Here is a 135,698-nt window from a genome sequence, read left to right as displayed (position 1 = left end):
CTAAAAGAAACTTCAATACTCAGAGAGGTATATATAATGACAAGAAATGCTGCAAGGAAGTGACTTTCAGTGCACTATAACCAAAGTTCTAGGACAACCAACTTATAAGCTCTTTGGGCAAGCTAAGACATAAGAAAAGATGCATGGAAAGTACGAAAGTTCAAGACTGTATTGGATACTATTTTCTACTTACGCTGCTCGGTAGCTGTCCCCCAGTTATCTGATTTAGAATTAATTTCATTGAAAGACTTGTTGTGATTATCAGGAGCACTAAAGATAACCCTGTGATGCAAAAAATATATCAACACTCCACAGGACAAAATGCACTCTAGCAAAAAAAACATTTATAGAAGCAACTATGTACACAACTAGCTTGTGCTCATTTAGTCAGTTACAAGTAAAAATAAGGCTTTGCAATAAGTTGACTGAGATATGAGTGTGAGTGGGTGGGATGATTATGACATTCATTATTCTACAACAAGTATGTGCCTGCACACACACATAGCTCACTTTTTTGGAGATGCAGTTTCCACTTGGAAGCCGGATTCAGCGCCTGTTTCAGCATATAGCCATAACCCATTAAAAGATCCACTTAACAAGTTCAGAAAGATGGGTCAGATAACAAACTGGGTGGAGGGAAGGGAAGGAGGGGAGAAGAGCCCTGAAACGTTAAGCAGATACCACACAGCAGGGTTGAGAAAAAGAAAGAAAACATACTTGCTTTGCTAAAAGCAACAGAGTTGGGAGGAGCAACCATCTTTGAAGGTATTGTTAGTGAATCCTTTGTGATACCACACTTCATTCTTGAAGCATTGACTTCTAGGTCCTCCCCTCCTTATATGGTTGAAAAGGTAACAAATGGAGGAAAACGAACCTCATTTATTTAAAAGAACCCGTTGGAAGAAAAATTAAAGGAAAAAAAACAGGAAAAACTATCATCTCAATGGTTTATTTCAGAGCGCAAAGTTTTTTGCAGAAAAGCCAGAACTTATTGGTCACAATACACAAGTTGACAATTTTAGAAGTTTCAGTAAATTTCTATCTCATAGATTCAACAGATTACACATCTGATCCGCACTTAAATGACAAAACATTCTGATTCACATCATACCTTAATTTTTAATTCTCAACAACTCTCGACATTGCAGGAGAGAAATGACAAGTGCTCCCAGTGACTTTCTGAAATTTTAAAATATTAGAAACTCACCATTGGGGCAACCAGATTTGTGTTCTTGAGAAACTGCTGACAAGTTTAGAAAACTGAGAATATCCAACGACCGACGTTCTTTGTGATGTTGCCCAGATATGTTTATTCCATCTGTATAGCTCTCTAACCCAGTTATTTGCTGCTCATGCTGTTGTTGTCGCTTTCTTTGTTCAAAGTATTGCTTTTGCCTTGGCAATTAAAGAACGGTCAGAACATGTAGATCTGCTGCATCTAACAACATCTAAACTTAAAAGCTATAAGCTCAACAGTATTATTCTTCTTGGAAGGAGGCCAATTACTTCAAAAGCACAAAAAATGTATATACTATTCAATAGCAAAAGGGTCACAAACTAACCATTTAATTTTATCTTCCAAGGTACTAGTTCTACATCTGTGATGTAAATTCTTATCACAATTGAATGCAAAAATTTGTATTGAAAAAGAAAATTTTCTTATACCTATTCTGTGTAGACTTCCTCGACTGAAGTTTCCCCGGTGCAATCAAGAGGTATCATGTATAAAACAAATGATAACATGTCAGAACAAAATTTCAACATGACTTTTTCTAATCCAGCATTTGCTATGAACAATTGAAAATTAGAACAGGATGGTTATTCATGTAGTAGAATCTAGCATATACATTTTAGTAATATACCATAGATGGAAACTGTCACATAAAACTTTTTTTTATCATTGAAATACGAAAAGTAGCAAAGTTAATTGAATATATTTGAGTTACTAATTGAAACAAACAATTGCAGGGTTTGTCAAACAAACTACAGCCCTATAAACATACAAATAAAAGATTGAGTAGCCTACTCATACCATAAAATTCAAATTCAAATGACACTTACAGTTGTCACTTTCCGCCTCGATCCTCCCATCCATTGCAACATTTTGGAGAGGCGATCTGAAATTTCACTCCTAAGGATTACAATGGAACATTCAGAATTATCTGAAGCATTGTTTGTGAAGCATTGTTTGTGGAAAGTACCAAAGGCTCGGAATAAAAAAAATGAGAAGGAAAATAATAATCATGAAATTAAGCCAATCAACGGTTACAATCCACGCAAAACAAACAGAGAGATTTAAAATTTGAAATTAAAAATGCAATTTCAATTCGATTACAGGCTTTACAGCTAATCCATTTAAAGAAAAGATTTTGACGGAAAAAAAAAAAAACTAAAAGGAAAAAGAAAAACAGGAACAACCTCAGAGAGAGAGTGGGAGGTAGCTTACTATTCGAGCTACGGTTGAAATTTGAATCCCGAAGAACTCTTCCTAGCTTCGTGTTTCAGTTTCCGAATTTTATCAAACTCAAACCTAGAAGAGAGAGAGAGAGAGAGAGAGAGAGAGAGAGAGGTTGAAATAGCGCAACAGTTACACACTCACTCATCCATCTGAGCAAAAGTTTACCTGTAAAACTCGGAATCGCTTACAGAGCACCGAGTCAGTACTTGTTTGTTCTACAAATTGGAGATCCTGCCTTTTGATTTAGAAAGAAAAATGAAGGTGATGTTGGTGGTGACTCTTCGTATTGAGGCTCGGAGCGGACCGTTATTATTAGCTTGCCGCAAATTCTGGATTTAACAAATTAATTTTGGCGCGTTTTCAATGAAAAGACACGGTCCCACGAAACGTAACGGGTATTGGGCTGGGCTCAGCAAGTGCGAGGGCCGGTACCTGAGCCCAAATAAAATCATACTTCAAATTAATATTTTCTGAAAATGTGATATATGAGATGATTATTAAAGGGAAAAAAATATAAAAAATTGGATAACCCTGAGCTCAATGGTTTCTTAATTGCAATAAATACAGTGGTCTCTGGTCTCTGGTCTCTGGAGGACCTCTCCTAGCCTCCTAGGTAAGTGGGCAAGTGGATAAACACTTCATAAACTTATAAAATCAATTAAATATATTGTCAAATTTAACATTTTATGGGGACATATCTGTGGCTAGCTACCAAGTTTCATTGACTGACAAATACGTGCAAGACTTGCACTCTATTATTTTGTTTTTTTTTCATTAATGTGTATAATAGGTAATTCTTGTGGCTTTCCATTTTTTAATAGGAGACAGAATTTATATTTTAAAAAATTACTCAATATAATCCTAATACTCATTATGTGTATATTAATTCAAGTATTATATATGTTTAATTTCAAAAGCAAAAAAAAAGTATTATATGTATAGACTTCCGTATTACATAAAAGTTATGGGATCTTGTACAATACAAATAGCAAAAAATTAGGCTTTTCGTAAAGCATGCAACTCCATTTTGACTATCTCTTGGCAAATTCCATTCACATTAATTGGATGATGGTGTTGTATATCTTTCTTTTTTTATTATGATGAGAGAAGTATATATAGAAGTAATTGATACCTAAGCAATGACGTCACAGGTTGTAACTAGCAGCTATAATACACTCCCAAAGTCTCAGTTTTTTCCAATGACAGAGTACGTTGTATATCTCTAGCTACTAGCTAGCTAGTAAACTGGTTGATAATTACTGCATTTAAGTCTGCAATTCAGAGGCAACATTAATTAATGGAGGACAAAGTGGTGCTTTTGGATTTCTGGCCAAGCTCTTATGCGATGAGAGTGAAGGTCGCTTTGGCTGAGAAAGGCATCGAATATGAATTGAGGGAGGAGAACTTGTGGTCAGACAAAAGCCCTTTGCTTCTGGAGATGAACCCGGTTCACAAGATGATCCCGGTTCTGATTCACAATGGAAAACCCATTTCTGAATCCCTCATCATCCTCCACTACATTGATGAGGTTTGGAGTCACAAATCTCCCCTGCTCCGCTCTCACCCTCATCAACGATCCCAAGCAAGGTTTTGGGCTGACTACATTGACAAAAAGGTTTGTATTATATATATAATTCTCTCTCTCTCTCTCAAGCTCTCACATATTGATCGAAGATGAGTAACATTAATGTTCATCTACCATAGATATGATATTTTACAATCTAACTACCATAGATATGATATTTTACAAACTTATTCTAATATAGTTTGTGCATGGTCTATGCAATAAGCAGATGTACAGCCTTGGCAAGAGACTGTGGAAGTTAAAAGGGGAAGAACAAGAGGCAGTAAAGAAGGAATTTGTGGAAGGCTTAAAAACCATGGAAGGTGAACTTGGGGACAAGCTTTATTTTGGAGGGGAAGACTTTGGGTTTGTGGATGTGGTGCTTGTACCCATTACAAGCTGGTTCTATACCTTTGAGACCTGTGGGAATTTCAGCATAGAGGCTGAGTGTCCCAAGTTTGTTGCTTGGGCCAGAAGGTGCATGGAGAGGGATAGTGTGTCCAACTCACTTCCTCACCCTCACAAGATCTATGCTTTTGCCTTGCAACTTAAGCGGCAATATGGGTTGTAAACTATAGCATATATATGGGGTCAGACCAATCAATCAAAATATGACAATAGTTCATTAATTGAGCTATGTACCACGTGTTTGTAATCAGACAACACATCGTTTTGCTAATTTTACTGTATGAATTGAAGATGGCCTTTCATGGCTGTCTCATGTACTCAATTACAATGTTTCAAAAAAAAAAAAACCATATTCAGTCATTGTAAAAGTTTCAGTAGTACCCAAATACAAGGCCCAACGAAATTGGATCCTACGTCGGTGAACTCGGGCCCGTAATGAAGCCCACAATTTCCAAAGGAGTAACGCAAAACTGAGCCTAAGGGCAGTTCCGTTAATTAAGGCAAATAAAAGTGGTCTTTTTGTAATTTAAACGACCTCAAGAGCGCATAAACCCTAACAGGCCTCCCCAATCACTTATAAATAGAGGAATTAGAGCATAATGAGCTTCACCTTCTTGCGGCTGAGCGTTGTTCTGCAAACGTTATTCGATTTCTTCGTTATTTTGGTTTTGTTGTTTTCGTTTTCATTTTAACATTCGAATGTTTGATTCAATGCATGCAATATATTTTGTTCTTGTTTTCGTTTTTTTATTTTGTTTGATATATGTGTTAGGGTTAGATCTGTGCACAATAAGCCGATGCTCTGGATGATAAAATGATGAAGGTAGCATGGTAGTGTGCACAGAAATTGAATACAAGGGTCCGCATGTCTGCTCTCTCTGATTCTTGATTTGATTTGAGGGCCTGGTAACGACCGACATTTTTTCTGTTCTTGATGTCACTTATTTTTTTATATCGTCGCTAAGAACTTGAAATTTGATGCCTTTGGTGGCTGAGATTTGGAAGAGAAAGAGACTAAATTGGCCACTTTTCTTCTATTTTTAAAATCACACAAATAGAAGAGAACTTTTCTTCTGCTTGATGGCCGCTTTTATAAAAACCATCAAGCAAAACTTGGAGCTTTTAAGATCGGTTTATATTGGCTTTGATGAAATCATTATTTTCACCATTTTTTTTATTATTTGTCTTTGTTAATTTCAAAATCGAATTACTCAAAAAAAATTTCCTAACTTAATGTCAAATAATCTGTTAAAAATGGCAGGGCATTGTTGTTTAGGAAAAAATGATGATGCCTCAAATGTAATTTGGTGTGCAAATCCCTCGGTGATGGTTCGTAGACTATAAATTGATATAAGAATTTTTAAGAACCACAAACTAGAAATTTCCAAGTTCTGTATCCTCTAATGTCAGTGTAAAGGAGATCAAGGAAATACTGTTAAATGTGTTGATGGAATGTAAAAATAAAAATGAGAAATGGGTATATCTGCGTGTATATCTGCAGCACTCTGGATTAAAATCAAGGAATTTCTTGTTGAGTAAACACTGAATTAAGAGAAATTGGAGTATGAATCGAACTCTTGGTGAAAAACTTAAAAGTTTGGAGGCTCCTCGGAAGAAATGATGGACTTTGGGCTGATATGTTTAGGGAAAGTGGTTTATGGAAAGTGCATGATATAAATCGGCTGATATCTCTAGATTTAATTTAATATTAAAATTCCTAATGAACAACTTTGGTTACAAAATAAAGATGATCAAAGATAAAGAAAGGATTTGAATTCAATGCTTGATGGATTCTAATCAGCACTTGAACGTTCTTGAATTTATAGGAGACACTATGAATTGGCTAATCTACGGTGCCTCTACAAAATTTCTGCATCACCTCTTTATGCACCGTCTGATTTTAGAAGTTTGGGTGCTTTGAGGCCTTTAGAGAGTAGAGACCCTTTACAGGTATAATTTTTCTGATGGAGTTTATAGTGATGTGAAGTTTACCACCCAGTTACAAAGAGGATTGGAATGAAATAGATATGGGATTTTAGTTAATTATTTGTGTTGATGTAAATTTCCGTAAGAGAAATGCAACAACTTAGAAGGGATGATCTGGCTGATCTGAAACCCTGCTGGATGATGAAGTGGAGGTTGAACCGAGATCTTTCTGCACGAACACAAGATTAAAGGAGATGGACCGGTGTGATACCAGCCAAATACGCTTCGATGATGAAGTCAGTGATGTGTATTTGGAGGTGTTTGTGTAAGAACAAGGAAGAACATGTGATGAACTTGGGAGAATGAGGAAGAACAAGGTAAGATCTCTTGGGTTTATTCTTAGCAAGTAGGGAATATTCTTATAGGCTTTTTGGTGAGTGAAGTTGTGCATTACCCTCTCCTTTTTGTGCACATAAGGCAGCTTATATAGGCAAAGAAAATGGTGAGGAGTAAGTTACCTGCATGAGAGTGAATGGTTGAGAAGAGGCCACGCGTTCGGTCATGAATAGTGGCATGCACAGCTACTCACCATCTTTACATTCAATGCTGCATTGAATGCAAGGATATAAGATAAAGTGGGATGCCCCAATAGTCATAACTGTGAGCTAGGAAGTCTCATCTGTCAGAGAGTCCTGTCAGGTGCACTTGAGTATGGCGGTTCGTCCCAACGTGATCTTCTTTAGAATGGCGGTGGGAAGCCGAGCCGATCCGAACACATGTTCTCATGTGTAGACATGAAACCCATGTGTGATCGGATCGGATCGGACATGGACAAGCCGGCCGAGCCAATCCGGTAGGTAGTGATCTCTTCAAGTCGTAGTTGGCTGTGACTAGAATTTGAGAGGATGATCACCAAAGGCCGAGCCGAACCGGGTGTCCACTCCATGATGGATTTCTCCAAGTGTAGAGAAAGTGTTGATTGGTTCGGATCGACAGGAGGCAGTTCCTAGGCCGAGCCGAACCAAATGGTTGAGATGATTCGGTGATGACAAAATTGTCAAAGCAAGTCTGATCGTGCTCGGTCATTGGGCTGGGCCGAGCCGAACCAATGGTCGAGATAATCCGGTGGTGACAAGATTTGTCAGAGCAAGTCGGTCGAGATGATCCGGTGGTGACAAGATTTGTCAAAGCGAGTCCGACCGTGATCGGTCATTGGGCCGGGCCGAGCCGAATCAATGGTCGAGATGATCCTGTGGTGACAAGATTGTCAAAGCGAGTCCAATCATGACCGGTCATTGGGCCGAGCCGAGCCGAACCAATGTTCGAGATGATCCGGTGGTGACAAGATTGTCAAAGCGATTCTGATCATAATCGGTCATTGGGCCGGGCCGAGCCGAACCAATGGTCGAGATGATCCGGTTCTAATAGAATGTTTAATGGTTGAGATGTGACTGGAGAAAGATGATCTCCAAATCCGAGCCGAACTGATGGTATCCGAAAAAGATGATCTCTCGAATTTCTGGTGGATCTCAATGTCAGTTCGGATCAGACATGGGTAACCCGGAGGTAAGAGCCGATCTCATATGTACATGCTGTTGGCATTGCTAAGCTGAGATGATGACATAGATGGCTGAGTCTGATCAAGTTGACCATTGAAAAGTCAGAGCAAAAATGGGACATGGTGTGCCACGTGTTGGTCTGTGATTGGTCATTAAGTCCATGTGGATTTATCCACAGACAATTTGCCAACAAAAGCTGTTAGCACAGTAACACTTCCTCAAAGATGGGGAAACCATATTTGAGAAGCTCAACTCTGTTATTAGGTCATGCATTAATTGAGGATAACTCAATCCACATGCACTCTGTGGTCTGGATGAGTACAAAATTACGTGATCTCTCTTCTACCTTTCAATTGGGTTGGTATTGTTTTTCTTAAAGGAGAATCAATTGGTTGGGTAGGTGGGCAAAGGAAATGTGATATGGCAGATAGTCTATGGTTCAAATTTAAGCACATGGGAGAGTTGGTGGTGATGGTGGACACAGACCAAAACTTTGAAATCATGATAGAGATTGAGAAAATGAAGCCTTATTGCAAAGTTTTAAAAACATCCATTAATTAAAGTTCATAGAGAGATTTACATTGTTACACCCCACATACCATATTCATCCCACTACTTTTGACTCATTCTCACAGATTCAAAATCTTCCCACCACCACACATATCATATTAACTTATGACCTTGGCTTTAGAACAATGGTGGAGTGCTTCAATATGTGCAGGCTGAATTGGCCACCTTTCTCTGTGGTGTCCAGCTTGGACTGTCCTGGAGGAGGCAAGAGCTCAAAGTTCTGGACCATACGTCCCAAAGTAATCCCAAGAATTGGCAGTGCCAAAATAATCCCAGGACAGCTTCTTCTCCCAACACCAAAGGGAAGGTACCTGAAGTCATTACCATTGGCCTCAACCTTTGACTCTTCCTCCAAGAACCTCTCAGGTCTGAACTCTTCAGGCTTCTTCCAGAGGGCAGGGTTGTTTGCCAGCCACCATGCATTGACCAAGATCTTGCTTTCAGCCGGAATGTCATAGCCGCCAAGCTTTGCATCGTGGAGATTCATGTGGGGGACAAGGAGGGGAATTGCCATGCGAAGCCTTAGAGTCTCTTTGATCACAGCCTGAAGGTATGGTAGTTTGTAAGTGTCAGGTTCTGTGATTTGAACACCGCGTCCGAGCACTGTGTCAAGCTCATCCCTCAGCTTCTTCTGGATTTCAGGGTGGTTCACAAGCTCCGCAATGCCCCACTCAATTGACCATAGTGTCGTTTCAATTGCTGAAAAATGTATAGCACATCTTTTAGCACAAATATAAATACCCCAATTAAGTTTTTCAAACCGTGAATTATTATTAATTAAATTAATTCTTTCGTAGTTCAGATTTACTGTCTAACAACCTAAACATTGTGTTCTCGAATAAACTTTGGAAAATATTATCCATTACAACTTTGCAAGATGGCGATTTCCATCATGACCAACCATGCTGGCATGTCAATGTCAGGGGTTGGCGAGAAGAAAGAGTGCCGAATTAGAATATGAAGTTGAAATAGAGGATAAGTGGGTTTCTATCATTACAAGGAAGTCCATTAGAATATGCAAAAAATTTGAAAAAGAAAGTGCCGGACAACCAATGGTTTGGGTTGATATATCATTGTTCACAAGAAAGTAAATTATTATTATTATTATTATTTTAAAAATTATTAGTTCAAAAAGTATATCCTCAAAATCTGACTTGTTTGGTCTAACCGTCTAACCGTCTAACTTAAAGAGTAGACTTTGGACCCTTAAAACAGTATGTATGCTCACGTGGCCTCCATCAGGGCATCCCCCATGTCAAACCACTGGCCACTAGCCACTAGCATAGGAATACCCAACCCACAGAATGATTCAATTGAATTTATTATAGGAGTAAAGATGACCCGACCCACACAATAAAATCAGTAACAGAGGCCACCTAACTTGTAGGCTTGCCATTATAAATCGTTAATGCATAAAGGATTGTGATTTTTGCACACGTATTTGTATAACGGAGACCGTTATTTTGTGTTCCCCATTATACCTCTCGCTCAGGAATAATTAAGAAACAAAATTGAGTAATGTTTTCTGGTCACACATGTGACTGTCAATATAAACCATAATTTTAACAAAAATTGACTTAACCATAGTACATTAACCAAGATAATATTTCCATACAAGACTTATCATGCAATCCTATAAAAGGTTGATGTTAATTTATTTGTTCATCTATTTGGTTAAAAACTTGTTATTTGTTTATATTTATTGTAACGGGTGTATAAATTTATAATATCATAATATCTCTTCACATGCTAATGAGGTGGCTACTTATTATGAAAGTATAGGGTGTATAACCCGTTATATATAGGTTTTTCTTTATAAAGATTTGATTTTTTTGTTAGAGCTAGAGAAGGAACTGTTCATTCTATTTTTAGGTGTAATTGCAATCTCTGATTCTCTATTAGTAAAAGTTCAAGTTTCATGTTTCATGTTTGATTGTGGGGGCCACTTACCGGCAACGTTAATGTTCTCAACAATGTAAAGGACGTTGTCCTCGTTGATCTCTCCCTTCTGCTGCGCGTCCAAAATATGGTCTATCGCACACTTCAACCCTTCATTGCTTGTACTCTTTGTGCTTGAAAGCTTCCTGTTCACAAATTAAATAAAAAATAAATATTATTTAGATTAAAGAAACCCTTTAAATATTCTCATTCTATATTTTTGTAAAATTCAAAAGCATTCACACGCATAGGCATAGCTAGAAAGTCAAAACAACAAAATTTTCATGATACAAGAAAAATAAATTTTCTCCATTATTCCTTAGGACGGGCCCGACAGGGTCATGCAACTAATATGACATGATTAATCATTAAAACTTCATATATTAAAACTGAAAAAGGACAACAACAAAAAATCAGTTTCAACATGGCATGTAGGTGACGGGTAAAGTGCTCTACCACTAAAATCCAAATCTAATATTTTAAATTTTCAAATTTTAAAAGATTTTGTTTCCATGTTTAGTGTATATATATTTATCAACTGTTTCATCAATTTTTATTATCCGTATTAATAATTAACCCAGAAAAAGAAAAAAAATGAACTTACTTCCTTTCATCAACAAAATAGTCCTTGAAGAGCTGAAGCCTCCTCTCCTTAACCTCCTTGCAGATCTTCAAGTAACCTCTCAAAAAGGGCCTCAAAATGGGAATAAAATCGCCATAATTATAATCAAAGCTCTGAGCCAAGCGACTCCTCTCTCCATTCAAGCCCTTGAGCTTGACAAAGAGGGGGTCGTCCTCGCTCTCGAACCTTCTATCGAACATGATCCGGTACATGTTGTTGTACATCATAAGCTGCAGCCGCCTCCTCAGCACCGTCCCATTGGTCGCCGCCTCCGGGTTCTTCTTCACGTCCTCCACAACCGCCGCGGCCTCCATCTCCCAACCCTCCCTGTACTGCTGCACCACCTTGTTCGTGAAAAAAGGGACGGTCATGATTCGCCGCATCTTCCGCCAGTGCTCGCCGTACACCGTGAACACCATGTCTTGCCCCTTGCCCGTGAAGATGTCGAACACCACGTTTCGGGTCCGGGACCCGAATTCCACCCCCTGGGTGTGGAGCACCTCTTTGGCCAGGTCGGGGGATGACACGACCACCAGGTTGCGTTGGCCCATTCGGAGCAAGAACATGTCGCCGAATTTTTTAGCCATGTCGGTCAGATTTCGGTGGTTTAAATCGTCACCGACTTGGAGCCAGTTTCCAAATACGGGTACGGGTATGGGACCCGGAGGGAGTTTGAATTTCTTGCCGCGTAGCTTGGAGATGGTTATGGCTAAGACCACGGCCAAGAAGAGAGCTAGTAGAGTCTTCTCCAAGAGGAGGAGATCCATTGCGGCGGTGGGTGCGGCAAGCAAAATGGAAGGGAGTTGTGGGTGTGATGAGTGAGTCAGTGAGGTGGTTTTGGGTGTAGGTTGGGATTGGGATTGGGATTTTATAGGCCGTGAGATTGACGACCCGCGCACGTTAGGTGAATTGTGTGGTCATGTTGGGGGTGGGTGAAGGCCGTAAAGGCGTGGGTGGATGGTGGACTTTGACGGCGTTAGATGTAACTAACGGAGAGTGAGGGGGGCGTGGGGGTTTTTGAGCTGGGAGTAGGTGAAGCGAGGCGGGTAGGTAAACGTCTGCACGAAGATGTCAACTTTTTCCTGTTTTGATCTGCTGTGGAGCCACCACAATTCAGTGTGTGAAATAAAACCACTGGTATTTTGACACGTCAGCGTTGGCGGTGATGGAATACAGTGGCTATGTACGTTAGTGTCACTAGTGCCGTGGTTGCTTAAGGATCATTATGCTAATGATGCTGTCATGAACACCAACACTTGATTGGTTTTTTCTTTAATATAATTAGAGCAAATTATCTCTAATTTTGTAAGCACCTCAATTATACACTGATTTTGTCCGTTTGGCACTGCTTTTAAAATTGTCAAAAGCGCTTTCAAATTAGTAAAAGCGCTTTTGATAGCGTTTGGCAAAAATAATTAGAAGTGCTTTTGAGTTATAAAAGCACTTTTAAGGGGTTTTTTGAGAAGCACCTGACAGGTGCTTTCTCAAGAAACACTTTCAACTGCTTTTGCATAAATAACTTAGAAGTTTTATAAAAATTTATATGTGCTTCTTAACATAAGCGTTTCTGATAAAAGCGCTACTAAATAAAAGTAATTTTAAGAAGCAGTACCAAACAGTAATTTAGTAACCAAACAGTAAATTGAGGTATTTTTTGTCAAATTTTGAAAGTCGAGGTATTAAATTGAAAATCAGTGTATAATTGAGGTACTTACAGATAATTTGCTCATATAATTATATATATATATATATGACGCCATGAAAATTGTAATGTAAGATTGAGGCCGACTATTGTGCCAATGTTTCCATGGGATGAGTACATATCTAGCAACCTACAAAATTATATCCTAAGATAAAAATGAGTTAATTTGTTAAGTGACACTCCCACAAAAGAAAATATAAACATTCTCAAAATCAAACACAGCAACATTGTTGAGAAACTGTGGTCTCTGCTCGAAGAACAACTGTAAGCAAGACAAACTCACAAGAAGAAAAACTTAAAATGAATTGTGGAAGGAAGTGGTATGCACACATGAGTTGAAATGACTCTACACACTTTTCGATTGATATGCAACAACGAGCGTTTAGGAGAAGCCACTGCATAAGCCCAAACATGATGTTGAATCATAAAAGGGGGGAGGAGCACAAAGCAGGTGAATGCAGAGATGGAAATAATATAGAGCATGAGGGAAAGGAAGAGGTAGAGGAGACTGGGAGCAAGTGGAAATCAAATGATGAACATAGCAATTTTAGGGTTAAGGCTTTGTTTAGGTTTTGGAGTGAGATTAAAAGAAAAATGGAAGAGGAGGGATAAACAAAAAGGGGGAAGATCGAGGCAAAAACCTTGTATTTGAGACGTCATAGCTCAAAGGAGCACCAATTTCGAGTGAGATTGTGCCACCGACTTTCAATGCGGAGGAGAGAGAACAAAGCACGGGTTTAATCTTCCCGACTTGAAATGAGTTTTTTGTTTTTTGTTTTTTTTTTTAAATCTTGGGACATGGTGCGTAAGTGCACAACTAATAAATTGTATATATGTAACTATACTTTTACAAGGTTTAAATTTGCATATTTTTCGATTAAGTTATCTGAATCATTGTGCATTGTTACCCCTTCATTTATCATATGGCATTTATACATTAATTTTTTAAAATAAAATAAATAAAATTATTAACTAGCTATTAATTTAATAGTATTTATTTTCTTAATACTATAATATGTCTTAAATTCAATTTTTCTGCTCAAATAAAAAAAAATAAAGTTGTTCATCATAAATAAACTAAATAAAATTTGTTGAATAATGAAATAGAGTTGTTTTCGCTAAAAGTTTTTTCTGTTTTTAAATTTTATCTAGTTGTTTCACCCTTTTACCATATCATATTTTATTAGAAAATTCCGCACTAAAATCTTTTTAAAGATGATGAGCAAAATAGCTGATGTTGTGGTTGATGCCCTTTTAATGAATAGCCGGGTATTTTCTGAAAAATTATTGTTTGGTTATAAGAGACAAGAAGTAACAATTTTAGAAGTATTAGGCTACATATAATTCTTCCAATCTTCCTTGCATAAATTCGGTGCATTGGGTTAGAATAAATATAGCCTAATCGATTGTTATTGAAATCCTGTACAATGCATGGAATGTAGCCATGTAGGGAATAGTTTCTCCAATTCACGAGCCTGAATGATGAGACAAAAGCAGTTAATCTTGTATTTCCAAAAGTGATTCAGTTCATTGAGAGACCAATTATTGCCTTTATTGCAATTGGAGTAGTCAAATGGAAGAGTTATTGCCTTAATGCCTTAATGGTTTGCTGACTTGGGTGTTTAATACGTTGTTGGAAAAGCAACAACTTCTATTCCATGCCGTTATTAATTTGTATCACGAATTAATATTGGTTTGTACGTCCTATCAAAAGAAGAAATGAATCTAAACTCTACATTAGAATTTTCTCAAAAAAAAAAAAAAAAACTCTACATTAGAAAATTTAAGCCTCATTATGGCCATAAGCTGTTTGATATTTTTCTCAACAAGCCCATCAACTATGGAAGAAATCGATCTGGCTTAACTTGACCAAGAAAGATATATATAAGTAATCAATAATGTAGTTTGTTCATAATTTTTTCTTTAATTAAAAAAAAAAAGATGATTAAAAACAAAAAAGAAAAAGACATTTTCTGAAATTTTTATGGAATAATTTGTAGTGCGTGCAGTAACTATGACTCTTTTGTATTCAGTGGCTTTGGATTGTTTTGTCGCTTTGGAATTGGCCTGCATTAACAATGACTCTTTCTCTCCCTCTCCCTGATAGCAGTAGTATAAATTTAAAATTCTGGAATAGTTTGACACAGTTATATAAATTCAGAAAATTAGCAGTCTGCATTATCAGTTATGCAAATTCTTATTATATGTGTAATCTAAATTCTTGATTTGGTAACATATATAACATATATTAAACTATGTGATAATCAAAAATGTATTTTTCATGTATATATTTGGGGAGGACAGGAGAATTCAAACTTAGAATTTTTATTTGGAGTGGATTGGGGGATTCCAGCTTGACATATCTTCTACAAAATTAAAACAGCTAGTTAGTGGCAATAGAGAATTTGAAGTCAAATTAACTACCCCTGCACTCATCTTACAAGTTGAACTTAAGACGTGTCTAGTGGCCAAAAAAACTTAAGACATGTCTTAATAAATAAACAAACCAAAAAAAAGGACATAGAGATATATATATATATGTTGAGGTATACCCTATTGAGACCCACACGAGTCGTTTTGTGTCGATCCGAACCATTTAATTTTTACATTTCCATTGATAGATCATCCTTGCAAAAAATTAACCAAATAGAAAATCATTTGCCTATCTAAATTTGATCAAACAAATGGACGAATCAAATATTTTCGATGAAACCGTCAATTTGTTTGATCAAAGTTAGATAGGCAAATAATTTTCGATTTGGCTAATTTTTTGCAAGGATAATCTATCAATGAAGATGTAAAAAATGAATGGTTCGGATCGATACAAAACGACTCGTATAAGCCCCAACAAGGTCATACCTCAACATAATTAAGTTGAGGTATACCACAATAGAAAGAGCTTGTGTATATATATATATAATTGCGTTGAAGAATTTGAGGGAGCAGCTGATTGCTTAGTCATTTAATTAAAGAAGTGTAAATTAAGTCGTATTACTCTCCCATTTTAATTATATAACCAGCAAATTAAGATGGATGTTGAATGGTTCATAAAATGATATCTCAAATATCTATATATATTTTCTAAAATTCAACGAAACTACTCGGTTCATTATCCTTATAAAACCTCAAAGTCAACATAAGAGAAATATATTATTTCTCAAAAGCCGTTTCAGACCTTTTGTCAAACGACTTTTGCTTCTCTCTCCGTTTAATGGTCCAAATTGTTGATGACTAAAATCAATACGGTGCAATTTGAAAATTTGGGGTTATATTGTTAGTTTTCGGTAAAATTTAAAACATGTCTAATATTTAATCTCAAAATTGTTTGTGTTAGTAAATTGATGGAATAGAACATTAGGACCTCTATTATTTTGAAACTTTAAAAACGATATTTCTATATTTTCTGAAAAGTAGTTGTTTTATTACCAAAAAAAAATACTTGTTTTCTAGTAGTTTTTAGATTATAATTAGACAGGAATTCTGGGCTATATCACCATGGTGCAGTGGCCATATTGCCCAAAGGCTACAGGGGATCATACCAGACGCTAATTTTGTTTGGAAAAAATGTATCCTTTGTTTTTTAAAATGAAAAATCATTTTTATTCTCCAATACCTTATTTTATGAACAAAGTATAAAATAAATGAACAAAATTTGTAATTAATTGCACTCTCAATTATCGACCAAAGCAACTTGACCATAAAGACCGGGTATGGGTATGCAAGGACAGCCTGAAAACCATACTGCATTACTTGTTCCACGCAGAAATTTGAAAATTAAGTTATTAATGCGCATAAATATATATTTAGATAATTAAAAAAGAAAAAGTCAATTCATCATCTTCTAGCATTCTTAGAATTTTAGCTGGCGTCTTAAAATGCCGTGGAGTTAATTTAGACGGTGTTTATGTTGTCCAATAAATTATAAATCTAATCCCAGGTAGTCTTACCTTATTCCAGTCACATTAGAATTACGTACCTTCCATAAATGCATGTGCTATCTACCAGACTAGCACGCCATGACCTCATTCTCTGCATGATTAGCATATATATATATATATATATATATTTTGTTCTCTCACCTTACTCCTTAGGCTCTTCAACAATTATATCTCTCATTATAACTATGCACATATGACATATCAAATTACAAGAAATGTGAGTAAAGTATATTCTTATTAATAGCATCAAATAGGGTGATAATTAGGTAATAGAGACTGAAGTGTCTCAATTTTAGTAAAAATAAATGTCAATTGAACAATAGAGACTAAAATTTTCAATTGTCATCCCATTTTGTGCCACTAATAAAAAGTGTGTTTTGCTCACATTTTTTGTAGTGTCACCAACCTGATATAAAAATGAGAAGGTTCTAGCTAATTGGTGATTGAGAATTTAAGTATTATTCTAGTATAAAAGATATATGATGTATTAGTTAATTTCTCACAATTACTTTATTACGCGAGCAATACATGATGGAACAATTAATATAATTATATAAGATGGAGGATGTATCTGATTTACTTCTTCCACGTACGATATAAACTTACAGGCACGAACACTTGTTAATATATATTTAGTATTTTACATATGTTGTCAATGTTGATTGATAAAGAGAGTTCTTTAGATTATAGTGGGTTGAATCAAAATGCCACATACCGATAAAAATTAAACTAAGGATAAACATCAAAAGAAACGATCACATATATATATATCAGCTTGAGAGAGAGAGAGATATATATATATATATATATGGATACAAGTTGTGAGGACCAGTTCTAAGGCTCACCTACTACCATTGAAAATGATGTGGAACGAATGGCACACCAACATTCCAACAAAGCAAGCGACCACCACACCACGCCCTTTGCTTAATCTCTCAATCTACCACCACCATTTCCATTTGCCCTTTTCTTTTCTAATCATTTATATCCTCCACGTCACCCATATGTCAGCCACATCTCCTTAATTTTTTATTATCATTATTATTTGTTTTTCTTTTCTAGGCAATTTTATGAATTACGGCTCTAAATTGCTTCAACTGCTCAGACAAAGCCCATAATAGAGACAAAAACAGAGTACTTTGTTATCTCCGGTCCCTCCGGGGTCACCACTCAGTCACTCACCTGTACCAACTACCACGTTTAGCTAGCTTTTGCTACACCCCTGCTCCTATGCGGTTTTCATGTATTTCCTTAATCCTTACGTATCAACCAGGTTTTTAGAAATACTAGATGGTGGCATTTCTAAAGAAAGGATTTTAATTTAAAATATTTATTAATTTGTTGGATTTACTTATTAAATATGATGTGATTTAAATGTGTTTGTTTTAGGGTAAGTGTTTAAGGTTTGAAACCAATGGTTCGGGATCCAAAGTATGGCTTTGGGCCTTGCTAACCAAGCTCTAGAGGTCGGGCTGAGGGTACAAGTACAAGAACCATAATCTAGGAATCAAAAAAACATATGAGTAGGGCTCAAAATCCATGAATTTATTCCAAGTAGAAAATGCGGTCCGAAAGTTGGAATCCGACAGGCAACCAAATGTCCACTCTCTTCTGTTGGGCCCTAAACATGGACTACCCTCAAAGGCCTAAATTAGGGCCCATAATCCACACAGGCGCAGGTAGAGGTGGGCACGGTGCGGTCCGGCCCAGTTCTCCCCCTACACCGGCACTGCACTGTAGAGGGCAATACGGTGCGGTGCGGTGCCGGTGTGGGAGAATTGTTGCAGTAGAACTGGACCAAACCAAACTGTAACAGTTCCGGTCCGGTCCAGTGCACTGTTTCTGTTTTGGGCCTTACTGTTTTGGGCTTTTTAGTCTGAGCCCAATTAAAAATTTGGGCCAAAAAATAATCAACCATACTACTATACCATCCTGTCATGTTCTCACTTCTCATTTCATAACAAATTAACATGCACTCATAAGCTTTTCACTGCACCACAGTTCAAGAAACGACAGAAAATTAAAATCCAAGAGAAAACAAAGCCACAAGCTAGCAAATCAAATTGGTAACCAGAAACTAGACCATGAATAGCAGCTAAGGGCCTGCCAGACATATTATGGTCTACAATCAAACATACCCTGTAATTTGACACAATAAAACACAGCACAACACAATAAAACACAAATTTGCTTATACAGTATACAGATATGTAAAGAGGATTCACAATATGGATCAAAACAACCCATTAATCAATAATTACAAAATTTCATATCCCCCAGCCAGCAAACACCATAAATCACTCATTGTCTTCAAATAAACCTTGCCAGCAGCCATCAAATACACCATAAAACCCCTGCCAGCAGCCATCAAATACACCACAAGACCCTTGCAAGGAAGAACCACAAAATTGCACATAAATTACAGAATAACCCTAATGTAAACCCTAACCCGAAATCAAACCCCAAATTAACTATAAACCCTAATTTAAAATCAAAATTGCAAGGAAGAACCACAAATTTGCACAAAAATTATAGAATAACCCTAATGTAAACCCTAACCTGAAATCAAACCCCACATTAAGTCATTAACTATAAACCCTAATTTAAAATCGAAATTGCAAGGAAGAACAAAAAAATTGCACAAAAATTACAGAATAACCTTAATAGAAACACAAACCCGAAATCAAACCCCAAATTGCAAAGAGATGACAAGATGAGAGAGTGAGAGATGAGAGACAGAGATGATAAACTGACAGAGAGAGACGCGAGATGAGAGATGAGAGTGAGAGAGATGGTTACCTGAGACGACGCCGACGAGATGTACCGAAACGGCTTTTGATTCGCTGCGACGACGCCGACGCCGACGAGATCAGAGACTTGAGTGGTTGAGTCAGCTGACTGCGATTCGCGAGTGAGAGTGAGAGATGAGAGACAGAGATGACTAGATGAGATCATGAGAGATGCGAGATGAGAGATGGTTACCTGAGATGAGTGTGAGAGCTGAGAGTGAGAGACAGAGCAGAGACTTGGTTGGCTGGCTGCGTGAGAGAGTCAGAGAGGCAGAGACTTGGCTGGGTGAGTGAGATTGGATGCGTGAGAGTGTGAGACAGAAATCAATTGGGGCTTTAGGGTTGGGGATCGGGGTAATCTGTAATTGGGTAGGGTAATTGCCAAAAATGGCCAAATGGGTAAATTGGTAATTGACTAATCTAATTAGTAATTAGGGTTTGACTTTTTGAGGGTTTCAAATTTTCAATTGGGGTTTCATTTGATTTTGGGGTTTCATTTAATTTTAGTGTTTTAATTGGGGTTTAGAGTATAGGGTATTTAGGGTATATGATATAGTCTTATAATAAACTTATAAACATATACATACAAAAATTATAAGTTAGGATATACTATAATATTATAAACTATATATTATATGGGTACTATCAAATATATAATTAGTGTTTCAAATTTTCAATTAGGGTTTAAATTGGTAATTTGTAATTGACTAATCTAATTGGGGTTTGAGGGTTTCAATTGGGGTTTCAATTGGGGTTTAGAGTATAGGGTATTTAGGGTATAGTCTTGTAGTAAACATATACATAAAAAAATTATAAGTTAGGATATACTATAGTATTATAAATTATATACTATATAATACTATCAAATATATAATTAGTGTTTCAAATGGGGTTTAAATTGGTAATTTGTAATTGACTAATCTAATTGGGATTTGAGGGTTTCAATTGGGGTTTAAATTGGTAATTTGTAATTGACTAATCTAATTGGGGTTTGAGAGTTTCAATTGGGGTTTAAATTGGTAATTTGTAATTGACTAATCTAATTGGGGTTTTAGGGTTTCAATTGGGGTTTAAATTGGTAATTTGTAATTGACTAATCTAATTGGGGTTTGAGGGTTTCAATTGGGGTTTAAATTGGTAATTTGTAATTGACTAATCTAATTGGGGTTTGAGGGTTTCAATTGGGGTTTAGAGTATAGGGGCCATAGGCCATTTAGGGTATAGGGTATAGTCTTATAGTAAACAATAATATATATAAAAAAATTATAAGTTAGGATATACTATAGTATTATAAACTATATACTATATAGTACTATATATATATAATATACTATATAGGCCATATAGGGATATATATAAAATATATTTTAGGGTCTAAAATATAACTAGGTTAATATTAATTTTATTATCTAAAATATATATAAATGTGTGTATAAAAATATAAAATGGTATAAATATATATATGTTTATACACATACGGTCCGGTCCGGTCCCGCCCGGCTTCAAGGAAAGCAAAACCGGAACCGGAACCGTATAGGACCGGTCCGGTCCAATTCGATCCAATCTTTGACCGGTTTTGGTCAACACGATTTTTACGGTTTTTTAACCCCCAATTTGGTTCGGTGTGTCCGGTTCGCGGTTTAAATGCCCACCCCTAGGCGCAGGTTAGTTTGAAAACAACGAAACATTGTGATCCCTTCGGCTTGAGAATTGAGATTGGCGCACCACGAGCCTCTCGTTTATATTTGATACTGTTATACCTCAACATACTCTCGCTCACTCACTCACTCACTCCGCTCATAGTCGTCGTCGCAAAAATCAACTCTCTCTCTGTACGTCTCTGATACTTCTTGTGAAAGCCAAGGTAGAAACGATGTCGTATGTGCCTCCGCACCTGAGGAACTCGAGCTCAATCACCACAACCACCACCAAAACCTCATCCGAAACCCTAGACACTGATCATCAGAGCAAGCTCTCTTACTCCTCCAACTCTCACTCTCACTTGAACAACAACAACAACCACGCGTCCGCTTTTTCCTTCTCCTCCTTCTCGCAGTCCAATGCCTCTCGCTGGAGCTCCGGCGGCGCTCCATCGCCGGCGAACAGAGCTATCGCCATGCCCGACGCCGTGGTCACTCAGTGGAAGCCCTCCGAACGCGTCCTTCGAATGAAGCCTGAACTGGTTCGACGCCCATTGAACTTCCTTTGCGTTTTGGTGTTTGTTGTTGTTGCATTTTTGGCTTTCGCTTTGGCTTTGCATTTGAATTCATTTGCTTAGGGTTCTTCTCTTTCTACAGCTAATTTCACATTTTATTTTAATGGCATTTTCTTTTCATTTACGTTATCAGTCTATTTTAATCATCATCGTGCATTTTGTGCTAGGATTTTACTTTTGTCTCAAATTCTCAGTATATCATAGGAGTTATGAAATAAGCAAAACGTACATCTTCGAATTTGTGCTTGACTCCGTAAGCTACATGTTGAAATTCATGTGTCTTCGCTCATAGGTCGAGATTGATAGCTGAAATTTATAAATCACATGCTTGTACAGATTGAGGAGGTTTGCTTGCGGCTTAATTTGGATGTTTCTGTTAGTCCGGACACTGCTCCTGCCCCTGCACCAATTGAGTCTTTCACAGATATGGTAAATCTTTGTTTCTCATCAATGAAGTTTATACTTCTATTTTTGATCCGTGTAGTTAGTTTTACTACACGGAGTTACAAAAGTATTGGTTCTGCTTTTTTGCAGTGTTTGCACCCTAGCATCATGAAGGATATTGCTTACCATGGCTACACTACACCAACATCGATTCAGGCTCAAGCCATGCCAGTTGCCCTCAGTGGAAGGGATCTATTAGGTTGTGCCGAAACTGGTAGTGGTAAAACTGCTGCATTCACCATTCCTATGCTACAGGTCCGTGGTCACGATATTTGATTTTCTTATGTGGGGACTATATTTCTTTTAGATGGATGCTGACTGGATGTGTGGCCTACTAATTTTGTTGCCTTATGTTTTAATTTTCTGTTTCATTGTGCTAGCATTGCTTGGCTCAATCTCCAATTCAGCGTGGTGATGGACCACTAGCATTGGTATTGGCCCCGACTAGAGAGCTTGCCCAACAAATAGAAAAAGAGGTAAGATACCTGCACTTAAACTGCAGAAAATTCTTGGAGTGGTTATGAGTTTTTAGGTGTTGGTTTGGGATTTGTTTCTTAATACTTTTCTTTAGGTGTTAAGTTATGATTTGTATTTTCACAGGTCAAAGCTTTTAGTAAATCTCTCGAAAACTTCAAAACTGCAATAGTTGTGGGTGGAACCAACATAGCAGAGCAGGTGACTGACTTTGCGCAGTAATTTCATATTCTAATAGTCTATAATTACTTAAATCTTCTAGGTATTGTGACAAGAAAAATATGTTAGTGCTTATCCTGTCTTAGTGTTTTTAATAGTTTTTGTGAAAATTTGTTTCTCCCTAATGTTCCGCCCCTCCCCCCTTATTGGCGGTAAGAAAAGAAAGCACTTAACCCATCCTCCCTTGTTTTCTAAGGCTGAAATATGCCTTTAGCACTTTTTTATTAAACAATTTTAAGGAATGTATTATTTTCCTCTTAATAACTCCTAATACTTTTATGGTTGCGGCTTTGCTACTGGATGAAATGACAGAGGTCTGAGCTACGAGCAGGAGTTGATGTAGTGGTTGCTACTCCTGGAAGATTTATAGATCATTTACAACAAGGGAACACTTCTGTCTCTAGAATTTCATTTGTTGTTCTGGATGAAGCTGACAGAATGCTTGACATGGGTTTTGAACCACAGATAAGAGAGGTATGTTTTGTCCCACTTTTTACCTGAATATATTTCTATTTTTAAATTCCTTTCCCTTCTCCCTAAATTATGCCATACTATCCTCACTATGGCTTGGTTTTGGCCTGGGTTTTGAAGCCTTGAGCTCATTGTTTTTGTGTCCAACCTTTTCTTCCTTGCTTCTATGAGTATTCCTTTTGTTTATAATTCCCAACTCAAAACAGCAAGTATGAGTGTGAGAAGTGAAACTTCCATAAAAAATGGGCAAAACTAAAGGAAATTAGGAAGAGGGAAAATATTCCTTGGAAAAAGCAGACACCTGGAGGAAACCAAGTGGAATCACAAATTCAAGGAGCGATATATAACATCCTGTGGGATATAGACTCATGATCTTTGTCTCACTTTTAGGTTTCAAAGTGGGTTCCATTTTCAATTAAGTTTAGGTAGTGTACAACTTTTTGTGCCTTTTATATTTCTGTACTTTGTAATGCATCTGGAATCCTCTTTAATGTAGAACACACAATCATCTGATTCCCTGTTTACTTCAGGAAGGGTATGTCACATCTTTTGATGCCATTTCAGGTGATGCGGAACCTTTCTGAAAAGCATCAGACTTTACTGTTTAGTGCAACTATGCCTGAGGAGATCGAAGCATTATCCCAGGTAAAGGCTTTCTGCTAAATCATCTTCTTGTACAAGTTTTTATGAATTATACTACTGGAAGAAGATTTGGAAGGGCAACCTGTTGGTGCATTTTATATTTTAAAGGAGTTACCAGTCATGTGAATGCCTTGAATTTTAAATCTTGTGCCAAAATCTTTCTAAATTTCTTTAAACTATAGTGCGCTTTCAAAATGAGCAACGTTTCACCTGTAGAAACCTAAACTCTTTTTTGGGAAATATTGCCTCATAAAATATTTACTCTTCCAAGATATAAATAGTATTACTTAGGCCATTTATATCTTGATGAAGTTTTGTTGTTACCTTAGGCCATAATGGAGAGCATTCCTTTGATCAAACTGGCTATCTTTGTGATTTCTTAATTTGATTGAAGATACCGAAATCTGAAAATTTGAATTTTACTGTTAAATAATTCTAAAGCACAATTCATATAAACTGAATAATGTAAAGCCAGCATTGTGGTTCGTTGATATGCTCAACCTTCTCATTTTGCAATTTTATGTTTCCATGGGTAATTTTGTTCTGTATGTTGGAAGTGTATGAGATTCGGATCTCTATCCTGAGACACATGAGCCATCATCATTTGGTTTTGTGGTCTGTCTGTTTTAAATTCATATTATTTCTTGCTCTGCAACAAGCAGCTGCGTATTTAAACCTACATGTGGCATTGCTTGCTTGATGGACATATTACAAATTGGGAAAGTCTTGAACATATGAATAACCACTACTGCACTCTACCCTTTTACTGCGACGTAGTTTTATGCCATGTTTGGATTAAATTTGTTGTTTTTCATTTTCTAATATGCCAAAATATAATTATTAGAATAACATTATTGTTATGCTCTCTTTCTCTCTACTTAGTTTATGCTGTCATGGAGTATTTTGGCAAACACTTATCCTACCTTCTTTTGTCCTCATTCAGGAATACTTAACTAACCCAGTGCAAGTGAGGGTGGGAAAAGTGAGTAGCCCTACAGCAAATGTAACTCAGATTTTGGAGAAGGTTCCTGAGAGTGACAAGGTTGGTTCACACTAGAAAATGCATTATTGATATCTCTGCAGTTTTGCTCTGGGAATGTGTCTGCGATATTATCTTCTTTTTTTTCTTCTTTTGGGGTCTACAGATTATTTTAGCTTTAAAATCCGTGCATTGATTAGTCACTTTTCGTTCTGCTTTGCATTTATAAATTACAATTTTTATCATTTTCAGCATTGAATTCTAGCTAGACATATGGTGGTCATGTTCTATTTGGTTGGAAATCTCGGTTCTGTATTTGTGTGCTATACTGATCTTATTATCTTGAACGCACATATTCTGCAACTAATCTTATGTTTACGGTCTACCTATGTATTTGCAAATGTGTCTGACCGTTTGATTCGGATGGCGGTGTTTTGTCTTTGTAGACTGATCGGCTTTTGGCTTTGCTCGTAGAGGAGGCATCTCGGGCTGAAAGAGCTGGACATCCCTTACCCTTAACTATTGTATTTGTTGAAAGGAAGGTATATTATGCTTCATATTCAATCATATCATGCTTATAATTTACATTATCATGGCTATTAATAATTGATGAACAAGTTTTTCTGTGCATTTTACTTCCATCTTATCTTATTCTCTATACTTACAGTAGGCTAATTCATCTATGAGTTGCTTTAAAGTTTAAAGGTGAGCATCATGCCTAACAAAGCATCCGCATCCCAATTTTTTGAGTGTATAATTTCTGAACTGGTCCAAAATCCAAATATTTGCATTCAAAGCCTGTATTTTGATTAATTTCTGAATAACGGGGACACTTTCAAATTAGGATTTGATGGAGAAATCAACATCAGGTTAAATTCATGAATTTGTGGAACTGTGTGCATACAATTTTAATGTGAACTCTTTCCTGTTTCTTAGTGTAAGATGCTATCAGAATGCTTTATATGCTGACTGCAGCTAAAAACTTTTAAATCTGGCGTGACTTAATTTTCTCTCTTTACTAACTCTCTTCCCCTAGAAAGGCTTTGCAGATAGTCCTTTATGGTTTACTCATAAACTTTTAACATTGAATTTGGGTCTGCATGTAGACAAGATGTGATGACATTGCTGAAGCTTTGGTAGCACAAGGGTTGCATGCAGTTGCTCTTCATGGTGGTCGTACTCAAACTGAAAGAGAGGCCGCTCTACGTGAATTTAGAAAAGGCACTACCAATATTTTGGTACTTCACCTATGTTGCTAGAGACAATTGATGCTACTTGTGCTCTATTGATATATCACATTTTCTTTTTCTCTATTTTTCTTTTTGTTTGATTCTTCTTGAAACAAGGGAGCTTTTGAAATCATCCATTCGTGTATCTTATTCGAACCTTGTGTTCAGGTTGCCACTGATGTTGCATCTCGAGGTTTGGATGTCTCAGGAGTTGCTCATGTTATCAATTTGGATCTTCCGAAGGTATATCTAGTTGCAAATTTTGGTCTCCTGGTTGACTTGATCTGAAATCCACTAACCCAAATTGGAAGATTATCTGAAAATTTGACAATGCCTCCTTATGGGTTGCATTTCGACCAATTCTGAATCTACTAGGTGGTGATCTTTGGTATTTAAATAGCACAAAATCAAATCTCAACTTGTGATCATCAAGTCTTTTTGCTATCATGTGATAGCATCTCATTAGCCTGGTCTTTTCAGTTGCTATTAATTTTGTTGTGAAATAGCCAACCTGAAGCTTCAGTTATGGCTACCTCAATATAGAGCATGGAAGATTATGTACACCGGATTGGAAGGACAGGAAGAGCAGGATCAATGGGACAAGCTACTTCCTTTTACACTGATCGTGATATGGTAATTTCTTGTCTACCTTCTCTTGCTGCTTCCTGTACTTATGATCTCTTCCATTAGCAGAGTATAATTCTTCATTCTTGATTATTGATGGCACACTGTAGTTCCTTGTGGCAAATATAAAGAAAGCAATAGCAGACGTCGGATCTGGGAATTCAGTGGCTTTTGCAACTGGGAAGGTACAGATTCTTAGATATTCTATGAACTGTCATTTCTAGATAATTTGGGTAGAAAAAAAAAATTTGTTTTTATGCATTGGTAAAGCTTAAAGATTGCTGCCATTGACTATTAGACTGCAAGAAGGAAAGAGAGAGAAGCAGCAGCTGCTCAGAAGCAAGCTAGGATTACTCTATCCAAGTGCTCAATGGTGGGACCCACATCAATAAACATCGAGGACAAGTATAAGTTCATGATTGCCGACTCGAACATAAAAAGAGAGGGTGCAGCAGATAGTGCTTGGGACGATTAATGAAGTCCAGCTTCAGTGCCTCCTTCAATACAATCAACACAATTAATGCTTGGGGCTCCAAGGTTTTGAGGCTGGTAAGAAGCAGGTTGTGCACCTGTTTGTTTTAGTTGAATTTCAATAACATTATTAGTTCCTTTGTTCTGTCTGGAAGCTAGAATAGAAGTCCCTCTCTCACACTCGTGACCCTCGTCAGCTGTAAATGTGACTGCTTTTTATGCATGCTTTTGTCTTGCAACTTTTGTAAAATTTACTGATATAAGGAAATTTCATCTGTAGGCATTTTACTTCTGACTTGGGGCTTGGACTGCAAAGTTGTTGAAGACGATTAGTTCCTTGTAAGTTGTCCGCATTTCGGTTCTGGTGTTTGACATCGTTAATGTACGTAGAATCTGTGCCAAGGACTAACCATTTGATGCTTTTAGAGATTGTAGGGTTGGCTTATAGGTTTTGCATTGTATATCTTAAAAATGAAGTTTACGTGGAAGTTTGTAGTGGAATGAAATATTTGGGTTGATAATGACTTCATAAAGGCATACATGGTTTCACAGTTCCTGCCTTTTTATCATATGCCTAACATGAGTTGAATTCAAAGTGACCCATATGATGGATTGATCATCATCGAAAAATTGGTCGTAAAACAATTATCTGAGCTCCGTTTATCAGCGAAATCTTAATTATCTGCTTCCGATGTTGTGATGTACTTGCTAGACAACTCCTTTAGAAATGAAATTTTAGGGGTATGCATCAAATACCCCTATGAGATCAACTCCAATTGCAAAATGCTGATATGTTCAGCAAAGCAATACAAGCCCGTTGCAATGACCCACATAAAAGGAACAATGGCGTTTCTTGATATCCAATTTGTAATTCTACACCTTAATGGCTTAATCCTGGTTGGGTTTAATAACTTGATTTTTTTTTTTTTTCCTTTTCTGAGTTAATATACATTATATGCTTGAAGATCTGATGTTATAAAAATAGAAATTGACGCTGTAAAAGATAAAAAGGAATCATCTCTTATTCCCTGGCAAAGGTTGAAGGCTACTGGTATCAAATTACCACGTCCATCTATATTTAAATTTCAGTTTTATCTTTTTTTTTTTTTTGTTTGCTACTAGAAACACTTGGGTTAGTTTATAAGCAAGAAAAATTTGAGCATACAAAATTATGAGAAATGTAACAGTTATTGGGGTAGCTTATTTTGAAGGATCATAGAATATTTTCATGCATTTAAGTTGGATCCCTTTTTTCCGAAAGAAAAAAAAAAAGAAAAAAAGAAAAAAAAAGAGAAATGTTAGAAATTTTTTACTTGGTAAAAAGAGAAATTGATGACAGCTAAAAAATGCGACGATTAAAAATTGTCTGAAAAGAAAAAAACGTAAACATAAACGAACGGTCGCCTTTAAACTCTTTACCAATAAAAAAATTCAAAGCGACTTCAAAGTTCAAACGCAGCACAGTCGCAGGGGCCAATTTTTGCTGCGCGTCAGAGTTACTAGTTAGGGCTTGAGCACTTGGCGTTTTTGTCATTTGAGATCTGATAATGGCAGGTGGAATCGCATCCGCGTCGGGACGTTTCTCGAAGCTTCTGAGGCCTCAATCTACCGATGTACAGGCCGCCGCCATGTGGGGCGTCGCAGCCGCCACAGGCGCTCTTTGGTTCATCCAGGTTTTCCATCTCTCTTTCAATTTCACTTCAAATTTTCTCATCCCTAATTTATTTACTTTTTTTTTAATCATTTATCTTCCAAAAATTAAAATTCATGTCCGTGTTTGGTTTACTTATTTTGTGTGAACTTTATGGGCATAATAAGAAGCCATAGTTTAGCAACAAATAAGAAAATTCGATATAAATTACGTGCAAATCTAATATTTTGTTCTTCTTGGCTACAGTGAAAGCTGCTTTTATTGTATGATTCTGATTTCTAACGCTTGTTTTTCAAACATTTGACCAGCCATTTGATTGGTTGAAGAAGACATTTCTGGAGAAGCCTCAGACTGAAGGGCAATAATTTCTGATGCTGGATCCATATAAAGCATTTTTAGTCTTCCTTTTCAAGTTTCAACGAGCCAACCAGAGGAGATTTGATTCCATCTGTTTCAATAAAGCTTGTTTCCATTTCTTGTTTGTAGCTCCTCCTTGAAGGGAGTTTACAGGGACAGTGTAATCTGTTCATTGAACATTTTCTTTGACATTTAGTTGTGAGATTATTGCCATAATTATCTTTCACTTGTCAAATTGGCATCAATGGAAGTAGTAGTGAAGTACCAGTTGGGTCTTTGATATCTCTTTTATCTTTCTTTATATGATTATAAGTTTTTGATATCATCCTGCATAAGATTTGTGCAGCTTGTTCAACCCAGCTACAACATTGTGAAAAACCCAAGGTGAATTTAATAATTTAAAGTTTTTCAGAACTCTGGTGAAATTGAATTGGATCCTAATATGTAATTTTGAATGCTGCTTTTCAATTTTCATTCATAATTGGGGAAGATGTTGAAGATATATTTTTCTTTTTTCTTTTCTTCTGGTCGTTGAAAGTTGAAGAGAATTTCTACATTACATATGATTCACCTTCTTAAAAACAGAAATATGATTATTTCCACATTTGGTTTTGAAGGAAAATGGAGGAACAATAAAATAAAATAATTGTATCTTCTATACTTTGAACTCAAGTTACCTTACAAAATATTCTCAATGATATTTTGTTGCGCTGGAGGAGAAATGGTTGCACATATTTTGACTTCTTTTTCTGTTTTTTCTTTTCATTTATTATGGGAATTTACCCAAAAAAAACCATGTGGGATTTTTTCATTTTCAATTTTTCTCTGCAGCTTTTTTCTCTTCATCAGCCTAGAAAAATCAAATGTTAGTAAAAATGAATAAAGGCGTTATATTAACAATAAGCGCCTGTAGCTCAGTGGATAGAGCGTCTGTTTCCTAAGCAGAAAGTCGTAGGTTCGACCCCTACCTGGCGCGTTTGTTCTCTCTTTTATTTTTTTGGACTTTCTTGAATGTCAATTGTTGAAGATCGGCTATCAATTTAGTCTGCTTTAATTGACCAGAAACTTTAATGAGCAACTGAATTTGGATTCTTCTAGCAACAAAATGAAATGTATTGTACTTCATATGTGTCAAAAAGGTAAGTAAAGCAAACACAACTCCAATTGTGCCATTCGAAGCCAAGAAAACCAAACACCAAACACCAAACTATACAAAATGACACAAATCTCTGCCCTACCACCACTTTTAAGGGCATTCTAATAGTGACTAAAATTGTCCCTGATATGGGGACACTCTTGCATCTATATGCATACACTACACAAACCGCACATCAATGCAACCATGAGAGCATGGCCTGCAGTACAACCATAGCCAATGGGCAGGGCATTCCCAACCCAAATACACAAAAGAGGCACTCAAAATTACATATCATACAACCATCAAATACTTGGCTCAGGATGCCAAAACTGAAACTCGCTTGTTGTGCCCCATGCATGCCTGTCGAAGCATATTATATCCATTCCTATAATGTTCAAGTGAAAAACACAGCTGCCTTATAGCTTCTCTTTTTTCCTCTGCCCCTTCCAAGATCTCAACTCTTTGCCTCTGGATCTCCTCCTCAAGTTCCTTTCCTCTTGCTGTCAGCTCCTCCACCATTTTACGCGCCCCTTCAGCCCCAGCAAGCAGTTCCGCATGTTCCACGTGTAACTGCCGCAAATTCTTGTCCAACTCGCTGATCTGGTCATCTCTTGAACTCACCTCTGCTTTAAGTGTTACGACTTTGGTACTAAGCTCATTTCCTTCTGTTTTCATATAATCAAGGGTCTTGTTTAAATTCTCAATGTGATTGCTTCTCTCGAGGATGTCTGCCTTTAGCTGCTTGATTTCACCATTCAGTCTCTCCTCCATTTCTGTTTTTCCAGCCTTAATATTTCTGATTTCCTCCTCGAAATAACGACCCCGAGATTCCCAATCTCTAATCTGCTCCTTCAAACGTGTCTGTTCCAATTGTAATCTGGACATTTCAGCCTTAACCTGTGACTTTTCTGGGAAAATCTTCTGCTCAGCATCAGAAACCACCATTTTCAAATCCATGATCTCATGATCCCGGTCTGATAAACTAGTTTTTAACCTTGTAATTCGTTCCTGCAGCTTGGACACCTGTTTTTTCTCTGTGTTGAGCTTCATTTTCCACATAGAAATATCCTTGTTAGCGGACTCAAGCTGATCCTGCAACCACTGGATTTGCTCAGAGCCTTTATTACTCTCAACTTCCTGTCTCAAACTTGAGGCTTTATTACTCTCAAGTTCAAGTCTCAAACTTGCAATCTCTTTCTTTGATTGCTGAAGCCTATCTTTTGTGATTCTAAGCTCTCCCACCAATGCCTCAATCTTTTTATCTGGGTCTTGAACTTCTTCTGACCCGCCAACCGTTTTCTGACCCTCTGCAGCTTCTAAACCCTCTTGCCTTTTGACCTCTTTCTGTTCAGATTCAAGTGCAGCCTCAGAGCCATTATTATGCTCCAACGATTCATAACTTTTGAGCTTAATGTTCAACATGGAAATCTCTCCTTCCGAGTCTCGTATTTTTTCATTTGCAATCGCCAGCTCTTGCTCATATTCTGCAATTTTTGAAATAAATTTATCGGTATTGTTATTTTTTGGCCCCCTGGCAATCTCTTCCCGTTGCAGCCGGAGCTGCTCCTTCAGTTCACGAAGCTCAATTTCCAATTCAATTATCTTTCTCTGCTGCGCATGATCACCAACACCATTTCCTGAATAATTGTTGACAGAAGAATCATCAGATTCTGGCTCGGAATCGGTTAATGTAGATGATTCGTCCCCTCCATGGTTATCCGCGGTGCTTCCACCAGAGCCAAGGAAGAATTCAAAGCCAGCAGCCCGGGGGCCAGATTTACGACGACTTAGCCTTTGGGGTTGGAGATCAGGAGAGGGCCATGCAGATGGCAGTTCCAAAGCAATGTCAGACATGCATGAGGCCTGTGATTGAAGATCTGAAGGCAGATTCTTCCGCAGCTCTCCTGTCACATGATCATAACGTTCAGCCAGAGACCGGTACAAGCGATAAAATTCTTCAACATGAGTAATCAATTCAGGCCTCTTTTGATAATACATTTCAGCCTTTTTTGCAAATGAATCTCCATCCTCTTCAATCAGCTTCAGCATCCGCTTGATGCTCCGGTCCATCTCTGCAGTTAAGCATCTTTTTGTCATTTTCTTGATAGGAGGCATTTTTATAAAAACTGACTACAGCAATCAACTCTTCACAACTTTGACCCAAAAAAAAAATCAACTCTTTATAAATTTAAACATGCATAATTTGGAAAACCAACATCCTCCACCAGTTGGGCAGTTAGGGTTGAAGAACCCCTATACCGTTAGATGGGGAGAAGTGGCTAAAATTATACAACCGCAGTCAACTTTACCCATTCTAACCTTGCTCCAATAATAGAATATGAAACAAGAAACCTCTGCTACTGAAATAATATTAATAACCCACATCTCATTTTATAGCCAACATATGTCGTTAAAGAACATAACAAAAGATGTTTCTTCTCAACAATAACATTTTAACTCATATTTGTGCATAACGGGCAAGAAGACGAAAAATGAGTGTGCAACAGTATTAGAAAAATATAGTAAAACAAGCCTGACTGAATAAAAAATATAATATATTATGCCAAGCTGAATAAAATCTTATGCGCGAATTATTGCTATTTAATCAAGGCATAATGTTGTTCCTTTTCTATGAGAAGCACTGGCTAGATATTTATAAAGATGAGTCGGTAGAAAAACCTCATTGGACCATCTCTTTCCCGTGTCTTTGTTGCATGTGATAGTTTTTCCATAAATACACTTACAAATAAGACTGAAAAAGGTGTTGAATTGCTCACCTTCGAGATTCTCATCAAGCCACTTAGAGTTTTTGGGACTGATATGACTTTCCCACCACCAGGAATGAGACTTTCTTGATTCTGTCCTTTTCATATTCTTATCAGACTGAACCTGACATAAAATCAAAACATGTTATGCCTGACACATGAAAGACCAGCCGTTATTTAGATGTTTTGATGCAGAAATCAGATAATGCAGGAAGAAGAAAGACCCTTAGGAGTGAATTATTCAATGAACACTGAACTTTAGTAATGCTAGAATATCTGGTCTAAATTTGATCAGTCCATTGGGTTTCCATATATCATGTTAGTGTTGATAGAAATTTCACACTGAAGATGTGAGGGTCTTACTAGTGACTTATAAGGGTTTGGGCTACTCCTCTCATTGCCAATTAGTTTTGGGTTGGATACTCTAATTCTATCATGGTATCAGAGCAGGTTATCCATGTGATGCGCCTAACGGCCACACGTGCTCCCACGTCACCCAATATAAATTGTCCACGTGTTAGGCTTAAATGACGCCACACGTGCGGGGGCGTGTTGATAGAAATCTCACATTGAAAATGTGAGGGTTTTGCTAGTGACTTATAAGGGTTTGGGCTACTCCTCTCATTACCAATTGGTTTTGGGATGGATGCCTAGATTTCTTCAGTTAGAACGAAAATCACCAAAATGACATGTACCACTATCCTACTTATCACCCATCTTTAATCTAACCAAACTTATTTTCACATAAACATAAATGTTGTTCCAAGGTTGATCAAGTTCAGGAGCCAATAAGAAAAGAGAAGTCCTCTGACCAAGTGTTGAAATATACATAGATATTTTGCACCTATACTTTATGAGCTTAAGCCTTTAGAGTAACTGGCAAGGCTCAAACATAATAGAAGACAAACTGCAGTTCCTTCTTAATCTTACAGAACAAAATTGTACTATATTTCATTTGGACAATGAGACCATGGCATTTATTAGAACCTGCAAAATTACCCAAAGGTGTTTATTCTTTTACCAAAGTTGTTTGCTGGAGTTTCATTTCTTACCAATGAAGTAGCCATTTGCTAATATGCTTGAAACTCTGAGTGGATACTTTTGATATGATAACCTGCGTGCAAAGCCACAAACAAATTAGTTTTTCTGTTGAATTTGGTTGGTTTGAATTTTAATTGATTAGGGTGTGGATTGTGGACCAACAATTATTTTATTATCCAAGTAGAGTTACTCATTTCACCAAAACAAATCTTAGCATAAATGCCCTTAAATATAGGGAGGCGATATTGGCACTCCCCTTTTCTACACTTGCACTCCTCTTATTTACTTTAATATTTTTATTTCTTTTTATTACTTGAAATTCAAAAACTACCCTTAATATTATTGATTCTTTAATTAGCTTCATCTTCTATGTTATTTTATGTTCTCAATCTCTTTCTAACATAGTCCTCATTTGTCTGCACCTCATGGATTAATTAATAGTTCTCCTTATTAGTGAATAACCATGAATGATGATGGAAAAGATGAAACCAAATCTCAAGGTTAGGGAGAGCTTCATTCTCACATACAACCCATATTTTTAAGGCCCACAATATCATTTAAAATCCAGCAAAAAAAATCTTTTATTTGAAGTTTTAAACGAATTGATGAAATGGATCTAGTAGTTATCAGAGACCCTTTGTTTTTGCACCAAAAGAATTAAGAACAAAGAGTCCTTCATGTTCTTATTACAAATACAACATCGATCTTTGGCACATGGTTTTATGATCATGGGACCGGAAGAGAAAGGTTTCTTCTAAAATTGTTATTATTGCAATTTTAATCTCAATAGATGAGCACAAAGATGAAAGGGTTTCTTCTTCGTCTTCTTCATCATCAATAAAGGGTTTTGCTTTAATTGATTCAAAGACCAAACAACAAAGCAAGAAAAATATTCTTCCGAACTGAGGAGTGATAACATGAGGTAGAAAACTGAAACATGTAGGTGGAGCTAAAATGGGTATAGAAAATTAAAAGGATAAAGGATAGTTTTGGAAATTAAAGAAATAAAAAGATATAATAATATTAAAATTAATTTGTAGGTGTAGAAAAATGGAGTTAGAATATCACCTCCCTAAATATATAATTTAATTTTCAATGACTTATACAAATTATCATTATAGTAACCAAGATGAAAGTAAGTGTGAACGTGAAAGAGAACAAAGCTGAAGAAAAAGATTATGGTAATAGTATATACATTGCACAGACGACTAGCAATAATAATGACACTAAAAAAAAATTATGTAAACAACAACAGTGACAACAAACGCTGGACTCCAGTGGGCCAGAGAGTCCAAGTTCAGTTGGGCCTAAGAACTGGAAAGTGGGCCAAATTTTCCAAGCTTAGACAAGCCCACATTCTAGATAGAGCGTGAATGCACGCGCAAAAAAAGCGGAGAGGATTTCAGAATCCTTAAAAACATTTATTTAAAAAAAAAAAAGGAATAAAGAAAAAAATTATGTGTCGGAAAGGAGTGTAAATATCTGTCGGAATTTGGAAAGGAGACCTCCAGCTTATGGCCCCACATCCCACACCTTCCATTCCAACGATTAAATTTGGTGTAGACTCGATGGATGGAGTCACTCATTATTACATTCATATATATAATAATTACTCAATTATAAATAAATAAATAAACTAATTTACCCCAAAAAAAAAAAGTTTATTTTTTATGTTCAGCCATTTAATTCTTGTTTCTAAAAAGTAGAATTTGCAATCCAAATCAGAAATGGGCAAGAAATGTATTGTTTGATTATGAGTGTATGAGTAAGAGAAATAATGAAGAGCTGCAAATTAAGCTAACATATATGCATCATCCAGTCATACCCAAATCACCAAACAAATGGAATCACAGAAAGCAGTCATCTTTCGAAACAACATCAAATACCCAAATGGAAAATTGTAAGGAGAGAGAGAGAGAGAGAGCTTACAGAAGAGCCTTTGAGTTTTGTTCTTGCAGGCTGCAGAGAGAGAGAGAGATCCCAGTGGTTAAAAACGCATAGAGCACTACAACCCCCACCCACCCACCTGAGGGCTGAGGTACTGATGGCTGAAAGCCTGAAACAGAAAGAGAGAGAAAGAAAGGTGGGTGTCTGGAAATTGGAAAAATTGGGATATTTGGTTTTATTAGGCTCCAGAAAGTTCAAAATTTGAAAGCAAAGAGACAACTTTTTTGGTCGATCTCGTCTCAGTTTTCATATGGAGCCGAGATGAGGAATATAAATATACAAATATAGAATAGAATTGAACAAAGTCAATAAAACTCTTTTTCGTTAATTTTATTTAAGAAATTGTATTTGACAACAAAATAAAAGCACGATAGATGTCCTCTCATCACTCTTTCAATTGACCAAGTTTCAAGAGGCTGGCAGAAAAAGCATGTGAGCTTTGTGCATAATTGGGCACCTGGCGGTCCTGGCGTATAATTATCTGCTGTCCTTTTAATTTTAATTTTTAATTCTTTTTGGCAAACAAATTTTTAATTTTAATTTTTAATTTTCTAGTTGACATAGACATATCATATCCCTATCTTGATTTTTCTTCTACATGACATCACCGCCCAAATTTTTTTTAAGCAAACACATAAAGATATGAGTGTCCAAAAAGATTTTTTTTAAATTTTTTGGTCCATATTGATGTTTACTCCCCCTCCCTATCGTTTACTTATTAACGTCGACTCTAAAGAATAGGACCATATATTATCGATAATTTACAAGGGATCCTAGTTGGTTGTTACTTGGAGACCATTGCCACTGACCCCTTTATCAGGAGGAAGATGGCCATTACCCATTACTAATGGAATACCGAACTGATCAAGTTTGCTTAATTTACTTTTACTTCTCTAACAGTGTGTTTGGATGCAGAAAAAATAATTTGGAATTTAAAAAAAAATCAGTATTTCATGCGTGGAAAATTGAAAGTTCCGTGTTTGGCCAAATTATAAGGAAATTCACAAATTACGAGGGAAATATTTGTAGAATTTACAGAGCTAAAATCCTAAATTTAAATTCTAACAAAATAGGCGTCATTTTACAATTCTTATGCAAGCAGGAATTCTCTTTTCCAAGTGGGAATAAATTTGGAAATTCTAAAAAAACGAAATTACTCATAAAAACAAGCGGGACTTCCTTTTCCATCCCACCCAAAAAACAAACGTAGGTACCTAGGTGCTTCTTTACATCTCAAAGCAGCCCAGTCCCTACAAAAATAGAAGTAGAACGACAAAAACCCAACTAGATCAGTCACCATGGTGCTATACTAAAGAGATTTGCTAGTTTGTTTTCTTTCTCATGTATGTTAATTTTATTTTACTACAAATACTCATGTGTTCTTTCTCTCTGATTTATAATATGATTTGATGGTTAATTTATGAATTTTTTTTGGTTGAATTGAAACATGGGTCTACGAAGGATTGCAAATAAAATTTATAGGTAGAAGAACAATTATATATATATATGTTAGCCCACAATCTGATCACGACTTACGAAGGTCGGTGAACATATATAAATATATATATATTCACAAACTCATGTTGTGAAAATTCTTGAATGTTTCAAAAAAATCTCTGGAAAATTTCTTTAAGTTCCTTGGTTCTATATATATATATATATTCACAGACCCATATTGATATATATATATATATATCAACATGGGTCTCTGAACATATATATATGCTATGACATGTGTATGTTCACGGTCTGTGAACATATTAATCAATATGTGTGTGAGTATATATACCCACCCATATTAATCAATATGGATATATATATGTTACGACATGGGTATGTGAGTGTGTATATATATATGTGTGTGTATGTGTTACGACATGGGTTTAACAACTTTTCCAGCTATAATGGCATGAAACAAGCTCATATCAATCAATATTAGCCGTGACGCATCCCTAAGACACATAGATTAATATATATATATATATATGCTATGACATGGGTATGTTCACGGTCTGTGAACATATTAATCAATATGTGTGTGAGTATATATACCTACCCATATTAATCAATATGGGTATATATATATGTTACGACATGGGTCTATGAGTGTATATATATATATATGTGTGTGTGTGTGTAAAAATGATATAATGGCATGAAACAAGCTCATAAGGACTTTTCCAGCTATAATGCATGGCATGAAACAAGCTCATATCAATCAATATTAGCCGTGAAGCATCCCTAAGACTGGGAACTCTAGCTCCTACAATTATTTAATTTTTTTTTTACCACTGCACTATTTAAATTTTTAAATAACATCCGTTACCCAAACAAGGAAATTTATAATTTTTGTTATTTTCTAAATTTTATATACATATATCCAAACAATAGAAAATGCAATTGATGAAAATTTAATGATAAAGTTTTAAATTCCATCATTTATAAATTTTTATGAAAACTAGAATTACTTTATCCAAACACACCGTAAGAGATTGAGTTTCTCTTACTTAACTTATCCCATGAATATTGATTAGTAAGTTAAATTAAGAAAATAAAACAGCCCTCTTAAAAAACATTTCGAATGCCTTATCTTTTTTGTTGGAATGTACACAAGTACTACATACGTGTCAAGTCCTAGTAGGTACATGTGATTGAGTGATGAAACAATTACAAGAACATTATCCATATGGCCTGTGTGATTGTGTCTCAAATTGAGGATTTTTGTTTTATAGCTACCTAGGAAACGCAACCTACCTAGTTTAATTAGTTATTAGTTGGAGTTCGTACGTAAGTAAACATAAACTTAATATAAATCACATGATATATATAGATATACACACACATACACAAGAGAACTGAAAATTTGAGGTAGTGACTAGTGAGGGTTGAGAGAGCTGGGAGGAGGAAAATTAGCCATAGCTGCAATTGAAGCTGATTGTATTAGCTAGAAGAAGTAGTGCTGCAAAAGAAATGAATGCAAAAAGTAGTGATAAAATACTAGCAAACCCTGAGTATCATCATCAACATCACTTGGTTCTAATCCATGGGATGGGGCATGGAGCTTGGTGCTGGTACAAGATCCGGTGTCTCATGGAAGCCTCAGGCTACACAGTCACATGCCTCGACCTCAAAGCTGCTGGTATCGATCAGTCTGATCCCAATACAATCCTCACATTCCAAGACTATAACAACCCTCTCATCAACTTCTTGTCCAAATTGCCTCCCAATCAAAAGGTGGGTTTGCGTGCTCCTTACTGCCTACTCTATATCTCTGCTCATTTATACACAGACATATACTTTTTTTTTACTAAACCATATTTGATATGTTATGTATGTTGTCATATTGTTGATCAAAATTATTAATCAGATAAAATGTGGTTCATATTAATAGTTTGACAATATAATATATCAAATATATATTACAAATGATCGAGTATATGTATATTTAATTATTTGGGTTTATGTGGGATTAATATTTGGTACGCAGGTAATACTCTTGAGACATAGTGCAGGTGGTATGAGCCCGACGGATGCTATACAGAGGTTTCCTCACAAAATACATATGGCCATATATGTTGCTGCAACCATGTTAAAGCATGGCTTTTCGACAGATCAAGATTTTAAAGATGCAAGATTTCCTAAATTACTTCTTTTTTTTTCTTATTATAATCTTAATCTTTTTAATTACAAAACAAAAAAAATTGTTTTCAGTTCATATGTGGTGTGGAGTAGTAATGTCATAGGATCAGGTTTCTCTACTCATTTCCCTACCATGCTTTTAATCTTGGTCATTAATCTTCCCACCTCTTTCTCTCTCTACTTTCTCTTTGATATTAAAACATGATAAGGAAATGGGTAGATAAAAATGCCATAAAACAATAATCTATAATGAAGAGATGTATGACTCAGCTTAATAACTTAATTCTAGGTTTTGGGTACGGTGAATGTTATTTTTGCCTAAGATTTGACGATGGATTTTTCAGTAGCACCATATGGATTTGGCGTAGAAGCTACTGCATTGACATTTGGTACCATATCAAACTTGTGCCCCACTAATTAATTACAGAGGAATGCTGAATCCATATATAGTTTTCTTGCTTAATTAAGTTGATTAAGAGCATTTATAGAAACCATTAATTCAAGGATTCAAGGAAGATGCTACTATATAAAAACAAAATAAAATAAAACACTATCAAACTTTTTCCCTATATTTATGGAATGGGGGTTGTCCCGTTGATTATTGGGCCGTCCCTATATGGGCTTCTTGTTTACTGTTGGCTCTTGGTTGGGCCTTCTTGAATGAATATCTTTGACCCAAAAAAAAGAACTCAACATGGAATTTAAGAATGGGTACCTCCTGATCCCTCTTCATCCGAGAAAGTTGAGAAAAGAGTTGGATTGCTGAATTAATTCAATGAATTTTCTTTATAAGTAAATTTGTAGCCCTTTCATATAGATTGATATTACTAAATTAATTAATTGTTGTTTTCATGTATCATGGAGTAGGGAGAACCTGACTTATCCGGATTTGAAGCTGTAAACAAGTTCATATATGGATTGGGACCTGACCAGCCTCCAACCAGCGTCATAATAAAGGAGAGTTTTCGACACCAAATGATGTACCACATGAGCCCTAAAGAGGTAAGAAACACCATATAATATATAGTACCACGCATGCATGAATGACCAACAATTGTTAATTAGTTTAGATTCTATGATATCAATGAATCATAATCATCTACGCACGCATAGACGACTGTACTTAACATAACTCTAATACATACATTTTCTTAGGAAGACGCAATTAAATAATTAGACCTCTTGATTTCGGCATATCCCCTTGAGCATTTCTCTTTCTCTAAGGATTGAACAATGTAACATTATTGGACAAGTTTAAATGATGATCAGGACTCAACTTTAGCATCAATGCTGCTGCGGCCAGGACCTGTTATGGCATTACAAGGTGCTCGATTCAAAGGAACAGGAGGAGGGAATGCTGAAGCTGCTGCAGCAGATTGCGTGCCGAGAGTGTACATGAAGACCATGCATGATCATCTTCTCAAGCCTCACCAACAAGATGCAATGATCAATAGGTGGCCACCATCCCAAGTCTTTGTTCTGGATAGTGACCATAGCCCATTTTTCTCAACCCCATTTCTGCTCTTCGGTTTCGTAGTTAAAGCGTTGGCTTCCATCAAATGTTCTTAAACTTTAGTTCATTTCAGTCTGTCTATGATTTCCCTCTTAATGCTTAATTTGTGAGAGATACTAATACTATTACAAAATGACAACAAGATCATAATTGTATTCATTTTGGAGGGTTTGTTTGTGATAGGGGATGCTTGATCAGAGTAAAGGTACAACACAATTTAATAATGAATTTGAATTTATGTGATATTTTCTAGCCATGTGATCGAATGTTGCCTCCGCAATGCCCACAAAGTGTTATGATTCATTTTTTTGTTTTGCTCGCACATTCTTGAAGTTATAATAAGCAGAGAATCTAAATATTTTCATAATTTGTACCAAATGTTTCTCCATTCAAATTCAATTAAACTTTCTAGTTAATTCCCACAACATATGGGGTGCGTTGGAGTAGAGCCAAATAGCCAATGCACTCTTTTGTATGCATATATGTCACCAGAAACAAAAAGGATTAGGACGAGAAATATGAAAGAAGAGAACGGGAAGGAATATTAATTCTATTGTGTTTATCAATCTCGGACGTAAGTTCCAAAACTAGCTAGCTAGTTGTCTCATTTTGTCCGATGAAAATTGACACACACTCTGTTTTGTTAACCTTGGTTAGATCAATGCTGCTACATATACTTGGGCATATACTGAAAGCGACATGATATGACGATATTCACATGATTATGTTTTGGCTCTTTGTCTATGAGGTCTTTTTCTCCAATTCTAATGCCTGCATAAATCAACCCCTTTTAAAGCTTATAAATGCTTCAAGATTGCAAAGATTTTCCATTAGAGACACGTTGTTGCAATTCTCTTAATTAAGGGATATGGAAGATTACAAGACATTTGGTGGAAGAGTTGGACTGATTTGCTTCTCTTTGGGGGTTTTCCTTCTACTTCAACAGTTCAACATGCGCATGCCAGAGCTGAGAGTGTGTTTAATTCCTCATCTATTTCTTCCTTCTTCGAATATATATATGACCTGGAAAAGAAAATTAAAAAGTCCAGTTGAGTTATTTATAAAATATAGTTTATATATACAGACTGCTTAATCATTTTTATTTCGTTATGTTTGGTTTTCAGATAGAACATACCCCACAGCAAATGTAAATCTGAGTCCAATCTGGGCTTGGAGAAGTGCTTTCTTCTGCTTTTTGAAAAAAGTAAGGACACATATGTATATACATAAATTTCAGTTTTCCTTTCATAGAATTTGACATGTTATGTTGTTAAACTGTTAATCTGCATCATTTATTAAATAATTTCTTGTTTTAATATATAGTATTAGATCACACTTTAACATCATAACATAGTAAGGTTATGTTGGCGGGGATTGATAGGTGTGCAAATTAAGGTTTGATTAATAATTAATCTAGTAATTATGAAATGAGAGTGAGATGAGTGTTTAATTATGATTACAGGGACCTGTTTGCGCGGACAAGTGGAAGGTGACAGACAAAGGAATAGTGGACGTGGTGGGTAGAGATGAGGTGGGAAAATTTTGCAATGCAACGACAGGGTGCGCACAACACGCCTTGGATGTGCTTGAATGCATCCACCTTGTCAAAAGAGACTTCTCGTTTGGCAACAAAGCCTCTGTTGCACTCCTCAATCAAACCATTATTGATGGATGTGCCAGCAACTCTTCAGGTACTACCTATTTAAGATTTGAACAACATTGATGGATGCACATATGGGTTTCATTTTTTATCCATAAGATGAAATATGATTTGGGTGTTTTAATTTGGAAATGCACATTTATATGCAGAAAGAATTTCGACAGCGAATTACAAAAGCAGTGGCATAAAGGTGTACCAGAAGATGTACATACCATTTGTTGCATCACTCTCAACTTTGGCCTTCATAGCCATGTTCAACAACATGTGATTCCTCCATTTCAAGCTTTAATTGGGACCAGACGAGTGGACCAATCTAGAATACTATTGCATCATCAATAAGGATATATCAACATGGCTCAATTACTACTGCATGCATATGTCTCAGAGTACTCTTGTTTGTCTTTACCTATATAGTTTAATTCTTGTAGTTGTTGAGTGTCTAGCTGTCAGCATATTATTGGCTCTTTGTTGATAAATCAGTAAAATGATGAATCAATACTTTTAGGACACGTGTATACTTTGTTAGAGTCTGGTTTGTCTAGTTAGTTAGCAAAAACTGATTCTGGTTGTATAAGAGCTGCGTGCTCAGTTCATTTTCTGTATTCTTTCTCATTAATCAAAATTCATTCTCTCTTGGTTTCTCTGCATTTCAATGCTTTTCTTGCTTTCTTCTTCATCGGTGATCATGGTATCAGAGCAGGTTTCATCCTGACTCTTTCTATTTCTTTTCTTTTCTTTGCGACTGCTGCGAATTGCGATGAGGCGTACGATGGAGCGTGTGATGAGAAGTGAAATTAAAGGAAGTAAGTTCTTTGGTTAATCATATTTCTAAAGGTTGTCTCTGTTTAGCGATGGTGAAGTTGACTGTTCGTTTGGAAGTTTCTTGATATATGGTCTTGAGATCGTTTTTGGTTTGTGAATTTGTGGAGTCTGTGAATTTGTGAGTTTGTGCATTTGTGGGTTTGTGAATTTGTGGGAGTTTGTGAATTTGAGGGTTTGTGAATTTGTGAGTCTGGGAATTTGTTGTGATTTGTTGGAATTTCTTGAAGTTTCTTGACATTCTTGGAAGTATTGAAGTTGATTAAGCGTTCTTAGAAGTGTTGATTATGTCGATTGCAAGTAGAGTTCATGGGTTGTTTCCTTTTTTGACATTGAAGTTGAATGACTCGAATTATCTTAAGTGGAGTTTTCAAGTAAAAACGGTGTTAGGGGGTCATGGTTTATTTGGTTTTCTTGATGGATCAGTGGTTTGTCCTCCAGAATTTATTCTTACTGAAGATGGGATAAGTACATCAGAGGTTAGTAGGGCTTTCATTGAGTGGGATCAAACTGATAAAGCTTTAACTAGCTTGTTGTTAGCCTCTGTTCATGAGGACACCATGGAATATATTTTGGGGTGTTCTTCTGCACATGAAGCTTGGATGAACATAAAAGAAAGATACAATACTGATTCTAGAGCAACTATCATGCAACTTAAGACTGACTTTCAGACCTTGCAAAAAGGAGCTGATACTATTGAGAAGTTTCTAATGAGAATTAAACATGCTCGCGCTCAATTATCTGCTGTTGGTGTGCATGTTAGTGATGATGATGTCTATGTGGTTGCTTTGAATGGTCTACCTGATGAGTTTGATTCTGTCAAGGCTGTTTTGAGAGGTCATCAAGGACCTATGTCTATGAAGGAGTTTCGATCCCAGCTTCTTGCTGCTGAACAAGATATCAATAAAAAGTTTACTCTTTCCTTGGTTTCTAATCAGTCAATGGCAGCAATGGTAGCTAAGCTTCCCACACCCAGTGGAAATCATGGCAATTATGCTTCTACTTGTGGTTCTACTTCTAGTCTGACCAATGGCAATGCACCAAGGAATGTCTACAGTGGTAGTAGTGGTTCTAGTATGTCTGCAGGGAATTTTAATGGAGATGGTGGATATCATGGTCAGTTTGGTGGCAGAGGTTATGGTTCTAATATGCCTGCAGGAGGTTTTAATGGAGATGGTGGATATAATGGTCATTCTGGTGGTAGGGACTATACTAATGGTGGCTATAACAATGGTGGTAAATGGAATGGTACTGGTGGTCACTGGAACACCAATGGAGGCAGAAATGGTAAAAATTGGAGCTGGGGTTCTAATGCTGGAAGATTCAACACTGGCAGTGGTAGAGGATGGAATGGAAATGGTGGTAGGCAGCATAATACTTGGAACAATGGCTGGAATAGAGGAAGGCAGGTCCCAGAGTGTCAAATATGCTCAAGGAGAGGGCATACTGCTGTCAATTGTTTTGATAGGGAAAGAACTTCACAGAATCTTGCTTCTTCTGTTGTGGAATGTCAAATTTGTGGCAGGAAAGGTCATGTTGCACTTGATTGCTATCACCGATCCAATTATGCATATCAAGGAGCTGCTCCACCTCAGAGTTTGAATGCTCTCACTGCTCAAGCTAATGTTGGTTTTGCTTCAGAGGATGTTTGGCTTGCTGATACTGGAGCCACACATCACATGACTGCAGACCTTCAACATTTGACAAGTGCTGAGCCTTTTGAGACTGGTGAGACAATCACTGTTGGCAGTGGTGAAGGTTTGAGTGTGAAACATATTGGTTCAGCCTCTCTATCTCCTTCACTTTGTCTTAACAATATTTTACATGTGCCTAAATTAGCAGTAGATCTTTTGTCTGTTCATAAGCTTTGTAGGGATAATCATTGCACTGTTTCTTTTGATGAAAATGAGGTTTGGTTGCAGGACAAGGAAACTCTACAGGAGCTGTTCAGAGGAAAGAGTAGCAGAGGCTTGTATCCTATTCCAAAGAAGATTCAACATATCTCAATTTCTTCATCAATCCCTTCATCTGTGGCTTTTCTTGGTCAGCTAGTTAAAACATCAGTGTGGCATCATAGGTTAGGTCATGCAACTAATGAGATAGTTAATAAGATGTTGTCCAATTCTCATATTTCTTTTCTTTCAGATACTCAGCCTCATTTGTGTAAGTCCTGTTTAGGTGGAAAAATGTCTAGGTTACCTTTTTCTTCTCATGTCAGTCAGTCAAAGCTTCCTTTTCACAAAATTCATAGTGATGTTTGGGGGCCTTCACCTAATGTCTCTATGGAAGGATATAGGTATTATGTCCTGTTTGTAGATGAATGCACTCGTTTTGTATGGCTCTATCCTATGATAAATAAATCAGATGTCTTCTCTATCTTTGTCAAATTTACTGCTTTTCTTGCAACTCAATTTGATGCTCAAATCAAAATTTTTCAGTCTGATGGTGGTGGTGAGTTTACTAGCAAAGCTTTCACCTCCTTTTTAGATTCTAAAGGGATTCTCCATTACATTTCATGTCCCTATACTCCTCAGCAAAATGGCATTGCTGAGAGGAAAAATAGGCATCTTGTTGAAACTGCCATTACTTTGCTTCATGCTGCAAAACTCCCAAATCAATTTTGGTATCATGCTTGTTCTCATGCAGCCTTGCTTATCAATAGGATGCCTTGTAAAACTCTTCAAATGATGTCTCCCTATGAAAAATTATTTCATCACATTCCAGATATCAAACATTTCAAAATTTTTGGTTCAGCCTGCTATCCTTTTCTTAAACCATACAATGTCAATAAATTGCAACCCAAGAGTGATGAGTGTGTGTTTTTAGGGTATGCTTTAGGATATAAAGGGGTTATTTGTTTTCATATTGCCACTGGTCGATTACTTTTAACACGGCATGTTATTCATGATGAAACTGTGTTTCCTTTCTCTACATCATCAGTTTCAATTATTCAATCTTCTCTTCCTTCAGTTTCTACTAGTCCTGGTCATTGTATTCTTCCCATTCCTGTTTCTCAGTCTCCAATTGTTTCTAGTAGCTCTTCTCCTTCAGTTTCTACTAGTCCTGGTCATTGTATTCTTCCCATTCCTGTTTCTCAGTCTCCAATTGTTTCTAGTAGCTCTTCTCCTTCAGTTTCTACTAGTCCTGGTCATTGTATTCTTCCCATTCCTGTTCCTCAGTCCTGGTCATTGTATTCTTCCCATTCCTGTTCCTCAGTCTCCAATCGTTTCTAGTAGCTCTTCTCCTTCTGCTCATGTCTTAGCAAATCCTTTGGTGTCTGTTGCAAATTCTGATACATCTTCTGCTACTTCTCCAAGAACAGACCCAATGGAGTTGTCTGTCCCTGCATCCTCTTCTGAGGCTCATCCAAGTGTCCCATTATCAATTACTGCTCAGTTGAATGGCACAAATGAGCATGGTATGCGTACCAGGTCCAAGGCTGAGGTAGTTCAAAGGAAGGATTTCAGTGAATTCCATTGTTTTAGTGCAGTTATGGAAAGTAAAAGTTTTGAAGAATTTGCATTCTTTTCTGGTTTAACATGTGTCTCAGACATTCAGCCATTGACAGAACCTAAAACTTTTCGAGCTGCTATGGTTCAAGAAGAGTGGAGACAAGCTATGAAAGAGGAGATTGATGCCTTACATGTGCAAGGTACATGGACTCTTGTTCCCAGACCTCAAAACAGAAACATTGTAGGTTGTAAATAGGTTTATAGATTAAAGAAAAATCCAGATGGTACTCTGTCAAGGTATAAGGCTAGATTAGTGGCTCAAGGTTTCAGTCAAGAGCAGGGTTTGGATTTTGATGAAACATTTAGTCCTGTAGTAAGGCACTCCACAGTAAGGTTGGTCTTAGCTCTTGCAGCCCAGTTCAAGTGGGAATTGAAACAGCTAGATGTCAAGAATGCATTTCTTCATGGTGATTTAAAAGAAGAGGTTTATATGAAGCAGCCTCAGGGTTTTGAGGATCCTACTTATCCAGATCATGTTTGTCTTCTTCAAAAGTCTTTATATGGTTTGAAACAAGCTCCTCAAGCTTGGAATGAGAAGTTCACAGGTTTTCTTCCCTCTCTTGGTTTTCAGTTTTCTCATTCCGATCCTAGCTTGTTTGTTAAGTCCACTTCTACTGGTGTGGTTTTGTTACTTTTATATGTTGATGATATAATCATCACTGGCTCCCATTCTACAGAAATTCAACAAGTGATTGATGAGTTAAGTTTGGCCTTTGATATGAAGGATCTGGGCAGGTTGACTTATTTTCTTGGGTTGGAAATTAAATATAAGGCTGATGGTGGTATTTTTGTGTGTCAACAGAAATATGCTAAAGATTTGCTTGTTAAAGCAGGTATGGCTCATTGTAAACCTTGTCAGTCTCCCTGCAAACCTCATTTACAATTAGCCAAACATGAAGGAGATCCTTTGTCTGATCCTACTTTGTACAGAAGTTTGGTTGGTGCATTGCAATATCTGACCTTCACTAGGCCTGATATTGCATATGCCACAAACACTGTCTGTCAGTTTATGGCTCATCCTACTGAGACTCATTATGATGCAGTCAAGAAAATCTTGAGATATGTTCAGGGCACCTTGTCTCATGGTCTTCACTATCAATCTGGTCCTATGACATTGACTGCTTATAGTGATTCAGATTGGGGAGGTGATATTAATGATAGGAGGTCGACCACAGGCTATATTGTCTATTTAGCTGGAAATCCTGTATCTTGGCAGTCTAAGAAACAAGGTGCTGTGGCAAGAAGCTCTACAGAAGCTGAGTATAGAGCCTTGGCAAATACTGTTTCTGATGTGTCTTGGTTGAGGAATGTTCTTAAAGATTTGCAGATGGTCCTCCCTTGTCCTCCTCTCATTCGATGTGATAATGTTTCTACCATTGCATTAAGTACAAATCCTGTGTTTCATTCTCGGATCAAGCATCTAGATACTGATTTTCATTATGTAAGGGAAAGAGTTCAATGCAAAGATTTGGATTTGGAATATGTTTCCACACTTGAGAATACTGCTGACATTCTTACTAAAGGTCTGCATAGTCCTTTGCATCTTCAACATTGCTGCAACCTCAGGCTTGGTAGGTTGAGGGGGGATGTTGAGTGTCTAGCTGTCAGCATATTATTGGCTCTTTGTTGATAAATCAGTAAAATGATGAATCAATACTTTTAGGACACGTGTATACTTTGTTAGAGTCTGGTTTGTCTAGTTAGTTAGCAAAAACTGATTCTGGTTGTATAAGAGCTGCGTGCTCAGTTCATTTTCTGTATTCTTTCTCATTAATCAAAATTCATTCTCTCTTGGTTTCTCTGCATTTCAATGCTTTTCTTGCTTTCTTCTTCATCGGTGATCAGTAGTATATATTATGAAATGGTGATTATCTATGTAGCAAAAAACCATAAATAAATAAAACTATTTGTTTGTGGGAAAATCCACATCAATCCGAACAGCTAATCACAGCTCGACACGTGGCTGGTCAACATCCACTTCGGAGTTGACTCTCAGTGGTCAAAACTTTGACCCCCACATCATCACCACTCGTCATCGCCTCTGCCAGCTCAGACCGGATCTCCACGCCGGCCCTCCATGTTCGGTCCGAGCCGAACCGATGATCTTCCATGGGATCGAGTGTCCATCTTCCCACGATCATCCCGGTCCGGCTCGGCTCGGCACAGGAGATGGCCTCTTTTCGGGTTCTGGCGTCGACCAGTTAGAGCTCGGAAAGACCCCCAGTTTATGGGACCGGCTCGGCCTGGAATCCCATGCCCGATCCGACCACACATGGACTTCGTGTCTTCACATGAAAACATGTGTTCGTATCGGCTCGGCTCGGCTCTCCGCCGCCATTCCCAGGAAGATCACGATGGGACGAACCGCCACACTTGAATGCACCTGACACAATCTTCTGACAGACAGAATATCAGGCTTGCATTCATGACTGCTGGACAGTTTGCCTGGACCTTCCAACCTTGCATTTAATGCAGCATTCAATGCTGAGGAAGCAAGCAGCTGAGCATGCAACTAGGTCTGACCAGGTGCGTGGGTCTCTGGCAACCATTCATTCACATGCAGGTAACTTATTCATTAAGTTTTCCTTTGCCTATATAAGGCACCACATATGCACAAAATGAAGCATCTAGCAATCTATCAATACACACGCTAAACACTTTGCATTTCCATCCAAAGAAGAGCCTACCCAACTTGCTGAGAATAACCCAGAACATTTGCCTTGTTCTTCCCATTCTCCCAAGTTCTTCCTTTGTTCTTCCTCATCCACCATCAAACACCACCACTGATTTCTTCATCGGAGTGTGTTTGGCTGGTACCACACCGGTCCATCTCCTTTGATCTTGTTTTTATCTACAGGAAGATCTCAACCAGCATCCACTTCATCATCCAGCGAAGCACTTGATCAGCCAGATCAGCATATCTAAGTTGTTGCATCTACCTTACGAGAATTTGCATCAACAGATTGGCGCCGTCTGTGGGAAGCTGACTTCAGCCGTTGTGTTCATCACCGCAAACGCTAAGCTCTTCCTCCACGCAAGTCATCATGACTACCATATTTCGGGACACCAGTTCTTCTTCAGGAGCGTCTCAGAATGATGAACAACATCAGCCTGAGACACCTGAGAAAACGAGGGGAGCACAACTCCCCAGGACGCCAAAGTCCAAAGGTCCCTCCAAAATCCGAGCCGCTCACAAACTCCTTAAGGAGAGTCAGCGACATCTGGCCGCTGAGAATGCACTCCTGAAGCAGAATAATGAGCTGCTCGCAAAACAGGCCGAGCTGGCCGGGGAACTTGCACGCCACCGTGCTCAACTCGAGAATAGTGGACGATCGGGCTTCCGATCACACCGGACCCGAACCGAGGAGGAGGTCCTTTCACCATCTCCTTCTCGGCAAAGCACTCCTGCCGAGCCGAACGACCAGACCGATCGGCAGGACTCGGATCACGTCTTCCCGGGCTTCGAGGACATGCCCCCGGCCGAACAGGCCGAATGCCTGAACGCCCACCGTCTTCTTCAGCAAAAACAGGCGGCTTTCGGGAAACGTGCCCCCAGGAATTCGGGCGGAGACCGTGCCGACCCGAATACAAATCGACGACCCCCGGCCCAATCAAGGTTGGGGGCCAACAGTCCTGCCGGTTCGGCCGAAACCAGGGGCCCGATTCGGAATAGACTCGGCCCTATCGCCAGTCAGGATCCTTCCCCATCAGGAACTTACTCGGGGAGGCGATCAGTGAGCGACCGGCTGGGGTCCACCATGATCATGTCAGATCGACAACCGGCAAGCGAGAGGCTCACTCGTCAGCCGGTGAGTGAGAGACTCGGCAACCAGGCCGAGTGCTCAGGGGAAAATGCGGCCGAGCCGACCCCGCCCAATGTGGAAAATCTTGTTCGGACTTTGGTCCAGGACCAGATCCGAAGCGTCCACGATCGGCTCGGACACGTCGAGGTCTCCAGGGGGTATACCGGTAGAGCCGACCACGGGGAGGAACTTCCCCTCCCGTACACCAGCAGAATCATGGATGCTGAGGTCTCCCGCGACACCAAGCCCCCCAAGATGGATCAGTATGACGGGACCAAGGATCCCTACGACCATCTTGACAGCTTCAGATACGCCATGGAGGCCCGCCAGGCATCTGAAGCCACGAAGTGCAGAATCTTCCCTTCGACCTTGAAGGGCTCGGCTCGGGGTTGGTTCCGAACCCTCCAACCGAACTCCATCGACTCCTTCTCCGACCTCCGGAGGGCCTTTCTGGCGAGATATCGGGTTGTATCCGAACGACTCTACAACTTGAACGATATGTCGCTCATCAAGCAGCAGGAGGGGGAGAGCCTCAAGGCCTATCTGATCCGCTTCAACATCGAATATACGAAGTGCGACGATTGCGACGATAGATCAGCTAAGAATGCCCTCATGCAAGGCCTGCACGCCGGGGGACTCCGCTCCCACTTGATGAGGAACCCTCCCTCCACCTACGATGAGCTTTCTGCCGAAGCCACTAAGTGGGCGCGAGCTGAGGAGTGGGATGCTCAGGTGGAGGCCCTGAATCCCAGGCCGACCTCGGCCAAGAGGAAGGAGGGAGAGGTTGCAACTCCCAAACCCCAGGTCCAATCCAAGAAAACCAGGACCGAGGAGCCACGCCAACTCCTAGGCAAGGGACCCAAGTTTGTCCAGTACACGGAGTACACTCCCCTCAACGCCGGTCTGGAGACAATCTACTCCAAGATCAAGGACCAACTCCCAGTCGCAAGGGAGATCAAGGGACCACCCCCAGACAAAATCAAGGAGGGCGTCTTCTGCAAGTACCATTCCAATCACGGCCACGTCACGGGTGATTGCTACGCCCTCCGCGACGGGATTGAGACTCTTGCCCGGGCGGGTAAGATCAATCAATTCCTGGCCGGTGGGCCTAGGGTACCCAAGGCCGCGCCGAAGAAGCCCACCAACACCATCGAGGTCCAGGATGCTGCCATCGGATCAATCGGCGGGGGACCAACCTTCGTGGGGAGCTCGAACCGATCCCAGAAGGAGTATGTCAGACAGGCGGCTCAAGCTCACGAGTCCTTGTCGATCCAGGCAGGTCAGCCCAGCACTTCCAAAAGACAGCGGAAGGACTGGGCACCGGTCACCTTTGAGCCAAACGAGGCAAACGAGATCATCTTCCCCCACTATGATCCGGTCGTCATAGTGGCTGAGGTCGCCGGGACAACCATCGCGCGCTCCTTCGTCGACGGAGGGAGCTCAGTCAACATCCTCTACCACTCTGCGTTCGCGCAGATGGGCATCGGCGAGGATAAGCTGGAGACCGATACACCTGCCTTGGTCGGGTTCGGGGGAGAAGTGGTTCAGCCCCTCGGACACATCTACCTTCCCCTTTCGCTCGGGAAGGGGCCGATCAAGAAGACCTGCATGACGTACTTCATTGTCGTCAAGCGGCCGTCAGCCTACAACATCATTCTGGGCAGACCGGCTCTGGTCGACCTTGACTGCATCGTCCATTACGCCAACCTCCTCATCAAATGTCCGGTGGGCGACGACTGCATCGTCATTCAGGGGGACCAGTGCTCGGCTCGGTCATGCTACGCCGCTTCGATCAAGCAGAAGGGTCAGCTACCGGACTCACAGGAACTCGACTCCATCGCTGATTCGGGCAGGTGGCCGAGGGCGGAGACGTTCGATTTCACTTCCGAGCCGAACCCAGAATCTCGGCCCCTTCCCGCCGAGGCCTGGGAAGAAGTGCCGATCTCGGCCGAGACACCGGATCGGCTCGTCCGAGTGGGGACTCAGATCAGCCCCGAGCAGCGCTCCGCCATAATTGACTTCCTCCGTGCCAACGCGGAAGTGTTCGCCTGGTCTTACGATGACATGCCAGGCATATCGTCTGACGTGATCACCCACAGGCTGAACACTGACCCGGGATGCAAACCGGTCCGTCAGAAGAGGAGGTCATACGATCCGGTCCGATACGCCGCCATGGCTGAAGAGGTAACCAAGTTGCAAAACAACGGGTTCATCCGGGAGGTTAACTACCCCGACTGGCTCGCCAACGTGGTCATGGTGAAAAAGAACAACGGGAAGTGGAGGATGTGCGTGGACTTCACCGATCTGAACAGGGCTTGTCCCAAGGATAGTTTTCCCTTGCCCAGAATAGATCAGCTCGTCGATGCAACAGCAGGACATCAGCTCCTCAGTTTCATGGACGCCTACTCTGGATACAACCAGATCCTGATGCACAAGTCCGACCAGGAAGGCACATCTTTCATAACGGATCGCGGCATGTACTGTTACAAGGTCATGCCCTTCGGCCTCAAGAACGCCGGAGCCACCTATCAAAGGCTGGTCAACCACATGTTCAGATCTTCCATCGGCAAATCCGTAGAGGTTTACGTGGATGACATGCTGGTCAAAAGCATCAAGGCGGACGATCACGTCAGGGACCTCTCAGACATGTTCGGAGTCCTGAAGGAATATCAGATGCGTCTGAACCCAGCCAAATGTGTCTTTGGGGTTCGGTCAGGAAAGTTCCTGGGCTACCTGGTCAGCCAACGGGGGATTGAAGCCAATCCGGAGAAGATCCAGGCTTTGATCAACATGAAGTCCCCAAGGACACGCAAGGAAATCCAGAGTCTGACTGGAAGAGTTGCCGCCCTGAACCGGTTCGTCTCAAAATCTACTGACCGGTGCCTCCCTTTCTTCAAAGCCTTAAAGGGAGCAGGGAAGAGCATAGAATGGACCCCCCAATGCGAGCAGGCCTTTCAAGATCTGAAAAGGCACATGGGGGAACCTCCCATCTTATCCAAACCAGAAGAAGGTGAAGAACTTTTTCTCTACCTCTCTGTCTCTGACTCGGCTCTCAGCTCAGTTCTAGTGAGAGAGGTCGGCGGTGTACAACACCCCGTCTTCTATACGAGCCGAGCCCTCGCCGATGCCGAGACCAGGTATCCAAAATTCGAGAAGATGGCTCTCACCCTGGTTAGCTCGGCTCGGAAATTAAGGCCCTACTTCCAGGCTCATTCCATCGTTGTCTTGACGGACCAACCGCTCAGACAAATCCTGGCAAAACCAGAGACTTCGGGTCGGCTCATCAAATGGTCAATCGAGCTCGGCGAGTTTGACATCATCTACCGTCCCAGGACGGCCATCAAAGGTCAGGCCATGTCAGACTTCATCTGTGAGTCGACCACCTCGACGGAGGATCCACCACGCACCGACGCTATGACAACAGCAGCCGATCCGAACACAATCGGCGAACGCGGCCAGGTTGATCTCCTCACCTGGACTCTCTATGTGGACGGATCTTCCAACGCCATGGGAAGCGGAGCCGGGCTTGTTCTGATCTCCCCGGAACAAGTTGTGATGGAGTATGCTCTTCGCTTCAGATTTCAAGCGTCAAACAACGAAGCAGAGTATGAGGCACTCATCGCCGGGCTCAGATTGGCAAAGGAGCTCGGCGCGACCAAACTAAACATCTTCAGCGACTCTCAGCTAATCGTCAATCAGATTTTGGGAGAGTATGAGACTCGAGAGCCTAGCATGACTGCTTACCTCGAGAAGACTCGTCTGCTACTTGGAAACTTCCACGAATACAGAATATCCCAAATCCCGAGGGCAGAGAACTGCAGAGCCGACGCCTTGGCGCGCCTGGCTTCGGCCACAGACACCGGATCCGCCAGGCATGTTCCAGTCGAAATCCTGGACAGACCTAGCACCGTCGAAACCGAGGCCACGGTTATGCAAACCGATGCCGAGCCGAACTGGATGACGCCGATCATCACCTACTTGGTCTCCGGGATCCTCCCCCCAGAGAGGGATAAAGCACGTCTCATCAAAACGAGGTCGGCTCGGTTCAGCATGATCGATGGTCAGCTCTACAAGAGGAGTTTCTCCCTGCCTTACTTGCGGTGTGTCACTCCCCAAGAAGGTCAGGATGTGCTGAGAGAAATCCACGAGGGGATATGCGGAAACCACTCGGGAGGAAGAGCCCTTGCCTACAAGACAATCAGACAGGGTTACTTCTGGCCAACACTGAACAAGGACGCAGATCATCTGTCTCGCGCTTGTATCAAATGCCAGCAATTTGCCGCGGTTCCCCATCAACCTCCCCAGTTGCTGACCTCCATATCCAGCCCCTGGCCGTTCGCGCAGTGGGGACTCGATCTGATCGGCCCTATGCCGAAGGCAAAAGGGCAAGTCACCATGGCAGTGGTAGCAGTCGACTACTTCACCAAATGGGCCGAGGCCGAGCCCCTGGCCACAACCACAGCCGAACGGATGGAGACTTTCGTCTGGAAGAACATCATTTGCCGGTTCGGCATGCCGCACACCATCATTGCGGACAATGGCAAGCAGTTCGACTGCAAAAAGTTCAGGAGTTTTTGTTCACGTCTGAACATCAACTTGCGCTTCACCGCGCCCTACCATCCGCAGTCGAACGGACAGGTCGAGGCCATCAACAAGATCATCAAGAAAACCCTCAAGACTAAACTAGATAAGGCTAAGGGAAATTGGCCTGAACTCCTGCCAGAGGTACTTTGGTCCTACCGAACTTCCTATCGCAACTCCACGAAGGAAACTCCATATGCGTTGGCGTTCGGAACTGACGCTGTCGTCCCGGTCGAAATGGGGACTCCTTCATTCCGGACCGGCACGTACAATCCCGAGACCAATGACGCCGGACTTCGGCTCGGCCTAGACATGATCGAGGAGAGGCGAACCGACGCCGATCTCTGCCGAGCCGCCTACCAACAAAGGGTAGCCAAATATTACAATCAAAGGGTCAGACCCAGAAGCTTCGGATTGGGCAATCTCGTCATGAAAAAGAATCCCCTTGCCATCAAAGAGAGCTCATTCGATCCGAACTGGACCGGACCATATAGAATCACGGGCATAGTCAAGCCCGGCACTTACAACTTGGCCACTCTGGCTGGGAAGCCTCTCAAGCATAGCTGGAACGCTGAACACTTGAAGACTTATTACCAGTAAAAATGTAGTTAGGATCGGGGACTGTCCGACCTAACACCCTTTCCAATCAATGAAAAGATGGAACATTTTTCTACTCATTTTTCTTCTTATTTTTCGAAGCAAACACTGGGGACTCTACTCCTATACACTTCTAACAAAGAGGAAAGATCTAAGTGTTTCCTTCGAAAAAATAGTAAACCCATGTGCCGAGCCGAAGTGCCATTTTCGGCCCGACGCTCGGTGCATTACAGACTCATCAGGTCTATAAACTCATGTGTCGAGCGGGCGCGCCATTTCCGGCCCGATGCTCGGCATATTACAGACTCATCAGGTCTATAAACTCATGTGTCGAGCGGGCGCGCCATTTCCGGCCCGATGCTCGGCATATTACAGACTCATCAGGTCTATAAACTCATGTGTCGAGCGGGCGCGCCATTTCCGGCCCGATGCTCGGCATATTACAGACTCATCAGGTCTATAAACTCCCGTTCCGAGCTAGCGCGCCACTTTCGGCCCAACGCTCGGCATGGTACAGACTTATCAGGTCTATAAAAATCCCTGTCTGAGCCGAAGTGACTTCCTACAGTCCTAACGTTCAACAGGATATTTCTAAAAGAAAAATATACACTCCAACCAAAACTTTCATCGTGCATGCCGAGCCGATCTGAAAGTAGGTTTGAATATTTTTCTCAAAACACTACATTCCTAAATATCTCAATGGGTATGCCGAGCCCATCCGAGATTTTTACATTCCTTAAATTTTTACTTATCTTGGTCATGCTTATCAAGCTGATCCGAAAACAAGTTCTAATTTATTATTACCATCCATTTTCATTACGATCGGCATGCCGAGCCGATCTCAAAATGCCTTGATTTTTATTATGTTTTTCACTTTTATCATTTTCTTGTCCATGTGTTATTGGTTATGTCTTTAGCTTAATTTCTGAGCCGAACTGACAGCAACTTGTATCATATAAAGAAAATACTGATAGATAAATAACATAAAACCAAATACAAATTGTTCCAAAAACAATTAAACCCGAGCCACACTTCGGCTCGGGAACAAAAAACAAAAACAAGACAACATAAAAGTTAAATAAAATCAGCCATCATGCAGATCGCTCGGCAGGGCCCTCCTGGATCGGCTCGGTAGACTCCTCGGGCGTCTCCTCGCCGAGCTGCACCACCTCAACCCCGCCGATCTGCATCTCAGCATTGGGATCGGATTCGGGGACCGGGGGAATCGGGGTCGGCTCATATGCAGGCAGTGGAGGATCTTCCGGAGTCGGCTCGACTTCGGCACGGACTTGGCGATCGAGAGGAGGAAGCTCATCCTGTTGACTTCCCTGGGTGTCTTCGTCGTCCTCGGACTCGCCAAGGAATGATACATCCCAGTCCGGCCTCTTCGATTTGATCGCCTCCAAAAGCTCCTGATACCCATCAAAATGGGCATCAGCCAGTGCCTGGGCGCTCGGCACTTCAGATCGACGTCGGAGTTCGACATTCTCGATCCTCCGTTCAGCGGCCTCGATGTCTCGCTGGAGATCGCCGACATAATGCCTCAAGTCCGCCACATTTTGCTCCGAGGAGGCAAGCTCCTTGCCGAGCCGACCGACCTCCTCCTCCTTCCTGGCCAGCCTGGATTGCAGACCCTCCGACCGTTCGCGCTCGGCATTGACCGTACGCTCGGCCTCGGCCAACTTCTCCTTCAGCTCTACGACCCGTGCCCGAAACCTCTCCAGTTTCGCCTCGGCATCGACGGCGGCCTTAGCAGCTTCGAACTGCCTCATGGCGAGCTGCAAGAGAAACAAATTCATCCTTAGTCCGAACCGAGCGAATAGACAAAATCCGAAGTAAAGGAGACTTACCAACATGGCCTGGCGGGATGCGATCAGAGCCTGGTGGCTGAAGCCCGGCTCGCCATGATCGGCCCACAGCCCCTCCTGCACCCTCGCGGTCATCACGCGCTTGAGGCCCGTGACGAACGGCTCGAGGCCGGGGACTACCTCCACCACCTTCAGGGGCGCCGAACCGGACGCTCCGGCACCAGAACCGCCGGGCTCGGCCCGAACCCTCTTCTCCACCGGGGCCTCGGCCTGGGGAGCCTTCCTCTTCTCTGCCTGCCGAACCGGTCTCGGCGCAGGAGATTTAGGCTGAGCTGCCGCCGGGGCAGGAGCCTGGACCGGCTCGGCAGGGGTCCGCCCCGCTGCCTTCTTCTGGACGCTCCGAGCCGCTTTCTTCCTAAGGCGAACCTCCAGTTCGGTGGGCGCCATTCCCCTCTCGGCTCTAGGATTCCACCTGGGCACAAACCAGGAGATCCCGCTCTGTCGGATCTGAGTCTCCCCGAGCAGGAACTTGGTTGACAAGTACTCTCCTGGTGAGTCCCTGATCGCGGCGATCTGGTCCTTGAGCTCGCCTCGGAGCTTGTACTTGCCCCAGCTGACTGCGAAGGCGAAACCAAAAAGAGTTAGACAAAAATATAATACAATTATCACAAGACATATGCAAATTGTCCTCGGACCGGCCCCAAATTCCCAATGCCCACCTGGAATTCTAAAAGCTCTGGGCACCCGAGCCGAGGTGATTCTGTTCGGATCGGCGAACTCCCAATCCCCAGAGACAAAGAAATATCTTTTCTTCCATGTCTTCTGGGAGGAGGGATTCCCACCGAAGAGTGGCCCCGAGTACGCCTGGAGGTTGTAGAATCCGAGCTCGCTCTGCTTCGACCTCAGTGCGTAATTGCAGAACAGGATATCCTTGTGTGGCACACACTTGTGCACTTTGTGCCACAAGATGTGCATGGACAGGATGATCCTGTACACGTTCGGGTTCAGCTGGTGTGGCGCCGCGCCGATCGTCGCGAGCCAGTCCTGCAGGAAGGTGTGCAGGGGAAGCCGAACCCCATTCTCAAACATCTCCGGGTACATGGTCACCCATCCTATCGGGGGTCGGCTCGGCTTCTCCCCCTCGGTCGGCAACCTCATCAGCACGGAGTCGGGGACTGAGTATCTACTCCTCAAATCCCTGAGATGGTACTCGGTCATCTCATTGGGGATCTGGTCGGCCTTCCACGGCAGTTCCTCGTAGAAGTCCGGGTCGATCGGACTCCCCGTCACCCCCTGAGCCGAGGTCGACGCCTCGTGCCCCCTATCCCTTTCATCCGAGCCCGAGGTGAGTCTGCTCGGAATGGTGGCGATCGGCTCGACGTCGAGAGGTTCTTCGTCACCTCCTTCGACCGTCCCTTGTTCCCAGTCGGAACTCAGTATCTCGGGGTTTTCCTGATCCCCTCGGGCTCGGCGCTCTCCGCCCGGATTGCGGTTCAATGCCGAGCCGGCCTCGTCCAACTCTTCGGACAAGCCATCCCAACTCGCCTCACCCGCAGGTGGGCTTCGGCTCGGCTCGGCCTCACCCACAGATGGGCTTCGGCTCACCTCGGCCCCACTGTCTCCCTCGAAGGCTTCCCCCGATCCGAGCCGACCACTCGAATCAGTCTCTGACATTACTAACAGTTTTTTCTACTTTCTCTCTCTCACTTTATGGATCAAAAAGTTCTTTTTCTCAAGAACACCAAGAACACACCCAGAAAAACCCGAAAAACACAAAAACTCAAGAATGGACAGAATCACTTACTGGTTTTTGTCCGGCCAATCCCTCCACCCCTCACACACTCGGAATGGCTTCGTCTATGACTACGCTTGCCCGAAACCGTGACCGAACTGCTGCACTAACGACGGAGGTAGGAGGAAATTCACGGCGGAGGAGGGAAGAGTTTGCAGAGAGAGAGTGGGAGTTTCTGAAAAAGTTGGAAAGTGAGAGGGAAGAGAGAGAAAGGCATGATTTATACCCCCATGCAAACCGATCTCAGCCCTTCATTTCTGGCGCTTCATATGCCAGATCTTGACACCTGTCAAGCATTCAAAAAATACCCATAACGAGGTGACCCTTACGTTCCCCCATGCAGAAATCAAACGTCCCTTCACCTGCCCCTGAGATATTTTGGCCAATCACAAGTCACCACCTGCTCGGATCTTCAGAAACGTAGACATGTCGGGTTCGGCTCGGATCAAGCAAGCATATTATCTTTGGGAAGGTCATCGCACTTCAGCTTCCAATCCACCACTGTCCGCTCGGCTCGGAAGCTGGGGGACTCCTGTTTGTGGGAAAATCCACATCAATCCGAACAGCTAATCACAGCTCGACACGTGGCTGGTCAACATCCACTTCGGAGTTGACTCTCAGTGGTCAAAACTTTGACCCCCACATCATCACCACTCGTCATCGCCTCTGCCAGCTCAGACCGGATCTCCACGCCGGCCCTCCATGTTCGGTCCGAGCCGAACCGATGATCTTCCATGGGATCGAGTGTCCATCTTCCCACGATCATCCCGGTCCGGCTCGGCTCGGCACAGGAGATGGCCTCTTTTCGGGTTCTGGCGTCGACCAGTTAGAGCTCGGAAAGACCCCCAGTTTATGGGACCGGCTCGGCCTGGAATCCCATGCCCGATCCGACCACACATGGACTTCGTGTCTTCACATGAAAACATGTGTTCGTATCGGCTCGGCTCGGCTCTCCGCCGCCATTCCCAGGAAGATCACGATGGGACGAACCGCCACACTTGAATGCACCTGACACAATCTTCTGACAGACAGAATATCAGGCTTGCATTCATGACTGCTGGACAGTTTGCCTGGACCTTCCAACCTTGCATTTAATGCAGCATTCAATGCTGAGGAAGCAAGCAGCTGAGCATGCAACTAGGTCTGACCAGGTGCGTGGGTCTCTGGCAACCATTCATTCACATGCAGGTAACTTATTCATTAAGTTTTCATTTGCCTATATAAGGCACCACATATGCACAAAATGAAGCATCTAGCAATCTATCAATACACACGCTAAACACTTTGCATTTCCATCCAAAGAAGAGCCTACCCAACTTGCTGAGAATAACCCAGAACATTTGCCTTGTTCTTCCCATTCTCCCAAGTTCTTCCTTTGTTCTTCCTCATCCACCATCAAACACCACCACTGATTTCTTCATCGGAGTGTGTTTGGCTGGTACCACACCGGTCCATCTCCTTTGATCTTGTTTTTATCTACAGGAAGATCTCAACCAGCATCCACTTCATCATCCAGCGAAGCACTTGATCAGCCAGATCAGCATATCTAAGTTGTTGCATCTACCTTACGAGAATTTGCATCAACACTATTAATATATATATATATATAGATGTCGTGACTTACAGATTTTATCACTAGCTAGCTTGGCATATAAAGAGTGAGGAAGGCATCAATTAGATTAAGCTCATCACCTTGGCATATCAACCGTTCTAACGCCGAGTACAGGCGGTGCGGTTCAGTTATTTCAGATCATGTCGGCCGTCGATATTTTTTGGTTGGTCGGCAAAAACACCCAGCCCTTATTCATAGTTACCCCCAAACAGCAAACAATTGAACAGAAGCGGCAGCTTAAAAAACTAGATCAAAGCTCAAAAGCATAAATAAAAAATCCCCTTTTTTTTTCCGGTCAAAACTCAAAAGCATATAGTAAGGTCTGCAAGCAATAGAGTAATAAAAGCCATCTGTCCTATAAGCTAATCATAGTTAATTATAGAATAATTAAATAATAAAAATACTTATTTCATTATTTGTCTTCCCAAAAAGTTGAATTAGTTTAGGATTAAAACAAAAACATAAAAAATAATAATAATAATTAAGAACCCACTCCCATTAACTTGAAGATTATACCCCGATCTGCAACTCCACCCCTCCCTCCATCTTTCCAGCGACCGCTCCTCACCGGGGGTCTCTTCACCCTAGCCGTCCGGCCACCACCCTCCCATCCGCTCTCTTTTTCCTCTCTCTCTCTCTCTCGTTTATTTGTCACTTGGTCCAGAAATTAGAGGCAACCTTGCAGTTGCTGATTGCAATGGATGGAAGCTGGGTGAGGGATGGAGCTTCAACATTTTGGTCATAAGCATCCATTGGATGTTCAAGAAAGAGTAGACAAATGATGCTCGGCTAGTTTTTTGAAATGGGTGTGAGGAACCAGTGCATGGACCTAGCAGAAATATCACATAAAAATATAAAATGGGATATTTTTGTGCTTTGAATCCCAACCAAGGACGAATTCAAAGCCTGACACATGGCTCCTCTACCCATGGCCATGGACATCATCTGAGCTATATAAATATGAATGGGCAATCAAAAATCTAATTCAACAGTCATTTGCACAACTCCGGCCGACAACTGGCTTCGGGACAGCCGGAGTTGAGAGGATGGGTCACTGGAAACATTGGGAAGGTGTGGGGTTGATGGTTTTTGGGAAGATAAATAAGTATTTTTTATTATTTACTTATTTTCTCTCTCATCACTCTAAGTATGTAAATGAATTTATTATTAGGTATTAACTATAGTTAGGTTATAAAACAGATGTTATATGTTGAGAGTGATGGTGATGATCACCACCAAATTAAGGTGGTGAGCAAATTTACTCTCGTATATGACAGCCGACGGCCAAAAGGTAAGAGACTCTTCTTCTCACTTTTTAGAGAATAATTTGTTTGTCCCTATTATATGTCCTATTATATGTCCCTGTCCCTGTCCCTGTTATAGGAACAGGTGTTATCCAGAGAGTCAAAAGATAAGAGACTCTTCTTCTCACTTTTCAAAGAATGACTTAATGGACAAGTGTTATAATTAGAGAGAAAGGAAGAGAGGTAGAGGGTGAGAGAAAGAGAATGAGAGAGATAGGGAGAAAAGGTGGCATCCTGCTGTTGCAGATAAGTTCTTCTCCTTCTTCTCAATGTCGAAACGTCACAGCAAAACTGTTACTGTCGTAAATAGTAAAACGCAGCTCATCATTCATTGCCTCCTAATAGTAAAAGCACAACAGACTAGATCATGTCCCAGTGTTCCTTCTACCAACACGAGCAACAAAACCAGCTTTGATGGGAGCAACTGATCGTCCAGAACCACACTGCAACAATATAAAATTATCAAATTAATTAACCTCACACTAACAAAAGGCAGGATAAACTCAATTTTAAGAATAGAGAAAATGAACCACAGTGCATATAAAAACATATACAGTAGCACATTCCCTTGATTAAAGAAGAAACTATGGGGTAACCACTTATTAAAGTAGAAACTACTAAAACTACCAAACCAACAGCCAACTAATTGAGAATGCTAACACCATTCTATGATTTGTTACCTTCTCGCATCTGAGAAAGAAGAGACGATTCTCCTTTGAAAGAATAGTGTCGGGACTTTTGCAACCGATGCAAATGACATATTCATCGGAAAAAAAAGTGCCATGAGCAAAAATGGGTTCTAAAAAGTCTTTGTTTCCTTTTATGTTATATTTTATGATAAGATATTTGTGGCTCTCATTTAAAGTCAACTATATGTTGAATAGTCGTTCAAGGCAATCTTAGAATCTAGAAAGCCAAGGAATCAGGATAGTGAGTGTATTACAGCATGTTTTGGGATAAAATTTTCATGTGGTGTATTAAAGTGAGAGACAGAGGTTGGAGCTTTCGGACCAAAATTCTACAAGAACTTTATAATCTCATTTATTCATAAATAAAACAATCTCGTTGAATTATATATATATATAAATAAATAGATGACTTTATAGTAGTAGTGTGTGTTCCACCTCATCCTCTGATATTTATAGGAAAAGATCCTGTGGCCAAATCTTGATCTCCATCTACACCTCAACACAACCAAACTGAAGTTATGACTTGGGCTAATGATTTCATTGTATCCTCTAAGAAAGAGCCCTACAAAAAAAAAAAAAGCAAGTAAACATGTTATCACTGGTTTTTATGAGTCAATATAAACTGTTCAATTTTACTTCATTTGAAGAAGCTATTGATATATCAGATTTGCTTCTGCCCTTGTCAATCGGCCAATTTACATAAAACAAATAAGATTCACTGTTGGGTTTTGTTCTGGCTTCTGAAGTTCTGATGTGTGCTACTATGGTAGGAAGCAAACAGTCACCACGACTTTTGAAGATAACTTTAGGGGCCAATAAAGTGGAATTAGTTTACATAACTTAAGGGCCAATAAATGTTCATATCTCTCGGATAAAGGGAATCCATTTACGTAAGTAGATACTCTTTCAGTTTTTTTTTTTTTTTTTTGTAACATGAACCTCATTTCTCTCAGAAATATGATCTAACTATGTGATGAGTATGAATATCAGAATCTGTCTAATTGTTTTGTTAATCTATAAAATATCAACAAAAAAAAAAGGTAAAGCAATCAGATATAGTTGTCCTATTTAATATTCCCGTTTATAACATTTGATGGAGACCAGGTAGGATATCCGACACCAAACTCCAAACTCAAAGCATGACTAATGGACGCTGAAAGCTGTTTGTTTTGAACACGTGTCTTAACTGTTGAAGCTTCCAATTATGCTACAATTAACAGAAACAGCCAAAGCCAAAACATAAAAGGAAGAAAAAAATTCATTCCATTCCATGGCATAAACCAAAGAAGCCACCACCAAACAGCTATCTAATTTTAATAATTCTTTGACCAAAAATTTTAATAATTCAATTTCATTGAGAATGTGAATTCATAAATAATTACAAAATAATAAGGGTAAATTACAATTTAATACCTTAACTTTACTTTAAATTTCAAGTTAGTACCTCAAGTTTAAAAAATTGCATGTCAGTACCTCAACTTTCATTTCGTTACAATTACATACCTCCGTTAGCTTTTCCGTCTGTTAGAACGTTAAACGCTTACGTGGCACGGTGACGTGGCTTTAAAAAATGCCACATAGACAAAAAAAATAATAAAAAAATAATAAGCTTTTTAAAAATAAAATAAAAAATTAGAAAAAACAAAAAAATTAAAAAACCCTAATAATTAAATTATAAAAAACCAAAAAACATTTATTTTATTTATTTCATTTCTCTCCATTTCTGAGCCGCTGACGCCGCCCCGCCCCTCCCCCATCTTCTTATTCTTCTTCTTCCCCAACAAATCAACCCAAAACCATAAAAAAAATCAACAAAAATCATCAAAATAAATCAACACAAATTAACCCAAAATCCATTTTCCTACGCCCAAACCCACAACCCCTCATTCTTCCCCACCCAGCAACCTCTTCTCCTGCCCCAACCAACAGCCACTCCCCAAAACCCAAGCAACCCTCCTCCCTCCCAGCCACACTCCCTGCCGCCAAACCACAACCCAATACCACCACCTGAGACCCACACAAATCAACCCTCCTCCCTCCATTGTGCTTCTGCAACTCAAAACCAGAGACCCACAACGCACCACCCGAGACCCACTCGAGCAACCCTCCTCCCTCCCAGCCACACACCCTGCCGCCGAACCACCACCTAAGCAACCTTCCCTCCCAGCCACACAAATCAACCCACCACCCGAAACCCTAAAACCCGAGGCAACCGAGACCCACCAGTCACCGGAGAAAGAGAGAGGAAGAAGATGAGGGTAGTCTCGCTGGAGATGGGCGCCGGAGAAAGAGATCAGGAAGAGAGAGAAGTGAGGAGAGAGAAGAGACAATTGCAGAGGGGGGAACCCGAGACCCACCAGTCACAGGAGAAAGTCACCGGAGAAAGAGAGAAGAAGAAGATGAGGGGTGGTCTCGCCGGAGATAGGCGCCGGAGAAAGAGTGACAGAAGCGGGGGGGGGGGGCGGCTGAGTGACAAAATCGCCAGGGGGGGGGGCGGCTGAGAGATGAGATAAATGAAATAAATATTTTTTGGTTTTTTATAATTCTATTATTAGGGTTTTTAATTTTTTTGTTTTTTATAATTATTTATTTTATTTTTAAAAAGTTTATTATTATTTTATTATTTTTTTTGTCTATGTGACATTTTTTAAAACCACGTCATCGTGCTATGTAAGCGTTTAAAGGTTTGACAGACGGAAAAGCTAACGGAGGTATGTAATTGCAACAAAATGAAAGTTGAGGTACTGACATGCAACTTTTTAAACTTGAGATACTAACTTAAAATTCAAGGTAAAATTGAGATATTAAATTATAATTTACCCAAATAATAATAATGTCTCGTGCCTTTTGTTTTTCAACACAAGGCGTGATGTCCAAGGAATCAAGCTCACCCTTCCATTCTCTTTTCTGATTTACTCACTCCAAGTCTCCAAGCTTCTCTTCTCCTTGATGATATCAATAAAATAATTATCATATTTAATTACAATTACACAGCAATATAAAACTAAAAGTACAAATGTTCTAACAAAATCGCCGAGTATATTGGATAAAATCGGCTTTACTCACTATAATAATACACTCAGCTTCCGTTAGGACCTTTGAGCTTCACCGCCGCTCTGTCGTAGACGGTGGCAGCTTCCTCGGCCGTGTCGAAGGTGCCGAGCCAAACCCGCTTACGTCGGGTCGGGTCCCGTATCTCTGCGGCCCAGCGACCCCAAGGCCTCCGGCGGACGCCCCTGAACTTTTTTCGGCGAGAAGGGTCCGATTCCGGCGAAGTCGAGTCGGGTCTCTTGGTGGGTTGGGGTTGCTTGAGGAGCTTAGAAGCAGAGGAGTTGAAAGTGAAAGAAGAAGAAGGTGATGAAGATGGCTCCAAGCTGATCTGTCTGACATGGCGCTTGACTCTCCGTACGGAACCCTCATCGTCGTCGCTGGAGGAGTCGGTGGCGTCGGCGTCGGTGAGTATGATCCGAACAAGCTTTTGAGGTACCCGGGTGGGTTTGGCGGGTGGGTTTTGGGTTTCATGGATGAGCTTCTTCATAGTGGTAACTTGCTCTGAAAATTTGACCATGGGATGTACGGAAGAGGAGTTTCTCTAGTAGCTCATCATGGATTCTGAGGTAGAGGAAACGAAATGGAGGAGATGGGTATGCTTTTGTTCTGGAGCAAATTTTATCACTAGCTAGCTTGGCATACAAAGAGTGAGGAAGGCATCAAAATAAGTTCATCGCCCTGCTGGTTGATCAATTTTCCAATTAATCTGCAAGTTCTGCAATTAATAAATGTTGCACTAATTAAAAATGCATATATTAAAAGAGACATTCATATTTTATCAATTCCAAGGAATAATAAATTAAGCACGAAAGTAATTCATTTAAGGGAAAGCTAACATGACGACTGCGAGGAAGCCTCAGACATATGCTAATTACTCTTTCATAAATAAGAAATGAATCGATCTGATGATGTCGGCCAAATCTTCATAGGCTTCCTCAAGCAGGTTATTTAGCAATAATATTGAAATATATAGGAAAAACGTACATTGCTAGCTAGCTAGCTAGAGAAACACTTACTAATTCATATATGATAGGCAAGTCTTAAAGAGAGTTATTCACATAATTATATATATAAGGACATAAACTATTATCAACCGTTGATTGATGTAATATTTTCAAACAAAATATCTTGAAAATAAGGACATAAACTATTATATGTGTTAAAGTAATATTTTCAAACAATATATCTATATTGCTCATTGATTGAAATTTATGAATAACCAAAATTCTTGAAAATAAATATAAATTTTTGGTATAAAACATTAAAAGTTAAAAGAAAGGACTCAAATGAAAGAAAAAGTACAAAAAAAAGAGTGGGCTAATGATAATGAGGGTTGCACCGCGTGCCAACGTACCTATGGTGAGGATGGTCTAACATGTGACTGTAGTACATTAGACTGGGTTCAGTTACAGCCCAGGGAACAGGAAGATGGATGATTCGAATTTAGAACCTCATATAATAAAATTGAGAAAAATACGACTAGACAAATTAATTTTTGGAGCTTCAAATTGCATGTTTTTACAAGTTTACTATAAATCTCTCATTACTGTAATGAGAGGTTTGCTTTTACTGAATTTCTTTCATTATAATACTAAATAAATTACACACAACGTATGTAAAGTACGATAGAAGTTATAATGGTAGGAAGAGAATGTTGTCGGCAAGCGGATGAAAGTGGAGTGATTCATTTTTCTACTGTGGTGCCTCACCACCTTGCCTTCCCATATCTCTTTCAGCACCCATATCCAAACTCCCTATTTCAAGTTCAATGTCAACCAACCCGTACAGCCCAAAAGGTTGTCACAGACGATGATCCATCCAAACGGGATTGAATCTCAAACCTTCCCAGTCCAAGTCCCAGAAAATAAGGAAAGAAACAAGTGAACCAAAGTACGATAAGGAGGGAATTGCCAATAATGTATCATAGTTAGGGGTGGAAGGAGAGGATGAGGCGACAGTGTGAGGAAGGAGAAAAAGGTGATGGGTTTTGCAGAGAGGCAGAGGGCAACGAGAGTGGGAGAGAGAGAGAGAGAGGCGACGACAATTGGTGGGAGTCAGGTTCTGGGTGCAGGCACGGGCAAGCAGCGCTGTAGTTGATGGTGGTGGAGGTGATGGAGGTGGTGGTGCTGGGTTGCTAGTTTCTGGAGACAGGTTCGAGAGACTAAGAGGAAGGTGATGGTGGTGCTGAGTTGCGAGCACACGATTTGGTATCGATAACCGTCAGTTGGGGGAGGCTAAAACTGTTCCACCGCCGAGTACAGGCAGTGCAGTTCAGTTATCTACCAATACTAAAAATTCCCAAAATACTACCAAACCGATCAGTTCCGATCATGTTGGCCGTCTATATTTTTTGGTTGGTCGACAAAAAAACCATTATTCATAGTTGCCCCCAAACAGCAAACAATTTAACAGAAGCGGCAGCTAAAAAGACTAGATCAAAGCTCAAAAGCATAAAAAAAAATCCCCTTTTTTTCCGGTCAAAACTCAAAAGCATAGTAAGGTCTGCAAGCAATAGAGTATATGACAGCCGACAGCCAAAATGTAAGAGACTCTTCTTCTCAATGTTTAAACGTCACAGCAAAACTGTTACTGTCGTAAATAGTAAAACGCAGCTCATCATTCATTGCCTCCTAATAGTAAAAGCACAACAGACTAGATTATGTCCCAGTGTTCCTTCTACCAACACGAGCAACAAAACCAGCTTTGATGGGAGCAACTGATCGTCCAGAACCACACTGCAACAATATAAAATTATCAAATTAATTAACCTCACACTAACAAAAGGCAGGATAAACTCAATTTTAAGAATAGAGAAAATGAACCACAGTGCATATAAAAACATATACAGTAGCACATTCCCTTGATTAAAGAAGAAACTATGGGGTAACCACTTATTAAAGTAGAAACTACTAAAACCACCAAACCAACAGCCAACTAATTGAGAATGCTAACAACATTCTATGATTTGTTACCTTCTCGCATCTGAGAAAGAAGAGACGATTCTCCTTTGAAAGAATAGTGTCGGGACTTTTGCAACCGATGCAAATGACATATTCATCTGAAAAAAAAAAAGTGCCATGAGCAAAAATGGGAGGATAGTAACAACTGCAAAATAAAACACATACAAAAGGACACACATAACTCTCAAGCATGCATAATCAACACAGCAGCATGCAAACCACTCCATTCAGACCATTCCACATTAACAACTGTAATAAGAAAATAAATCAAACCAGAAGATAAGGTACTCACTGACATATCGCCGCAGTATTCCTTCGAAATTCTTTGGTGCAAATCTTCCCTTTACAACTAACCTCTGTTGTCCATCAAGTGATCCACTTGTCCCCAGTTCGGCCAGCAAGAAAGCCATGACATGATCTGGCTGCCTATGCATCCTGTAATTTTAAGGAAAATAAAAAGTAGAGGGGTTTTCAGATCAAATAATAAGTAGATGGAATCAAACGATAGCTTAGGAAAATAAATCTGGGAATATGTGAAGTGAACTTTTATTATTCTAGTGTTAGGCATCATTCCATCCACAACAATCTGCACAGACCATACATGCACTCCTTAACATATGAACCGTAAGCACATTTGATAATGAAAACACAACACAGTTGTATACAGAATGACAGTTAAATGCATCCAAAAAAAATTACTTAGTTCACTGTCATTAATTCAAAGTAATTTCAAAAGTCAACTTTCAGAGACCAGTGTTCTGGAACTTAAGTACATGGAACACAACAATAAGCATGTTAACACCAAAGAAATATCCTTTTTCAGAGATGACTGTCCACAGAAATACTATGGCATACATGCATAAAAACCAAGGTAAACTGAGACACCACCAGAAAGAGAATAAGAAATGCATCGGTGAGTCAACTGAGATACTATGGTGGGAACAGAAACCTACGTTTTGCATAGATCCATGAAATTCACAAAAACAGTTTTCTTGGTCCCCTCACGAAGAACTTGTGGAGGCCTCATAACTGTCCTACGCCTGTCTCCAGCCAGCTCCGGATTATTCTCCCGAAGAATGTTGAACACCCTACCAAGAAGCTGCAGACATCGCATCGAAAATAAATTATATATGTAACATACAGATCAAGGAACCATCACAATACTGTGAGAGAATACACACCTCCTCATATGTGTAATCACGATCGCTCCCCTCCCAAGGATAAGTGGCCTCTAGTACAATACCTTCTACTTCTTCATCCTCACCAGTACGCTCTAAAAGGCCAACATTATAAGATCAGAAACAATTTTCTTTCTTGAGTACAGTGAGGTTACAGGCATCTTAAGAGGATAAAAATAGTTATCAGTCAAAGATTAGAATGCAATCTCTTACCATCCAAATCTTCCCCTGCATCACCACTCTCTTCATTCAAGATACTGGGTTCAACCTATAATCACACCAGCCATCAAAAGTCAATTTCCAGGAAAAAGATTCTGCAAACAGACAGTGGAAAAGCTTGGCAACTTACTAGCTTCTTCTTCTTCTTTTTCAAACCAGAAAACGAACTCTCCGGCGCATCAGAAACTGCAATGACTAAAAATATAAGTCCCCCACAAAGGTGATGAATGTATAACAAGTTTGGAAAAGAAAACATCACAGAGTAATCATTGATTGTTCAATTAAACCACCTGCCAGGGTTTCTGTTTTCTCAGCCAACTTGTCCACGGAATCATCAGTAGATTCCTGAATTACAACCTTCTTCTTCTTCTTCTTTTTAGTAGGATCAAAAGGGGCAATCTGAAAGAAAAGATAAAGAACCACAAAACTTAGCTCTAGTCAAGAGACTCAAGTCATCGTACCTTCATATCAGTATAACTGTAGTATCGACCACATAATTCTAGTCAAGCAATCAGAACAACTTTAGAGAATGCTAAACAACAATCTGGGAAATTTGTCCTCTCTAAGATGAATCAACAACTCGTTTTTATTGGGTTCTTATACGTCTAAAGGGGCACTTGATGGCAGACTGGCACTCTTAAATTGGAGGAAGAAGCACCATACCAAATAGTAATTTTTTATCATCATTATAGTTTCCACTTATATTCCTTTAATGTAACATTATTCCATCTTCCTTTCTACTATTAATAGATTTAAGGAAAATAGATAGTATAGTTCCTAGACTGTAATTAGTTACCACCAGATGAAAATTTTGACATAATTCCCAGGTGGTTTTTAAGAGAACTTACATCTGCCACCTCCTCCTTCACCTCAACCGGATTGTCGTCTGCCATGTTTGCTGCAAAACAAGTGAAACAAAATCAATCAATCCTGCACAAAAAACCCGAAACACCACAAACCAAACAAGGCTTATTTTAACTTATAATCCCTCTTTCCAATTGTTTCAAGACAATAAACCCTAGAAACCAGAAAAACCACAACGGGCAACCAAATACAATTAAATCCGGTGCGATTGCAAGAAAAGAAAATGATTATATAAAAAATCAAAAATACATTTAACCGCGCATTCCCATCCGGACCATCTAATTACAATTGAAACAAAAAGAAAACGCAAAAAGTTGAAGAGCAAAACAAAGCAAACCCTAGAAAGTTAAGATAGGAAATTGAAGAATGTTTGAGGATTGTAGAAACCCTAGAACGAGAAAAGGACTAGGGGATTGTATAGAGAGTAGCTTACATCGTAAAGAAAGCTTCCCCTTCTCCGGTGTGACTGCGACTGTGAGTGTTTGCCTAATCGATTCGCTCTCGAGCTGTGTTGTGTGCGTTGTAATATTTTGCTATTTATAGTCCGTTCGTTTCGTTGTAATTCTTTTTTTAGTTTGGGTTGGGTACTTGGGTGGGTGATTTCCGGTTCTATTTATAGTCGGCCTCTCTGATCAAAAGAGGCTAGAAAAACGCCCACTGGACTTTCCTTGTACACCAAGGACGAGTCACAACGGCAAACGGTCCATTTCCACTTTTCTATTCTTGGCCGCCACGCACGACTTCATCTAGATTAGGACTTAATGGGCTCAGCTTCATGTCAGCCCAAACGTTTACAAAATGGGAATAGGCCCATATTATTGTGAGCCTTTAATTCATACAAGGTCCAAGTAATTGGGGTATGCTTCAATTGTATTGGGCTGTTTTCCTCGGACTTGGGCTATTCCTTTTTGGAGAATTTGAGGCATAACGAAATGTTGGCCCATAGAGTTAGCTTGCCTCTCTTGGTACATTTTATGATGTAAAAAGAAAGTAAACGAAATTCATCGACAATTATCAAGCGTATAGAGATCCCAATTATCAAACGTAACCCACTCCGCGAGAAATAGAGCTTGAGTACAACAAATGAAGTTATGCTCAAGTCTACGTAATTTAAAAATCAACAATGTTAATTGTCCCATATTTTTTTTTATATTTGTATCTCATCTTATGTGTCATTATTTTATTGAACAATATTTTTTTTTTTTTAGGTTTTTTTTTTTACTTTTAGTATCTAATGTATGAATGTCATGTAAGATGATATAAAATGTGATAAGTGTAGCATTACTATTTAAAAATGTGTGATAAATCTGTGTTATTTTGATATAATTGTTAATTTATTTTGTGTCAAAAAAAGAAATTGGGGGTGCATGGTTGTCTACTTGTCTCACATCACATGATATCAAAACTTTAGTTTTTAGTTTGAAATCCCTAATTCTCATCTTTTTCATTGTATTTATCTATCTAATCATGTGTAGGGAAATTATTAACTTAATATATATTGTTTTTGAGATTTAATAAATGTTTAAGAAATGTACTTTGACTGGGGTCTTCCTTCTATTTACTTGGTAGCTGCTACATCACATCTTCTTTGGCTTAAAGCCAAAGAAAATTACTAGAAGACAACACTGCTTGCTCCGTCGATTATTTTGATGTAAAATAGATTGGGAAAGTTCTAAGAACCTTGATTATCGAACTTTCTTTCAATTGATTCGAGGTCAAACTTCAAAGCATAGGCAAGCCTCCTTTGTTTTTATGCTTTTTTCCCAACAGCATTTCACCCTCCAATTTGGCCTTACTCTAGCACTTGGAAATTTCTCTACAACCTTTGTTTTCTTTTGAAATTTGAAAGACTTGAAATGGATCAATACACGGTCTTTGATTAGTCCAATAGTGGCCTAGTGGGGAGTAGAGCTTTCGTTTTATTCATCAAATCAAGCTTGGAAAAGTCAATTATATATATAAGATTGATGACATGTTTTTCACTTCGGAGAAGCTTCCTACGGTCCTTCTCTTTTTGAGCTCATCTTCAATTTCCAAGCAATGAAATAACATACAAAATTGTATGTAGTTGGGAGTTGAAATCATGAATTTGACCATGTTTGTTTGAAATTATGAGCCCAATAGTAACTCAAAAATGAACCGTCTAACCACTAATCAAGGCACACATTGAAGGTGAATATTAAAGTACTATATATGCATGGAAATATGGCATTAGTTTATAACTTTATATATTAACAAAAATGTTTTGGCATAGTGCCTCTGTTTCCCATGTAACATGTTTGATTTATGTTGAAACCAGCTGGCTGCTTGTTGGTTTTATTTCTTAATTATTTAAGTGACAAGCTTGTTTGTCATTCTGGGGTATGCAAGTACATCAAGACTCCGCAACAAAATAATGCAATCCTTTAATTTCCTTTTAGTACTACTACTCTATGGCAATAATATTATATTGACCATCTTTGAACTAGTGAGCTTGGATTTGCTAGTATAGCCTTTTTAATTCCCACTCCACTAAGGTTTTTTGTCAAGATATTGTGCATATATCTTAAATTATAACATGTTTTTGAGTAAGACATTATGAAAGTACCTAAGTTTACATAAAAACATTATACCATTACACAAATTAAGATCCTTTGAGAATTTAATGTGAAATTTCAATTAAAACGTTGAAGACAGACCCTACATAGTCCTTAAATTTTAGTGAGTTACGTGTATAGCAAATCCTACTTGCCTATTCAATTGGCAATATTTGATCCCTGCAATTCCTTCGATCGAGTTTGTCATCAGCTGCATGCTCGCGCTATTAATTCAGTCGGCACCCATAAATTTCATGATATAGTGCAGCAGAGCACTACCCTCAAGGAATATCATGCACCATTTAAATGCTTAATTATATATTTTCTATATTTGAGGCCTTGATGGCAATTGGGAATGGCTTGCATAGTTGCATATATACCCTTTATGGTTGTTCTTATCCATTGCAGGTGGGTCTTCACGGAAATCTACCTCACTCTTTTATGAATACAATATCTACATTCAGGGTTTTCATAAAAATCCAATATATTCACTTTCTCCGTTGATTCTTTAATATACACTAGCTGAATTATATATGCTCCAAATATACACACGTGAGAAAAAAATTTACGGGACCACCTTATATATTTTATGTATTTATCTTTCTTATCATGTATCGTGAACGTATAAAACAATCTCATTGAATTATATATATATATATATAAATAAATGACTGTATACTTTATACTAATTAAAACCAGAAACAAAGATAGAGAATATTTGGTGCACAAGAGTATGTATAGTAGTAGTGTGTTCCACCTCATCCCCTGAAATTTATAGGAAAAGATCCTGTGGCCAAATCTTGATCTCCATCTACACCTCAACACAACCAAACTGAAGTTATCACTTGGGCTAATGATTTCATTGTATCCTCTAAGAAAGAGCCCTACAAAAAAAAAAAGCAAGTAAACATGTTATCACTGGTTTTATGAGTCAATATAAACTGTTCAATTTTACTTCATTTGAAGAAGCTATTGATATATCAGATTTGCTTCTGCCCTTGTCAATCGGCCAATTTACATAAAACAAATAAGATTCACTGTTGGGTTTTGTTCTGGCTTCTGATGTGTGCTACTATGGTAGGAAGCAAACAGTCACCACGACTTTTGACAATGATATATTGAAATCAGATTTTAAGAATTGGGATATTTTTGGATGGATGGTCATATATGTCATATTTTGAAAATTAGATGGTAATATATGTCACTTTTATATTCCATGTGCAATTAATGGACTAAGTGCTTCGAAGGGCATAAAAAAACAATGAAATACCAAATGCAGTGGCAACCTACAAGCCACATTTGGGAGTAAAAAATTAAAAATTGTATGATCAGTGGGAGGCGGCTGTCGTTCATAGGGCCGTGGATGGGCCAGATCTGGGCTTTTGTTACTTTCAAATCTGTTTGGTCACCAACCAATGGGGCCCACCAAATCCCCATCTGCCTGCCTCTCTGCATTTTCAAACGCATGCCATTCCAAAAATCCTCCACGTCGACGACGCTCCCCAATTTCCTCTCCCCGCCAATCCCATCATCCATTCTCCTTTGAATTCGGCAACTCCCACTTCGCAGCCGCCGGTGGCCACTTCAATTGCCAGTTCCATTCAAATACCATCATGCATAATTGTGAGTCGTGACCCCCCCACTGGGCTATTATTAGCCACTAAGCCACTCTTTGTGGGGCCATGGTCTACATTAGCTACTTCATTCTTGGATTTCACGGACTACTGAAATATGTATGTTAGTCTATTTTATTAGTGTGAAAATAATATAAGTATGATTGTACGAAAAATATTAAGATACTTAGTGGATTTTTTTTAATCCATAAACCTTTTATGGGTTCTAAAAAGTATTTGTTTCCTTTTATGTTATATTTTATGATAAGATATTTGTGGCTCTCATTTAAAGTCAACTATATGTTGAATAGTCGTTCAAGGCAATCTTACAATCTAGAAAGCCAAGGAATCAGGATAGTGAGTGTATTACAGTATGTTTTGGACTTTTGGGCTAAAATTTTCATACGGTGTATTAAAGTGAGAGACAGAGGTTGGAGGTTTCGGACCAAAAATCTATAAGAACCATAGCTCTAGCACTATCACTCCAAAAACTCATTTTGATAAATATAAAGTGGAATTAGTTTACATAACTTTAGGGCCAATAATTGTTGGACGGTCATATCTCTCGGATAAAGAGAATCCATTTACGTAAGTAGATACCCTTTCAGTTTTTTTTTTTTTTTTTTGTAACATGAACCTCATTTCTCTAAGAAATATGATCTAACTATGTGATGAGTATGAATATGTCTAACTGTTTTGTTAATCTATAAAATATCAACAACAACAACAACAAAAAAAAGATAAAGCCATCAGATATAGTTGTCCTATTTAATATTCCCGTTTAAAACATTTGATGGAGACCAGGTAGGATATCGGACAAACGCCAAACTCAAAGCATGACTAATGGACGCTGAAAGCTGTTTGTTTTGAACACGTGTCTAACTGTTGAAGCTTCCAATTATGCTACCATTAACAGAAACATCCAAAGCCAAAACATAAGAGGGAGAAGAAAATTCATTCCATTCCATGGCATAAACCAAAGAAGCCACCGGCAAACAGCTATCTAATTTTAATAATTCAATTTCATTGAGAATGTGAAATCATAAATAATTACAAAATAATAATTATGCCTTTTGTTTTTCAACGCTAGGCGTGATGTCCAAGGAATCAAGCTCACCCTCCCATTGTTTTATGATTTACCCACTCCAAGTCTCCAAGCTTCTCTTCTCCTTAATAATATCAATAAAATAATTATCATATTTAATTACAATTACACAGCAATATAAAAGTACAAATATAATAACAAAATCGCCGAGTATATTGGATAAAATCGGCTTTACTCACTATAATAATACACTCAGCTTCCGTCTTCCAGTCACACTGGTGCCACGTCACAGTACTCAGCTCCACAGTCGCATGCAAAATTACAAAACGCTCCCTATCTCCCACGTATCACAGTTATGGACGTGACACGTGTAACGTATTGCTAGTCTTACGAAATGACGTCAACCAAGAAATCGTTGACGTCAAACTCGCCGAAATCGTCGTGGGCAAAGTTGTCGCTGGACAGCATAATATCGGGCAGGCTTAACGGCACGTCGATGTCAAACCCAAAGGCATCAACGTCTCCGTAACGGAAACCGTCAAACGGCGTTGGCTCGTCGTAACGTAGAACGGACGTGGGAGACAAAGCTGCCTCGTTGGGCGGCGAGTCACAGGGCACACACCCGTATTCCTCCAAAGTGGGGACCTCAGCAACCGTCTCCGTTTTAACGGCGTCAGGAAAGTTGGTGACGGCGTTAGGACCTTTGAGCTTCACCGCCGCTCTGTCGTAGACGGTGGCAGCTTCCTCGGCCGTGTCGAAGGTGCCGAGCCAAACCCGCTTACGTCGGGTCGGGTCCCGGATCTCGGCGGCCCAGCGACCCCAAGGTCTCCGGCGGACACCCCTGAACTTTTTTCGGCGAGAAGGGTCCGATTCCGGCGAAGTCGAGTCGGGTCTCTTGGTGGGTTGGGGTTGCTTGAGGAGCTTAGAAGCAGAGGAGTTGAAAGTGAAAGAAGAAGAAGAAGAAGAAGGTGATGAAGATGGCTCCAAGCTGATCTGTCTGACATGGCGCTTGACTCTCCGTACGGAACCCTCATCGTCGTCGCTGGAGGAGTCGGTGGCGTCGGCGTCGGTGAGTATGATCCGAACAAGCTTTTGAGGTACCCGGGTGGGTTTGGCGGGTGGGTTTTGGGTTTCATGGATGAGCTTCTTCATAGTGGTAACTTGCTCTGAAAATTTGACCATGCGATGTACGGAAGAGGAGTTTCTCTGGTAGCTCATCATGGATTCTGAGGTAGAGGAAACGAAATGGAGGAGATGGGTATGTTTTTGTTCTGGAGCAACATCAAGAATCGAATTAGGCAAAAGCATATAAAAAGAGTACAAATTACAGAGGAGTAGTGAGTGACAGAGTGAGGAAGCTATGGTGATTCTTGAATACTAGAGGGTGAGAAATAGATAGCAGAGGAAGTGGGAAGCAGACTGTGGTAGGTGACAGACAGAATCTGAGGTTGGATACGGCAGAGTCATTTAGAGAAGCTTGAAAATAGAGGACAAGCCAGCTTTTTTACAGTGGAACGAAGCACAAAGAACAGAGAGAGAGGGAGAGAGTGGAAAACGGAGAGAAATGGGAGGGGTGAAGGGTATATATAGTGAGTGAGTGCATGGAGGACTCATGGATAGATAGGAGTGTCTGCTTTTCTTTATGAGCATCTCTCTCTTCGTCTTTTTTCTTAATTTCTCCGGTTTTTTCTTTTATGTTTTTGTAATATATATAAATAAAATCTCGTGAGTGTGTTTGAGCGGGGTGATGGGTCATGAGTCATGTCGGGAGTGTAAAGCGGGAAACCTGCCTCGGTTGACGTGTCAGTAACCCAAGAGCCTCTCTTTCCTCTTCTTCCTCACTCAGCTTCTATATTCCACAAACAAACAAACAACCCCACTTCAGTTCCCACGCAACGCAGCTCCTCATCCCAATTCAATTCATAAATGTAAAAGACTACAAAGCTTTCCTTACTTCTATGTCTTTTTCCAATTCTTTGTGGAAGCACTGTATAATTCAACCAACATGGTGCTACATCATATCTACATTCTCGGTAGATGCATAAATGTCGTATAAAAAACTTCTCTTATACTAACTTGTATTGCGTGATAAATTTATTATACATTTGTTGTATACAAAAAATGTCGTCATTCTTTTAAGTGATTGAGTTTGTAGTACTACTTTGAAATTCAATTAACATTAATAGGGGATGAAAGAAACAGACAAATCGAATCGACAGCTTGTAATTTTACATGTTTTTCAAACCGACCATGCGGTGTGAACATATAGCTCATTGTTTCACTCTGCCTTCGCTGTCTTTGTGTGTTAAGTTGTGCTTCCAAAAGCATGCTGGGACGCCCTTTTTCTCTTTTTTTACCTAGGAATTGGGAAGCTATTTTACTTTTACTGTGCACGGCCTCTGCACTCTGCAGCTTACTCAACTGTGAATTGGTGTGCCACTCTGACTCAGTTCGATGCAAGTGGTTCAACAGAGATAGGTGCGTGCCAGGCCATATCATCCAATATACAGAAATCAGCTGGACCCAATTTTAATAATTTCCTTGACCCCCTCAACATAAATCAGTCAATTGGGTTACTAAAAGAGAAAGTTTTACCAATTACCACACACCCCTTTCACATTTATATATTAATAAATATATTTTCCATTTACATCTTTTTTACACCATACAACATCCGTACCATAAATTAATAGAACTTAACAAATTTATTTTTAAGGCATTCTCACTTCGCTATCACTGCAGGCTAAGATGAAGATATTTGCTATTATGTCACTATTGCACTTGCCAAGGGGCACCCATGGTCTATAATAAACGCTAATATTCTATTTTACAGAAAAGAAATAAAGAAATGGATGCATGATGCCCAGCAGCCCAGTAGATTATTTTAAGCAAGGGATGGATTCAGTCAACATAAAATACTTACAAAAATGAAATATGTCAAATGGGCATTGGATAATGAAAAGGGTATAGCATAGTAGTACGCTTAAATTTATATAAATAAGGCACTAAAAACGTTGAAAAGTTGCTAGAGTAGGTTAATGCTTGGGCAACAAGAAAAGGCAACAGAACACACCCCAATTCATCAGTCAGCACATGAGCAATCATGCATTAGAGTTGGGCAAAAAGACTCGGGGGGGGGGGGGTTGCAGTGGTCACCCTCTTTGCTTGTCAACCAAGCGATAAGTTAATCAAGCCATTTTCCCCTCAAAGTACACACTAATTAATGGAGTTTCCAGCCACATCTAAACTAGTGACGTTTTCTTTAAATCATGCATGACCTATTCCTGCTCTTTGTATTATTACTATTAGACTCTGCTGCATGGTACAAAGTCACATACTAGGGCATTAACAGTGTGTGACAATTGATCCACTGTTTTAATGATATCAGAAGAAGAAGCACCCACCAGGCCACGTGGGTTTTAGACATCAAGATTCAAAACACAACCCATCATTCCCACGGGATGAACTATCCATTGGTGTGACGTATTTGCATCCAATTCACATGTTCTAAGCTAATAGCTACCCGATGGGGACACGTAGATAGAAGGAATCCTCGCATGGTATACCTATACATAACACATAACACGACCACAACTTTTGTTTCTCATAATAACCAGCACATAAAAGGATGGATATGAAAGAAGCGATGGGAAATACATATTGTGTGCAAGAAATTTTGCATAAATCGATCATGAGTTCATGTTCTCGCAAAAGACCCAATTCATTGAAGCCATTTGTAGTCCAGCGGTTCATGGTAAAAGCACAAGTCGTACACTCAAAATTCCAGAAAGAAAAAAATGAACCATGCATTTAACAGATTCGAAGAAACAAGGACAACAACAACAACAAACAACAACGAAACGCATTACGCATGAAGAGTTCCAAAGCAGGATTAGAGAGACAAACAAAAAGAATGCCAATTTGTATGCTATTACACAATTCATCAATCTGAACAAAAAAACCCTTTTTACGTCTTCACGTGAAGCGTAAGTGTGTTAAGTATAGGATATACTTCCCCACAATGATTTACAGGGTGAAAACCATACGCTGGCCGATATATAGACAATCTAAGCAATTGTGCCCTCAAAGCATTATTTCTTAATCATTTCAGAGTAGCAGATCAACAAACAAACCATTCACTTAACAATGACATAACAAAGATACATTACAGTTTTTTTTGTTCCCATCTCCAACGCCTTCACAAATGAATATTCACAAATGGGAACCAAGTTCCTTAATCAATTTTAAATCGCACAAATGAGAGAAATTTCCAATATTTCCAAATTTTACTTAAAAAGAGATGGAATTCATTTGCTACAAATGCTGGGGATCTCCGCATTTTCATCCCATGGCATACTTCTGTGTCCAACTGCGGGCAGTGGCTTCATACTTTGCCCTGTCAGTCTTGTACATGTGTGCAATTTCAGGGACAAGTGGATCATCAGGGTTGGGGTCCGTCAACAGAGAGCATATAGATAACAGCACCTGAAACATAAGTTAATTTAAATGATCAATATAAGTGCATTCTCATTGATTAAAAAATCCATAATACAGGAATAAGAAAACATAGAGCTTATAACCAATATATCAAAACAAATAGGCCATTCTTCTGACTACTATCTTGTAATGGAACTAGCTTCGGTCCTTTTATCATATTAAAAGGATATGATTTAACTCCATCCCAAAAAAAAAAAAATGATGTCTCATCCTATTTTGGGCATACTAAGTTACTTGCTATGCATGTGTAGCACACCACCTATGTCAAGTCACATGATGCAACAAGACATGGAGTGAAAAGTAGGATTATTGGGATGGAGTTAATAGGGCATAAGACACACAAAAGACAGTCTGCCAAGAAGAAAATAGATACACAAACCTTGGAAATTGTTAGTGCCGGACTCCATTGTTCTTTAAGAATATCCAGACATATGCTTCCGTTGCTGTTAATGTTTGGATGGAACACCTTGGTCCTGAATGCAACCTGAAATGCAACTTGAGTTAGCCTCTAAAATTCTAAACTATCTCAGATGAATCCAATAAAAAGATGAAATGGCCACAACAAGCCAGAAGTGTAAAATTAAAATCTTACTATCAATCACACAACCTTAAAACTTAAAAGAATCAGCTTTTTGTTGTACAATTGTAAAAGCATTCTAAGACAAATATCTGCAGATATGACAAACTGAGAGAATGCTGCATCATATGTTAATTAAAATATCTCCAAATGATCATGACCTTATAAAGTTTGGTCTAAACATAGTGCATCACTGAAACACCATGTCACTTTGTTGAATCTAACAAATACCCTAAGTAATTACCTTGAACATGGTTTTAACACAAAGGGTCACAACCGATATACAGGAACCAAATATTTTGATGGTATTCTTCGTTCTTTCAGTAAAAAGAATAGACCAATTACCTGATGACTTTACTAGGACCCAAAAATTCATAATTAGAACATCCAATATTATTGAAGTGCAAGCAAAAACACTGTTGCAGTCTCCATTTTAACCATTCAATTATGTCAGAGCTCATGCTTCATTTAATGCATTGCATAGAGGAATAGGACAACTGTAAATGTTATAGACACATAAGAATGAATAGGTATTTACTTAAACAAAAAACAAAGGAAAAAGGGAAAACAATGACCTTTGGAGGCTTGAATGGATAATCCGGAGGAAAATGAATCGAAACTAGAAAAACACCACCTGCATATGGACTATCACCAGGTCCCATTATTGTTGCTTGCCAATGGAACATGTCCTCGGCCACGGGACCTATAATCCAAAAAAAGATTGTATATCAACTTCTGTTAAACAGTAATCGAAATCTATGCATCTGAGAAGGCTAATATGCATTATCCAACACATCAGACAATTGGATACCCAGTAAAGGGCAAATCTGCTACCATTCTCTCTCTCTCTCTCTCTCTCTCTCTCTCTCTCTCTCTCTCTCTCTCTCTCTCTCTCTCTCTCTCTCTCTCTCTCTCTTAATCCGATAAAACATTAAGGGATGCTCTCAATTGGGCCATCCAACAAACATGCTGCCATCTTTACTTCATAATGAATAAAGCAAAGGGTGTGACTCTGACTCAAAACTTTGAACATTAGTTTCAATTTTTTCTCTTTGACGGATGAAAAAGGACCATGTAGGCTAAACATCGCGAGCTGAAAAGGGTGGAAACCCCTAAAAGAAAAAAGTTCATTAGCTGCAATTAGTACCTTGTACAATTCTAAGACAATTTTAAACATGGTGCAACAAAAAAAGGGCAGGGTTGCTTAATGAGTGCGATAAAAAGCATGCAGGGGATGGTGGACCAATTGGGGTAATGGAAGAACATCAATTTCACCAACAAAAACAAACCAGGAAAAGGAAAAGGAACAATTACCAGCACTGCAAGAGGTAGGAGGGTCCTTCTGCAAATCCTTGAGCTCCTTCAAGATGCGTTTCGATGCCATAAATACAAACAGCCAATCAAACACAACCTGAAAGCCCAAAAAACACCTGAATCAACCCTAGATCGTGAGCCTAAAGAAACCAACCCACACCGAAATCAAATATTCCAAACTCAAATCCGATTCAAACAACAACAAACACCGATCCGAGATCAAATCGGAAACACCCAGATCATATGTAATAATGAAAACACCAACAATAAGAATATAGAATTTATGAAAAAGGGAAAATACCTCTTGGAAAATCAGGAGAGGAGGAGGAACGAGACTGCGAGATTTAGTTGACACGATCAGAGATTCAGAGGGCTAAGAAGGAAAGATTCTGAAATAAATATTTATATTTTTTTATTAAATATAAAAAGATAAGAAAAACAGAAGGCAAGCAAAGACTTGTTTCTAGAATTTTCTATCTTTATATTCCAAATTTCCAACTTAGCGTAGGATTTACGTCCTTATTACAGCCATATTACTCCCCTACCCCACCTTTTTGTTCTTGCTATGAAGGATTGAAGTCCCTGACGTATACCAATTTTCTCCGCTCCCACCCACACCCTCCGTTACTTGTAAATCTGGTCCCTCTGATCCAGGGCCCCACACGTAATTCTTACTTTATTCGATTGTTTATGTCCGTGTGGGCGTGTAGGGTGTAGATTCTTTTCTTGTGAGTCCCTGTTTGGGCCACCAGGCCCACCACCACTACCATCATTGAGTCATTGACTTGACTAATGTATGGGCTCATTCATTCACATCTTGCATACTATGGGCCTACATTATTCTTCAAGTCCGACCCACAATTATTTAACAGTTTTATTTTTTTGTTTTATTCCCCTTCCTATTATTTAGTTCATCCTTTTAAGTTTTATCTTTCGACGCCAAACAAGAAGGGAAAAATCTTAGCAATATTCAACACAAAATATACAAATCGTTCTTATATATACGAATACGATTGATCCATTTTTCTCATCTCAACACTATTGGTAGCTAATTATCCTCCAAACGAATCTGTCTGGGATAATGTACCGATCCGATCCAACTTCTTTCTTTTCGCACAATTTCATGAACCCCCACCGTAGGAAAAAATAAAAATAAAAAAAATTAACATCCCTTTGCTTGGACATCACAGAAGGCTCTTGAATGAATATCATCGTCAATTAATTCATTCTGTTAAAATACATATTACAAGAAATCATGAAAAAAAAAAAAACCCACCTAACTACCTAGGAAAAATCGCACAATTGGATTGATTCCCACTCTACAAAGCCATGCATGCAATTGAATAATGCTTGGGAGAACCTTAGGAGGCAAAGGCATTTACATAAAGAAAATGTTCTATTATGCTTCCCTAATCAGATGAATATATATGAATTTATGAGAACGTACTGATAACTGGGAACAGCAACAAGTTTTAGTGGTCAAGGAGTCTGCACATTTGAGTCCTTTGATTTATTCTCTTCGGAAGATGGCCGGTTTTCTGAGTCGGATTGCCGGATTTCTTCAATCATTCTAACAACTTCTTCCATGTTAGGCCGCATGTCTGGCACTTTCGCCACGCATGCCATTGCAATTTGCAACATTTGCACCATTTCTTCTTCAATGTTTTGGTACCTCATCAGCTCAACATCAAAAACCTCTGCAGTCCATTCCTCCCTGACAACTGACTGGACCCACCTGGGGAGATCAACCATATCATCACGCCCTGGCGACTGGAGAGGAGCTTTTCCGGTCAGCATCTCAAGGAGGACGACGCCAAAGCTATACACATCTGATTTATGAGAGTGTTTACGGGTTTCAATCACCTCTGGAGCTCGATAGCCTGCACTCCGAGCAGTGGCAGGAACATTCATGAGAGAAGTCAGGCCAAAATCAGAAATGCACCCATCAAGATCTTGGCCGAGCAGGACATTTGTGGACTTGATATTTCCATGAGTAAATTTTGGACCACCCACAGAATGGATGTGGGCAATTCCCCTTGCAGTTCCAAGTGAAATCTTTACCCTGGAGTCCCAGTCTAATGGAGTTCTTATGCCTCCCCTGTTTCCTGTCATCAGATAAAAATTGAGTCATTGATTGTGGTGCACAAGACAATGCTTCAACAGATAGCCGTATTCTCTATAAAGGTGATTCTAAATAGGTTGTCCCAAAATAGATCCACTTATTGACTTTGGCATGAAGAATTAAAAGTAACAAACTTCTTGCCTAGCTCAGTTAACTGAAAAGAAGTTTGGGATTTGGGAGTTTCCACACGTCCTAATCTCAATTAAAGATCGAAAAGATGCTTCATATTTATATTTGTTATGGGGACAGCAAGTAGAACAGTAACCTGATCTTTATTATGCATCTGACACAAGAATTTTTTTCTACTGGACTCAAAGATATTAACTTTGAAATCCCAACATAACAACATCATCAAATATGATACTCGACTAGGTGCAAAATGAACTAATAACTTGCAAGTGTGAAATTTCATTACAACTCTCTTTAAAAAGTTATGTGTTTCTGCAAGTATTTTACAACAACTATGATGCTTTTCATGGCAATGGCCTGCATTTTCCTGCAGACATGCACATAAAATTCCCACTCACAGATATTAAGGCAAAGGACTTTTATTTTCATAAGTGTCTACACAACACATTTATTGCCTAAACTCTCTTTAACTATAGTTTAAATATGGTGAGGTCCTTGCCTGCCCTTATTTCCATAGATTGATTTTTGAAAGTTCAACATGAAACCAGACTGACATGTGGGAAATCAACTTTAATTTCTTGCTCAACCAAGGACCCCCTGAAAGAGAGAGTAAAAAGAAACAAATAAAGAGTAGCAATATGCATACCATGCAAAAGAGCAGATAAGCTGCCATTAAGGATATAGTCATAAACCAGAAGCTTCTCGTCCTTTGAGTAATAATAAGCACGGAGTGGCACAACATTTGGATGCTGTCCAACTCTTCCGACAACCTCCATTTGCTGTTCAAAATCCTTCTTCCCAACAACCACTTCTTTCAACCTTTTGACTACCACTGTTGTCGCCTCCTCTAAGACAGCCTTGTAAGCTGTACCATAACTCCCTTTTCCCAACACTTCAGCTGAAGCCCTCAACAAATCGTCAAGATCAAAATTGTAAGAACAACCTTCAAAGAAAACTAGTTTGTTCTTCTCAGGTTCTTGCACCCCACTCCCAAACTCCTCTTTGGGCTTCTCACTCCTCCCACCACTAGAAGCCTTCCCTTTCATAACACTAGTTCCTCCACTATCTTTCTTCTTTAAACAGCAGAGTACTATAATTAGGCCTAAAAGCAACAGCAGCGCAGACCCTCCAGCGGCAATAGCAATGATAACTCCCAGTTTCAGCTTCTTTTTGGAGCTTTGTTTGTGGGGAACTACTGGTGGTGGTGGAGAGTAAGTAGGAGATGGTGGAGGAGGGATGAGGGAGCAAGGTTTAAGAGGTGCTCCACATAAAAGTGAGTTTCCCACAAAGGATGAATTGGGGAACCCTTGAAGGGATGACGGGATAGAGCCATTAAGATGGTTGTAGCTTAAATTCAAACGCCTGAGCCTAGGTAGGTTGAGATCAGGTATGGGTCCAGAAAGGGTGTTGTTCTGGAGGTTCAATCCTGTGAGTTGTGTCAAATTACGTATCATTATTGGAATGTTGCCTTTGAAGGAATTAAATGAAAGATCCAATACATTGAGTTGATGTGAAAAGGAGGCAGGAATGTCACCAGAGAAGTTGTTATGTTGGAGGTATAGGGACTGGAGTACAGGAAGAGAGGTAATATCAGAAGGAAGGTTACCACCGAGGAGGTTGGATCGAAGGCTGAGAATCCTGAGGGCATCTAGCTTGCCAAGGGTGTTGGATGGGATGGGGCCCACAAATCCAACTCCAGGGAGCCGGAGAGCAATCACCCGGGTGTGATTTGAAGTGCAAGTGACACCGACCCAGGACGTGCAGACTGGGGTAGTAGCGTCCCAACTAAGGTTACGACGATGGGGAACAGCATTAGCAAAGTCAAGAAGTGCTTGCTTATCAGAATTCAGGTCAGAGAAAACCAGGGGAAGAAGAATGACAATGACAAAAACGAAAGGAATAACTGAAAAGAGACGGGACTTCATGGGGAATTGTTTGGGACCAAATTCTACGAATGAAAGTGAGTAGAGAAATCAAAATGTAATCTCTCCAGGGCTCACGATCTCCTGATTCAGCATGGAAACTACAAAACAAGATTAGGTGGTCAATAATGCAATGCATTCATTTATTAAGAAGGTAAAGTGACATAAATTTTTCCATGGGTAATAGAAGCAGAGGAAAAATAATAATATTATTCAACTTATGAAATGTAATTCAATTAACTGTTGCATTAAATCTAAATTGAAAATTTAAATACATCTTTCCTTAAATGAGAAAAAAATGTGGGTCAAATTGGGTACATCTGTTGGGAATTAATACTATTATTTCCTTCAGTTCAGCAATGTATATACATTATACACAAGTGGGTGAGAAAGGTTAGGTACCCTTTCATACACTGTTGTCCAAACTAAATAAGCAAAATTTTGGATAATTGATAGCTTAGAGTTGTTCAACAACTACAGATGGTGAAGTTAAAGAAGCCAATTTGACCAAAATAAACCTAATCCAAACATTACAAGAAACTGGGCTTTATTCTAGAAGCAAAGCAAGCACATTGACCGAATTATTCAACAAAATAAGAGAAAGCATTAATGGGTTGAGCAGAAATTAAGTAGAAAAGCTAGCATTAAGGCATTCATGCAGTATCCGAAACTGTGTTTAAAATGGCAGACATTACATACAACTATACAAGTCAGATCTGTAAGCAAATAAAAAGAGGTGAAGATGGTAACCTGCAGTTTGAAGCGAAGAATGAGCAGCCTGAGCTGAATAGCAGCAGTGAGAGCTCCGTCGGTAAAGTGGGAAGCTTCAGATCCAGGCATTAGAAAGAGAAATGTGGGTGCAAAGAGAAGGTAATTTGTTTTGGAGATGAAAAAGAAAATTTTTGGGTTTGTTTGAATTGTGAAAGGGGAAAAGGGAAAAGCAAAAAGAATAAGGGAAAGGGAATGAAGATGAATAAAATAGAGAGAGAGAGAGAGAGAGAGAGAGAGAGAGAGAGAGAGAGAGAAGGGAGATGAAGAGGAGGACTGGACTGTGAGCCTCACTCACTCTCTCGCTGACTCTATTGACTCTACTCTCAGAGAAACAGAGTCCAGCTCAAAAGTATTGACTGTTTTTTGTGGTTACATGCACACACACAGTATTATTATAATACGTTTTATTGTTGCAGTTAAACCCCTTTGCTTTTATTTCATTTTTATGTTTGGCTGCTTTCCTCAGCAATCAATTCTTCACTTTCTGCCTTCAGTCTCTGTTTTCTACGCAAATTACTATCCTACCATTCCATCACCCAATATCTCAAGTTTAGAAAAAAAATTAATATTTTTTTTCTTAAAAAAAATATAAGTCAACATTATGCATGCATTTCCATCACTTAATATTTCCTTACGAGATGAGTGGTAAATTCAAATGTCTTAAATTTAAAATTTAAATTAAAAACGCATATTATGAATGAAAAAAACTTACTTATAATAGAGATAGGAGTTGATTTGATATCCCAAAAGATAGTTTATATCTTAAAATTAGAAAAATTGTTATATGATGAAGTATAAAAATATAAGTATCATCATGTTATTGAATTATGATACCAAATCAGCCATATTTATGTTGTAAGAAAATTTCTCTCATTATAAATATATAAGAGAGAACTAACTAGTATTATTGGTGTAGTAATATATCTCTTTAATATTAGGCAGTTTAAAGTTAGAATTCTCTTTTTCAATATTAAAAAAATAAATAAATACATAAAATAGCATGCGGTAAAGATTTTCTCTTTGCTACCTAAAATATATATTCTTGGTTTTGTCAGAGCAAACCTACCAAATCCATATATGGTAAAAATAAAGTCACATATAAAAGTTTGTTGGTACTCCATGTATGGCAGGAGCAATGGAGCATGATAACAAGGATGGTGATTGGTGATTTGACGATTAGTAAATTAGAATTTCACATATGCCACAAACTCCTTGAATTATTAAGAGAAAGTAATATCATTAATGCTACAAGTCTACAAGTATCATACACATGCTATGGAAGTTGCGATAAAGAGAGAAAAAGTAGAGTGGGTAGAAGATGAGGTTTAATTACTATATTAACATAAGTTTTTAAACTTACTTTACACTTGTTTAATGTAAAATGGTCATAATAAATATTTTCTTGATAAAGTATAGATTATTGATTGGCTGCTAATAAAGAAGTGAAGATTTAAAATTACAGTTCAATTGTCACCATCCAACCCAAAAACAAATCCAATACAAATCACCATTTCATTCATAGGCTAGTAGCATGAATGAAATGGTTATATATATATATATATAAGGTAATAGGGAGATAGGAAAAGTGGAATCGAATTGAAGGAGATGCAGTACAAGGAATGGAATTGGGGCTGAAAAAGTAGTTGGCGTTAGTCATCCATTTCAGCTTTGAATATTCAAATTCCTACATTGGCATGCATGGCAGCCCAACCTGCTCTGCATCATGTCCCTGTGGGAAGTGGGAACGGCTGCTTTTTTAGTCAATGAGGTTTCCTGTTGCAGACTGCACAAGGTTTTTTAAATTTTGAACCAAACTTATAACGTCAAGCTTCAATAATAATAATACCATTTCCATTGCATAAGAACCAATTTTCTATGGTCAGATAATCTAATATATTATGTTGTTATAATATAATAAAAGTATGTGTGAACTTAATAGTCTTTGCAGTTTATTTTGATTTCTAATCCTTTCAAAATCAATTTGTTGGCTTTGTCCTTATATCATATGTCAATATGAACAACTGATTAGTTAAAATATAATTTAAATTTACAATCAAACAACATAACATATCTAATAAAAAATATTATCTTATAAAAATTAGATAATGTAGCTACAAATAAGCAATAATAACTGTGGATAGAACATAAAAGATAATAGCTCGCTTGGCTAAATTCATGCAGCAAACAGAGACCCTCACAATTATCTTTATTTTTAATTTAAAAGGATTGAAAATTGGAACCTACCCAAGTACCCAATTTCAATTCATCATTGGGTTACCTATGTTGGTGCCAGGTGGGGTATGTATTAATGTCATTCTGAGTGATATTAAGATTGGAGATGACCAAAGGTTCAAACTAATGAGACAGACGATCTTCAATAATATAGACTTGTTATGAGCTGTGAGTACTGGGTTACGTATAGTACAATATTTGATGGCAGAGTTGGAGAGCCCTCCAGACAGACCTTGATCCAACCACTCCCACCTATTTATTTTATTACCAACCACCCTCAACCTACCATTATTAGATTTAGATCTGCTGCATCATCTGCATGCTCATCTAGCTTGCACCCCATGCCAAGTGGAAAACTCAACAATAAAAAAGAAAAAGTAGAGGAAAAGATCACATGATGGCATGCAAGAATTTGTGAGCTAAAAATCATATGATCGATTAAGTAAATAACTCATATCTCTAAGGATGAAAAGTTACAAGGTACCCACAAAAAGAGTTTAATATTAGAAGGAAAATGGCGCCTATTGCTTTGTAGTGACATTTCATTAATTCTAACTTTTTTTTTTTTTTTGTTTCAAAGGATCCTTTAATTTTTCTTCACTCTTGATCAGAGGAAGGTCAAAACTTCTAATGGGTTAATGCCTCAACCTTTGTACCTTCATGGTTGAAATCTTCCAAAGAAGCAAACTCTGCAACCACTGGATATCCCAGCTAATTAAGAAACCCATGAATGAGAAGTTTTAACCCTTATCAGTTATCATCATGATGTCTCACTGGCAGGTTTCATCAAAAGTTTCATATGATGAAACATCCATGTCACATGGAAGAAGAAATTTCTAGATCCCATCACTTAAAAAATTGTCTAACTAGCTATAAACACATGGATGAATTCCAAAACTTGAGTTCTAATAGTATTTTGTTTGTTTATATCTAGCCTAGCTCATTAATAACCAAATTTATTCAAAATAAATAAATATATTATCATATTATCCGTCACATTCATTTTTTGGTTTTTTTATTAAGTCGCATTGAGTACTAAATAAAAAAAAAAGTTTTGATGACTTGTAACAACATTTTTATGTATGAGTAGTTACCAAATTCTGGCATTAAAATATGGTGGTATTGTTGAATAATCCCTTGTATTATTGCTGGAAAGAGGGAAAACAGCATGACTTTAGTTGACCAAAAAACAGCATGACTTTGGGTACCCTAGGAATCAAAATTGCAGCTTGTAAAGCTACACTAACAGTCTGACTATGTTATGCTCCAATTTGTATTTATTATGTTTGAGCAACTGAGCAAGTTGGTTTTACTTGGAATAATCAAATATGTGTAAAATGGTATAAAAAAACAATAGAATAGACGAGGGCACATGGATTTAATATATATATTTGTTCATCAGATCAAATATTGTTTTAAATTATGGAATCATTCTCCAAACTTGGCAGAGAACCTATTAATGTTTCTAACGAATGTAGTCATCATGATATAACAGCTAATGCACAATTAATGTAAATCATATACAATCTTGATTCTTGAAGCTTTCAAATTCCTGGAAAATGATTGATTCCGGAAAAGTAATAGTTTGATGGCCTCAAATTAAAGGATCTGGTCAGACTTTTTCAATGTGGGTCTTATAATGTAAACTGTTGACAATGCTGCATGGAATGTGTGGATGAGAGGCAGGCAGAGAGGGAGAGGAAAGAGTTGCAGCATAATGTGCACAAGCTCAGATCTAAGAGGCCACACTGCAATGCTCCAATTCCCAGGAGGCCCATGACTGAGAAGTCTGAAAGTGAGAGCTTACTCACTAATGGGTGAGGTGTGCCAATGGGTCCCAAACATTATGAAGGAGTGAATCATAGGAATTTCCCTTGTTAGCCAAAAACAGAAAAAAAAAAAAAAAAAAAAAAAATCCAAAAGGAGGGAAAAAATTGTTGGTAGATTCATTCAATATCATTATGTGAAAAAATACTAATGAACTTGAATCTATCCAAGAAATCATGAAATCTTGGAATAATGAAGTATTTCTAATTGTTGTTTGGAGTGGCATATAGTTCTGATTTCGCTGTTAACTCTGTTCCTGTCCAAGGGCAACTAACACCACATGGAGCGGCCTGTTTATTTAATATAGATATGGGCTCTTTGTTTACGCTTGACAGCAACTTTATGTTAATTCAAGGACATGGATCCATAATTTAGGTCGTGTACGACCTTCTTCCCTTTGTTTATATTGTAAGAAGAGCATTGATGGCATGGAAGATGAAGAACTAATAATGGGTAAAAGACCTTGTAATTCTAGTACTTAAGGGCATCTAGATAATTATTTTGAAAATTTTTAATAATAATGGGTAACCTAGAAGGACTTGCATTGGACCCATATGCTCTATATACAACTCTGAATAAGTGGTACTGCTACTTAATTATATCTTCTTTAATATTATGTTCTATATCGAATAACAGATGGGTCAGATGGGTCCCCATGGGCCAACTGATCACGATTCACGACCTAATAGAGGAGTGAAGGAAAATATTAACCACTTTGAACCTGTTTGACATTCTGTCTCCTTTTTTTTAGTGTTCCTAGGAATAGAAGAATGTGCTAGGCTCTGCTAGCTTTCATCGAAATCTAAAATCTTGTGCATAAATAAAGCACATTCTTTAGTTAGGGAAGTGTGACACAAATAAACATTATCATGGAAATGTATGTATGGAGTAATGTTTGTTTGTCAAATTATCTAATATATGTATATTTAGACCACACGGTTTAAATAAGAATATCATAATTAATGATTCAAACTAACAATCTAATAAAATAGTATAGTAGTATACCAAACCAAATGGAAATGATGTTTTGGCTCGAGGCTTTGAAGGCTTATTACAAGAAAAAATGAAAAGAAAGAAAAACACAAAACTTCCTAATCAATTATACTTTGTCGAGCATAATGTGCCTAGCTAACAAATCTTGCAGCGCCTTTTAGAATCTGACGATCCCTAATTACATAGAAAGTAACACTAATCCTGCTCCTCATCCAAGGAAAATTCATTTAGATCGATATAATTCTAGAGTAAAAAAAATTTGTTCGAAAAATTAATAAATGAAGTTAAAAGTTAAAAGTGAGCCTTATAGTCATTCAGATATCCAACTTCAAATTAATGGTCCAACGGGATATAGAAAGTAAAGGGTAAACCGAATGTGTTTTGAAGAAATTGGGCAACCATCATTCATCAGTTGTTTTCACTTCTGAGTGTCATAATAAAATTTTGACATAAGCTGAGAAAGCAGAAGAAATAATAGAGAGTAATAAGCGAGCAAATTGCGACATCACTACAAACAGTACGAAGGAACAATAATTTCAGTATAACCTGTTACGATTTTCCTAAAGTGTCTCCAAACATTGTCCACAAGATAGTAGAAAAATATCAAAGGAAAACAAGACCGTTCGATGGCTCAAGATCATACATCACCACATTAAATTAGAAATGTCTCAACAGAATCCCCTCCATTGAGCTGCAATTACTCAAAGAAACCATATCTCAATATGATGCAGCTTGCATGATAATGATAACCAGATTTTAAATATAACAGAGCATCTTCAGCAACTTGAGCAACGGAATTGTCATCTGAGCTTCCAGGACCGATCATTTGTAGAATTCAAAGTCAGTGTCAGGCTTCTTCACATTGGTTTGGTAACCTTTCTCAAAGTCCTTTGGGAGTATGATGTACCGGTTCTTGCGGACTGCATGCATTCCTGCTTCTTGACATATAGCTGTAATCTGTACGAACCCATACAGTTATAATAGTTACTAGAGAATTAATTTGTATTTAAAATAGATAAGATCTGAGACCACCAAGCTTTAGTATCTTTACACTTACAGACAGAAAACATATGATACTATAGATGAAGCCAAACAAGACAAACTCAAATCTGTAACAACAGATTTTAAGGTGATATACAATCAGTTTCCAGTCACCAATCATAACAAGTAGTTAAATAACACTTGACAATATTGCAGTCTCCAATGCTCGCAATATTTGCAGATTTCAGCGCATATAAAACATGTATCAGCCTAGCGCCATGAATGTTCGAAACAAGATGTACACAGTACACCATATAATATAACAGTAACAGGATTTAACTTTTAGTAGAACTGAAACAAGAAAATATTATCTCCCTTTAAACAAAAATTCATGTCTCACCTCAGCAGCGCTGATTTTATCTGGCCGAGAGACATAATCTTCCAAGTCCACCTCATCACTCAAGTTCATTTTAGCAGTGGAAACCTACAGGACAAGCAGGCAACTTGAAAATATATTACTTGCAGTAGCTTGCTAATAGTCCACAGGAGTAAAATATTAAGATGGTGAGAGAAAAAACAGAAGATAAAAGTTCATGTAGAAAACAATAGTCATGATACTAAAAACTCTAGTGGAGAGACACCAGGCTACATGGGATGAACTCAAATAGATATTGGGTGGAGGTCTGCTTTGAGGTGTCCAACTCCTGTGCTGTCCCCAACTAAGATATGGACATCTGATACCAGCCAGGTCTTGTAAATATGGGTGCATAGAGGGAAGTAGTAGGTCCATTAACATGGATGAGAAAGAATGGAAGAGGAAGTTACGAATCTTATAATGACACGAAACAAGAAACACCTCACATCGCACAAATAATATTTTACCAAAAATAAATCAGTCACGGAAAGATGCATATATGCCTGTTACCTACCTGAAAAACAAGTCTTTTCTGCCGCCTATCGGGCAAAGGAAATTCAATCTTCCGATCAAGCCTTCCAGGACGCAGAAGTGCAGGATCCAAAGTGTCTGCCCGATTAGTAGCCATTATGACCTTAACATTTACTGTCTGGTCGAATCCATCCATCTGCAGAAATTAATCCTCAATCAAATAAGAGAATTGAGCAAGAAATAAAGGAATAAATGCAGAGTTAAACTTTCTGTTTATCATTTACAGACACACTTTCTCCAACCCAAAAGCAATGTGCATTTGCACATGCAAGTTCTAGTAGATTTACAGTTTTAGTTCATCAAAATCCCAAAATCTTTGAGATCAAAACTCTCCAGCCCTACCTGATTCAGAAGCTCCATAAGAATTCGCTGAACTTCTCTATCAGCTCCAGTTTGAGCATCAAACCTCGCAGTAGCAATAGCATCCACCTCATCAATGAAGATGATGGCAGGTGCATTTTCCTTGGCAAGACGGAAAACGTCACGAACCATTCGTGGACCCTTGACAAAGAAAAAAATCAGAACAAGGAATCACAATGGTTCTAGTTTCAGTTACTGAATATAAATCCAGAGAGAATGAGACAAAAAAATAAAATTGCAAATCCCTTGCAACACTTGCCTCACGGTATTTGTATTCCAAAAAGAACAAGGATATGTGGAATGTATAAAAAACTTATTAAGCTAGCATTCAACAAATAAAAAAGAATTTTATTGAAAAGCTTACCTCACCCAGATACTTCTGAACAAATTCTGAACCAACAACTCTAATGAAGGCAGCAGTTGTATGATTAGCAACAGCCTTAGCTAACATGGTTTTACCAGTTCCAGGTGGGCCATAGAGCAATACACCACGTGGAGGGTCTATTCCAATCTGTTTGTATAACTCGTGGTGAGTAAGTGGCAGTTCCACTGCTTCACGGATTTCTTGCTTCTGAATGTCGCATCCCCCAATATCCTAATATACCAGTAAAAATAAATTATGACAAAGCATTAACATTATTATATTATGATGAGAGCCAATCTGCCCAAGGGGTACTTAGCTCAAGGGATGGAAAGGTCAAACAGATGAATTGCATATATAAACACTTTATATGAAATTATAGTAGTATCCTACTATACTACTATCTTATTATCTGAACCAAACCAACCCAAATTTATTGAAGTTCATACCACAGTTCTTTGATTCTTTTTTCATTTTTTTTTAATTCTCTTTTAATTGTATACTAATATAAATATGATTATCAAACCCAATATACATAACATAAATATGTGATGGCCATGCTCTTCAAAATATAATATTATCAAACTATTGTCTATAGAGAAATTCAAGTGTTGGACTCGATAATCTAAAGCTTCACAAGTTTGAGGATGAAAAGGCAACACTAGTTGAGCATGTGGAGTTGGTCATAAAGTTGAGCTTGTACACAGTTAGCTGTCAGCCTTAACACTCATAAAACTTGACCAACGGGTAGAATTTCAGGCTAAACTCAAATGCTCCCAACATAAAGACCATTGATCTAAAGAGAACAAACTCTCAAAAACAGTTATATGCTTCAATAAGAACAGCTTTTCAGAATAACTCAGTTTATAGCCACAGTTCTCCTCAAGAAGCACATGGCACCTGAATATCGTTAAAGTCCACAAACACAAAACCCTAACAACAGGCTATTGATTCCAATTAAGCCTTTAAGCCATTTACTGCAAATCTCCAATGCACAAATCCAGGTAGATAGCCAGACAGATAAAAACCCTAAATTTCACTCATAACCCTAATCGAATGTAATTGAACAAGGAAAGGGGAGAATTGAGCATAACGTACATTATAGGTGACGTCGGGCTTCTCAGATTGGCTGAGGAGGGAAATACTGGAGTCGGCCTCCGGAGGCAGAACGTCGACTAGGGCATTGGAGTGGCGGTGCAAGGCGACCGAGGCGGAGGGCTTGAGAAGCTCCCGATTGATGGTGCTGAGGATCCGAACGTAGTAATTGGACCCGGTGGTGGAGCCCACAATCCCGTTGTTCTGATCGACCATCTCCATGAACTGTCCGATGACGAGAGGCACCGACTGGATCCTCTTGACCTCCTCCTGGGCTCGGAGGAGCTCGCGCTTCAGGTTCTTCTGCTCGTCCTTGACGTACTCCTCCTGAATGTCGATGAACTCCAGCTGCCGTTGCAGAGACTTGAGGCGGCTGTAGAGATCGTCCTCGTCGGAGGAGGACTGGTGCTGCTCGCTCAACCCTAGGTCCGATCTTGTGGAGGGGAACGAAGCCGGTGGTTCGGGTACGGGTTTCGGGTCCACCACCATGGCTGAGGCTGCCATTGTTGCTCGCAGACTGTGTTCTCGATTTGCTTTCGATTCTTTTGGTTCGCTCGGGGAGAGAAGGCAATGTGGAAGAGAAATAGAGTGAGGCTTAAGAAACCTATATCCCGACTCCGTTTCTTTTGGTTGTGGTTATTTATCCTATAGCTAACAGCCTGGCAGTCTATCTAACGACGTCGTATCCCGGTCGCGCACCGCCTCTTCGCAAAATTTGGGCTTTGGAGGGGGCATGGGCAAATCCAAATCACTAGCTCTTTACTGCCGTATGTTGGACTTTTAACTTGAGCCCAAATACTTTTAGGGTTAAGCCCAAGACGTTTCTTCCGGCCTAGCCCATTTTTAAACCCTTCAAATATGTGGTTCAATTTGACCGCATATTTTTTTTCATGATTCATTCATCATAACAACTCTTCATATTGTAGTTTTGGGGTACTCACTCTTCATTTAATTTACACAAACTGACAGTTGGAAAACTTTCAAATATTAATAAATTAATATATTATAACATCACGTGGCATAATGATGTGATGTTACCGATTTACTTAAATTGTAACATGTGTATAATTATTAATTTTTAAAACCCTAAACTCTAAAAAATACCCTCATACAATATTATAATTAAAGTAAATTGGTAACACCATATCATCATATCATGTATTATTATGATCACATACAATAATTTTTCCTTGTCAACATCCACCACATCCACGGGCAAGGAACTGCACCCTACGTACTAGTCTTTGGTGTACCTTTAGAAGCATCCAGGAGTCCAAAAACGTCTGTATCATGATACAACATTCACATGTTAGCATTTCTCTAAATTAAATGGTTGGTTATACCTAATAACTTGATATAATTTAAGAGGCAAATAGTCACTTCTTTGAGATGGTAAGAGCCTTCAACTGGGTACAAGGGATTGTAACTACACTATTCATCCATGAGATTCAACTTGTGCTCGTACTCAAATTATCATTCCCTGGCGGTTTTTTTGCACAAATTGACGGAAACTAGAGACCGTATATCATGTTTTAATATACACTTTACAAGACTCACACTCTCCTTCAAAGCTTTTGCTCTTTCTTATGTTGTTGTACCGGATTAATGATAGAGTACTTATGGCCGGATATCCAGTGAAATAAATAAATTATTGTTACTCAGCTAGAATTTATTTCTTTTCATGAACATGCATAATTAAAAATTAGTCCTTTTAAAAAATATGCGTTCCAAATGAGGAATGCAAGAGAGTATTTTGGAATCTGAAAAAAAAAATTCCTTGATTAAATCACACCAACACTAAATTGGTAGAAGTTCAGTTGACTAAAGCTAATTACAATAAATCTCAAGAAACAAGGAGGAAAAAAAAAAAAAACCATGAGAATTAACACCAACACAAAATTCATCCCCAAAGTGCAAAATTAAGACATCTTCATGTACAGTTCTAGTGCAGTAGGCAGAGAAGTAATCTAATACCTCCCTAAGACTTGATTAATTAATCAAGAGATGGAAAACCTTCTCCTTCTAGGCTTGGTAAGGTCCACACCATCCTCATTAATGTTGGAGGTGTCCTTAGACCCTCCTTGTTTGAAGGGATTCAACTTCCCCAATTTCTTAGACACAGTCGAGAAGAACGTCGGCTTTCTGCTATGGCCCTTTGACGAAGACGACGTCGTTCCCGCACTCACACCCGTTGCGGGCCCAGTCTTCTGCAGGTCCGATAAGTAAAGCTTCATCTTCAACAGCTCCGTTCGCAACGCCTCGTTCTCCCTCACCAACGACACGTCGGTCTGCAGCACCTGACTCTTCGTCGTTGTTACGGCGTTCACTTGCATGTCGTTCTCGACCACGCCGCTTCTCAGCTTCAGCTGGTCGTAGTACAACGCATGCAGTACGATCTGTACCGGCAACCGCTTGTTCTGAGAAGCGTGCACTCTCGCTTCGTACGACAGCTTCAGTGCGTCCATTACGCTGCACACTTTCTCCCTCTCTATCTCATCAAGGTTCGGATGAGCCTGCAAAAATCATCAATTAGTTAATCAATTAACGCTGTTATGATTTAATTAATTTAATTCATAGTTAATTAATGAGTAATTAGTACGTTATTATACCTTCAAGTATATATCGACGGCGCGATAGAGATCGTCGTCGACTTTACGAGCGCCTTTGGGGACGAGGTTGGCAATGCCGTTGAACTTGGAGATGCTGAGTTCTGGACACGTGGCGATCTCACCGAGATACGCGTCCACGATCTTGGCGACGCGGTGCATCGCAGCGGAACACACCTCCTTGAAATCGCCGGCGCTGAAAACCGCCATGGTCTTCTCCTTCTCGACGAACCCGGAGATGATCCTCCTCACGCTCTCGAGATCGAACAACCGCTCGCCGTCGTAGGTGAACGACAGCACCAGGAGGTCGTCGACGGTCACGTGCTCCAAGATCATCGAGATCCGCTTCTCGAGCTCGTTCTTGCAGGTGTTGGAGGCCTTGACGAAGGTCGCCGACCGGAGAAGGCAGCAGAGGAAGTTGATCGGCAACGCCGCTTTCTCGGAAGGCAAGAGAGCGACTATAGACTCCAGAAGCTCCCGCTGCCGGAGTCTGACGTCGGAGTTGTCGGGATCTGATGACTTGCCGCCGGAGTGGTCCCGGACCAGATCTCGGAGCCATCTCTCAGTGTACGTTATGATAGCGCTGGCTACGGTCAGAGATTTGGCACCGCGTTGCTTCATTGCTGAGATTACTCTGCCGAAGAATTCAACGTCTAAAATCGCGAGCTCCTCTGTCCACCAGTTGGTTGGCGAACGGGTTGGAAAACTCGCTTCATTACAGGCCTAAAATCAACGATTAATCAACTCATATTAACAATTAAAGCTATAAAATGAAGGAGGGAGGAGTAGGTTGCAGTACCTTTGAAATGGCGACGTCGACACATCTCTGAACGATTTTGAGGTCTTGAGCCATGGGAAGGAGGTGTTCGCAGGACTTGAGAACAACAATGGCGCCGGAGAGAGTCGACAATGCGACCTGGTTGAGGAAATCTTCGGTGCGGCCGGTGAGGTTGTTGTCGCAGTAGTTGTCAGTCATTTGCAGGTACTCCGCGGCGCATCGCAGAGCAGCTACGTTGTGGACTGTGATCTCAAAGTTGACGCCGTAGCAGAACTTGGCTGCCTTCTCGAACGTCTCTGGTCCTCCCGGAATGTCCGAGAGGTCGATCCTGGTTAAGTCGGGCTCCTCCGATTCCATGATCAGTTTTCTTATGCGATTGCTCTTCGCCACAAGCATGAACTGCCGTGAATATGAATTCGATCAGTGAGTTCTTAATTTGAAGCATGCATATATATATCAATTATGATCAAGTGTTTGATATAACCTTGTGCAGAGAGAAATTGGCTTCGCCAACTTCAACCACCACATCTGATGGGATATCTTGAGAGAAAATCCTGCAAGAAATTAGCACACATCATCATCAGAATTTAGCTAATTATCTAAACAAATTAAGAGAGTACGTGTTAATTAGTTACCATTGGCCGGTTCGCTCCATGGCAATGGAGAGCCTGTTGTTGCTCTTGACTGGGGAAGCCATTATGTCTGGGCTCTACTAATTAGAGAGTGAAAGAGAGATGTGGTCTGATTGATGAGAAGAGGGGGTCAGGTTTGTGTTACATAAAGAGTTTTATTTACCAAGCTTAATTGCGGATAAGCTAATCGATATCTTATCTTTTGTTAGATTATATGACGACTAACTTACCTTTTTTTCTTTTTAAGATAGTTTTCTACACTACTTTCGCTTTGGTGGCATGGACCGTATATATATTCTAGGAAAAATTACAATCTAGTCTTTTTAACATTTATTATTTAAAAAAAATTATATAACTTTTTTCTTTTTCAAATAAAGTTTTTATTTTTTTAAATAAAGTCCTTTGATTATTGACTTGTCAAATAAATATGTCATTATTTTTTTATTTTTTGAGGATATAAAGTACATGTTAACCTTATACATTCTTAGGGTATAGAAGATATTTGTGGAAGCATATTAGGTTTCGCTTAAAATCTCATAATTAAAACCTAATATAAAGTCGACAAATCAGGATTTGATAAAAAAGTAAAAATGTACTGCCGAACAATAAAAAATGACCGCCAACCGCTCGGCGGTTGGTATGTGTGAAAAAAATAAAAAGTAATAGACCAATATTGTATAACATGAAATGATTACAATATTATTAGACTGTAGTTAAAATTTTAAAAATTATAAGACTTCATTGAGTATATTATAAAATTAAAAGATCCAAATGAAAGACCATTTGTATTCTAATTAATATCAACCTCAGCTATTCCTTTGACGCTTTTCCGTGAAAACCAATTGTTGCTTTTCCTAATTCCTAGCTCTTAATCTTTTTTTATTTATTTTAATTTTCAAAGTATCTTAATTTTATTGTCAATTTAAACTACATATTCAAATAGTAATCAACATTATTAAACATGCAAATTCATATAATATAACCCATCAACTTTTTATGTTCTCAAATTTTATGACAAAAGAATATGTCCGAGATATATTGATATATATTAATATACTTCTTAAATGACCAATTTGTAGCAACAGAATATAGCTCTTTTTATCATTAATTGCGCTTTTTTTTTTTTTTTTGGTGAAGAATTGCACATTTTTGTTATGTAAGAATATTGCTATCTTTTCATTCTTTATATATATATCCTCTAATGAAAACCATGCTAATGAAAAGTGCATTGTGTATCCTAATATATGCATGCATTGTTGTGATTTAACATAATTCGTTTATGTATACAGAAACTTTTTGTCCTACAGCATAATTGACTTGTAGATTTTGACGTTTCATTTTTTCATTATTAAGACTATTATCAAATCAAATATAATTATATACTATACAACTATTTTACCAAAAATAAACTAATATATATAATGTATTTAATTTGTACAAGAGCTTACATGGTTGTTTGTTCTGTCAAGCAATTGTTCAGCTCTAAGCATCTAAAAGAATGTATCGGCAATGTTTTTGAGTGGTAATGTTATTATAAATAGATGAGAAAAATTATTGTACGTGAATAGCATGTAATATGTAATATGATGATATAGTATTATTAACTAATTTTTATTATAACACGTGTATAATTTTAATAATATTTTTAAAAATTTAAAATTTAATAAATTAATTATTATACATATATTATAATTTAATTAAATTAATAATATCACATTATTATATCATATAATACGGTCACACAAGATCATTTTCCATCGGAGTGTACGTCATCGAGTCTTAGAGCATGTCTCAGCCACTCAAACAAACAAGTGGTTAGGACTTACTCGCCCAGCTACGATTCGACAAAAGCTTTGGTCCGATTCTTTCCACGTCATTATATAGTGAAATTTGTACTCCCAAGGGTCCCACGCACTCGATATCTGACATGTTGGCAGTTGGCCGTGAACAGAACAGGCAACGGATAACGAGGTGAGCTCCCACAGGAATTAATCTCTATCTAACCTACCCAATCATATCTGTACGTGTGGCATCTTTCCTTCACATATGAAAGACACGGGATGCCTACCGAATTTAATTAATTGCTTTCGTTTTTCATACGTGAAAGCAATATAACTGGGGTTCCAATCCAGTTGCATCTGTGTGATGATTAAGGTTCTTCTTCGATACTAGTTAACTCCAATATAAAATGCTTAATTAATCGATAACTAACATTAACTCAACTTGGTCAATGATCATATATTGTATGGGTTAATTCATACCTGTAATGATTTTTGCACCTTTGTATTTTTAAAGCATGGTTAGGCAGTGGTGGAGCCATATAGGAGCAAATGAGGTGAATTGATCCTATGAAGTTTAAAGAAAAGTCTCAAAAAATTAAAAGAGACAATTAATTATCATTTATCCTATTCCTAACCCATATAAGAGTTTCTTTATTTTGCCTCCGTAAAAAAAAATTCCTAGATCGCCGGTGCATGTGCATAGGTTGGACCGTTGGAGTGAATTTGTGAACAAGTGCAAAGTTGAAGTGAGGTGAACATGATGGTTTTTGCATGTGGGGGCAAAGCTGTATTATGGGAACTTGCAAACTGCAGGTTGTGTTGGCAACCCAGAGAGGCTGGTCCCTTCTCTCTTGGCCATGCATGCTGCTGAACAAAATTTGTGGACTGAAATGAAACCTACTTTTTCTTTACAAGAACAAATGTCAAGGTCATGTCTATTAATTATTAGAAAGGTAGGCCATGTGGTGCTTCGGCCTTAAAAGGGAAATGGCCAGCTTCACTTTCTAGGCATTAGTAATAGCTGTTAATACACCTTAATGTCCGTATATAGTATGGTATCCCCATTTAATAGGACTTCCGTTTAAGCAATAAATCCATACTAATATATTGACACTTCTTTTTTATTTTTGGCCAATATAGTGACACTTCTTAAAGTCTTACCCACCATGCATATATGTCGGCCCAGTCCATTCAAAACATTGGACCAGAGTTACAGTCTTATGAGTTATGGGCCTTATGGCACTTCCATAAGCAAGACTGTGTTTTTTTTTTTTTTTACTGAAATTTTTGCTGTTCTACGAGGAATATCTACAATCCGATCTAATATATTTCTCATCCAATAATCATCTTTTTACTTTAACAACCAATTCCACAATATGATGAAAAGATTTTTTGTATTAATTAATGTAAGGATGATGTTTTTTTAATTTATAAAATAAAATAATAAAAGTCGAACTCTTATCGTAAGTGTGATAAGAATATTAATATTTTTCTCACGACATAAAAAAGTTTAATATAATATAAGAGCTTGTACCTCTAATAGTTGAGAGCATTAACCCTACCTCTAAGTCTAAATAAGTCTAAAGTTCAAATCTTCCCTCCCCATTTGGCCTCCCTTATAACCCAAAAAAAATAATAAACTTGACATAATATATTACTTCCCAGAAAAAGTGAGTGTTGGGCCTTTTGGCTTCATTTATTAATACAGAACTCCATGAACTATATTCTCCAAATCTTAAATCAGCAAGTGAAAATTCCCATCTGGAAGAGGCGGCCAAGCATTAATCATTCTTTGTTTTTTTCGAACTCAAATAATTATTTAATAGCTACACATAACATTAAAGCATGAAGTTGAAATTTCTACCCGATCTTAATTACGGAGAAAATTGAATAAGAAGCTAGGGGAGAAGATGCTGAAAGATAGGTTGAAACTATATACAAATAAATTATATGGACCGGAATCGTTGGCCTGTTTGCTGTCTCCAATAACTGCACAAGAATCAGAAGATGAGACGAGTCAGGTTGACATTGAGCATCAGAAATTTATATTCCCTGTTCCATTTATCTGTATCTCCTTGTAATTGTCTATATGGTCATTAAGTCAAGCTCATGCAAGGTAGCATACATATTCACCCACTCAGATATGAAAATGAAAAAGTACCTATCGAAGGAATTGAAGAACCACAGTAACAGTGTTGCAGCTTAGGTGCTTGTTAATTTGTTTCTTTCTTTCAGTTTATGTAGTGATTGGAAATTGCTGATGGTGTTTGCAAACCCAAAACTACAATACAAATAAATTCCACTGCTGATCGATGAGCCAATTTAGTGGAGATTTCCTTTTACCCAATTTGATATGCTATGTTATCATATTATTCATTTATATCATTAATTATATGAGATATTATTTAAATATAAGTTAATAGTCACAGTCCAACCAAATAACATTTATAATAGTTAAAAAAAGCATTAATCGGTATCTGACTTCAAATACCATGGCCATCGCTTTCAGTTCCATTTGGTCTTGCCTAATACAATGTTAATTATCTATGTCATGCAGAAACCACGACTTGTGCGTTCCCACATGACTCCTATGGATTACTCCAATAATAATCAAGGTTAAGTGTGTAATCATCTTAAGTAAATCAAGTGGAGTGTATTTCTATTCATCTGCTCATGTCATGGCCGTCTAACTAATACGTTTACCTCTGTTCTAACAGGCCTAGTTGTTGGCCACTACCTAATGATCATTTTTTAACATTCTAATTTATTTCTCATTAATTTACTTAATTGCCAGTGGTCTTTTTTGCTTTTTCAACAATTGTGAGTGTTTATTTTATATTTTGAATGATCTCTTATCAACAATGATATAATAAAATATTTATACGGTCATACTATTAATTTGAATCAGTAATTATGGTTTGAATTTATGGTCTAACTACTATAACAATATAAACATTTTATACTGTCAAACTATCAGACAAAAGAATATTTAACTCTATAGTTATCCATATTATATATTATGTGTGTAATTATCCTTGTATACATTGTTTCCCTATATTATGTGTTAGATTTCTTAAATGCTCTCTACAGACTGCAGGCTTACGGTTGTATGTTGACAAAAACAGAGGAGAAAAAAAGGAGCAACCAAAGCTTGATCCATTCTTAATGACTTAAAAGGGAAATGAATGCATATTGTAAATAAGATTGAATTTTAATTAATACAACTACTGAGCAGAAGTGCTGGGTTGCATACTTGAATGGATTTTTTACCCTTATTACTCATATGTTCATTAATCATATATGCGATTAGTAGCCTCACAGGGACATTTGGATCATACAGTTAATTTTATTCTGGTGGATTTTGGCTTATTATGGCTTTTTTTTTTTGCTTAAAGGTCTATCATAGCTGTTGAAAACTTGAATCCATAATCGGCATGCAGCTAAAATCCCACACCAATTAAAAAACTCATGAATTATTTTCAAATAAAAAGTGGGATTTTCATTTAAGATTTATGAGGTAGGACCAAGATATTAAAATATATGATCCAACATTCAGTAATAACTAATAAGCATTGGTTGAAACTTGAAACCATTCAAGAATTAATTACCCCATAAAATATTGTATAAAATCTTAAATTCCGACCGTATTATTATTATTTTTGTATGATTTAGTGAAAGCTTATTCGTGCGAATACTTCCTGAAACTAATTTTTATTCTTACTTTACCCCCTTAAAGTTAAATCTTCTTACTTTGCTTCCCGATTTTTATAAATCACTCCCAATAATTTATCAAAATATTCATCCACGTAGGCGCTACGTCATATTTTTAATGGACTTATGGGCTTATAGGAGTGATTTGTAAAAATCGGGAAACAAAGTAAGAATGAAAGTTAATTTCAAGGGGCATTTACACAAATAAGCCTTTATGGAATACAAGGTTTTCTTTTTAAAAATTATATGAAATACAAGTCTGTTAAAATGATTGATTATTACAATACAAAAATTGGAGCAACAAAATTGAAGCAAATACAAACATGATCTGGAGCATCGACATAAAAAATAGTGTTGTATTTAATAATAAGAGTAAATGACAATAATGATTTTCGAACTTTACTCTTAGGATCACTTTGATCCATAAACTTATTTTTTGAATTCTATAGTCCGCGAACTTTCACCCGTGTATGAGTGTATCACTTAAATCCTTTTTGTCAATTTCATTTACTTTTTTTATGTCAATTGTAGTCACATGTCAAACATGTGAAATACTTTTAAAAGGTAAAATTAAAATGGTAACACATTCTATCTTTCTCTCATATGATATATATGGCTAAAATCGATGAAAAAATATAAATAAAATGATGGAATGAACTAAAGTGATATACAATTGAAAAATTCTAAACTATAGAATTACAAAAAAAAAAAAAAATTTATAGACCAAGTTGATACTAAATCCTAAAGTTCGAGGACTATTGTTATAATTCTCTCTAATAATAAATATTAATGGACCCACATTGTCTGTTCCGCTCGTTGGGGTAGTTGGCCATATTCTGAAACGTCAGGTTCTTGTGTTGGTGAATGCCTCCACTAAACATTTACAAACTCTCAAAACCAGCCTACCCTCAAAGACAAAGTCAAGCAAACCCAATAGCAAGAACTTCCTTCTTCTTTTATATATTGTTTATATAAAAGAAAATTTCTACAAATTGTAAAAAAAAAAAAAAGGTAAAAGAAAATGATGGGTATCAGTATCACCAGCATCAGCATTAATCATCTATGCAGCTTTAGTTATGGCGACCTGGTCAGAAGAATACCAAACACAAGGTCCATTTTCTAATGTTTCATGCTATAAATCTTCTCATAGTTAATATATTCAAACCCAGCTTATGTCTTTCTGCATCATTCTTCTAAATTTCAAGATTTCAATTTGTCCATAGTAAGGATATCTCCAATTTGCTTTGTTCATATTTCTATTAGTTTCTGGCAATTGGGTTTCTTTATTTCGTCTCAAGCTGTCTGGCATATGATTTTTCCTTCTTTTTTTAGATTCTCATAAATTGTTTTGAAGTGGTTGAAGCTTATTGCTTTAGTATTCAATTGTTTGAGACTTGAGAATTCAGTTCATTTCCAGTGTTGAAGCTGTGCGTTTCCTTTAGTTGACACTTCATTTCCATATATTGGGCTGCTCTCTAATTCAATTTGCAATATTTGTCATGTTTGCTGCTCTCAGGAGGACTATCCCAATTCCAATGAATTTCTAACGTTGCGTTCTAAAAGCTATATCAGAATTTTGGAGATATTTACATTCTCGGGATGTATCAGTCTAGAGCTTGGACATTTGCAGCCCTTTTGGCCTTGTGCTTGTGCTGGTCTTCACTCCGAGCTGGAGCACAAAATTCCAATATTACAGACCCCGTAGAAGGTGATTTTGCTTATGTTTTCTTTTGCAGCTTTGCATTTCTAAGCTCCCCAGCTTTCTCCAGCAATTCTATTATAGGGAATGCTTGAATACAGTTATTATGGTGTGAGTCTGAGTTAACTTATGTGCTGAAATGGTAACTTCACTTAACAAATGAAGTTACCTGTTTCATGTTTACTTCTTCTAGAGGGATCAATGTCTATGTCCAATTCCAGTAAATAGATGCACTTTTAAAGTATAAACTTTTGAGGTGTATATACTTTTAAGCTTTTTTCAATTGATAATTTTGTGATTTGACTAATTTCTGATCTATAGAACAATTTTGGACATTGCCTTGTTTTGATTTGGATATCCTCATAGTAGTTGGTCTTTTTGGAAAATGCTAATTTGTTTGTGTTGTTGAAGTAAGGATTACATTTATGTTAAATTGCAGTGTCGGCGTTGCGGGCCATCAAGAGAAGTTTGGTTGATCCCAATAAGAATCTGAGCAATTGGAATCGAGGAGATCCATGTACAGCAAACTGGACAGGAGTTGTGTGCTTCAACACAACATTAGAGGATGGCTATCTTCATGTTCAAAAACTGTATGATTCAATCTTTCTGATTCTTATCTGTACCTTGCAGCATTTTGGACTGAGTGGAATATCCCCTATCACCTTTGTTTTTGTTTATTTTCCCCCTTTTAGCTAGATTTTATTTCCATCTTTCCAGTGGGTTTCAATGAGCAAAATTCCCTGCTTTTGCAGTCTAATATTTATGAAATGGGGTGATAGCCCTTTACTATGGAAGAACCCACGGGACGTAGGTTATCTAAATTTTGATAGACAAGCTCACAGAAATATCTTTAATGAAATAAAAAATCTGCCAATTTGATCTTTCCTTTGTCCAGAAATTTAATAGTTTGCATTTATGGTTTATAGAATTAATTATTGTTGCTTGCTAGCATTATTTGAAAACTATATATTGTGGTAACCAGAAAACATATTAAACAATTAAGCTTCAACTAAACTTGCCTATAATGACTTGTTTTCCTTCTTTATTGCAGGCAAGTACTAAATATGAATCTGTCAGGAATTTTATCACCAGAGCTTGGCCGCTTATCTTTTGTGACAATATTGTAAGGAACGACATATATGAAATATAGCTTTTACATTGACAAAAGGGAAAAGGAAACTGTTGTCTGATTTTCAAAATCTTGGACAACCTTTTCTCTCAAAATTCTGGATAATTTTTTACTCTCCTCCCTATGATGAAAATGATTTTATCTTCTCTGATGCATATTCCTCTATCTACTCTGCTATAGGGATTTTATGTGGAATGACATAAGTGGAAGTATACCAAAGGAGATAAGCAACATTACATCCTTGGAACTCTTGTAAGTTAAGATGTTTTTACTTTTTGGCAATATTTAGGTGGATTAGATACTCGGCGAGTCTACAATTTCATCAGCATATCCTATGATACTTTTTATGCTAACACCGTTACCACATATAAGCTTAGAAGTTCAAGCATTATCTAGGCTTTGCACTTTACGAGGTGCTCCCCTATATTTGAATCAATTAATCAAAATATTCCTCAATTGCTGGTAATTATTATTGCTAAATTGCTTGAGTGTTCGTTCTACATCTAATATTTTGTGTTTCCAGGCTCCTGAATGGAAACCAATTATCAGGTTCCTTGCCTGAAGAGCTTGGTTATCTTCCGAACTTGGACAGAATACAAATCGACCAGAACCATATTTCAGGACCAATTCCTAAATCATTTGCATATTTGAACAAAACAAAGCACTTGTGAGGGTCTTTTTCTGATGCTGTTTTAGCTTAAAATTGAGAATATTATTTTATATCATTTTACTTCTCCCTTTTTTCTGCTTCACATTTTTCCCTTTTTGAGCAGTCATATGAACAACAATTCAATTAGCGGGCAAATTCCACCTGAGCTTTCCAGATTACCGAAACTTGTCCACTTGTAAGTGGGATATTGGCTATTTTTCATGTGCTTGATTGTGTACATTATTACACTGAGTAAGACCAATCAGAATATTACTTTGATTGCATTCTCTTGATTTGCGTTTCTGTATTATGGCTAACTTTGGTTAAATAAATGAATCTGACACTATGCAGTCTTCTTGACAACAACAACTTATCTGGGTATCTTCCACCGGAGTTCTCTGAGCTTCCAAGCTTATTAATAATGTATGTTTTCTTACTTTCTTGTAATTCTGGAAAATAAATCCTTTCCTTATGTTTCTGTCATGTATCCTGGCCTTTAATTTCTTGATATGTACTGTGTTCATCCTTTCCTTTTTTTTTTTCCTGTTCTTTTGGTGAATAATTCTCTTAACCTTTCCTTTTCCAACACATAGTATTACAGATTTAATCCCATGTTGAATTTCTTAGTCATATCATCTTCTTTGTTTTGCAGCCAACTTGACAACAACAACTTTGAGGGGAGTACAATTCCGGCTTCTTATGGCAACATGTCTAAACTGTTGAAGTTGTAAGTGCACCTTCTGGTCCTATGTCTGTAAAGTAGGTTTACAGGTAACAGCGTGCAGCTAGGTGCTAGCATCTCTATTTATTTACACATCAGATGCAAGCCTTGAGCTGTGAAGCCACAAGCTTTCTGATTACTCATCTTTAAATTGCAGAATTAAAATATTACAAAAATGTAATACCAGTGTAAAAATAGCCAGAAAGAGAGAGAATGGGAGGTTTTTGTTGGGTTAAGCATATAAATGATTCCAGTCATTGCATAGAGAATATACATATAAATAGTAGCCAAAGGAGACATAAAGTTGCTCAACTAATTGGGTGGCATGATTACATTATAGGAGTTTATGTCAATGATTGTTCCGTTGTTGCCTGATGTTTATGTCACACTAGGTGATCTACTCTGGTTTGAATGACAAGCAAGAAGTTTGCACTGAACATTTAACATGATGAATCATGTCAAGATTGAATGTCTTTGTATTTTGATTTGTCTGTCAGGAGCCTCAGGAACTGCAACTTACAAGGACCTATTCCTGATTTGAGTAGGATACCAAAACTTGGATATATGTAAGTTCATTCAGCAGGTTTCCTTTCGTACTCTATTCCTTATAGTGATTTTCTGGCTTTTTAATTCACTATTTAATTCAACTTCATGCTCTCTTCTCTTTAATTCATTATTTTTTCATACAAATTTCAGAGACCTAAGTTCAAATCAACTAAATGGATCCATACCTCTGGGTAAACTTTCTGACGAAATCACAACGATGTAAGAATCTATCTATCTTGCAAATGATTTGCCATGTGCATTCTTTTGGCATTTACACGAATTTAATGCTAGATATTCTCTAAAAAGTCTTGTTGAGCTTTGGAGAATCATATAATTGATCCTAAAAGGATTATATTGATTTTTTATATTTAACATACGAGCCTTGTCTGCAGCAATTTATCCAACAACACTCTTACTGGAAGTATTCCTGCCAACTTTTCGGGCCTTCCTCAGCTTCAAATATTGTGAGCAATTTTCAACTGCTCTTTCCTTCTTTGCAGTCATTTTGACAGTTCGGTGACATTGTTGATTAATCTATATTTTGCTAAAATTGAAACTTCCACCATACTTGTGAATAGGAAGAATCTGAAGTTATTTTATTTATGATGCTATTAAAACAATACAAACTATCTAACGAAATAAAGTGATTGCGCATGGCAGGTCTATTGCGAACAATTCACTGAGTGGCTCTGTTCCGGCAACCCTTTGGCAAAATAGGACACTCAACGAAACAGAAAGACTAATCTTGTAAGAACTGAAATTAGAAAATCATTTCTCTGTTGGTTAAGAGTGAGCAGGTTTGTGGGTTGTGTGTGTGAATGTACACTCTCTAGCATTTACAGCTTGTGTGTGTTTATACAGGTTGATTCCAATTCCTTTTCTGATCACAAAATGCACTTTAACTGTTTAACCTTCTTTTGCTTGAATTTAATATATTTAATAAATTTTATAGCATCTTCTTAAATATTTTCTAAAAGGTGGTGTGTGGCTTCTAATATTGTAGGGAGTTGCAGAACAATATGCTTACAAATATATCTGGCAGTACTGAAATCCCGAAAAATGTCACTGTCTGGTTTGCTTCTGAACTTTGTTTCTATACTATATATCACGAAGTACAAGTTATATTGTTTGTATATACACATTCAGCATCTGTAATGATATGCTTCGTCAAACTTACGTGTCTGCACAGTAAGAAGTCTAAATGTGCTCTGTTGGTTATAATTTTATATTTTCATATGGTGTAACAGTGTTAGATCAGTTAATCTTCTGATTATTATCATTCAGGCTTCAGGGAAATCCAGTATGCTCAAATGCCAACCTAGATGAGTTATGTGGACCTGAAAGTGATGACGAAAATATCAGTCAGAGTTCAACAAACTCAACTGCTAGCTGTATAAGTCAAGCATGCCCACCCCCTTTCGAATATGTTCCTGTAGCTTGTTTCTGTGCTGCTCCCCTACTTGTTGAATATCGGTTGAAAAGTCCTGGATTCTCGGATTTTCGCCCATACAAAAGTACATTTGAGAAGTATCTTACATCTGGTCTCAACTTATCTCTTGAGCAGCTGGACATTGCTTCATTTGTATGGGAACAGGGACCTCGACTGAGAATGTCTCTGAAGTTTTTCCCTGTATATGTTGCTAATGGCAATAATTCCCATACTTTCAATAGGAGTGAAGTTCAAAGAATCATGAGCAAGTTCACAGGATGGAATATTCCTGATAGTGAAATATTTGGACCTTATGAACTTCTCAAATTCATTCTGCTGGATCCTTATAAGGATGGTTTGTTTCAAAAACCTTATTTTATTTGTTTTTCTACAGAGCTTTATCAGATTAATGCTTGTTTAACTTATATATATATATATATGTATGCATATATATCCTTTCAAAAATTCTCTCTTCAGGACGTCCGTTCTTTAACTAAAGGACGGACGCATGTGTTTTATGGTTTTTTTTCACCATTTGATCTTAAACTTGGCAGGATATAATTATTTAGGGTATAAATCATCAATCAAGACCTATTCCTTGGTTGAGTTCCCGTTCCTCGGTTAGAATTTAGGTTTTAACCCCTAAGTTTTGGGCTGCCGCCCAAAACTCGAGAGTTAAAGCCTAAAATATAACCTCGAACAATAATTCTTCCCCTAAAATATAGAACCCTATACCCTCACATATTGAACCCTGTAAAAAATGGCCTAAAAATTGACAAAATGTCCTAGAAATACCCATGTCCGTTCTTTAGTTAAAGAATGGACGTCTTGCAGAGAGAATTTGTGTATATCCTTTAGCTGGTTGAAGAATGTGAATACTTTATCTCTGATTTATATAACACAAAGGTTGTATGAGTTCTACTATGCGCGCTAAGCAGTAATTCATTCTTCTCTTACTGAAAGTATTGGGGAGACCTGCCAGTGCTTCATTTTCACCAAAGTATTGAAGTAAGGGTTGATTGATTTGCTTAGCATTGCAGCTGATAAATGTTTTTTTTTTTTTTTTTGGAGCCTGGAGGTGGGATTAATAGTATATTTTCTCCTTGTCGTCCAAAAATTGTTCCAATTCTGAATAGTGGTGTGCTTATGTTTGATTGGATGAAGTTGACTATTCTTATCATGGTTGAGTAGCATGTGCTGTGTGTGTTTTCTAATTTATCCAGACCCAAGTATCTTTACTTTGTTCACCCTGCTTTTTGAAATTCCAGTTGATCCAGATGTTGTACACCTTAAAATGATAGGATGCTATTTAAATTACTTAATTTATGTTGTGCTACCATGATCCAGCACATAACTGAATTATATGCTAAAAAGTTTGGAGCTATTTTGATGATAAGGCATTTAATGTTCAAACCACTTGATTGGCCTGTTCACTGATGACTGATAAACTATGCATCAGCCAATATTTTATCTCTTTTCATTTATGTATCTATGAAATGAAGTTGTTTGATAATTTTGATTTGCTCATGCTCATGCCTCTTTCTGATATCACAGCGATTCCCACCTCTAAAAAGTCTGGTATAAGCAAGGGTGCTCTGGCTGGCATAGTAGTAGGGACTATTGCCGGTGCTGTTACATTATCTGCAATTGTTTCTCTGCTTATATTGAGAAAGCATTTGAGGGACCGCCATACAATTTCAAGAAGACGTCGTTGTGAGTATCTTACTATCATAAAGAAAACAGGTTATTTCGATATATGATCATTTCCATTGTGCTTCTCCCAAGTTTAGGAGTCCTGAAAATCCATAAGTGCCCAATGAATTTCCCGAGAAAAGCCACTTTGAAGCTGACTACTTGTCTAAATAATTTCATTTTTAACACTGTGCCTCTATTTATATGCAGCATCCAAGAGCTCCATAAAAATTGATGGTGTCAAGGCTTTCACTTATGGAGAAATGGCCATGGCTACTAACAATTTTAACAGCTCTGCTCAAGTTGGCCAAGGAGGTTATGGAAAGGTTTATAAAGGCACTCTGGCTGATGGTACCATTGTGGCCATAAAACGTGCACAAGAGGGATCATTACAGGGTGAGAAGGAGTTTCTAACAGAAATAGAATTATTGTCACCCTTACATCATAGGAATCTAGTGTCCTTGGTTGGATATTGTGATGACGAAGGGGAACAGGTACTGTTGCTCATCCCTTTTTTTTTTTTTTTTTTTTTGTGATCAGTTCATTCCATATAAGAAAAAACATCTCTGGATGTTTATGTCTATAAAATTCTGTCTGCATTTTGATCAATAATAAACTTCATCATCTACATAGGAAATGAAGCTATGAAAATAAAAGATTTTGGAAAGCTCTAAGAGCAAGGAAAATGAAATCCAAATCATATAATATACATTCAATAATGGAAAACAAAAGAAAGAAGTCAAAGTCAATCAAGAAGCAGTTCATACGAGGTGGAGGCACTTGATGTTGGAGAAGCACATATTTTTTTCTGTTCTCTTGATGAGTTTATTCCTCAAGCTAAGGCTCTGTTCGTTTTCAAAAATCAACAAGAACTTTGACTAAGTCTTGTGTTTTTTTTTTTTCATTTTCAATTCAGTTTTTTTAATTTAATTTTGCATGGGGCATTACTTTTCTCCCAGAAAACTATTTGGTGGACTTAATTTCCTCTTCTTGCTCTCTTTTGTTATATAAGAAGTTAAGAACCAACAACTTTCATTTGGAAAAGCTTCACGTGTAGTATTTTTGTGCACGCAGATGTTGGTTTACGAGTTCATGTCCAATGGCACTCTAAGGGATCACCTTTCTGGTAAGCCTAATATTTTTTTTTTCACTATGCCTTTGGTTCTTGCTTCATCTCTTTTTGAGTTTTTTTCAGTGTAATTTGATGCTAGTAAATGCTTTGCTCAAGAATTTGCAACAAATTTTATTTCAATCTTAACAAGACAGAAATTATAAATTTAATATGCCATTGGATTGGACAAGCTGTTACATATAATTGATACTTGGTACCACAGTTAGGTCTAAAGAACCTCTGGGATTCGAAATGAGAATGAGAATTGCCCTGGGATCAGCCAAGGGTATCCTCTACCTACATACAGAAGCCGACCCTCCAATTTTCCATCGAGATATCAAGGCCAGCAACATATTATTGGACTCTAAGTTTATAGCAAAGGTTGCTGATTTTGGACTTTCCCGACTTGCCCCAGTTCCAGATCTTGAAGGGAGTACACCTGCTCATGTATCCACAGTAGTGAAGGGGACACCGGTAAGACTCTCAAAAATTATACTTACCTAATTAAAAGCAATGAAAATTAACATAGTCTCTGCAGAGGATGATAGGGAGGTGTAGACTGCTCTTATTCTTTGAATTGATTTTGCAGGGTTACCTTGATCCAGAGTACTTCTTAACTCATAAACTAACAGACAAGAGTGATGTTTATAGCCTTGGTGTTGTGTTTCTGGAGCTCTTAACTGGGATGCAGCCAATCTCACATGGCAAAAACATTGTTCGAGAGGTAACTCCTCATACCTCTTAGGCTCAGTTTGTTTGGATAAGTATTTATGCAAACCATCTTCTAGGCCTTGCATGAATGTAACTATGTATATTTTATTTGATCCTTTTGATGTTACTCGAAGTTAAAGTTTTCTTCCATTTCAGGTAAATTTGGCATTCCAATCCGGGATGATCTTCTCAGTAATTGATGGGAGAATGGGGTCCTATCCATCTGAGTGTGTGGAGAAGTTCTTGAGTTTGGCCCTCAAGTGTTGCCAAGATGATACAGATGTCAGACCCTCAATGGCAGAGGTGGTACGAGAACTTGAAAATATATGGTCTATGATGCCGGAGTTGGACAGCAGAACAACAGAATCAGTAATGAGTGGTAGTAGTAGTGGAAAGGTAGTGACTCCACCATCTTCATCCAATGCAGTGAGGAATCATCCTTATGTGTCTTCAGATGTCTCTGGCAGTGACCTTGTTAGTGGAGTCATACCTACAATCACCCCAAGATAGGAACCATAGGGAGAATTTGTAGTAGCCCATTTGGAGTTTTGTAATAATATTCTTGAAATTTACATTTTGTAAGCTCATTTTGTACAGCCCTTCTTGTTACAGTTGAGTTGTAAAGATGACAGTTAGAGGAGTACATTGTTTGGTCCTTTTTATTGTAAGATTAATATGCTTAACAATCAAAATACTTGCTGAGAATGCAGTTTTGTTCCTAAGGAATTCTCTTTCCATTTTCCCAAACATATTAACAAAATCACTTGCAAAACCCATGCACCGAAACTTGTAACCTTTCATAATGAGCCTTAGAACCTCCATTGAACTCTCAAATTATTAATGATAAGAATATATGATAAAAAAAAACTTGATAGTATTAATGTTGTCAAATAATGAGATATGCAACATGTTTTTAAAAGATCAATCATAATTGTACATTTAAAAATTCGTTTATGATAAGAATATTGGAAGTCTGAACATATTATGAAAATTTATATAGATAATGAAAAAAATGAACATGTCAAAATCCAATACTTAAGAATGTATTGTATGTCTTGTATGTGTAGTTGTGTACAGTAGATTTTTTTTAATTTTTTATAATCGTTATCAAATAGTTTTTTTTTTTTGGGTCGAAGGTTATCAAATAGTTTGACAAGTGAAAATGGATTCCCCATGGAGAGTTGGAGACTACAGAATCGGAGATGGTAAAGTTTGACCCGAAAGCTATGGATTGTTTTTGGGTTAAATTCAAGGCCCATATGACATGAAACGGGCCGACCAAGAACATGACGCAAGCCCATACGCACAAGTAACGCGTTAGGGCTTCATAATCAGCTGGCGGTGCACACCACACAGGGGTATATATATATAAACAACATAAACGCCACTTTCATTTTCATCCCCTATTATCTTCATCTTTAGGTTTAGGGTTTATTAGCAGCCGAATCGCCATGGGGAGGAGACCTGCGAGGTGTTACCGCCAGATCAAGAACAAACCCTACCCGAAATCACGTTTCTGCCGTGGTGTTCCGGACCCTAAGATTCGAATCTACGATGTGGGTATGAAGAAGAAAGGTGTGGATGAGTTCCCCTTCTGCATCCACCTGGTTTCATGGGAGAAAGAGAACGTTTCCAGCGAAGCTCTGGAGGCGGCGCGTATTGCCTGCAACAAGTACATGGCCAAGTTCGCCGGAAAAGATGCCTTCCATCTTCGAGTTAGGGTTCACCCTTTCCATGTGCTGAGGATCAACAAGATGCTTTCTTGTGCCGGAGCCGATAGGCTTCAGACTGGTATGAGGGGTGCCTTTGGGAAGCCACTGGGTACTTGTGCTAGGGTTGACATCGGTCAAGTGCTTCTCTCTGTTCGTTGCAAGGACAGCAACAGGCACAACGCGCACGAGGCTCTTCGCCGTGCTAAGTTCAAGTTTCCTGGTCGTCAAAAGATCATTGAGAGCAGAAAATGGTATGTAGATTTCAAACCCTTTTGTGTTTTTAGTTTTGGACTTTTTGTCTAATTCAGAATGTAAGACCCAAAACCCCAATTTTGGTTTCGGTCCTTTGGATTGTTGGTTTGTTAATGCTGGCAACATTCTCAATTTATATTGGTTTGGCCCTTTTTGTCTGATTCAAACCCTATAACCAGAACCCAACTTGGTTTTGGACCTTTGGTTCTTTCGATAATTTGTTTGTTTGGTCATGGGTTTAGAAGAATTAAACCATATGCTGAAACCTTGTCAATTTAAAACCCTATGATTGTGTGTTTCTTGATTTGATCATGGGTTTTCTCGAATTAAATCTTATGCTGCAACTCTGTCAATTTTCAGGGGTTTCACCAAGTTCAGTCGTGCTGACTATGTGAGACTGAAGGCTGATAAACGTATCCTTCCTGATGGTGTCAATGCCAAGGTATGTCAAATTCTGCCAAATTAACTTTACATTACAATATTTTGGTTCCTTCAAACAAGTGTTGTTCTCATGCTTATTTTAACTGACAAACTAATAATTTATATGTGGTTCTTGCAGCTTTTGGGATGCCATGGATCTTTGGCCCTGCGCAAACCTGGAGAAGCATTTTTGCATGCTACTGCTTAAAAGGCGTTGGCTGGGAATACAGTTCATGACATCCAGCTTCCATCTGTGTTTTGATTTTATGTCATTTATTTGTTGCAAGATACTTTTTTTGGGAAATTTTTCTCGAGCTTTTGCTTTAAATTTTAGTACTCTGTGTAAGCTACTGGTGGTGTTATGGATTTGCTATCGTTAATGTTATGGTTTTTGCTTGGCATGTTTCAGCTTCTTATATTCTGAAGGTTTGAATAATATTGTCTCGTATTCACATATCTATAGTACATTATAGGGCTTATGGTACAATCGGAATACTTAAACCGATGAATTATAGCATAATATGTTATATTGTCAAACTTGCACTCTACCCTAGATTACACCAGCAAACATAAACCAGCAATTATGTTATGAGAGACCTGAATGTATGTGCATGGCATGCATACATGATGTGTTCATTTCTCGATAAGTATAGATTTGTGTTTGTAAGCCATACCGAGTTTGTACTATAGATGAACTCATGAGACTGATGAGAGAAAGTTTACAAGTTAGGAAGCAAACGAGATCGTTTAAAAAAGTTTGGAAGGGAATGATTTTGTTTTAGGACCTGAGGTACTTGTAGTTTGAAATCCTGGGTTGTCAATTAGGCAGACAAAGTGAATATGATTTCTCTTGCCACACTGCTCTTGATATTTTTTACTCATGTTCCTGGCTGTGCAGCCATCTTTTGAATGATTGAACCATCGAGGTAAATATGTAATCGAACATACCAAGAACATAATAGTGTCATGTTAATTCTCATATTTGTCAAGGCAATTAGGCAAGTTCAAAATGTCGAGTCAAATGCTAATTTTGGGGATGCATCCCATACCCTGAACTAAAATTTTTCGGGATGTTGTGAACCACTGAAAGCGTCCGTTGTTACTCTCCTGCTATGCTCTCTTTCTAAAAAGCCTTTCCTTTCTAGGTTTCCTAGCTACACATTCATTCTGCTTAACAACTCTATTATTCTCCTCAGTATCGCTTGCTTCCTGTTTAACTTTACAACCTTCTGGACTCTCTGTGTCACGGGCTCTATCTGCTTTAGCTTTCTTTCCAAGTTCTTTAGGAACAACTTCATTCACCTTAGTTAGGCAGGCTTCCTGTTTGATTTCACAACTTTTGGGGCTCTCTGGTGGAAGCTCTGGGGAAATTTTCCAATCCTCCACTTGCTGCACTGGACCTCTCTTTGATCTTCGTTTCTGATTTGATTCTAGATCAGGCTTCATGGCTGCGTTTGATGTCTTTTTGGGGCTCTCTGGTGGAAGCTTTGGGGAACTTTTTAAATCCTCCACTTCCGTCACAATACCTCTCTTTGACCTTCGTTTCTGATTCGATTCTGGGTCAGGCTTCATGGCTGCCTTTGTTGTCTTTTCGGGGCTCTCTGGTGGAAGCTCTAGGGAACTTTTTGAATCCTCCACTTCTGGCAGGATACCTCTCTTTGACCTTCGTATTGGTTTTGATTCTGGGTCAGGCTTCATGGCTGCCTTTGATGTCTTTTTGGGGCTCTCTGGTGGAAGCTCTAGGGAACTTTTTGAATCCTCCACTTCCGGCAGGATACCTCTCTTTGACCTTCGTATTAGTTTTGATTCTGGGTCAGGCTTCATGGCTGCCTTTGATGTCTTTTTGGGGCTTTCTGGTGGAAGCTCTAGGGAACTTTTTGAATCCTCCACTTCCGGCAGGATACCTCTCTTTGACCTTCGTATTGGTTTTGATTCTGGGTCAGGCTTCATGGCTGCCTTCGATGTCTTTTTGGGGCTCTCTGGTGGAAGCTCTGGGGAACTTTTCGAATCCCCCACTTCCGGCACGATACCTCTCTTTGACCTTCGTTTCTGATTTGATTCTGTGTCAGGCTTCATGGCTGCCTTTGATGTCTTTTTGGGGCTCTCTGGTGGAAGCTCTGGGGAACTTTTTGAATCCTCCACTGCCTGCACTGTACCTCTCTTTGACCTTTGTTTCTGATTTGATTCTGAGTCAGGCATCATGGCTGCCTTTGATGTCTTTTTAGCACTGGTAGTATTTTCTTTATCTGCAACATTCTTGCAACATTCTTGACTTGACAATGGGAATGCCTTGACTATGTAAATCTGCAGGTATACCAACTAATAATTCAATATTTGGCCTATCAATGAAGTCCGGGAGAACTGCTTAAAATGGGCATCAGAGCTTGAAAGGTTGATGCTTGAAGTAGTGTAAAGGAATATAATCAATATATGCATATGCTTCAAAGCAAAATGTGAAGTAAGCAACACAAATCCGTTCTGAATGTAAACCAGTTCTTGATGGGTCTTCCATGAAGTGATATTGTTGACCATCTTACCTCACCTTGAGGTAAAGATTAGGAAATGCAATGACAGTGCTGAGGTCAACACGTCATTGATTAAGATTTTTGACAAAGTATCAGCATATGATATTTTTGCTCATCCGTAGAAGTCTATTATGTTAACATTCAACAATGCCTAACAAAAAATTATTAAGAAAAAAATTTTATTAAGAGGCATGTATCATGAGGCATGACTCATGAACTACCTAAAAATTCAAGCTTATATACAGTACATGTAAACGTTATTAAACAGGAAACTGATCTAGGCATGCCTTAAAAGCATTGACCATTCAACATTCCTAACAGTTTCATATGAATAACTTACTCAATGTGTCATTGTTAAATGTAGACTCTACGCATACATGGTACAGTAGCTTGTATGCAAGAATCAGGTTATTATAATAGAGGTCAAGCCCTTGCAAGATCAATTGTATTTGTATTTAAGCCTACCTTAAATCTTGTGGGTTCAGTCAATTCAAACACAAGCGCATCACCATCATCCAACTTGTGCTCCAATGCAAACCCTCTCCAGCCTCCACTAAGCCCAGATCTCTTGCCAATGTAGACCGCTTCGTATTCATTGCCATCTTCATCCTCTAGCACCATTTCCGATCCCGTTTTTGAGAGATGATCCTCACAAAATTTAGAAGGAAGGCCCTTGTAACCGAAACAAAATTAGTAAATCAAGCTATAATACTTTATCTGCCACTACCTCAATTGATATTTTGATAAGTATAAACTAAGCAACCCAACTTACCAACCAAAAACAACTATAAACATGAGACCGAACCATTGATTTGACAAAAAATGGATTTTCAGATTGTAGATTCTCTTGAAGCTTCTCTGCAGCTTCAAAAGCAGCATTCCTTTCTTCATCAGTAGCAATTTTGCATTCCTCTAGAGGCCTTGCAAGGTAGCTGAAAATTTCACAGCATTACTACTAACATCTATATAAGGGACACAGTAAAGAAAAATGAATTCCACAAACAAAAATCTACTCACCTTCCAAATGACGATGAACTTGACCTTGACCTCTTCCTCATAGTTGAAAGACCAATGGAAACCTGTGATGGGCAGAAAAATTGACCCTTCTCTGTTAGTATAAGCATAATGTTAGACTGCATTTGAAACGGGTGAGTTGTTGTGACCCATTATACAATGTTTGATGAAAATCATGACAGGCACTATTATACAGTTATAGAACTATAGAAGATTGATAATTCAAAAGTTCCAATGTCACATAGAAAAATGGTGAATGATTAGAGACATGGCTCACTTACATCATCAACATACGATTGAACTGGGTTTCGTTGACGGGAAGAACGTCTTGGTTCTACTGCTAAACAATCATTCTTTGATTTGGGTTTTGAAACACGCTGCTGCAGCATAAAAACATTAGCGACAGAAACTTTAACGAGTATCAAAAACCCACATCAAGAGATAACAAAAATAAGAAGTTGAAAACAAGTTTGGTTTCAAGTTTCAACCTGGGTCTTCTTCTCAGGAGTAGTGACGTTGGACAGAGTTTTCGAAATGCTTGAGATTCCCAAATCCTTCATCAGCCAAACAATGAGAGCCAAAGATTAAAAATTTCTCGAAAAAGAAGAGGAAAGTATGAATGGAATTTCAATTGGCACAAACCTGAAATTTCCTTTTGTTTTCTTCAAGGCGTTGTTTGCGAGCCTCTTCGTAAGTGTTGGGGGCGCATGAATTGGCGACAGCTACCATTTTCGTTTGGAATTGGATCGACCCAACAACGAAAACCAAGATTGGGGAATGGAGTTGGAGTGAGAAGGTGGAAAATTCAGAAAACCAGAGGTGATGGGAAGGCGTTTAGGGTTTTTCAGTGTTGAGTGATTCCATGGGGTTTAAGAAGGAAAGGAAGTGCACCGTTTGAAATTCAAATTTCCTTACCAGAGTCATTGCAACGATGTCGTTTCAACCTCGCCCTCGTAGTTTTAGGCTTTTATCTCTTATTTATTATTTTTGACAAGAGCCCAGCATATTTAAATACCTTGCACTTTTGATGAGAGATCAAATCTTGAATGTTTTCCTTGTCCCTTAAAAAGGTCCCTATGATAATTTACTAATATGATCACTGACGAGTCCAATGATATCAAGTGAACAGAAAACGAATAGTAAACTGAAACGTCCTAAATTTGGATTCAATTCAAAAGTCTTAAATTTGTTGAGTTAAAAATTGAACCTATTTCAAATTATTCAATGAGGAAATTTGGATTCAACTCAAATGTCTTAAATATGGATAGCGGTGTAACAAAGAAATCGCACATAATGATGCCAATATCAAAACTGTAATTAGATTAAATGGACTTGAAGCATCATTCTATCGGGGCCATCGGCCAGCCTTTATCACCAACAATACCCAAAAAATTGTCAAGACAAGAACTGGAATTCCCAGTAGCAAAGCTCAATAACCAAAAAAGGCAACTTATTTGCAGGGGATAAAAAAATAAAAAATAAAAAAACTAGAATTCTTCTGCCAAATTGAACAGCAATGGGTTTCAGAACCTGTGGTCCAACTTCTCCTTTTCCTTGTAGGCCTGAACATACCTGCATAGATTGCGAGATTGATGACAGATTGGTCTGAGTTTGCAATGTTGAAAATTGGAGCTTATGAAAACAAGAATGTATTATTGACATCCTAAATAGGAGGCTTAATTAGGCCCTTAGTAATAGCTCATATGGCAATCGTTGATTGTTGAGAATTTGCAGTATTAGTGTAGAATAGAGAAAAGTGGATGAATTATTGGTGATGAAAAAGGAGAAGAGCATACGAGAAGGTGGCAAGGAGGGGTGCGAGGAGGAGGGAGGCGGAGATCCAATTATCGGTAATCTTGTGTTGGATCTTCGACGGCAGTTCCTTCCAGAGACCAGGCATCACCTTCTGTTGAAACGGCGACAGCGCGTACACCACCGCCTTCATCCTCACCGGCTGCTTCCCCATCTTCAGATTCTCCAACTTTCTCTCAACTTCCCCCCCCATCTTCGTCTCTGCTCTTTTATATCAAATCCACAAATCTAATGGGCTAACCATTCTCAAGCCCAATCACTTAACTTACCCTGGGCCCGCTTGCCAAACGCTGCGTTTCGTAAGGAGCCCACAAGCGAAAGAAACCAGTGAGTCAATTGAATCCACCCACAAATGTAAAACATTCGGTGCATATTCCACTTCAGAGTTAATAACAGGGCACTTGTTCAGCAAAATAAAAGAATATCTACTTCTACAATCGCAATCAACTACAACCACAAAAGTTATAACAAAAGAATATCTCCATTCATCCGTATATCTTAATGTCATGGAAGGCCTCCTCACCAACCAGGTCCTCAGCGTCCTCCTTTGCATACAGAATTGAGATACACCGACAAGCATCAAACATATGATGCCACCAGTGTTCGAGAACTGCACTGGAGGAAAAACCAATGACGATTTCAAGTTAAGCACACCGTTACAGACCAGTTTTGGCACGCTTCATCCCACTTGAAGTGAAAGGAGAGACACTTCCATATGGTTGAGGACTCTCTTCTCTTAAATTGGATTTTAGCATAGCTAGTTCTCTCAACTGTTCCCTCTTGTAGTGGTCTTGTGACTCATCCTGAAATGAAAATCAAAATTGAGCATACAATAAAGACAGATAAAAGGTGTTGTTATGTGAATCAAGAGATCCCTTTAGACTTCAAAGTTCAAATAGCATATTAACACATATAATGCAAAAGTAGGAAAGGAGACCCTGCCAGCTACATATTGTATGTTGAAGAAAGGAGAAACCAGTTTCATTATTCGTCTAGTATGCACTTGTGAATATGATACTTCATAGTGGAAAGGCAGCAAAAAAGTGTTTGTATTGAAAAGCCTAAGGATGAGTCAGAAAATATACCATAGGTTTGAGAAGTTCTTCTATGATTTGTTTTGCCTGTCTCAACCGCATATCAACAATATTAGCAGGTAATTCAGCCTCAATTATAATGTGCAGTGGATCATTCAGATGTTCATAACCTGGTCTTCCTCTCAAAGACTCCTCCTTGAGAGTGAGAAAGCAACAAATACATGTCAATAGATTTGAACAAAACAGAAAGCATAATAAATGAAAAGAACACAGGAAAAAAGAATTTAAAATCATGAAAACTTCAAATGGGAAGAAAATACATAACACAATAATTCTACCTTCTCTATATCTCTTATTGAACATTTTCCTCTTATATACACACGACAACCTGTAGAAGCTTCCACCCGCTTTAGTGAATTGCCTCTAGGTCCAAGAAGCCGGCCCACAAAATTGAACTACAAATATAAAAATTTTAGTACCACAAAAAAAAAGTGGAAAATTTTGTACTCTAATATTATATATATATATATAGAGAGAGAGAGAGAGAGAGAGTTCTTTAATAAGGTCCTTAAATAAGGACTTGTTTCTTACTCATTACATCATATATGAACAGCTAAGATGCCCAGTGATGAGATACTTTGATGCAATGCATCTCAACCGTCCATATATGATATACCTAGAAACATGTTCTTATTTTAAGAACCTTATTATAGAATATGTGTGTGTTTGCACACACCTCCCATTAACATATGTTTTCTCTAAGCATTGAGCCAAAAATTTAGAATTTAAGATAGCAATGTCACAAAATGCACTCTCAAGTTATATGCACTGCTTACATTTGGAAAGCTGTCTACCGGAATATCCAAGCGCAATATCCTCTTCACGATGTAGGAACTCGGGCTTGATGGTGCTACTTGCCACTCCATATTCATCCCATGTGGACCACCTAATCTCTGTTACATTATGGACCTGACCCATTAGTAGTGTAACAAAAGCCAAATATTGAAACTATACCGAGGGGGAAAAAAGAGATGAAGAAAAAATGAGCGTGGAGATACTGATTAAAAGACAAACCGAGAAGAGAAGAGAGGGGGGGGGGGGGGGGGCTGTTTGATAATAAAATACAGCGGAAAATGCTCAAAATCATACATTTAATGTCAAGGGAATTCAAGCTTCTCAAGCAACATAAAATACCATGGGAGTAAATAAAAGCAATCACCAAACTTCAACCATATTATAAAGCTGAAACTTTCATTATTTACCATATAATAATGGATCTAATGGTATATGTTGCCAGTGCACTTACAGACACCCTTGCCTTAACCACACTTTGACTATGTCCTGGATCAAAATGAATTCACAGTTGAGAAAGCCACCTAATGGAAATAGATGAATTTGGAAAATGTCAGTGGATAACTGACCCAGGAAGAAACAATGTCGTTGGCTGATACATAAGAGTTTTTGGCAGTCTTCAAGTTCACAAAAAGTAGCAACACTGTCTCTCAATCTGTGGACAGAAGAATCTCATAATCAACTTCCAAACTTCCAATACTGTATTACACATTCTGATCCCACTCCAAGCAAGACTCCAACTCTTCCATGTGAGTACAATACTACAAGGTTATCTCTCAGGACCTCTTGTTGAATTCCACATTTCCATGCACAAGCATTTTAATCAGCTTTTCAGACTGTGCCATGCTTTGCATACGAATTAAGCAGATAGGCAATAGGCATACATACAACAAATCTAGCAGGAAATTCATTTAGGCATACACATTTTAATTAAATCCAGTAGGGGAGAGCAAGAGAAATAATCAATAACTATTGTGGTATAGAATCTATAGATAAAGAGAAATGGAAGACTGGAGATGCAAACTAAGGGTGCTACATTGGAGAAAACATAATTGCCAGTACTTACATCTTGAGGCCGGCCATTCCAGCCACCGAGGCCTGACCCTCTATAATTTGGCATTATGTCTGACGAACCAATAGGGCTAGGGCTTCCACGTTGCAGTCTGTCAAAGTCACTATACCCTTGGTTGGGGATCATTCCAGAGACACGTAATATCTCTGTCAATATAGAAGAGTACCAAAATTTAGCAAGCAATTGCCTTCCTCAACTTACAAAATAACAAAACAAGAATATAGAGCATGGAATCAGTTTCTTGACAAAGTTCAACAAATCAATACGACTAGTAGAAAATAAATGAAACTGGGTGGTTACTGATTAGTGATGACAGGAAATGAGAGAGAACACACAAGTCAACCCCAATATTGTGGGAAGAAGTACTGTTCCAACTAAGAACATCAGCTGAAATCAACTCCGCTCTATGAAGAGGCTGTGTGCAAAACTGGGTTGAGTAACCATAGGTTTGCAGATCAAACTCTATCCTAGTTAGGCAAGGCAGAGAAGTCCACATTCTTCTCTCCTTTATCAACAAGATTTGATTTTTGGCCCATGGCTTTCTTAATTCATCAATTACCCAATACCCAAATGCAGAAATGAGCATCAGACAGTTCTCTAGATGCATATTCTTAATTGATTCATAAAAAAAATAGCAAGATTTTGGTTTTGGGCCCTAAAAACATCCAAATGAAAATCAAATCCCAATCATAACATTGAGAAAGAATATATGCCAATAAAACAAAGATGGAGAGATTGAATTGAAGGTGGTAAGAAAAGGAGAACCTTGATTCAGGAGTCGGCCACATATGGGCACGACTTGAGCGAAAGGCCCAAGCTTTTGATGCTCCGCCAACAGTTCAGTCAAGTAATGACTATCCACATCGGGCGGGGTTCTTAAGTGTGGAGAGAGAGCTCTTGCTGGTGAGAAATTCTGGGCATATGAACCTGACATTGAATTCCAATGGAGGATGAAGCTCAAAGGTACTGGTACTTTACTAAGTAGTAAAGTAATGGTGGGCAGATGGGGTTTAGAATTGGGAGGGTTTTAATGGGTTTGCTTTGCTTTGCTGTGTGTGTGACTTTGTGTGTCTCAGTTGTTTTGTTTGGTTAGCGAGAAGGAGGCGCAGGCTGATACCATTTTTCAGATTTTGAGGCCTTGAGACCTCTCTCTCTCTCTCGCTCTTTCCTTCTTCTCTGTCGTTGCTGTAAGATTTTAAGTTTGACACCTCACGCCGAGACTGACAGGAGGAACACAGCGGATTCGAAGACGCGCTTGATAGAGCGCGTGGGATACGATCCAATCATAAGTTGTAAAGGTGGCTCCAGATCCACCATGTGAAATTGCGAAATAAAAACACGCTCCTTCAGGGGGTGGGGCTCGGGCCTCCTCCGTCTTTGAATATTCGCATCATTAGTCTACGGACTCCATCTCATCACCCCCAAACATCTACAAGACTACAATTACAAATATTGTTTGCTTTTTTTTTTTTTTTTTGGTATTGGAAGGGTCAAGGCCAAAAAAAAAAAAACACCAAAACTACACACAAATGCTCCTAGGCTCCTAACCCTAGACATACTAAGGCATATCATTAGCCGAAAGACTCATAAGGAATAGAATGCGGAATTCTAACTGTCAAGTAAGTTTTCTTAACCAGTTAAGTTTTAACTTTTAAATAAGTTCTTTTAACCAGTTAAATTTTAAGTCTCCATAAAATTTTTTAAATTAAAATTTATTTACATTATATGTATGTGAATGATTGTTAACCATTAATTTATGTATTTTATTAACGATTATTGACCATTCATTTATAAGTAATGCTAACATAAAAGAGATCTCATTTTTAAACTAAATATGAAAATATATTCATATAAACACATATATAATTATCCTTTTGATTAAGGTCAAAGAAAGTGTGAATTTCAACTTTGACAGTAGGGGTAAGGACAAATGTGTTTAACATTTTTAATTTATGGACATTAAACATATATTACCGACAGCCGTTTGCACTTAGGTGGTGAATATGTGAAGCAAAACTAATTTTTGATTTAGGCATAAGCATACTCATAAGGTCCCCTATCAATTATAATGACGTCTCAATAATGGTCTTAAACTCTTAATGCAACGATGGGAGTGTTAAGTTGTCTTGTTCCTCTTAGGAATATAAGAGTTGGTTTAATTGAAGTCAGTTGCTCTTTGAACCACAACTTGGAATTTGGAAACTTGGGGTCGTAGTTTATGATTTGATTAAGCCAAAGCAAAAGAGTCTATGATTTTGATAGCCCCTGGCTTGACCAATGAGCAACTTCTTTGTCCATTCATCATCCACGTCATGCATTTATTTGAATGAATGCTAATCACAGTTGTTTACACGAATTTTATATACATTAACAACTAAAATTCAAAAAGAGAAAAAAAAACCCATAAACATCTTACGAGAAAATATTTGTCCATAAGATTTGTATAATGGGTGTGGAGTGATATATGAGCTGTGTTTGGTATAACTACCTAATACACAAAGACAATGGGTGTGGGAATGTGGGATAGACAAATAAACTTGTTTGGTTTGTAGCCAAAAGAAAAGAAAAAAACTTGTTTGGTAAGATGATAATTTACATTACAATTGAGAAGAATTTTGCAAGATGCGGCATGATTTTAATAATTTGGTGACATGGCCCGTTTTGATCCCCACATTGTTGTCTCCGGCGCAACGTGCTGTGCCATGTACTTTTTCAAGCACAGCTTAGACCTTAGAGGAATCCTATGCTTCATTTTCAACCATGGCTTAGAGAGAAAAAAATAAAATAAGTCTAAATCAATGAATTGTGAAACAAATATCTGGTCATGTATATTAATTATTTGATGCATAAGTTAGCCGCCCAATGAAATTTTATATTTCCGTCTAGTAGCTGTTCACAAGCTTTGGCATTACATCTGTCTCCATGCTTAATTGGCATTAAGTAGTATATTTTAGATTCAAATCACGTCGTTTGTAAAAGGAAAAGAATATTGATTAGAATGTATCTAAATGTGTTGTTTCATTTGAAAGTTTAATTATATATTAGTGTAAGGTTTGCATCAGAATATGAACCGACGATACACGAACCACTCGAAATGGCATATACGGTGGCCTTCGGAGATGGTCGGTATGTGCTTCAGATTCTAATGGTTATAAATGGTTTGCTAAAAGGTCACATGAGATAGCAGTGAGAGTAATGTTAACACATTAGAGCAATTGGTTATTTGGTTTGTTGGTCCAAAACCAAAAGGACCAAACCTTTTCATTTCATGTGATGAAACCCAAAGTTTATAGAGGATTCAATTTTCAAAAATAAACATGTGAAGGGGTCAGGCTGTCCGTTCGATTTGATTAATTTCTTCTCTGTTGTCTGTTGGTATGCATCACCTGATCACCATCAAGTGCAAAAAGTTATCTGCACTCCCAAACACTAAATAAATTGACATCATAGGTTAAATATGACAGCAAGCTTTAAATCAATAGAAGGGAGGTGGAGGATTACATCACATATCATCCAAGCAATTGGGAGGAGGATTGATAATAAATTGCAAAAAAGTATATTACAAAATAAATTTTGATACAACTTCAAACCTTTGTTGAAAGTATAGAATATATCCCATTGCCACTCAGAGAAACATCCAAGTGTCTTTTGGTATCATCTGCCATCAAAGGGATGATAGATGAGCTTCATTGGGCAGAACTTTGGGAGACCTCACGGACTTCTTGTGCCGGTGAAGAATGAGAAGAAATGACCTGAGCCAAAGAAAAGTCAAGTCAAAGTTGGCTTAGAAGGCAGTGAAGAGGACAAGAATATAGGTTGTGTAATGGAGATCGAGGATAGAGTGGACTCTAGCAGGTGTACCTTGATGGGATAAACTTCAGTGACTTCTTCGGTTCCCTCATCCAAGTATACAACATCCTGCATAGTGAGCTGGTGATATTCAACAACCTCCCTTAGGAAGCGATTTTCACGTGCATAAACTGAATTTTCATGTGCCAATCTTGCCTTTTCTGCCAAAAGTGTTTCCAATTGAAGCCGTATCTGAAATGGAAATAACGGCATCAGAAACATTGCACCCTGATGTCAATATGCATATACATTATACATAAACATTGCAATGTATCAAGGAATTTATTGTGCTGCTCAAACTATTGAAAAGGTCTTTAAATATTATAAATAAATAACACAGGAAAAAAAGTTGGTAAAACCCTATCATAAATTTCAACATCTCAAAATTAAATTTAAGAAAATAAAGAAAGAATAAATGGATACCAAATCATCATCTTCAGGGCTATCTCCTCTTTCATGATTCTCTCGAATGATTCTATTTTCTTCCTCCAGTTGAGCACATCGCTCCTTCGCAAAAGCAAGATCTGCTTTGACAGTCTTCAACTCCCGAAGAAGAAGTTTTGCTTTGGCAGCCATTGCCATTGCAACCTGTGGTGCAAACAAAAGGAAAAGAATGCATCTTACTATACAAGTACACTATAAGCATCAAACAGTTATGATGGAAGGTATCATCTTCAAAGCCTCTTTATCTGTATTACTTATTGTTCCTACGGTTTTCTGCCCTCGTAATAAAGATATAGTGGGGTCAGCTAAGCCTATGGTTCAAAAGAAGCTACACATGACCCCAAAAGCACACTTAGAGATTATGGAGCATAGAAGTCATTCCAGACTTTCCTTTTCATGCTGTGCTAACTATTTGTACAGAGAGGGGTACACCAGATTCCATATATTTAAATACAAGATAAAGAGGAAATTAGTTGCATAATATTAAAAAAAATCCAAGATTCCAACATTGTCCATTTTTTATCTGTAAACAAATGCAAAACTTCCAACCCACACATAGAAACTTCTATTATATCAACCGGAGACACAAAGTTGCCACCTTACGTCGCGAGATGCCTTCAATTGAAGTTCAAGGTCTGCTTGTATCTGAGCTTCTGATTTTTGCGCCTGATTCTGAACTGCAGAACCACTGGGCCTTTTTCTGATATGCTTCCGAGTTTCTTGAATGATGTCTGCAGTCCGGTTCTCAACAATAGTACGACCCTCCTGTCAAAAAGTGAAACATAAACAGTGCATCAATGAAAAAATAGGTATAAGTACCAAATATTGACTTTGTTCCAGAGGTAAGGAAAAAGATGCATATACGACAAAGTTGTGCAGACACAAAGACACACACACACAGTCATCGTTTCCATTCATATGTACACACATGGATAATTTCATTATGTTTTAGGAATAGAATGAAACAGTAGGTAAGTATTGGCATTACTTCCAACTTTACAACTCAAGGGTCATTTGAACAAAAATTGCACAGCGGTTACCTCCAAGGCATTCCCAATGGTGCCACTAATATAATTAAGGGATGATGTGAATGCCCCCAATCCCTTCTGTAATGTTGGATGGTCCGTCTTCCCGCGGCTCTCAACGAATTGATTTGGATCATGATACTGCAAAGAGTTAGTAGATACACAAATTAGAGCATTACATATCAGATACAGAATTATTTAACCAAGAATCAGCAACTAGATGTCTTCGGAAAATGCTCAGTTACTATATCTCACCTTACCCCTTGTTGGTGTAGCAGGCTTGTTGTCCACCCTTGTTGGTGTAGCAGGCATGTTGTCCACCCTTGTTGGTGTTTCAGGAGAATCATTATCCTCGTCGAGAAGGGCTTTGGCTTTTCTAGCAAGAGCACCCCAAAACCCATGCTTGGATTCATCCAAATTCTTCATTGATGTATACTCATATGGCTACAAATACAACAGAGGAATTTGTTGGAACTTGTAAACCATATCAAAAGCAACAATATAGATAATTCCTTAATGAAAGAGCATAAAGCAAATTAAATTTCAATTAATAAAAACAAATAAAATGAAAAAGAAGAAGACCTGGGAGGGAGAAGAAGATGCAGTGGCGGTGGGGTTGGGGTTGGAATATCGGGAAGCTGAAGCTGAGGGAAAGGAAGCAGATTGGGCACCGCGAGCAGCGTAAGCGGAGGAGAGCGAGGAGTCCCGATGAGCTGAAGATGCTCGTATGGCTTTGGCCGCGAGCGAATCATCGGAAGTCGGCGGAGGCAGTGGGTTTCGCGATTCTTCTCCTTGTTCAAATTGAAAGCTCGTGCTAGCCGATACCTGCTGCTTCCTCCTATAAGCCATTTCCCCAAATGCTCAATTCAATTGCAAAACCCTAAGACCCACAAGAATTCGAATTTTCAGCTTCGCACTCGCTCTCATTCAACACGCGAGCTTTTGCAGTCGTTTTGATCTTTCTCTTCCCGAAATGGAGTCTCTACGCGACTGTGAGGGACTGCAAAGATGGAATATTGAAAAGCACTGAAAAGAAAAGCCCTAAATTCCAAACCCCACAGTCACAGGGAAGAGGATCCCCACGACCTTCTTCGTCAGCCCTTCTTCTTCTGCATTCACCTTCTTGCTTCTGTTTTCTGTGTCTCCGCTTCGTCAACGCCCAAACTTTCCTACCAAATGAAGTTGCTATTTTGCTAAGATAAGAAAGCTCGGCCCATTATGCCTCTTTTCTTTTGGGCCTGAATTTTGGATGTGGGCTTTCTTTGTACTGCACCGTTATGAAAATTTTGTGGGCCTACAAAATTTTCTAAATGGAACTTTAATATGCACCCAAAATCTAATCAGCATATCTAAGTTTTCATTTCTGTACCCATTTCTAGTTATGTGTATCATATCGATTCGGGCTATAGAAATGAAAAATTATCTAGCCTAGATTAGCCAAGCCCATAATGACTAGTTTTGCTTTCGGACGTGAACCCCATAATGCAAGAGTAGCCAAGCCCAAGCCCAAGACCAAGCCTAATTAAGCTCCTTAGCTCCACCACTCCGCTACTCATTCAAAAGTTGACAAGAGTGAGGTGAACTTCACACAAAATATGGGATTTGCCAAAAGAGAACTTTTATTTTTTTCTTTAAGCTGTGTTCATCGATCTATATACTAATTAAGGACCATTGAGCAACACTTCAGTTCATTATTTCTGAAGTCTAATTTTTTTTTTTCTTTCCCTTTTGCTCTGACATTTAAATAAATTTACGCTAATGCAATTATGGAATAATACATATTTGATTCCCCCATCCTAATACCAGATAAATTTCTAATATATTAGTATTAAAAAATTGTTATGCAGATGTGATATAAAAATGTGATACATATATAACTAGTAGTAATCGTCAATGAATAACAATTAAGAGCACATGGAGAGTTAATTACACTTACACCCCTTGAGGTTTATCGTCTTTTCACATACAACCCCTAGGGTTTCAATAATTACACATACACCCCATGAGGTTTTAAAACTGTTGCATATAACCCCTTACAAGAAAAAAAAATAAATAAAAAAAAAATATTTGTATTCAGGTTAGACCTTACACCTTGAATAATCTTATCAGGCTATTTAATCCCTTAGCATGTTTTTTTGTATAATTTCTCATCATTTTCGTCTCACTATAGGGGGTTATATGTAATAATTTTAAAACCTCAAGGGGTGTATGTGTAATTATTGAAATCCCATGGGGTGTATATAAAAAGACGATAAATCTCAAGGGGTGTAAGTGTAATTAATTCAGCACAAAGACATATCACACCCTTGAAGTGAGGCAGCAATTAAAATATAATCAATTTAATCATAAACTAGTTTGAATACAGTAGAAAAAGATTCCCATGATTGTAGACTGAATTTGAAAAATGGTAGGTTTAAAATGTGTGAAAAACCCTAAATTTGCATACATGTGTAATGCGTGAATGTAGACATATAGACATCCATAATATGCTTTGAAACTTGAAATGTAGGGAATAAAGCAATAATTATAAGTTTGAATGTTGGAATGGTGGAATGAAATTGGAAAATGGTAGGTAAGGAGGCTGGCGTGGGCACCCTTTTCCCAGACAAACAAACATGGGGGTAGCTCTGAGTCTCTAACGGCGGTGGCAAGCTCCATTATTTTGGTGTAAATTATGAGAAAGAAAAGAGGGCTGGGAATTAATCAATGCTTATTTGAACTTTGAAACACAGTATATATTGTACGTGATGTTGGTATACTTGCACACATGAAGACACAATCACACATGACGTGCTTGATTACTTGCTTAGACATCGATCGATGATCAGGACATCATCATGAGTCGGCAGTCGACACCGATATTCTCTCATCAGCGAATCCTGGACAAGGGTCTCCCAAGCAACCCTTCAAATAATCTAATTACAAGTGTATATATATTATGAGTATATTTCATTCATCACATGTTAAGTCAAGACTCAAGAGAAAAAATTAGAAGCTAGTAGGTATAAATGCATAATGCATTCAAATTCTTTAATAATTTTGATTGTTTAATGAAAAAGAAAAAGAAACCTATGATGCACATAGCTAGTACTAGGAAGGTGTAATGTGGGGTGAGGGGTAGTTATGTCATTTCAGTATTAGCAACGACTAATGAGTGTCAATGACTGAATAATGAGAGTATGAGACCCTGACTTTCTCCGCCAGACTCTTAAGTGACCTCAAACCCTATATATATAGCGTACTTGTCTCTCTCTCTACAAATACAGATAGACCTAGAGAGTAGTGCAGCTAGCAGCACAGTACTGCACAGTAGAAAGAGAGAGAGCAAGTATGGTCAAAGAAACAGTAGAAACCCCACCACTATTCTCTTTCTGTACTGGTATAGAGGG

General features: G+C 38.5%; 21 protein-coding genes, 1 long non-coding RNA gene and 2 other non-coding genes across 34 annotated transcripts in view; 10 read left to right on the top strand and 14 right to left on the bottom strand.

The window, feature by feature from the left end:
* LOC147296239 (uncharacterized) overlaps nt 1-2,103 on the bottom strand; it is a 6,442-nt gene extending 4,339 nt beyond the window's left edge. The window contains exons 1-7 of one of the 2 annotated variants that reach the window (XM_086241694.1): nt 2,062-2,103; nt 1,666-1,688; nt 1,208-1,395; nt 718-834; nt 511-553; nt 194-282; nt 1-10 (exon numbers count right to left, since the gene is read on the bottom strand). The exon at nt 1-10 is cut by the window's left edge and continues 119 nt beyond it. In XM_086241694.1, the coding sequence (XP_086097820.1) occupies nt 1-10; nt 194-282; nt 511-553; nt 718-834; nt 1,208-1,395; nt 1,666-1,688; nt 2,062-2,103 (512 nt within the window). The remainder of the gene's footprint in view (nt 11-193; nt 283-510; nt 554-717; nt 835-1,207; nt 1,396-1,665; nt 1,689-2,061) is intronic. The other variant, XM_086241698.1, reaches the window with a different exon arrangement.
* A 1,589-nt stretch (nt 2,104-3,692) lies between these two features.
* Nucleotides 3,693-4,809, top strand: LOC147296238 (putative glutathione S-transferase parA). Its single transcript, XM_086230217.1, has 2 exons — nt 3,693-4,073; nt 4,252-4,809. The coding sequence occupies exons 1-2, from the start codon at nt 3,756-3,758 to the stop codon at nt 4,591-4,593; spliced, it is 660 nt and encodes a 219-aa protein (XP_086086343.1). The 5' UTR covers nt 3,693-3,755; the 3' UTR covers nt 4,594-4,809.
* A 436-nt stretch (nt 4,810-5,245) lies between these two features.
* LOC147296237 (small nucleolar RNA snoR100) lies at nt 5,246-5,352 on the top strand. The gene has a single exon (XR_015120101.1). It is a non-coding gene; the product is annotated as a small nucleolar RNA snoR100 (small nucleolar RNA).
* Nucleotides 5,353-8,442: 3,090 nt separating this feature from the next.
* C4H (cinnamate-4-hydroxylase) lies at nt 8,443-11,898 on the bottom strand. The gene is made up of 3 exons (XM_086230191.1): nt 11,028-11,898; nt 10,436-10,569; nt 8,443-9,184 (listed from the first exon to the last, which is right to left on the bottom strand). The coding sequence occupies exons 1-3, from the start codon at nt 11,810-11,812 to the stop codon at nt 8,589-8,591; spliced, it is 1,515 nt and encodes a 504-aa protein (XP_086086317.1). The 5' UTR covers nt 11,813-11,898; the 3' UTR covers nt 8,443-8,588.
* Nucleotides 11,899-21,183: 9,285 nt separating this feature from the next.
* LOC147296235 (ATP-dependent RNA helicase DBP2-like) lies at nt 21,184-27,831 on the top strand. Of its 3 annotated transcripts, XM_086229814.1 has the most exons (15): nt 21,187-21,656; nt 22,026-22,118; nt 22,224-22,388; nt 22,514-22,609; nt 22,734-22,808; nt 23,139-23,300; nt 23,862-23,942; nt 24,883-24,981; nt 25,365-25,460; nt 26,025-26,156; nt 26,316-26,390; nt 26,691-26,780; nt 26,882-26,956; nt 27,070-27,320; nt 27,523-27,831. In XM_086229814.1, the coding sequence occupies exons 1-14, from the start codon at nt 21,348-21,350 to the stop codon at nt 27,244-27,246; spliced, it is 1,725 nt and encodes a 574-aa protein (XP_086085940.1). In that variant the 5' UTR covers nt 21,187-21,347; the 3' UTR covers nt 27,247-27,320; nt 27,523-27,831. The 3 variants fall into 3 exon arrangements, with proteins under 3 accessions (XP_086085941.1, XP_086085942.1, XP_086085940.1); XM_086229815.1 differs by lacking the exons at nt 27,070-27,320; nt 27,523-27,831 and having other exon boundaries at nt 21,184-21,656; nt 26,628-26,780; nt 26,882-26,941; XM_086229816.1 differs by lacking the exons at nt 27,070-27,320; nt 27,523-27,831 and having other exon boundaries at nt 21,185-21,656; nt 26,654-26,780; nt 26,882-26,941.
* Nucleotides 27,832-28,773: 942 nt separating this feature from the next.
* LOC147296234 (uncharacterized) lies at nt 28,774-29,534 on the top strand. The gene is made up of 2 exons (XR_015119951.1): nt 28,774-28,915; nt 29,202-29,534. It is a non-coding gene; the product is annotated as an uncharacterized LOC147296234 (long non-coding RNA).
* A 619-nt stretch (nt 29,535-30,153) lies between these two features.
* On the top strand, nt 30,154-30,226 carry TRNAR-CCU (transfer RNA arginine (anticodon CCU)). The gene has a single exon. It is a non-coding gene; the product is annotated as a tRNA-Arg (tRNA).
* A 130-nt stretch (nt 30,227-30,356) lies between these two features.
* LOC147296232 (protein NETWORKED 4A-like) lies at nt 30,357-36,522 on the bottom strand. 3 transcript variants are annotated; one of them, XM_086230138.1, is made up of 4 exons: nt 36,124-36,522; nt 34,206-34,267; nt 33,166-33,277; nt 30,357-32,460 (listed from the first exon to the last, which is right to left on the bottom strand). In XM_086230138.1, exons 2-4 carry the CDS (start codon nt 34,218-34,220, stop codon nt 30,704-30,706), a joined length of 1,884 nt encoding a protein of 627 aa, XP_086086264.1. In that variant the 5' UTR covers nt 34,221-34,267; nt 36,124-36,522; the 3' UTR covers nt 30,357-30,703. The 3 variants fall into 3 exon arrangements, with proteins under 3 accessions (XP_086086264.1, XP_086086265.1, XP_086086266.1); XM_086230139.1 differs by having other exon boundaries at nt 33,166-33,271; XM_086230140.1 differs by lacking the exons at nt 34,206-34,267; nt 36,124-36,522 and adding an exon at nt 34,153-34,171 and having other exon boundaries at nt 33,166-33,271.
* Nucleotides 36,523-38,978: 2,456 nt separating this feature from the next.
* Nucleotides 38,979-41,543, top strand: LOC147296231 (methylesterase 17-like). 2 transcript variants are annotated; one of them, XM_086249378.1, is made up of 4 exons: nt 38,980-39,375; nt 39,629-39,769; nt 40,648-40,782; nt 41,050-41,543. In XM_086249378.1, the coding sequence occupies exons 1-4, from the start codon at nt 39,112-39,114 to the stop codon at nt 41,347-41,349; spliced, it is 840 nt and encodes a 279-aa protein (XP_086105504.1). In that variant the 5' UTR covers nt 38,980-39,111; the 3' UTR covers nt 41,350-41,543. The 2 variants fall into 2 exon arrangements, with proteins under 2 accessions (XP_086105514.1, XP_086105504.1); XM_086249388.1 differs by lacking the exon at nt 39,629-39,769 and having other exon boundaries at nt 38,979-39,375.
* Nucleotides 41,544-42,161: 618 nt separating this feature from the next.
* Nucleotides 42,162-43,221, top strand: LOC147296230 (uncharacterized). The gene is made up of 4 exons (XM_086230054.1): nt 42,162-42,247; nt 42,422-42,497; nt 42,756-42,984; nt 43,103-43,221. The coding sequence occupies exons 1-4, from the start codon at nt 42,162-42,164 to the stop codon at nt 43,219-43,221; spliced, it is 510 nt and encodes a 169-aa protein (XP_086086180.1).
* A 306-nt stretch (nt 43,222-43,527) lies between these two features.
* Nucleotides 43,528-45,880, top strand: LOC147296229 (uncharacterized). Its single transcript, XM_086228716.1, has 2 exons — nt 43,528-45,500; nt 45,695-45,880. Exons 1-2 carry the CDS (start codon nt 44,060-44,062, stop codon nt 45,733-45,735), a joined length of 1,482 nt encoding a protein of 493 aa, XP_086084842.1. The 5' UTR covers nt 43,528-44,059; the 3' UTR covers nt 45,736-45,880.
* Nucleotides 45,881-66,324: 20,444 nt separating this feature from the next.
* On the bottom strand, nt 66,325-67,428 carry LOC147296228 (pathogenesis-related genes transcriptional activator PTI6-like). The gene has a single exon (XM_086228909.1). The coding sequence runs from the start codon at nt 67,036-67,038 to the stop codon at nt 66,550-66,552; it is 489 nt and encodes a 162-aa protein (XP_086085035.1). The 5' UTR covers nt 67,039-67,428; the 3' UTR covers nt 66,325-66,549.
* A 1,547-nt stretch (nt 67,429-68,975) lies between these two features.
* On the bottom strand, nt 68,976-72,316 carry LOC147296227 (eukaryotic translation initiation factor 2 beta subunit). The gene is made up of 10 exons (XM_086244158.1): nt 72,176-72,316; nt 71,727-71,776; nt 71,169-71,277; nt 71,009-71,064; nt 70,873-70,927; nt 70,663-70,754; nt 70,435-70,580; nt 69,774-69,916; nt 69,494-69,579; nt 68,976-69,256 (listed from the first exon to the last, which is right to left on the bottom strand). Exons 2-10 carry the CDS (start codon nt 71,769-71,771, stop codon nt 69,179-69,181), a joined length of 810 nt encoding a protein of 269 aa, XP_086100284.1. The 5' UTR covers nt 71,772-71,776; nt 72,176-72,316; the 3' UTR covers nt 68,976-69,178.
* Nucleotides 72,317-77,110: 4,794 nt separating this feature from the next.
* Nucleotides 77,111-78,638, bottom strand: LOC147296226 (pathogenesis-related genes transcriptional activator PTI6-like). The gene has a single exon (XM_086244927.1). It carries the CDS (start codon nt 78,282-78,284, stop codon nt 77,364-77,366), a length of 921 nt encoding a protein of 306 aa, XP_086101053.1. The 5' UTR covers nt 78,285-78,638; the 3' UTR covers nt 77,111-77,363.
* Nucleotides 78,639-81,096: 2,458 nt separating this feature from the next.
* On the bottom strand, nt 81,097-83,849 carry LOC147296225 (ubiquitin-conjugating enzyme E2-17 kDa-like). Its single transcript, XM_086234814.1, has 5 exons — nt 83,666-83,849; nt 83,365-83,461; nt 82,626-82,753; nt 81,853-81,957; nt 81,097-81,461 (listed from the first exon to the last, which is right to left on the bottom strand). Exons 2-5 carry the CDS (start codon nt 83,432-83,434, stop codon nt 81,318-81,320), a joined length of 447 nt encoding a protein of 148 aa, XP_086090940.1. The 5' UTR covers nt 83,435-83,461; nt 83,666-83,849; the 3' UTR covers nt 81,097-81,317.
* A 712-nt stretch (nt 83,850-84,561) lies between these two features.
* On the bottom strand, nt 84,562-88,629 carry LOC147296224 (Leucine-rich repeat protein kinase family protein). 2 transcript variants are annotated; one of them, XM_086251841.1, is made up of 3 exons: nt 88,288-88,629; nt 86,262-87,638; nt 84,562-85,469 (listed from the first exon to the last, which is right to left on the bottom strand). In XM_086251841.1, the coding sequence occupies exons 2-3, from the start codon at nt 87,538-87,540 to the stop codon at nt 84,844-84,846; spliced, it is 1,905 nt and encodes a 634-aa protein (XP_086107967.1). In that variant the 5' UTR covers nt 87,541-87,638; nt 88,288-88,629; the 3' UTR covers nt 84,562-84,843. The 2 variants fall into 2 exon arrangements, with proteins under 2 accessions (XP_086107967.1, XP_086107976.1); XM_086251850.1 differs by having other exon boundaries at nt 86,262-87,621.
* A 5,208-nt stretch (nt 88,630-93,837) lies between these two features.
* Nucleotides 93,838-97,719, bottom strand: LOC147296223 (26S proteasome regulatory subunit 6B homolog). Its single transcript, XM_086256746.1, has 6 exons — nt 97,107-97,719; nt 96,012-96,242; nt 95,630-95,788; nt 95,271-95,423; nt 94,742-94,825; nt 93,838-94,317 (listed from the first exon to the last, which is right to left on the bottom strand). Exons 1-6 carry the CDS (start codon nt 97,605-97,607, stop codon nt 94,183-94,185), a joined length of 1,263 nt encoding a protein of 420 aa, XP_086112872.1. The 5' UTR covers nt 97,608-97,719; the 3' UTR covers nt 93,838-94,182.
* A 1,145-nt stretch (nt 97,720-98,864) lies between these two features.
* RPT2 (Phototropic-responsive NPH3 family protein) lies at nt 98,865-101,339 on the bottom strand. 2 transcript variants are annotated; one of them, XM_086243864.1, is made up of 5 exons: nt 101,123-101,339; nt 100,972-101,041; nt 100,509-100,886; nt 99,713-100,432; nt 98,865-99,616 (listed from the first exon to the last, which is right to left on the bottom strand). In XM_086243864.1, exons 1-5 carry the CDS (start codon nt 101,182-101,184, stop codon nt 99,101-99,103), a joined length of 1,746 nt encoding a protein of 581 aa, XP_086099990.1. In that variant the 5' UTR covers nt 101,185-101,339; the 3' UTR covers nt 98,865-99,100. The 2 variants fall into 2 exon arrangements, with proteins under 2 accessions (XP_086099990.1, XP_086099995.1); XM_086243869.1 differs by having other exon boundaries at nt 100,972-101,027; nt 101,123-101,338.
* Nucleotides 101,340-107,480: 6,141 nt separating this feature from the next.
* On the top strand, nt 107,481-117,020 carry LOC147296221 (Leucine-rich repeat protein kinase family protein). Of its 2 annotated transcripts, none has more exons than XM_086237135.1 (21): nt 107,481-107,721; nt 108,128-108,319; nt 108,750-108,900; nt 109,362-109,433; nt 109,620-109,691; nt 109,963-110,106; nt 110,213-110,284; nt 110,440-110,511; nt 110,741-110,815; nt 111,307-111,375; nt 111,506-111,574; nt 111,748-111,819; nt 112,016-112,102; nt 112,359-112,427; nt 112,640-113,139; nt 114,339-114,497; nt 114,687-114,970; nt 115,551-115,602; nt 115,811-116,061; nt 116,177-116,311; nt 116,455-117,020. In XM_086237135.1, exons 2-21 carry the CDS (start codon nt 108,211-108,213, stop codon nt 116,806-116,808), a joined length of 2,868 nt encoding a protein of 955 aa, XP_086093261.1. In that variant the 5' UTR covers nt 107,481-107,721; nt 108,128-108,210; the 3' UTR covers nt 116,809-117,020. The 2 variants fall into 2 exon arrangements, with proteins under 2 accessions (XP_086093261.1, XP_086093268.1); XM_086237142.1 differs by having other exon boundaries at nt 107,716-107,833.
* Nucleotides 117,021-117,684: 664 nt separating this feature from the next.
* Nucleotides 117,685-119,136, top strand: LOC147296220 (large ribosomal subunit protein uL16-like). The gene is made up of 3 exons (XM_086229574.1): nt 117,685-118,261; nt 118,623-118,704; nt 118,822-119,136. The coding sequence occupies exons 1-3, from the start codon at nt 117,750-117,752 to the stop codon at nt 118,888-118,890; spliced, it is 663 nt and encodes a 220-aa protein (XP_086085700.1). The 5' UTR covers nt 117,685-117,749; the 3' UTR covers nt 118,891-119,136.
* Nucleotides 118,955-123,400, bottom strand: LOC147296219 (AP2/B3-like transcriptional factor family protein). Of its 2 annotated transcripts, none has more exons than XM_086229571.1 (7): nt 122,864-123,400; nt 122,710-122,775; nt 122,503-122,601; nt 122,225-122,286; nt 121,980-122,139; nt 121,673-121,879; nt 118,955-120,986 (listed from the first exon to the last, which is right to left on the bottom strand). In XM_086229571.1, exons 1-7 carry the CDS (start codon nt 122,948-122,950, stop codon nt 119,793-119,795), a joined length of 1,875 nt encoding a protein of 624 aa, XP_086085697.1. In that variant the 5' UTR covers nt 122,951-123,400; the 3' UTR covers nt 118,955-119,792. The 2 variants fall into 2 exon arrangements, with proteins under 2 accessions (XP_086085697.1, XP_086085698.1); XM_086229572.1 differs by having other exon boundaries at nt 122,503-122,598.
* Nucleotides 123,401-123,515: 115 nt separating this feature from the next.
* Nucleotides 123,516-124,241, bottom strand: LOC147296218 (cytochrome b-c1 complex subunit 8-like). The gene is made up of 2 exons (XM_086229575.1): nt 124,018-124,241; nt 123,516-123,793 (listed from the first exon to the last, which is right to left on the bottom strand). The coding sequence occupies exons 1-2, from the start codon at nt 124,224-124,226 to the stop codon at nt 123,745-123,747; spliced, it is 258 nt and encodes an 85-aa protein (XP_086085701.1). The 5' UTR covers nt 124,227-124,241; the 3' UTR covers nt 123,516-123,744.
* Nucleotides 124,242-124,386: 145 nt separating this feature from the next.
* On the bottom strand, nt 124,387-128,161 carry LOC147296217 (KH domain-containing protein At3g08620-like). Its single transcript, XM_086229573.1, has 6 exons — nt 127,757-128,161; nt 126,986-127,137; nt 125,904-126,020; nt 125,406-125,522; nt 125,119-125,262; nt 124,387-124,836 (listed from the first exon to the last, which is right to left on the bottom strand). The coding sequence occupies exons 1-6, from the start codon at nt 127,923-127,925 to the stop codon at nt 124,690-124,692; spliced, it is 846 nt and encodes a 281-aa protein (XP_086085699.1). The 5' UTR covers nt 127,926-128,161; the 3' UTR covers nt 124,387-124,689.
* Nucleotides 128,162-130,440: 2,279 nt separating this feature from the next.
* LOC147296216 (uncharacterized) lies at nt 130,441-133,462 on the bottom strand. The gene is made up of 7 exons (XM_086246362.1): nt 132,892-133,462; nt 132,565-132,753; nt 132,325-132,450; nt 131,888-132,049; nt 131,264-131,428; nt 130,853-131,032; nt 130,441-130,743 (listed from the first exon to the last, which is right to left on the bottom strand). Exons 1-7 carry the CDS (start codon nt 133,156-133,158, stop codon nt 130,678-130,680), a joined length of 1,155 nt encoding a protein of 384 aa, XP_086102488.1. The 5' UTR covers nt 133,159-133,462; the 3' UTR covers nt 130,441-130,677.
* Nucleotides 133,463-135,698: the final 2,236 nt, after the last annotated feature.

This window comes from Dryas octopetala, chromosome 1 (genome assembly GCF_963921425.1).
Source record: "Dryas octopetala chromosome 1, drDryOcto1.1, whole genome shotgun sequence".
Classification (NCBI taxonomy): domain Eukaryota; kingdom Viridiplantae; phylum Streptophyta; class Magnoliopsida; order Rosales; family Rosaceae; genus Dryas; species Dryas octopetala.
Note: the sequence above shows the minus strand (reverse complement) of the source record. Positions and strands in the feature narration are given on the sequence as shown.

Excerpts from the sequence above, each read along its gene's own strand:
- LOC147296238 (XM_086230217.1), top strand. The coding sequence starts at position 3,756 with ATGGAGGACAAAGTGGTGCTTTTGGATTTCTGGCCAAGCTCTTATGCG. Across the intron at positions 4,074-4,251 it reads CTGACTACATTGACAAAAAG|ATGTACAGCCTTGGCAAGAG; the intron begins GTTTGTATTATA and ends TGCAATAAGCAG.
- C4H (XM_086230191.1), bottom strand. The coding sequence starts at position 11,812 with ATGGATCTCCTCCTCTTGGAGAAGACTCTACTAGCTCTCTTCTTGGCC. Across the intron at positions 10,570-11,027 it reads TATTTTGTTGATGAAAGGAA|GAAGCTTTCAAGCACAAAGA; the intron begins GTAAGTTCATTT and ends ATTTGTGAACAG. Across the intron at positions 9,185-10,435 it reads TGAGAACATTAACGTTGCCG|CAATTGAAACGACACTATGG; the intron begins GTAAGTGGCCCC and ends TACATTTTTCAG.
- LOC147296235 (XM_086229814.1), top strand. The coding sequence starts at position 21,348 with ATGTCGTATGTGCCTCCGCACCTGAGGAACTCGAGCTCAATCACCACA. Across the intron at positions 22,389-22,513 it reads TCACCATTCCTATGCTACAG|CATTGCTTGGCTCAATCTCC; the intron begins GTCCGTGGTCAC and ends TCATTGTGCTAG. Across the intron at positions 26,781-26,881 it reads TTTACACTGATCGTGATATG|TTCCTTGTGGCAAATATAAA; the intron begins GTAATTTCTTGT and ends GGCACACTGTAG.
- LOC147296232 (XM_086230138.1), bottom strand. Across the intron at positions 32,461-33,165 it reads GCTTGATGAGAATCTCGAAG|AGATGGACCGGAGCATCAAG; the intron begins GTGAGCAATTCA and ends GCTTAACTGCAG.
- LOC147296231 (XM_086249378.1), top strand. The coding sequence starts at position 39,112 with ATGAATGCAAAAAGTAGTGATAAAATACTAGCAAACCCTGAGTATCAT. Across the intron at positions 39,770-40,647 it reads CAGATCAAGATTTTAAAGAT|GGAGAACCTGACTTATCCGG; the intron begins GCAAGATTTCCT and ends ATCATGGAGTAG. Across the intron at positions 40,783-41,049 it reads ACCACATGAGCCCTAAAGAG|GACTCAACTTTAGCATCAAT; the intron begins GTAAGAAACACC and ends AATGATGATCAG.
- LOC147296230 (XM_086230054.1), top strand. The coding sequence starts at position 42,162 with ATGGAAGATTACAAGACATTTGGTGGAAGAGTTGGACTGATTTGCTTC. Across the intron at positions 42,248-42,421 it reads CTACTTCAACAGTTCAACAT|AACATACCCCACAGCAAATG; the intron begins GCGCATGCCAGA and ends GTTTTCAGATAG. Across the intron at positions 42,498-42,755 it reads TCTTCTGCTTTTTGAAAAAA|GGACCTGTTTGCGCGGACAA; the intron begins GTAAGGACACAT and ends TTATGATTACAG.
- LOC147296229 (XM_086228716.1), top strand. The coding sequence starts at position 44,060 with ATGTCGATTGCAAGTAGAGTTCATGGGTTGTTTCCTTTTTTGACATTG. Across the intron at positions 45,501-45,694 it reads TGCTGAGCCTTTTGAGACTG|GACAAGGAAACTCTACAGGA; the intron begins GTGAGACAATCA and ends GTTTGGTTGCAG.
- LOC147296228 (XM_086228909.1), bottom strand. The coding sequence starts at position 67,038 with ATGGTCAAATTTTCAGAGCAAGTTACCACTATGAAGAAGCTCATCCAT.
- LOC147296227 (XM_086244158.1), bottom strand. The coding sequence starts at position 71,771 with ATGGCAGACGACAATCCGGTTGAGGTGAAGGAGGAGGTGGCAGAT. Across the intron at positions 71,278-71,726 it reads TGAAGGAGGAGGTGGCAGAT|ATTGCCCCTTTTGATCCTAC; the intron begins GTAAGTTCTCTT and ends CTTTTCTTTCAG. Across the intron at positions 70,755-70,872 it reads TGCAGGGGAAGATTTGGATG|AGCGTACTGGTGAGGATGAA; the intron begins GTAAGAGATTGC and ends TTGGCCTTTTAG.
- LOC147296226 (XM_086244927.1), bottom strand. The coding sequence starts at position 78,284 with ATGCTTTTGCCTAATTCGATTCTTGATGTTGCTCCAGAACAAAAACAT.
- LOC147296225 (XM_086234814.1), bottom strand. The coding sequence starts at position 83,434 with ATGGCATCGAAACGCATCTTGAAGGAGCTCAAGGATTTGCAGAAGGAC. Across the intron at positions 81,958-82,625 it reads ATCCATTCAAGCCTCCAAAG|GTTGCATTCAGGACCAAGGT; the intron begins GTCATTGTTTTC and ends GTTGCATTTCAG. Across the intron at positions 81,462-81,852 it reads CGGCACTAACAATTTCCAAG|GTGCTGTTATCTATATGCTC; the intron begins GTTTGTGTATCT and ends CTTATGTTTCAG.
- LOC147296224 (XM_086251841.1), bottom strand. The coding sequence starts at position 87,540 with ATGAAGTCCCGTCTCTTTTCAGTTATTCCTTTCGTTTTTGTCATTGTC. Across the intron at positions 85,470-86,261 it reads CTTATCTGCTCTTTTGCATG|GAAACAGGGGAGGCATAAGA; the intron begins GTATGCATATTG and ends ATCTGATGACAG.
- LOC147296223 (XM_086256746.1), bottom strand. The coding sequence starts at position 97,607 with ATGGCAGCCTCAGCCATGGTGGTGGACCCGAAACCCGTACCCGAACCA. Across the intron at positions 96,243-97,106 it reads AGCCCGACGTCACCTATAAT|GATATTGGGGGATGCGACAT; the intron begins GTACGTTATGCT and ends CTGGTATATTAG. Across the intron at positions 95,424-95,629 it reads TTATGGAGCTTCTGAATCAG|ATGGATGGATTCGACCAGAC; the intron begins GTAGGGCTGGAG and ends TAATTTCTGCAG.
- RPT2 (XM_086243864.1), bottom strand. The coding sequence starts at position 101,184 with ATGGCTTCCCCAGTCAAGAGCAACAACAGGCTCTCCATTGCCATGGAG. Across the intron at positions 100,887-100,971 it reads CCAATTTCTCTCTGCACAAG|TTCATGCTTGTGGCGAAGAG; the intron begins GTTATATCAAAC and ends TATTCACGGCAG. Across the intron at positions 99,617-99,712 it reads CCGTCGATATATACTTGAAG|GCTCATCCGAACCTTGATGA; the intron begins GTATAATAACGT and ends TGATTTTTGCAG.
- LOC147296221 (XM_086237135.1), top strand. The coding sequence starts at position 108,211 with ATGTATCAGTCTAGAGCTTGGACATTTGCAGCCCTTTTGGCCTTGTGC. Across the intron at positions 109,434-109,619 it reads TTATCTTTTGTGACAATATT|GGATTTTATGTGGAATGACA; the intron begins GTAAGGAACGAC and ends ACTCTGCTATAG. Across the intron at positions 111,820-112,015 it reads CTTCCTCAGCTTCAAATATT|GTCTATTGCGAACAATTCAC; the intron begins GTGAGCAATTTT and ends TGCGCATGGCAG.
- LOC147296220 (XM_086229574.1), top strand. The coding sequence starts at position 117,750 with ATGGGGAGGAGACCTGCGAGGTGTTACCGCCAGATCAAGAACAAACCC. Across the intron at positions 118,262-118,622 it reads ATCATTGAGAGCAGAAAATG|GGGTTTCACCAAGTTCAGTC; the intron begins GTATGTAGATTT and ends GTCAATTTTCAG. Across the intron at positions 118,705-118,821 it reads CTGATGGTGTCAATGCCAAG|CTTTTGGGATGCCATGGATC; the intron begins GTATGTCAAATT and ends TGGTTCTTGCAG.
- LOC147296219 (XM_086229571.1), bottom strand. The coding sequence starts at position 122,950 with ATGGTAGCTGTCGCCAATTCATGCGCCCCCAACACTTACGAAGAGGCT. Across the intron at positions 122,602-122,709 it reads CTCCTGAGAAGAAGACCCAG|CAGCGTGTTTCAAAACCCAA; the intron begins GTTGAAACTTGA and ends TTTATGCTGCAG. Across the intron at positions 120,987-121,672 it reads CTGAACCCACAAGATTTAAG|ATTTACATAGTCAAGGCATT; the intron begins GTAGGCTTAAAT and ends GTATACCTGCAG.
- LOC147296218 (XM_086229575.1), bottom strand. The coding sequence starts at position 124,226 with ATGGGGGGGGAAGTTGAGAGAAAGTTGGAGAATCTGAAGATGGGGAAG. Across the intron at positions 123,794-124,017 it reads CCCCTCCTTGCCACCTTCTC|GTATGTTCAGGCCTACAAGG; the intron begins GTATGCTCTTCT and ends CAATCTATGCAG.
- LOC147296217 (XM_086229573.1), bottom strand. The coding sequence starts at position 127,925 with ATGTCAGGTTCATATGCCCAGAATTTCTCACCAGCAAGAGCTCTCTCT. Across the intron at positions 125,263-125,405 it reads CAATAAGAGATATAGAGAAG|GAGGAGTCTTTGAGAGGAAG; the intron begins GTAGAATTATTG and ends CTCACTCTCAAG. Across the intron at positions 124,837-125,118 it reads AAGAACTTCTCAAACCTATG|GATGAGTCACAAGACCACTA; the intron begins GTATATTTTCTG and ends TTTTCATTTCAG.
- LOC147296216 (XM_086246362.1), bottom strand. The coding sequence starts at position 133,158 with ATGGCTTATAGGAGGAAGCAGCAGGTATCGGCTAGCACGAGCTTTCAA. Across the intron at positions 132,754-132,891 it reads CATCTTCTTCTCCCTCCCAG|CCATATGAGTATACATCAAT; the intron begins GTCTTCTTCTTT and ends TTGTATTTGTAG. Across the intron at positions 131,429-131,887 it reads AATTGAAGGCATCTCGCGAC|GTTGCAATGGCAATGGCTGC; the intron begins GTAAGGTGGCAA and ends TTTGCACCACAG.